This window comes from Panulirus ornatus, chromosome 55 (assembly GCF_036320965.1).
Source record: "Panulirus ornatus isolate Po-2019 chromosome 55, ASM3632096v1, whole genome shotgun sequence".
NCBI classification, from domain to species: Eukaryota; Metazoa; Arthropoda; class Malacostraca; order Decapoda; family Palinuridae; genus Panulirus; species Panulirus ornatus.
Window position 1 is genome coordinate 20557791 of NC_092278.1, and position 144179 is coordinate 20701969.

The following is a 144179-nucleotide window of genomic DNA, read 5'->3' on the forward strand; positions in this document are numbered from 1 at the left end:
CTCCCGTCTGTTTATACGGGAAGCCTCCCTCATCTTTACTCATACTGAAGACCCTGTGGTCACAGTGAAGCCTCCCTCATCTTTACTCATACTGAAGACCCTGTGGTCACAGTGAAGCCTCCCTCATCTTTACTCATACTGAAGACCCTGTGGTCACAGTGAAGCCTCCCTCATCTTTACACGGATGGTTTCCTGACACGTGACCTGGTGAAGTCTGCACCAGGTCAAGGTGGAGCCCCTCACACTAGGTCACAGTGAAGGCCTCACACCAGGTCAGAGTGAGGTCCTCACAACAGGTCACAGGGAAGCCTCCACACTGGGTCTCGTAGTAGTGCAGCGGCCTGGGGTCTGGTCGAGTCGGGATGGTGACACATAGTCTGGGGTCAAGTCAGGTCAGGTCAGGTCAGGTGTCGTAATGCAGCAGGCTGGGTATGGTCGGGTCTGGTCGGGTTGGGGGGTTGTTACACCAGACTGGGTATGGTCGGGTCTGGCCGAGTGGGCTAGTACAGTAGGCCAGGCTGGGGTGGTCTGGTCGGGTCGGGTTGGGTCTGGTCGGGTGGGGTGGGTTCCCTGGCCTGACACACCAATCCAGTATGGGAGGGTCGGCTTGAAGCGGGAGAGCCACCCGTAAATTAATGAATGTAGGCCGCTGGTCGACGGGACAGACGGACGGCCCAATGGATAGAGATGGACGGAACTACACCGGACGAGCGAATTAAGCAAGAATAAGAAGTTGAAAGATGGAGATATATGGGGGGCGTGGTGTTGCCGGGGAAGCAGCAGGTGTCTGGGAAGCTTGATGTATTTAGAAGGGGGGGAGGGCGATATCTGGGGTGATGGTTAAATGGGGGAGAGATGTTTAGGGAGATTAGGGAAGGAGTGGTCTAACGACCTTGCGATACTGGGAGAATGAATGGTCCCTGCATCTTGCTAATTGGGGGGAATGAGTGGTCTGGGGAACTTGCTATAGTGAGGGGATGAGTGATCTGGGGTGCTTGCTGTATCTTCAGGTGGGAGAGATGGTGTAAGGACCTCTCGAAATCAGAGAGAAGATAAATTGCAGTGATGTGAGGGAGCTTAAGAACAGTGCGAGACACAGCATTAACCCTTGGCGTATGCCCAGCCTTCTGAGGTTCATCTCTATGTACAGCCGCGAACAAAAGTCATGGCACACATTTGAACGAAACTGTACCGAACCCTCTGTCTCACAGGCAGAGTCATTGGGCTCGGTACAGCTTCGACCAGTCGTGAACCGGGAATTCGGAACTTTTGATTTGTTTCAAGACTTTTGTCCTCGACTGTACGTTTCCGTTTAGCCAGTTATATAAGATACTGTCCACTGCAGCGAACCCCCCATGAGAGAGTGAGAGGTGAAGATATGGAGGAATGGCCTCGTATTGGCTGCCATTATTTTGGTCATTTCTTTAAAGCCCATTTTATGATGCCCAACAGCGTGCGTGTATAACCCTCTCTATAGCACTTACTTATGTTAGAACCTGTTTATTGATTGTTGGTTGTAAGGTAGTTCAGTTTGATTTACGGATTGTGGTGTATTTATATGTGATGTATAGTTGTTAGAGTTTTGATATATGAGGGTTTGATCAACCCTTGAACACGACGGAACTACCTTTGAGCACGACCGCTACCATTCCTTCGGCAGGACAGTACGAGCTTTGGGTAAGATAGAAAGTCTGGCCTTTACGCCAGATCTTCAGAGAAGGTTAGGTTAGAAGGCCAGTCCATCGCACCTCAGGTTCTTACCTCCTTCCTCAAGGGTCGCACCATCGTGCTGCGGGGGCGAAGCCCCTCCTCTCCAACACATGTACCAGAATCTGGGCTTTATGAATCCATGGTATTTAACACAACCATCCCAGCCACTGGCCTAAGCTCCCTTCTTTCCCAACCACCACCAACACCACCACCGTCTTCTTCTTCTTCACCAGTGGAGTTATGTCCAGCAAACCCGTCGTATAGATGTACCATCTGCCGCAGGAATCTTTATCGCTGGGGAAGAAAAAAATAACATTTCTATGAACGATTGAGGACACCATCCTTGTCGCTCCTCACACAGTCTCAAACACTAGACGTTCGTCGGTGCCTGAGACTTGATAGTGTTTCTCTCTTCCTCAGTGTTAATGTTTTACAGGAATTTTTTTTTTACCAAAGCCTCAAAGGAGCTTTTGAGTGCAGATCGACGGCTCTGACCAGGGAATGGTTCGAACCTCGTCCGAGGTTCTTCTTTCGTATACCATGGCCTCTGGCTATTCCATCCGTGTTTACGATCCACGTCACCAAGCTGGTCTGAAAACTGATGGTTCTTTTCAGGTCCACACGCCCTCACTCACTCGTCTCTCTTCCATGGCGGGCAAAGTTTAAGCTTATCCTGTAGCCTTCCCCTGTAATCCACCACTTTTAATTCCGTTGGTTTTTTTTTTCTTTTTTTGGTTGCCTTCCTCTGGACCTTCTCTAGTAGCTCTTCCTGCTTCTTTAAGCGCGGTGGCGAAACTTGAGATGGTTGTCTACTTTGGACCATATGTAGGGTATGGACAGCTTGCTGAATATTTCCTTATCCATTACGTACTGGACAGGTATTGTGGTATTGGCCAGCCCACATTTTGTCTCCTACAGTTTACTACTAAGGACTCTGGCGTCAGGTAGGGACGCTGTCGACACCTAGGTTCCTCATACACACAGTTTCTTCAAGCTTACTTCCTCTGTGTGTGTGTGTGTGTGTGTGTGTGTGATTGCTATTTTTGTGTTACGGGAAGAGAATTGTATAATAGTCGTGTTGTCCCGTCTCTTCCAACTTCGTATGTATTATCATGTCTTTACTCCTGTGTATTCACACACACACACACACACACACACACACACACACACACATTTAACGGCCAGTCCTGAGGGGAGGATTAACACCTAGGTTGGGTGTGGGCTGATTTGCCCTACACCCGGGATTCGAACCGATGCTGCTCTTGTCATATCCCAGATAATTCATGGAATATAACGTCCATGGTAACTACAGTGAGGCGTAAGATAACATACGCAGCGTCTCTACGGCGTCATCTCTCGGCTCCAGAAGCCAACTGCGTCAGCCTAGCGTATGTGCTCTCAAAAATAACTCACTTGGCGGGCGTAGTAGTAACTTCAGGCCAGGGGTAGTAACTCACCCCATCACGGTGCGGCGTATAGATTGCGGTCAGGGCGAGCGACGCAGCACGGCGTAAGTGCGTATAGCGTAGCGAGCGAGGCAGGCAGCGCGGCGTTAAGTGCGTATAGCGGAGAGAGAGAGAGAGAGAGAGCGAGCGTGTGTGTGTGTGTGTCTGGGTTAGGTTAGGTTGGCCGGGGTGCGCCTCCCTCCCTCACACACACAGGTGGAGGGAGACACAGCCACTGATATCGACCTGTCTCGACCACGGCTCCCCTCTCTACCGCCCACACACCTGCCACCCACCCTGTCTCCTCCTGCCGCCGCCCACAGACTTGCCGCCCACCCTGTCTCCTCCTGCCGCCGCCCACAGACTTGCCGCCCACCCTGTCTCCTCCTTCCGCCGCCCACAGACTTGCCGTCCACCCTGTCTCCTCTTGCCGCCCACAGACTTGCCGTCCACCCTGTCTCCTCCTGCCATCCACCCTGTCTCCTCCTGCCGCCCACAGACCTGCCACCCACCCTGTCTCCTCCTGCCGCCCACAGATCTGTCACCCACCCTGTCTCCTACCGCCCACAGACTTACCGCCCACTCTGTCTCCTCCTGCCGCCCACAGACTTACCGCCCACTCTGTCTCCTTCCGCCGTCCACAGACCTGCCACCCACCCTGTCTCCTGCCGCCCACAGACTTACCGCCCACTCTGTCTCCTTCCGCCGTCCACAGACCTGCCACCCACCCTGTCTCCTGCCGCCCACAGACTTACCGCCCACTCTGTCTCCTACCACCGTCCACAGACGTGCCACCCATCCTGTTTCCTACTGCCACCCACATACCTCTCATCCTGCTTGCTGCCGCCCACATACCTCCTCAACGCGCTTGTTGCCGCCCGCAGACCCGTACACCGTCTGCTGCCACCCACAGACACCCCTTCCTAATAGACATGTATTTCCAAACGTTACCATAAACATAATAAGTCACCATAGAAATATACAAACCTAATTTACAATTAATGCCATTTTTTTCTCTATGAATGAGTCAAAACTTTTGTACAGAAAAAGTTTGCTGCCCAACTTACGACAACCCAGGTTACAATCCCCTATCGCTGCCCAACTTACGACAACCCAGGGTACAATCCCCTATCGCTGCCCAACTTACGACAACCCAGGATACAATCCCCTATCGCTGCCCAACTTACGACAACCCAGGATACAATCCCCTATCGCTGCCCAACTTACGACAACCCAGGTTACAATCCCCTATCGCTGCCCAACTTACGACAACCCAGGTTACAATCCCCTATCGCTGCCCAACTTACGACAACCCAGGTTACAATCCCCTATCGCTGCCCAACTTACGACAACCCAGGTTACAATCCCCTATCGCTGCCCAACTTACGACAACCCAGGTTACAATCCCCTATCGCTGCCCAACTTACGACAACCCAGGTTACAATCCCCTATCGCTGCCCAACTTAAGACAACCCAGGTTACAATCCCCTATCGCTGCCCAACTTACGACAACCCAGGTTACAATCCCCTATCGCTGCCCAACTTACGACAACCCAGGTTACAATCCCCTATCGCTTTACTTGCCTGACATACAATTTATAAGTAAATAACTGGGGTCAGTTTCCATGTCAATGAGTCGAATCAAAAACCAGTTTTATTTTATGAATATATTTATTCATTCAACAATAATACAAATGATTAATACTTTTAATATTTCACCCAGATCCAAGTTGCGAACAAAACTGTCCTCCAACCAAACTTAAGCAACGAAGGAAATTTCATGTAAAAAATATATTTCAACATTTAATGTACATTGTCACATCAAACTGTTAAGAGGCGAAGGTACATTCAAAATCACATAGCTTATGAAGCTTTCTAATCTATTAAGACTTAGCCAAGCGTCCCTGATTATTATGATGGTTTTAACTAAAACCCAGAGACCTTTCTACTGTTGTGGCCTGAACTCAGCTATGGCCTAATGTAGTGCTTATGAATTTAAGTACAACCCGTGTTGTTGATGCCTTGGTTCATTGAAGTGGTGTCAGTTTTAAGTACAACCCGTGTTGTTGCTGTTGTGGTCTGAAGAAATGCTAATGAGTTGTAGTGGTCTGAAAGAGTTTCCAAGCTAATGTAGTAAGTGTATTCTATAAATACAACGCAAGCTATTGTAGCAATCTGGATTTTTAACTCCTACTGTATTGTAGTGGTCTAAATACAGTTTTCAAGCTAATGTAGTGGTTGTCATACTAACAAGTCCTAAGCTATTGCATAGTGTTACAGATAATTACAATACTCAACCTAACCACTTTATGACACAGACGTTTATCATGTACAACCAAATTGAGCAAACAGGATACAGTCATGTTTGACAGATGTTTTAGACATTTTATACAATGGAAAGTTTTGATCTTTTACAAAATAAATTAAGAAAGTCATGTTAGAATAACACACAATATCTATATCTATCTATCTATCTATCTATCTATCTATCTATATATATATATATATATATATATATATATATATATATATATATATATATATATATATATACATACAAGCTGTTCGTTGTCATTTATGCATAGATATAAATTATCAGTTGTTGTATGTTGTAGATATAAGCAGTTACATCCCAATTAAGATGGTTGACACTCACATCATGTCATTTGTTTACGGTGTAGTAAGGATGTAAACAGGCATCCAGCTGGTGTTGTAGCCGTGTGTGGGGTAAACAAGTCAGCTGTTGCCAAAGTGTAAGTAACAACAAAGGAGCTGTTGTAAGGCTAGGTATCAACGAGTCATTTGGCTATCATGTAATTAACCTCTTGAACCCGACGGTATACGACCCTTGAACCCGACAGTATACGACTCGAACCCAACGGCACGACTTCCATGAGAGTCTGAAGGTACGACCCCATGGGTATGGTGGCCTGAGGGTTGTTTTTCTTCATAAACCTGGCCTTTGAAAGGGGTGACTCAGGTCAACGACCCGGCTGGTCGTACGTGTCGTGCTGAAGTGTCGTTACCGTCGCGTTCAAGGGCCTGGAGCAAGACGGCCCCCATGAGAAGGAGATGGGTGAAGGGTAGGATGGGGATCCTCCGTTATCTTCCCTACGTTACTTCATGATAATGGGGGGAAATGGAGGTGTGTGTGTGTGTGTGTGTGTGTGTGTGTGTGTGTGTGTGTGTGTGATGCCTCTGGCGTGATGTATTACGTCAAGATAAGCAGTTTGCATTCGTGTGCCATTGGTGTAATCTGCTTTGTGCCACAAGGGCCAAGAAAAAAAAGGGGGGAGGTTATCTAACATCTTACAAAGGAAATTTATATGTATATACACACACAGGTGAGTCTAATACTACCCCCCTTATCACGACTATATACATTCGCTGCCTGTAGAGAATGCGTTCTGAGGGTACTCTGCTGACGAAGATGTATATAATTTTCATGGATTCTCACATTCATTGAATCCGTCTTTCCTCCGACGGAGAGCCATCTGTATGGGGGGGTGGGGGCGCCGTGCGAGGTGGCCAGGCGTGTGGTGGATGTGGTAGAGTGGTTAGGTGATGGCTGAGAGTCACAGCCACTCCTTCCAGGATGGGTCTTGTGGTTCGAGGTGTTGTTCTTGGACGTGGCCAACCATCGTCCGTCCTTCTGTGTGAAAAAATATGCGTGTGTGTGTGTGTGTGTGTGTGTGTGTGTGTGTGTGGCTATGCGACCTGCCACCACCGTGGCATGACCTTTGGGTCACGGTGGTGGCGGCCTTGCTTTTTTGACCTGACCATTAAAGTGTATAAGGGTCGTATCTGTCACATACATTTGTTATCAGTATCGTATCTGCAAATTACATTTGTTATCAGTACCGTATCTGTCAATTACATTTGTTATCAGTATCGTATCTGCAAATTATATTTGTTATCAGTACCGTATCTGTCAATTACATTTGTTATCAGTATCGTATCTGCAAATTACATGTATCAGTATCTCGTCTGTAAATGACGTTATCAGCATCGTATCTGTAAATCATATATCTTTATATTTCTACACTGGATTTACAGCACAGTCCCAAGAACTGACCTTAGGGGTAGAGATGGAGAACGAGAGGAGGGAGGGAGGGAGAGAGAGAGAGGGAGTAGAGGAGTAAGTCTTCAGGAGAACGAGAGGAGGGAGGGAGGGAGGGAGAGGGAGAGAAAGGGAGTAGAGGTGTAAGTCTTGAGGAGAACGAGAGGAGGGAGGGAAGGAGGGAGAGAGAGAGGGAGAGAAAGGGAGTGGAGGTGTAAGTCTTGAGGAGAACGAGAGAAGGGAGGGAGAAGAGAGAGAGAGAGACGGAGAGGGAGCGGAGGTGTTAAGTCCTCACAGCTCCCCCGCCGAGCGACTGGAGTGAGGGAGCGGTCGCTTGGGCTGTCGGTCGGCAGCAGAGATGATGTGGTGGAAGAACCCGGCCGCCTCCGCCACAGCGCTGCTGGGGATCCGCTCATCGTCGCCGTGGATGATGGGGAGGCTCTTCTTCGTCATGATGACCGGGGTGAGGCGGTAGATGCAAGGGGTGAGGTGGAGGTATTGGCTTGTGTCTGTGTTGGCCACCATAACCCCTGGGGGAGAAAGTGGGAAGAAGGAGGGAGTATCCCGTTGTTTTGGCTGTGGTATTGGGGTGGAGGGACAACAAAGAGGAAGAGGAACCATAAGCTAACTGATGTTATAAATGGTTGTGAGTGAGTCCATGTGGGATTTTCAGGCACAGAAAAAAAAAATAACAACAATGTTACACACACACTTACATAAACACGTACAATAGATATATTCAAGTGTAGTTTTAGCAGCTGTGAAAAAATTGATGATGCATTATACTTACTGACACGATATGAGACCTGGGTGGAGGGTGGGGGGGGGGGTCGTTAAGAAGGGTTAATAGCAGCTGTAACTAGTCATTTTTCCTCGGCAAGAACAAACCAAACACTATTATGGACACATGTGATTCACATAGATCAGTAGTTTAGTGACGTAGTCTCTCCCTCCCCCCCTCGCCCTCAAAGGACACTGCTATTACCTTCCCTTCTCAAAAGCACGGAAGAAAATGATTATAATCCTTGAAATTATAAAATCCTTTAAGAAAAAACAAGACGTGGACGCATGTACGTCTGGCACGAAATGAGTTGAACACCTCACAAAGGGTTTACGATGCCTTGGCTTCTCTCTGGACTTGAGGTTTCGTGGTCAGTGGTTATGGTGCCCCATCGGGTCGAAGGCTCCGTGCAACCAAAGGGTTAAAGAGGTTAGGTACAAATCTGGGTCTCAGCTATACCAGGAGATCACCACCGACTCACAGAAGCTGTGGAGGACAAACCTGTGTCATAGGAGGACAGAATATGGATAAGGAACAACACGTAGACGAGGCGTCACATGGGGTGGAAGGGGTCAGGAGGAAGGGGAGTGGTTGTGGAACGGAGGGAAGAACCACCAACAAGACTCACAACCCATCAGGCCCCACAACCATAAACCATATCGCACAACCATCGAACCATCATACAACCACGAACCATCGTACTCAAGGGATTGAAGTAGAAATTTTTACAACGTGCCAAGATGAACACGGGACTGGCATGCCACTTTACCCCCATGTCTCTTGCCATAAAAAAAAGAGATTAGGACTAATTTTAGCAATGGGTTTTCTGTGGCGTTTTCGCTGAGCATATATATATATAGGCTGAGCAAAGCTTCTCCTTGTACTAAGACAGACACAAGAAAGAAGAAGAAAGAATATCACATTGACGTGACTATCCGACTCCCATAAGAGGATTGAATGACTTACGCGACAGCCAAGAGGATCAGAATGACAGCGAATTCGTACAACAAAATACTACTTTGATGTGGATGTGTACGACAACGATGTACACGGCGGACGCTTTCTACGGATAGAAAATGACGTCGGCGAAAGCAGTTCGACCGAAGGTACTCCGTTACCGAGATGCGTCGTTCTCGTGTGTTTTCATATCAGTTTTACCCTTTAGTTCCTCGATGGGAGGGCTTATCTCCGGGGTGGCACAACGTCCTATGAGGTGACACAACATGCCCGCCCACATGTGGCGGGGATGTAGGCGCGGGGGGACGTGGCTCATGGGTTGAAGATGGGCGGTGGGGCTGGTGGCCAGTAAAGTCGTTCTTCAAGCCTGGTGTTCGCTAGGCCATATCGTCGCTCTGTAAGACGTTTGGGTATGATAACCTGGACCACAATAGCAGGACCCTTAGTGCGATCCTTGTGATCACATGTATATAGCCCTGTTTACTGAAGCTGTTGTCACAGGTTTGGCCCTGACGCGGGTAAAAACGAAGCCCAGTCTTGACCACCTCAGGCAAAACGCTTTCGAGATAGGAAAGAAAAAAGTGCATAAAAGATGAATTTACGTTCCTCTGGTGTTTATAAGACACCCCGGCTAACACACGTGGCAAGGAAGAGGAAGAGGCAAAGAAAAGGAAAAATGGAAGAGAAATTCCACACCCTTGCCTTTCTGAAGAAAGACAGTGGTACCACAAAGACCAACGCTCGTGTTGCATGCCTCCCTACATAAACCAAGGGAAGCAGCAGGCAATCCCTCCTTTCTGCCTCTACACCTTCGTAGCTGGGATGCAAAGACACACACACACACACACACACACACACACAAGTGGCCGAAATGATACCTGTAAAATAGAAAGTGAAGCAACAAACATACCCAGCCCCCACTGTACGTCCCCCAACAGTGGATGACAAACCTGCTGAGGCTTAGAGGGAGGTGCGTGGTTCCCTCGAGACTCACCTGGGGTGACGGTGGTGCTCGGGAAGTGGTGGTGTATGGCGTTGGACACCAGGCGCCAGCCAGGGACCTCAGATCCGTAGGGCGACACGGGGTGGGCCTCCATCTGCGCCAACACCGTCACCTGCGGCATCATCACACATTTAGTCGTAAATACACGAGCGTCCTACCGTGGTGGCCCGAACCGTCGCGTTCAGGGATCGCTCTGCCGTGCTCAAGGGAAGGGAAGGGAAGGGAAAGGGGGTCGAGTTATCTCCCTTTTTCTTTGCCCGTATGACCAACCTGTTTGAGGCCTCGTGTTCTCCGACTGTGAGCCAGCCAGGTGGAGGCTGGGGAAAAACATGCGCCAGTGACCTGTGCATGACTTCACTCACTTCTGCGCAAACATTACCAGCTACTGGTCTAAACCGTCGTAAAAGAAAAAATCAGATACCATGAATCGTAAAGATATAACGAAGAGATAACTAACATCCCCAGATGTACAGTAAAGAAAACCGACATTACAAAATTTGGCAAAACCCTCAAAAGTTAAATCTATAACATCATTATCGACCCTTATATAATTCCGTGAAGCCATTTGGATCAGGTTTCAGGGAAGCTACCCTGAACAAGACGTTCACTTGTTTCCAAAAATGGGAGAAAAATCTCGTTGAGTATAAGTGAGTAAAGATCCTCTTGCATGTTTGGTTGGGTGGGCGTGAGTGAGAGGGTTTATGGGGCTCTTAAAGGAACATAACTTGACGGCCGTGCAACAGGTCCCTGGGACCATTCCCGCCATACACCAGCAGCTTGCAGAACCCAAAATGGTCCCCGTCCTAGAGTCGCCTGTAAGCTCCCGGCCAACTCGGTGGCGTTGAAACCTCCCTTGTCGACCACTGAACAAAAGAGCGTCGACTCACGACTCCTATAGAGGGTTTCATCTCTTTGAAAAAAATAAACAGAATAAGAAGTCCTTGTCTTCCTCTACTGTGCTTCATATTACTTTCTGATTTGCACGTTGGTGTATTTCCATTTATATAGGCTGAATCCTTATTTTAACGCCGTTGTATTTTGCGACAGCAACATTCATTTGTTTCAGTTCTTGATGTATTCTCTGTCTATCTCACATTCGTCATTATTACGTAATGCAGTTGTGTATACTTTGAGGGAGACATTAATGGCGTCAGGGATTGTTGTTCTTATATGGGATACATCTTGCATGATTGTTACTTTGGGTTTAACAATATTACGCTTAAACCACTGAGCAGGACGGTACGACCCTTGAGCAGGACGGTACGACCCTTGAGCAGGACGGTACGACCCTTGAGCAGGACGGTACGACCCTTGAGTAGGACGGTGCGACCCTTGAGCAGGACGGTACGACCCTTTAGACCTTAAGGGCCTGGTCGAAGGTCAAGCCCTCACACCCTAGGGTCATGCTTAACCACGACATAAAACTATTGTGTTCGGGTGCTAACCGAGGCCTGATCTCATATGTACTACTACTACTACTACTACTACTACAACTACTACTACTACTACTACAATTATAGGCAGTATCATTATTAGGTACGTCAAAGACTGAAGATCTTGAGTATCAGGACAAATATAGGCGGGAATATCAGGAACAGCTGGAGTATAAGGGGATAAATATACAGTGACACTATCTCCAAGATAATCATCATCAGGGCAACGAGAAAGACTTGGAAGAGAGTTGTGGAGGGAAGGGGAAAAAGGGGGAACTCCACCGGTGAACACGGTGGTTCTTGCGGGAACAGCCTTGTGGAGAACCTGCAGGTGTTGGTATTGGTGGAGGAGAGAGAGAGAGAGAGAGAGAGAGAGAGAGAGAGAGAGAGAGAGAGAGAGAGAGAGACGGTCTCACTGACCTTGACCAGCGGGTCGTCGATGACCTTCAAGTCGTGTTGGATGACCTGGTCGACGCTCTGCGCCGGGTGGATGCGGTGGTTGATGACGGCGTCAGCAGTGGTGGGCACTACGTTCGCCTGCAGGGCCAGACCATCCTTAGCGTCGAGGGAGTAACGTATGTGTCGCTGGGAAGGAGGGAGTACCGCTGTCCATACACACCTTACCCCACACAGGAGGACTGAACCCACTCTTCCTCTCCACTCACTCACCCACCTCCTCCTCCTCTCACTCACCCTCCTCCTCTCTCCTCTCCACTCACTCACCCTCCTCCTCCTCCTCTCTCCCCGCCCCACACACACACACACACTCCCCGACAGTAGGAGCCTGTGACCTCCCCACCTCCCCCAAGGCACTGACCTGAGATCCCGTGGCCACTACCCTTAGTAAGACACCCCTCCCCCCACTCACTCCCCCCAGACACTGACGTATGACCCCAGACACTGACGTATGACCCCAGACACCGACGTATGACCCCAGACACTGACGTATGACCCCAGACACCGACGTATGACCCCAGACACTGACGTATGACCCCAGACACCGACGTATGACCCCAGACACTGACGTATGACCCCAGACACTGACGTATGACCCCAGACACCGACGTATGACCCCAGACACTGACGTATGACCCCAGACACCGACGTATGACCCCAGACACCGACGTATGACCCCAGACACCGACGTATGACCCCAGACACTGACGTATGACCCCAGACACTGACGTATGACCCCAGACACCGACGTATGACCCCAGACACTGACGTATGACCCCCAGACACTGACGTATGACCCTAGACACTGACGTATGACCCCAGACACCGACGTATGACCCCAGACACTGACGTATGACCCCCAGACACTGACGTATGACCCCCAGACACTGACGTATGACCCCAGACACTGACGTATGACCCCAGACACCGACGTATGACCCCCAGACACTGACGTATGACCCCCAGACACTGACGTATGACCCCCAGACACTGACGTATGACCCCAGACACTGACGTATGACCCCCAGACACTGACGTATGACCCCAGACACCGACGTATGACCCCAGACACTGACGTATGACCCCAGACACCGACGTATGACCCCAGACACTGACGTATGACCCCAGACACCGACGTATGACCCCAGACACTGACGTATGACCCCAGACACCGACGTATGACCCCAGACACTGACGTATGACCCCAGACACCGACGTATGACCCCAGACACTGACGTATGACCCCAGACACCGACTGACCTTGAACCCAGAGCGGACGATCGTGGCCGCGGTGGTGGTTCGTATAATGGTGTTCGTATCCCGGCTCCTGGACATGATGAACGCGAGCAGCGGCCGGAAGAGCCACAGGTTGGCGTACACCAGCTTGTAAGGCCACGAAGCCTGGGGAAGAGAAGATGGGTCAAGGCCTCTCCACCGTTCCTCGGGGGCCAGCTTGATGTACGGGGCAAAAACCATATGATATTATAAGCTTAACGTTATAACCATATGATATTATAAGCTTAATTGAGGTTGGCAGTTACGACAGCTCCAGAGGGAAGACCCTGAATACGTCTTGCATAAAACTGGTGCGACGCCAATATATACAAAACCAGAAGGCTTTAGGAGTACACAGCACTGCCAACCTTACTCTGCTACGGAGGCCAGCGCTCCGGCGTCTTCAAAAGGGCTAAAAGTTTTGTGTACTTGAGGCTACCTCTGGCTGGCGTTACCTTCGGTGCCAGGTATGCGAAAGTGTCAGCCTCCGGCCCCTGGCCGAAGAGGATCGGTTGCTGGTACTGCCCGAGGTTGTGGAGGGCCGAGGCGAGGTGCTGGACGGCCGAGTCCAGCGGGGGCATGGAGGAATGACCACCCTCTCCTTCCACCTCCAGCTTGAGCGTCATGCGACCCTTCTCCGTCACGCCGACTCTGAGGGAAAGAATCGAGGTCAATCAAGGGAGAGAGAGAGAGAGAGAGAGAGAGAGAGAGAGAGAGAGAGAGAGAGAGAGAGAGAGAGAGCCAGGGACACCAGGTCACACACCCCCTACCCTTCCCTTACCCTCAGAGATAACAGCGATAAAGAATATCCTGGTAAGTACACACACACACACACACACACACACACACACACACACACACACACACACACTTATGTCCCCCTACTTAAATCCAAAAGTTTCCGTAGTAAGGGCGATCATCCATCCAGCAGCCCAGGCCCCTCTCCTTCCCCCTCCCTGCCTGCCAGTGAGTGGATCTGATCTCACATAAAGTCACGACTCGAACCTCCTGACTGACCAGACAACAAGGCACGTTATTAAAGACACTGTTCACTGGTTGACAGTGACGACTCAGCTGACACATAGAACGAGTGGGGTTTTTTTCAGTGCACTGGGACGGCCGAGGCACTGCAGAAGCACTGTAAAAAGACCAAATGCACTAAAGCCACTGGAACACAATATGAAAACACACAGGCACAGTGAATAAGCCTCGTGCAGTGAGAGGTGAAGCAGAAGCACACTGAGATGTATGCAGTGAACCAATGAAACAAACAGGAAGGAGAGTATGGAGACTCGTGTATATGCAGTGACGTGAAACACAGAGGAAGCACAGTGGCCATACTCATGCAGTGATGAGACAAAGAAAAATAATCGAGGCACAGACAAGAGTCTCGTAGGGAAGAGCATGAAACACAGAACACAGAGAGTGTAACATAGCGACTGAGGAGAGTGAGGGAGAGATGAGACACAGATAAAAATGAATATAGACCAGAGACTCACAAAGCAGGGATAGGTAAGTGAAACACTTGCAGAACACTACGAGGATAGATGAAACACGGCAGCGAAACTGAAACACTAAGGAACTCGGGTGAGGCCACTTGAAGCATTAGGAGAGGAAGATGTGGAGACGGAAGCCTGGCGAGGGCAAAATAAGGTCTCCCCTCCCTTGGACTCAACCCTCGTCCAGCGAGCTACCCTAACCCTACCTACCCTCGCGCCAGCCGACCCTCTCCCTACCGCTTCTCTTGTCTGCTCTGAGGGGAAGGACAACTTGGACCCACCGACACCAAGTGAGGGGAACGCCAGATTAATGATGGTAGAAGCAAGGACGTTGCTGAGGGTGTATGTAATGATGGTGAGGGCCAGGACGTGGTGATGAAGATGTGTAGTGACGAGACCTGGATATGTTCCATGAAGATATGCAAGTCTATAGCGTATTGAAGACGACGGATAATGCTTGGGGGGCAGAGCATACACAAACACACCTGGAATATTGTTCAGAAGGTCACTTGAGGATGGCACAGTTCCGGAGGCGTGTACGAGGGCAAGTATCGTGCCCATCTCTAAGAAAGGTGATCGGGAAATTGCGCCGATTTACAAACTAGTCTGCCTACCAGGTGTGGTCTGTAAAATATCGGAAATCACAATGAGAAAGCAAACATATGAGTACTAACAAAGTGAAAATTACGCAACAAGGGGGAAAATTGCGGATTCAGGGGGCAGTCAAGGAAATAAAAATCTCAGACTTCTTTGGCAGAATTTGGTTTTAGATCACTTGAGATGGAGGAGTAGGTTCGCTGCGTTTTCCTAGACTACGAGAAGGCTTTTGATACTCCAGGTTGATGTAGAAGTTAAATTTGTAGGCAGACACTGGGAGGATACAGAATTGGTAGAGGGGGCGAAAGAACGCAGGTTAGTGGAGCAATCTCAGTATGGGCTGGGGTCGCCAGTGACGTGCCACAAGGCTCTATCTTTGGCCCACTGATCTTCTTGGTGTATGTAACCGACATGTACCATCACATAGCCACACATACAACCAACACTTGACCACACACACAAAAAAAAAAACATCAAATGGCCATGCATAACCAATATTTGGCCATACAGAACAATCCTTTGGGCTACACGCAAAACCAGCACTTACCACACTTACAACCAACACTTTGGTCACTCTCACAACCAGCACTTGGCCACACCCACAACCAACACTTTGGCTACTCTCACAACCAGCGCTTGGTCACACTCAAACACCATTCAGCTACACTTGGCCTCACTCACAACCAACATTTGACCATATTCACATCCAACACTTAGCAACACACACACACACACACACACACACACCAAAGTTTAGTGACAGACTGGGCAGAGGCTGGTAGGGTCATACATATTTCATGAAATTTCGGGAGACAGATTAGTGTGGGGACTGTGACCACTGCTGAGTGGTCTGAATTTATATTTAAATGACGTACTATAAAAAAAAATATATATGCATGTGAAAGTTGATAAATCCTATTTTGTTTGTGATATTGATACTGAAATTTTCAGTGATTTAATATATTACAGTAGATGACCTACACCTACACTGATATTAGTAGACTGGCAGTAGATGAATTACACCTACACTGATATTAGTAGACTGGCAGCAACAAAAATGAAGCCAAAAGTGATCATGTTGAGTAAAATAAAGCTGGAAAGAATATGAAATGAAGAAAATAGAAAAACTTAAATGTAATATCACTGATGACTGAAGTTATCATATCAAAGGTGAGGTGGTGTGGACATCTAGAAAGAATTGATGAAAAAAAAGAATACCTACAATAACACTTCCCATTATGTCATTAGGAAGGAGACCAGCTGGCAGACTTACAAAAGACAGAAGGGAGTTTAATATCCAGGAAATCTTAATGAAGCACAGAACTGAAAGTTTGGAGAGACTGCAAGTGGATGGAGTTTTCCAAGAAAGTGTGTAAAGGTCTCATTGATGCTTCTCACTGACAGGCTTAAAAAAGACTTCCTGGGGGCTGCAAATTATGGCTATGCATTATCCCTAATTCCCATGAGTAAATTTTCTCGAGCAATACGAGGATGCTTCAGTTAAAACACAGGACACCTACCATTCACATCTGGATCCCAAATTATGGGTAACTAGTGATGTTATATCCATGAAATCAGTGGGACACTTACAAGACGATGTGCCCTTTCAAAAGAAGAGGGCAAACTGAATAATAATTGCACTGTAAATTGTTCATCATAAAATACAAGTAATTCAGAATTTAGAGAGGTCAGCTCATCTGCATATCAGAATTATTGCTATATCTTTTCCTTGTACTATCATATGACAGTATTGTTACTGTGTCCTCTTGCCTGTACTTCCACGTCACGTCCAATGCCAAAATCTACATCACTGGACATAGCAGGACTAGTAATTGGGTTTTAGTCCATAAGTGTTTGCAAAAGTTCTTTGAAATTTTTCCATCAATTTACTCAATTCCCCTAATGAATATAGTAACAGCTCAAGTTTCTGCTCATTCAAAGGAATAAATTACACATCTAGACTTCCTAATATACAATTTACACCCAGATTTGTGTCAAGAAATTACTAACGATAACCACAAACCCAGATGAGTGTCATGTCATGCCTTCAACACTTATAATAATACTCTTGTAAATACACTTCTGTTTCCCAGCTAAAAGCTTGATAGTAATTCTTCTTTATTTTTAGTCAAATACAATACAAGCATCAAAAATTCATACGTGAAAATTTCATAAACTGGGAATCTGGAAAACTTAATGAAGGTTACCTTTCTCTCTAAAGGGAATTTTTTTATATCATTATCTCATGCATAACTTTCTACCTTCTAAGTTTACAAGTACTTTACTCCAACACTATATATACCTAGTGTGATAAAGATACAGCAAGAGAACTAACATATTGGTATGACAGCACACGAAAGTTACTCAATGCACAGCAAGTTACATTTTTCTCATGTTTTTTCAATACTCTCAGAAATCCTTAAAACTGAAAAAAAAAAGGCCATTTTCAGGTCCCAAGCTTTGTGAATCTTTGATGTTGTATCTGCACTGATTTCTCCAGGAATACAACATACATTCTTATCTGTCTTCATTATACTGCAGCTACCACAATATATGAAAAGTGCCACAATACATACCTTGCTGTCTTAATTCATTCCTTTTAAAAACATTCTATATGTATTTCATTTTCTTCGCTGAATTTATATATGTGTATGTATATATATATAAAACTTTCTCAGCAGGCTGCAACTGTAATATAAGGTGTTTCCTCTATGATTCATATTTAAATTTACTACATGACTTAATTATCAGTATTCTTTTGTGGAAGGGGAAGGCTAGCTGTAAGAACAAGATTGCATGAGTTTAAGTTTGTGGTTGCACAGACATTTGCAGGGCATGTGGGTTTCTTCCCAACCTCCTCCTCTGTACTTACACCGCCATATACCTACATTGTGGTGTCACATTTATCCAGCATTTTCTTCTCTGCAGCTTACCTTAAACACACTGTTGTAATCATTGTGGGTATGAAGCCTATTTTCTAAGCAGCAAAAAATTCTTAATCACATTAGAAGCATTAAAGATAAAGCAATTATCTTCTGTGTAAGAATTCCCGCGAAAGCAAAGTAGTATTGGTTGAGTGATAAAGTCTAGGTTTGCATATTAAGTATAACCTTCAGAAACGAGCTGGAAGTTATGAATGATTGTCAGGTATGAAATATTTCAAGCTGAATGAATATAGACAAATTTTGCAGGGCTTAATTACTCCCCACAGAGATAGTGTAATGAATGGTTTAAATAGTCTACTTAGGCCCTCAAAAGGAAAACTTTACCTTTCAACACTTATCAACATGGCCAAAAATGAATATATGCAGATAGCAGAAGCAGCGCTATAATAACTTAAAGAGAATAAATGATCTTGAATGTTGTCCTATTCTCAACTGTAATCTGCTCAGATTACAAATCGGGTATCAATCTTCCGCTATTTTGTGATTAATCTGTTACCATACGAAATACAACCCTGACCAGATGTTTGTTTGCCTGTAGCTCTCTTATTCTAGGACATTTATATTCTTCTGATCAACATTAAATTAAAACTCTTTGGTATCCATAGTATGCTGTTAATTGATCAGCAGCAAACAAAAGCTTCAAACATAGCACTGCTTACCTTTTGAAAAAAGGATGTGATAAAATGGACAACATGGTGACAAAAACAAGGCTAAACTGTTTTTACCAGTAACGTATCACAGCAGAAAGTTGCTAGTACCCACATGGCAACAGGTGATGATATGCCCTTTATGACGTCCTCCACTATTGGCATGCCCTCATCCAATAGGAAGTCCAGCTCCACATTCCTCTCCTGGAGCAGTTTCCCAATATGGCCTGCTCCATCAATACCAGACACCTGCATTAAAACACTGGTTATATTGCTGTCTGAATGAACATATATGAAGGGAACTGAATCATATGTAGTTATGTTTGTGGATGAAGCTACAATCATGAGAAAAGTAAGAAGTGTGCACAAGTTCAGTTAAGTATAAAGTGACTCATATGAGTTCCAAATATGCTCACATAAAGGGTTGATGAAGGTAACTGTAACCACAGCAAAATGAGATGGGGCATAGCACATGGCTTTGCATCTATGATCATTATCTTGATGGAGACAAATAACAGGAGTTTGTACTTGCAAAGGAATTGAGATTGGTATCACATACCTCGGGAACAACACATTAGAAGGATTGTATGGAGGCCGATTATCTGTTGGTCATTATTATCAAGACTAACGTAAGTGTTTATAGGATGTTTACAGTATATGTTAAACCCAGACTATCGTATATATCACTAGTTTTGTTACCCCATTCGTTGAATCATGTCAATACGCTGAAGCTCATAACAGCGGGCAACAAAAAATTTACCTAAAATAATGAGTTCCAGCTAAAGAACAGATGCCATCAAATTACCTAATCTGGAAGAGAGAAGAATGAAAGGTTGACATGATTACGATCTTCAACATTCTAAATCGCTTTGAGAGTGGGAGTGTTGATCAGCTTTTTAGTGTAAAAGAAGGAAGCAAAATGGGAAAGATGTACATTACTGCTTCATCAGGAATAGAGTGGTGAATGAATGGAACAAGTGTAGAAACAGTAAATACTGTGTTAAAATGATTGTGAAGTTTAAATCAGTGAAGAAGGAAAACCAATATTTTGAATGAGATACAGTATATCTTTAAGGCATTTTATCATCACATATGAAAATGTGTTGCATGATTTATTTATCCTTTGAAACGTTTTCAAAAAGGATGCAAGCCACAAATGACCTTAACTATTGATGAGATATAATGTTTTTAAAAATTATGTACTTAGCCAGTAGTATATAATATTGCTCACCATCACTGGGAAATATTAATAGGTCCAAAGGATGTATATTTGCATGGTCAGATTCCATCAAAAATTAAACTGTTAAACCAAATGGGAGGAGAACTGGAAATAAATCATTAGTGTGTACAGGAAAGAAAACTGGAAAAGTTTAAAAATCAGAAACATGCTAGACCCTATCAAATTTTTCAAAATATCAAGGACTTTGGCAGTCCTAATGTCCACTGTACACTCTGTGTGTAGATTCTCAAATATTGTAAGAAATATCTCAATAAGTTTATTATAAGGATTAAACCTGAGCAATTTTCTAAATGAAATATATGTACAGCTCAACCTGAAAAAAACAGCATATGTGTGCTACACACCCTCATGCTGTTCCAATGGTAGACGTATGAGGTATACTAGGAGAACTCTTAGACATAGTAGTTTGATGTGTGGTATATTTGGAGGTGTTTTTGTCTAATCAAACAAATTTGATAACTTAGGGCTTTTGCATACAATAACTATTGCATGGAAAATATTTAGATTATATTTCACCTTGTGGCAGAAGAAGGCAATTCAAGAATGCTGTTCTTATACACACCAGATGCAGTGACAGAAATTTTAATGCCATGATGTATATCACACTTCATAGAAGATAAAGCTGGTAGTCAATGTACATTATGAGATTCTAGGTGCTTGAGAAAGTAATAGTTAATAAGAGACTAAAACGCTGTTGAAACTGTAAGTGAAGGCTGTAAGACAATGGTACAAAAGATATTTTTCTCCACTCCTCATAACGCTAAAACCACTGGAAGGAAAATTGCTAGTCTTGAAACTGATATGAAATAAATGAAAAAGTACAGATACAAGCTTGGGGTTGCACTCTTTTCAGAAATGAGAAAGGATATGCTCTAGCCCATATGCTTTCCTTGCCTTAGAGAGGAGTCTCTTAGACCTTACAGTATGAAAATACTATTATTAGAGTATCATGGAATGCTGTCAGGTAAACATGGAAGAGAAGAATTGCTGGAATCATCCAAGCTGAAATGAAAGGAAAAGATAAAGCCAAAGAGCAAAACTTTATCATAGGAAATACTGCTATAATGCCATCAAAATGGAAAAGATGAAAAACATAGATTTGCAAAGGCTTGCAGAGGTATTCTTGGCTAAGAACCAGAAAAATTCATCAGTATGAAAAACGAATTCATACAATTATCATGTAAAGAAGTATATAACATCATTTTTTTTTTTTTTTTTTTTTTTATACTTTGTCGCTGTCTCCCGCGTTTGCGAGGTAGCGCAAGGAAACAGATGAAAGAAATGGCCCAACTCCCCCCCCCATACACATGTATATACATACGTCCACACACGCAAATATACATACCTACACAGCTTTCCATGGTTTACCCCAGACGCTTCACATGCCTTGATTCAATCCACTGACAGCACGTCAACCCCGGTATACCACATCGCTCCAATTCACTCTATTCCTTGCCCTCCTTTCACCCTCCTGCATGTTCAGGCCCCGATCACACAAAATCTTTTTCACTCCATCTTTCCACCTCCAATTTGGTCTCCCTCTTCTCCTTGCTCCCTCTACCTCCGACACATATATCCTCTTGGTCAATCTTTCCTCACTCATCCTCTCCATGTGCCCAAACCACTTCAAAACACCCTCTTCTGCTCTCTCAACCACGCTCTTTTTATTTCCACACATCTCTCTTACCCTTACGTTACTCACTCGATCAAACCACCTCACACCACACATTGTCCTCAAACATCTCATTTCCAGCACATCCAACCTCCTGCGCACAACTCTATCCATAGCCCACACCTCGCAACCATACAACATTGTTGGAACCACTATTCCTTCAAACATACCCATTTTTGCTTTCCGAGATAATGTTCTCGACTTCCACACATTCTTCAAGGCCCCCAGAATTTTCGCCCCTTCCCCCACCCTATGATCCACTTCCGCTTCCATGGTTCCATCCGCTGCCAGATCCACTCCCAGATATCTAAAACACTTCACTTCCTCCAGTTTTTCTCCATTCAAACTTACCTCCCAATTGACTTGACCCTCAACCCTACTGTACCTAATAACCTTGCTCTTATTCACATTTACTCTTAACTTTCTTCTTCCACACACTTTACCAAACTCAGTCACCAGCTTCTGCAGTTTCTCACATGAATCAGCCACCAGTAGTATATATAGTATATATAGTATATATAGGGGAGGGAGCGGGTGGCTGGAAATCCTCCCCTCTCGTTTTTTTCAATTTTCCAAAAGAAGGAACAGAGAAGGGGGCCAGGTGAGGATATTCCCTCGAAGGCCCAGTCCTCTGTTCTTAACGCTACCTCGCTATCGCAGGAAATGGCGAATAGTACGAAAGAAAAAGAAAAGATATATATGTAATGATTACTTCTTTCTTTCTTTCTTTCAAACTATTCGCCATTTCCCGCATTAGCGAGGTAGCGTTAAGAACAGAGGACTGGGCCTTTGAGGGAATACCCTCACCTGGCCCAATTCTCTGTTCCTTCTTTTGGAAAATTAAAAAAAAAAAAAAACCGAGAGGGGAGGATTTCCAGCCCCCCGCTCCCTCCCCTTTTAGTCGCCTTCTACGACACGCAGGGAATACGTGGGAAGTACTCTTAATCCCCTATCCCCAGGGATGATTACTAGTGGCAATAAAAGCTGAATGTCAAGTAAAGAAGTATTTTCATACCCAGTATGCTTTGACCCCTTGTCCATATGGATTCAGCATGACACTTATTGGACCATGGATAATAAGGATAGATGGTCATATAAGATGACAAGTCTTTATAAGGAAAGCTGAAAATGAAATTATGTAAATTAGCCCTACGAGCCTCTCTAGTGCCATACAGAAAGAGTAAAGGGAGGCTGTGATGTCAAAAGACTTAACTGAATTATAATATAAAACATGATATAATTTATGTCAAAGATACTGAACTACAGATCCTTGATTATTGCATACTGGTATATTTTTTAATAGTGGGAAATGTGTCAGAAAAACACAGAATTTTTTGTAAAAGTGGCATCGTAACTCGTAGCCTGTAAAGACAGGCAAACCCAGATTATCTCAGAGTTCCGTCCCATCAAAGGAGTAAATTTGACTGCTCATGAAGTATAATCATGACAAATTTACAATTATGATACAGGATGACCTTTACAGATTTTTCTGTGCAAATTTCAAATTAGTTTTGTTAAATCCAGTGGGAATGGGGAACTGACATCATGAACTGATATTAAATCATACATTACAGAGCACTTGAAAGCACTTGATACTTTCAATTGATTCTTTAAAGACACTTTCCTCCATTCTGGGACTACTTAAACATTAGAAAGACAATCTGTCATGAAAAACTTTTTGTGATTACTTTTGTTGTAAGCAATTTGGGAACAGAAATGTCCTAGTTAGATTAATGTTGGATGACAAAACTTTTCTAGCATAGAAGTGAACAGAAATATTCTGTATGACAGGAAAAAACTACAGTTTACATGACATTCCCTTAATCCAGGGCCAGGGGAAATGACAATCTATCTTGTAGAATCTAAAATAAAGAAAACTGCAGCATTATGCTCAACACTGATTAAGCAGAAAACTATCTAAGGAACAACACATATCCAACTGAAGGACAAGTGGATAGGTAAAGCAAGAATTTCATTTTACATAGGAAAACGGTACAAATGATTCCACTCACTGTGCCACCATTTCCAGTTACTTGCTCTACAAATATCAAGGCCCACGGAAAACTCAGGAATTAAAATCAATCGGGATCAGTTTTAGAATATTTTCATTGGATTTTTGGCCCCGGAAATACTTTTTTTCTAATGAAGCTTTCTCCAGACAAATTCTCAATTTTGTAATCAGAGTTATTATCACAACCAAAACCAGTTTCTTCTAGCTGGTGTCTTTTCTATCTTTTCAAACAGTAGATTATAAAAGGTCATTTACAGGAGTTTGCATGGTATGCAGAGGGCATACAAACAGCTGGGGAACTTTTCTCAGGACTAGTTTCTTCAAATGCTGTACATATCTTCAAAATGAAAACCAAAGGAAGGATCTCACTCAAAATCAGCATGTGTGAGATGCATTGAAATCCTTTTTGCCTCTTAGGTTTTCTTTACTAACTTCTGTTTTCATTATTCAAGAAATTTAAAAATGTAAGGTTTAAAGTTTGAAAAATGTCTTCTCTTATGTGGCGTTCTGCAAGCATTATCTCATTATTTTTAACTGGTGTGGTAGTGCTGGCTTTCCTCACCCATCAATGACCACTGTCTCATGCTAGCAGCAGCACACTTGTTTTAGAATTACCGTCAAACCAGTCAGAGTTTACTATACAGACAACATCACTGACCAGTTCATTTCGGTGGACTGATCAAGATGGCAGCTCAGACTTTGCAGATCACATGCATCAGCCTAAAAGCAGTCACCCTTGGGAAAGAGAAAGATTTATCAAAAAGAGAGAGAGGAAGGCAGAACAGGGTTAGTAAACCAGAAAATCGTTCCTTGGAAGGAAAAGATTTATTACATTTCAAAACCAATTTCTCTCCTCTTCTGCTTTATCTCACTAGCAATAAGAGCATGCCACCATGAAAGTTGACTTCTCACTGAAAAAACAAATTCCTTCTAAACCTGCCCCAGAAGCAGATCAAAATCTTACTCTCCTGAAGAAGGACTTCCACATCACTGGGGTATACATACCAAGTCTAGACTGAATAGCCATGTGATTAAGCTATTAGATGATTGCCAAAGACCTTTTCTGTTAAGTTCCTCCATAGATTTCTAAGAAAGGCTAAGGTAGAGGACACCCTTCTCACATCATGGCATATAATGTAAAGACCAAACTGAGTCAGTTTGACAAGTTTCTAAAATCAGGTAGAGATGTTCATTACCAAAAGGGGTGTCACAGGCCTTCCAGTCTACACAAAATGCAAAAAGATTTTGTACTGTCAAGCAGTTCACATCCCTGGAGTGAGTGGGTCAGTGACATCTTCAGTTATGAAAGGCAGGCTCAAACCAAGTGAGGTGCTGCTAGTAAGGGATCATAGTTAGATGGGGAGTAATGAAAGTTCTAACCTCTCAAATATCCAAGATATATCTTATCATTCCTGGGAAAAATTGGCTGAAGCTAGGAATGCAGCCATTTTTCACTCTAGCAAGATCAATTCTTTCTTATTTTCCACATAGTGCAGGTGTCTCACAGTTATTTACTTTTATATCTGGTAAATTTCTGTTGCTCTCAATATGTCTCTTAAAAGTGTCTGGCCTTTGTGCCTGAAAGATAATCTCGTTAATGGTGCCTCCAGTAGGCACCATTAACCTAGTAACACCTGGCTGAGGATGGAAGCTCTGATTTCGGTACATTATACACGGGAGCTAGAGAGTGGATGTGAGCATAAGAGGCCATTCTTTGTCTGTTCTTGGTGCTACCTTGGCATAAATGAAATGGCAAACAAGTATGACAAAATATATACATGTAATATATACATTACATATGACACACACCTGACATTCACTCCCCACATCGGTAGCATCAGCATAAAAGCAATGCACAAACTAAATGCCATCAGAACACTAACTAGTATTAGAATTGGACAAAAAAAATCCCTCAGCATCCTATACAAACACTACTGCTCCACTTTAGACTATACCTCACCTACCTGGTCTTCCACCCTCTCAAAAGTATATTTAACAAAATTGCAAACCACAAAAGACAATCCTCTCAGAACAGTCACAGGCTGCCTTGCAAATACAAACACTCGAACACCTTCACAATGAAATAAAGATTCTCCCTGTACAGTCTCTCCTAAATGTGTATGGCATTCAATTCTATGCAACAGCTCTGGACCCCTCCCATCCAAACCACTCCATAACTAACCAACAATTCTCCAGTAGAAATAAAAAGCTTTTTTCTGTTTTAGCTAGGATAGCCTGGGCAACTGAAGCCCTAATCAAGGCTATCTCATTAAAGCTATATCTGTCTATGTATATTGACAATTTTCTGCATTACCTAGGTAGTGCCAGGAACAGATAAAGAAAGGCCAGATCTGCTCACATCCATTCTTCAGCTATCACATGTAATGCATTGAAATCACAGCTCTCAATCCACAACCATGCCCCACAGGCTTTTCCATGGTTGACCCTAGATGCTTTACATGCTCTGATTCAGTCCATTAAAGGTAGGTTGACCCTTCTATACCACAGCATTCCAATTCACTCTATCCTGTGCATATGTGTCACCCTCCTGTATGTTGTTCATGTCCCATTAACTCAAAATCTTTTGCACTCCATCATTCCATATCCAATTTGGTCTACCTGTTCTTCTTGTTCCCTCCACTTTTGACAAACATATTCTTTTTGTCAACCTTCTTCACTCATTCTCTATACATGTCTAATTCATTTTAGGCACACCCTCCTCAGCTCTCTTCTCAACCACACTTTTATTACAACACCTCTCTCTTACCCTTTCATTACTTAATCAAGCCACCTCAAACCACATAGAGTCTGCAGACATTTCATTTCCAACACATCCACCCTCCTCTGTACAGCCTTACCTATAGCCCATGCCTTGAATCTATGTAATATTGTTGGGATTACTATAATTTTAAACATAATCATTTTCGCCCTCCCAGAGTATGATTTCTCTTTCCACACATTCTTCAGCACCTTTGCTTTGCCTCTCATCCACCTTATGACTCACTTCTGCTTCCATCGTTCCATTTGCTGCTGTGTTCACTCCTAGATATGTAAATCATTTCACTTCTTCCAGTTTTTATCCATTCAAACTCACACCTCAGACAAATAAGTCACACTCTTCCAAGTACACTCTGGACATCACCCATAAGTATAATGCTACAGATACTGTTTCAACATATCCCAAGACCTGTCATGCAACAGCCATCAAGAAGACTTCATGCACTTACTATTCAATTGCCTTACACTCTTTGCACATAAATACATACACATCACAACACTTTATGATCTGTGGTGTTGACTGGTGGATGTGGCCATTTTCCTAAGTGCTGCAGGAGCCTCATAAGGATATAATGGACTCCTGAATCAGGAAGGTAAAGTATGGTGATTTGTAAGGTAACCTAATTTGTGCCATGTTTCACAATAATGTCCTCGTGAATTTTCAGCAAGCGATTTTAAAGAATACAGAAACACTGTTGTGATGTTTTGATGAGGGAGCATCTGTTGATATTAAACAGTTATATCCTTATGACTTAAAAACAAGACTGTATGGTAAGAATTTAATGCAGTAGAAAAGAGAGATAAAATGTCATAATATTCTATATGTCGGAACTTCCAGTCAGTATCAATTATTTTCATTATATGATAAAGAATGAAATTAAGGGAAAGGAGGTAAAAATAAAAGATGAGTATATCACGTATGAAGTGGAAGGACAGAAAATGCAAAGGAGAGAGGAAGGGGAGATCTAGTAAGTGTGAGTGAGGGAGGGACAAGTATGAAGGATAGAAGAGGTATAAGAGAGGAAACAGATGTGAGGAAGGGAGTAAGAAAACTAGTGTAGAGGTTGGAGATAGTGATGCAGTGGTGAAGAAGGCATGGAAAACAACTGTAGTGGTTGGAGGAAGTGATAGAAAGTGTAAGAAAAGAGGGAGGGTGGGAAGAAAGATGCTTCACATGAAGGAAGATCCAAGGAAATGGTACCATTGGAGAGAGAGAGTTCAACAGGAGTGAGGGAGAGAAGGGGAATATGTGAGAAAAAAAGAGAAGGCATGAGACGAGAAAGAGTACAAGGGGTGTGAGGAATAGAGTGAATGAGGGAACCACCAGTTAGGTATGGGTGAAGGTGCGAGAGAGGAGCAAGTGTGCAGGCGGTAGAGAGGTGGGGGGGGTCAGCTGTGGGGCAGGAAGGGAGGAGTTTCAGGTGTCAGGTAGATAGGGTAAGGACATTGAGAGTGTGGAAGGAAGACAGGGAGTGGGTAGCAGGTGTGGGGAATAGGAAGGACATTGAGAGTGTGGAAGGAAGACGGGGAGTGGGTAGCAGGTGTGGGGAATAGGAAGGGAGTAATATATGTAGGGTAGGGAGACAGAAAGGGAATCAAATGTGAGGTAGGAAGATGCGAGGGATGGTGGGAGGGGTAAGCATGTATGAGAGGATGAAAGGGCAAAAGTATGAGTGAGGGAGGGGACAAAACATGTCAGAGAAAGAGAAAGGGAACAATACTTGTGAGTGTGGAGTTGTTGGGGCAGCAAGTGTGAAGGCGGGTGTATGAGGGAGGGAGAAGGACATATATATATGGGAGGGAAAGAGGAGGCAGCAACTATGAGGTTTAATGGAAAGAGGTAGGAAACATGAGAAGGCAGGGAGTATGAAGTAGGAGTAAAATGTGCAGAAGGGGAATTGGTGTGAGGGAGGAAGAGAGAGGGGGGGCCAGCAGGAAGTGTGAGTAGGGAGGAAGGACATTAGTGTGAGGGAAGGAAAGTGACACGTGGATGAGGAAAGGAAGGGGAGAAGTTTACAGAGATGGAATGAGAAGGAGGCAGGAAGGAAGGGAGAGAGAGAGGACGGCATGTGTAAAATGGAGAGGGAGAGAGTGCAGGAAGGAAGATGGAGCAACTAGGGTGATGGAGGAAAAAGAAAAGAGATGGGGAGAGATGTAAGGGGAATAGGGTGTCAGGACTCACCTCTTCGTCATGGCCGAAGGCGACATAGAAGGATCTTGAGGGCTGGAAATCCGTCTGGGCAAGGTACTGGAGTGCCATCATGATGCCCTGCAACATAAAGGCACCTTTAGTGTCCACACCACACTTACCATTCCCCCAGGGGCGCTCTCCTCACACCACACCATCCCTCACTACACCACTATATACCATCCTCACCACCAGACAAGCGGTCTTAGAACACCATCATGTGCCACTCAAGTGACATCACCATTCCACCGGTCACCATAACACCATAACCTCATACCACATATAATACCAAAATAACCACACCATTCTACAGGACTTGTTCATCGCTCTGCCACCTCTTAAATGGCATCACTCAAACTACACATCAGCATATCACCACATCACACTGTAACAAGATCCCCATATGGACCAGTCAGTCTACCTCAAAACATCATGACAACATCACACCTTATCACCACCACAGCAATCGCCTCCTTCTTATGACAACACATCATAGACCTGTGCGTATACCTCGCCATCATATCACCAGGACACACACACGGCTCACCATCACCCCAAGTTTATTATCGATGGCTCCTCTGCCCCAGATGTAATCTTCGCCCGTATCAGCGTCGGGGATGATCAGTCCCCCCCAAGGGTCGTGGGTCCAGCGTTCCTTCACGACGGGCACCACGTCCATATGACCCGTCAACATATATGGCTGGAGATCCGTCTCGCTTCCCTGTCGAAGCCAAGCATGTAATTCGCATGTCTCATGACATTCATATTTGGGGGATGTTACAGGTGAATGTATATGTTGTATGGCCTCACAAATCCATCCTATTCATTCTGGAGGGTTATGATGAATGTAGAATATAGACAATATATAGATATAAACATTCAGATATGTGCAGGAAATCATAACAGACAAGTGACTTCATAATTGCAGAAACACCACTAGGAAAAGGGAGCACGGGAATTCCGAGCGCTTTCGCGTATTACCACGACTCTTCTAAAGATGTATTAATACACGAAAGTTACACAAGATTCTCGTGTCTCCATTTCCCTGTGGTTCCTAGATACACATGTATAAGCACCCATAATCCAATCTGTGTGTTTCGTAGAAAAAATATATGAACTGCCACATACGCTCAGAGAACCAATATTTATCATCATCTCTCTCTCTCTCTCTCTCTCTCTCTCTCTCTCTCTCTCTCTCTCTCTCTCTCTCTCTCTCTCTCTCTCTCTCTAAAGAGGAGGACAACTCACCGTAATTGTGAAGAGCAGACTGTACGTGTTCACAGTTTCCACCTTGATGTAGGACTTGTTGAACACATCAGGAAAACCTGAAATAGTAGCCAACGTAATTTATATGATCAAACCTCCGTTATCCATACTGACATAGGAAAATTAACCTCCGCTGTACATACTAACATAAAATAATTAACCTCCGTTAGAGATGTAGCGTACAAAAATAACTTCCGTTATACATGCACAAAATTATCCGTCGCTATACTTAAATAAGAAAATTAACACCAATTATACACAACTGCACCTCCCATCCTCTTTATATAAGTTTAAAAATCCTTCTTTACTCCCTGCAAAAAAATCGCTATAGACCAAGAGATCATTTCCCATTTATTACATCCAGCTATATATAGTAAGCTTCCCATCTATATCCAGCTATATATCGTTAGTTTCCCATCTATATCCAGCTATATATCGTTAGTTTTCCATCTATATCCAGCTATATATCGTAAGTTTCCCATCTATATCCAGCTATAAATCGTGTTTCCCATCTATATCCAGCTATATATCGTAAGTTTCCCCTCTATATCCAGCTATATATCGTAAGTTTTCCATCTATATCCAACTATATATCGTAAGTTTCCCATCTATATGCAGCTATATATCGTAAGTTTCCCATCTATATCCAGCTATATATAGTAAGCTTCCCATCTATATCCAGCTATATATCGTAAGTTTTCCATCTATATCCAACTATATATCGTAAGTTTCCCATCTATATCCAGCTATATATCGTAAGTTTCCCATCTATATCCAGCTATATATCGTGTTAGGGCCTGGCGTCGTTCGTAGCCTAGCCCTAGTGAAAACCCCTCCCTACCCTCCTCGCGTCGGTCGCAGCCTAGCCCCGTTGCGCCCCCCCCACGAATCTCAAGACCTCGAAAGGTCATGCTGAATAATTTTGTATTTTGAGGCATGAACTTTAATTAATGTCTGTACCTGCTAGTGGAGGGTAGTAGTAGTAGTATACTTAAAGGAATGCACCACACTGGCAGGAAGTGTATATATGGATGTATGCCTGGGCATCATGATTACCACACGGACGGACGATTTCGAGTTCATAATGTGGATGGAAATTTTCCGTGAAATCATTTTGCGATTCGCTGACGTCTAGGATGATGTGTTATCTGTACATTTTCCTAAGATGTCACACAAATACGCGATCTGTGTGCCTACTGAAGCACTTGAAAAGAAAACGGGGAATCCACGATTTAGATAATGTGATTGGTTGGCCTGGTGCCTTTTAACGTGAGAGTAATTGGTTTATGGACTCTTATTACCTCCACCTCCCCAAGACGACTCTCTCTCACTGAACCCCAATGAAAACAGCGGTACGACCCTTGAACACGACGGTACGACCCTTGAGCACGACGGTACGACCCTTGAACACAACGGTGCGACCCTTGAACACGACGGTGCGACTCTTGAACACGACGGTACGACCCTTGAACACGACGGTACGACCCTTGAACACGACGGTACGACTCTTGGGTATGACGGTCCCCTTTGGATCATCGCGCCATGGCACTCAAGTGGTTAACATAAGGACCAAGTTAGAATGCTCTGAGGTACACACACACACACACACACACACACACACACACACACACACACACACACACACATGCGTACATGACGCCCCACACGACACACACACGCGTATACGACGGCCCACACGACACACACACGCGTATACGAGGCCCCACACGACACACACATGCGTATACGACGCCCCACACGACACACACACACACGTATACGACGCCCCACACGACACACACACACACACACATGCGTATATGACGCCCCACACGACACACACACACATGCGTGTACGACGCCCCACACGACACACACGCGTATACGACTCCCCACACGACGACAATAGCAATAGATACAGAAGGGACAACAGGCAAAGGCCTTATGAAGACTTATATCGGCACAGGAGTTTGTAGCCTTGAAATTAATCAGTAATAGAAAACATAAACCCACTTTACTATCTTATTTTTTTTTTTTTACTAACAGAACGACAAAAGTGGCAGTAGGCAGATAAGGCGACGTCTCTGTTGCTCTGTTACCTTCAGAACAGGGACGCGTCATCGTATGAAATATGTGATACATCTTTGTCAACCATTATCTTTATAAAATCATATATTTATTTTGATATTTCATTATACTTAGTCGCTCTTTCCCGCGTTAGCGAGGTAGCACAAGGAAACGGACGAAAGAATGGCCCAACCCACCCACATAAACATGTATATACATAAACGCCTATACACGCACATATACATACCTATACATTTCAACGTATAAATATATATACATACACACACATAAACTTATATAGACATGTATATATTCATGCTGCCTTTATTCATTCTCGTCGCCACCCCGCCACACATGAAATGGCACCCCCCCCCCCCCCCCCCCCCCCCCCCCCGCGCAAGGTAGCGCTAGGAAAAAACAAAGGCCACATTTGTTCAGAGTCAGTCTCTAGCTGTCATGTGTAATGCACCGAAACCACAGCTCCCTTTCCACATCCAGGCCCCACAAAACTTTCCATGGTTTACCCCAGACGCTTCGCATGCCCTGGTTCAATCCATTGACAGCACATCGACCCCGGTATACCACATCGTTCCAGTTCACTCTATTCCTTGCACGCCTTTCACCCTCCAGGATGTTCAGGCCCCGATCGCTCAAAATGTTTTTCACTCCATCCCTCCCCCTCCAATTTGGTCTCCCACCTCCTCGTTCCCTCCACCCCTGACACATATATCCTCTCTGTCAATCTTTTCTCACTCATTCTCTCCATGTAAACCATTTCAATACACCCTCTTCTGCTCTCTCAACCACACTCTTTTTATTACCACACATCTCTCATTACTCACTCGATCAAACCACCTCACACCACATATTGTCCTCAAACACCTCATTTCCAGCACATCCACCCTCCTCCGCACAACCCTATCATAGTATACCCCATGCCTGGCAGCCATACACCATTGTTAGAACCACTTTCCCTTCATACGTACCCATTTTTGCTCTCCGAGATAATGTTCTCGCAAAAATGGGTATGTTTGAAGGAATAGTGGTTCCAACAATGTTATATGGTTGCGAGGCATGGGCTATATATATATATATATATATATATATATATATATATATGAGATACCTGACGTCTGTCAACTTACTTTCTCTGAGGAAGTGGTGGAAGCGCAGGAGCTGTTCCCTATCGTAGTCACCCGGGGCGCTGGACACCGTCGGGATGGCCAGGGCCTTGGCCATCAGCTCCGGCAACCCCTTCAGGTACCACGATGGCAGTTCCTCCCGATCGCCCCTGTTCATCCCGAACTCCGGGTAGTCAGCCTCCTGTGTGGCGGGGGTACAACAAGTGGTGACTTGGTGGTCTATATGGATGCCTCCCGTACCTGCCTCGATCTCTGTCTATCGTATGTATCTCTCTGTCTATTTGTGTACCTACTGCCTGTCTGTCTGTTTGTGTATCAGTCGTATGTATCTCTCTGTCTATTTGTGTACCTACTGCCTGTCTGTCTGTTTGTGTATCAGTCGTATGTATCTCTCTGTCTATTTGTATACCTACTGCCTGTCTCTGTGTATCAGTCGTATGTATCTCTGTCTATCTGTGTACCTACTGCCTGTCTCTGTTTGTGTATCAGTCGTATGTATCTCTGTCTATTTGTGTACCTACTGCCTGTCTCTGTTTGTGTATCAGTCGTATGTATCTCTATGTCTATTTGTGTACCTACTGTCTGTCTGTCTGTTTGTGTATCAGTCGTATGTATCTCTCTGTCTATTTGTGTGCCTACTGTCTGTCTGTTTGTGTATCAGTCGTATCTCTCTGTCTATTTGTGTGCCTACTGTCTGTCTGTCTGTTTGTGTATCAGCCGTATGTATCTGTCTATTTGTGTACCTACCGTCTGTCTATTTGTGTATCAGTCGTACTTATCTCTCTGTCTATTTGTGTACCTACTGTCTGTCTGTCTGTTTGTGTATCAGCCGTATGTATCTGTCTATTTGTGTCCCTACTGTCTGTCTGTTTGTGTATCAGTCGTATGTATCTCTCTGTCTATTTGTGCACCTACTGTCTGTCTGTTTGTGTATCAGTCGTATGTATCTCTCTGTCTATTTGTGTATCAGTCGTATGTATCTCTCTGTCTATTTGTGTGCCTACTGTCTGTCTGTTTGTGTATCAGTCGTATGTATCTCTCTGTCTATTTGTGTACCTACTGTCTGTCTATTTGTGTATCAGTCGTATGTATCTATCTGTCTATTTGTCTACCAACTGTCTGTCTCTCTGTGTACCAATGGTATCTTATCTGTTATCTATCTGACTAGTTTTGTATATCAATCTATCTATCATCATTTAAGTCCGGCGCCGTTTCCCTGGGCTGCCTGGGGTCGCAAGAGGTGATGCACATGCTGAGGAAATTCATTTTGCATGGCTAGGTGTTCACACACACACACACACACACACACACACACACACACACACACACACACACACACACACACACACATACATACATACATACATACATACAAACGCGCGCGCGCGCGCTCTTGCTTTTTTTGCCTTATAGGAAAACTTGTGCCTCACAAGTTTCCACCAGAAACAAAAGCCTTTGTTTCTAGAATGGAGGGAGAGTGGCGAGAGGATGGAGGGAGTGTCTGAGAGAGAGAGAGAGAGAGAGAGAGAGAGAGAGAGAGAGAGAGAGAGAGAGAGGTGGTGGTGGTGGATAATGAAGAAAGGGGACCACAGACAGTCGAGGACAGCCCCAGGTACGGGCGGAGGAGAAGACGAAGAGAAGCCAGGAGAGAGAGAGAGAGAGAGAGATAAAGCTGAGGAAGGGAGAGGGCGAGGGAGATGATAAGGAAGAGAGAGAGAGAGAGAGAGAGAGAGAGAGAGAGAGAGAGAGAGAGAGAGTATATGGCAAGGAAGGGAGAGGCGGAGGAGGACGGTGTAGGGAGAGGGTCAGCGGAAGGGGACGTCCCCGCAGCGAGAGAAAGAACAACAAGGAAAGAGAGTGAGGGTCGGCAAGGCTCCTCCTGACGTCCTCCCCTGCCACACCAGGCTGTAGTCCTGACGTCCTCCCCTGCCACTATAGTCCTGACGTCCTCCCCTGCCACACCAGGCTGTAGTCCTGACGTCCTCCCCTGCCACACCAGGCTCTAGTCCTGACGTCCTCCCCTGCCACACCAGGCTGTAGTCCTGACGTCCTCCCCTGCCACTACAGTCCTGACGTCCTCCCCTGCCACTATAGTCCTGACGTCCTCCCCAAACTAGACCAGACCATTCCCTGACGTCTGCTTCATCGGGAGATCACCTGACTTCCCCTCCCACACCACACCACCCACAGTCTGCTGGACATCCCCTACCACACCACACTGCAGTCTGCCTGACGTCCCCACACACACACACACACACACACACAGGAACTCACCATCGCCGGGGAAGTGTCTAAGGAGCCAAGAACGAGATGTGTGTGTGTGTGTGTGTGTGTGTGTGTGGACGCGTGTGTGTGTGTGTGGACGCGTGTGTGTGTGTGTGGACGCGTGTGTGTGTGTGTGTGTGTGTGGACACGAGGTGGGAGATGAGGCCTGTTGGCCTGACAGACATATTTCCACTACTTTCATGAAACAACATTCGAACCATCGTTTCCATGTATACGAACCAACCAGACCTTCCTCCATGTAAGATTTGGCTCAGTGGGTCAAGTTTGTACGAAGCACATAGGTTCGCATCCCTCGTGAAGCGGTGTCGAATCCTGTTTCGTCTCGTGAAAATTTCTAAATCAAATCCTGGATCCCACCGTCGTCGACAGAGACGACCAGAAGAGCACATTACCGGGGGGTTGACGTGCCCTACGAACACGCTTCTTCTGAAGAAGTTTCGCCTCCTACTCCTCTCTCCCTGCCCCGACCCCATGCCCCGCCACCAACTCCCCACCTTTAGCTATCTACGTGGACCCAGTGGACCCTATAGTAGGTATGGGAAGCTTTGCTTACCTCCAGTGTCGCTGCTCTGATGACGGCCACTACGAGCAGCAGAACCAAAACCGACGCGAGGACGAGAACGACCATCCCCACGGCCGCACATACTCGACGGTGGAGAGACATCGCGTCGACTGGACTTCGTCGTCTCCTCCTGCTGCTGCTGCTGGCTCTCTCTCGCTCTTTCTCTCACTTTCGCCCCTCACCCTCAGGTTGGGATGGCTCCCCGACACCAACTGGTGCAACCTTTACCGCGGCAGTGGCGCCCCAATGGTCGGCTGTTGACGCAACGTTGTGGCTTGACCTTGAGAGATAGGGAGGTGGACAGGATGACCACAGTGGCTGAACTGAACGGGACGACAGCTTGCTGAAGGCACCTCCTGTGGTTCCTCCCTCTGCAGGAAAGGAGATAGAAAATGAGAGATAAATGTTGGAGTCCATATTTACCACCTGTGTGTAAGTGAAGGATTTCTTCCCCACTGTGTTTCACCAACACATCGTACTACTCACTATACCTCATGTATTACCCAACTTATCGTACAGTGACACTCACTACACTGCGCACATTGGTAAGATATGCACTACAGTCTTCATCATTCATACCTTAATGGAATCTAAATCTTGTGAAGGTACTTGAACCGCTTTGTTATATCTACAGGATGGTCTTTTGTTATTGGGGGGAACCTCGTATGCAATGGGGGTTTCACAATGACGTTTGTTGCAGGGTTGGCGGGATGTCGTGTAGGAAACAGACTTGGAAGAGGGTTGGAGAAAGAACCGTTCCCATGGGAGACTCCAATGTAGTAATATAACCCAGGGCTCCACTAGTCACGATCTATTATCTCAGACACCTTCATATTTCACCTCTGCCTAAACTTTCCTATAAGCGACCCCGGTGTTCTCTTGAATGTACCTCGCAAATGATGTTTTTAGTGGGAGAAATGACGACCACGAATCACAAAATTGCCTCTCAAAACATTACCACACCAGGCTATATCGTCTTGACGTCTACCATCCCTCACCACCACTACCACACATCCTTCTCCCACTGCACCAGGCTGCAGTCTTGACGTCCTCCTCCCACCAAGGTCGTATTGTCCCGCTCTTGATGCATAACATAGTTGAAACCCAACAGACAAAGAAAAATCAAAACAAAGACATCTCCTGGGGACGGAGTGTCTTCCTACATCGAATAGGGAAGATACCTTGGCACAGAACAGATAGTCAACACTGGATAAGATAATCACACATGCCCCCATTATACCGAGATCTTATTTCTCCACGTGGTACCCTGGGCACTGAGATTACTGGAGACGAAATATCAATTGGAGATAAGAGGCGGAACAACCGTAGGCCAGCGTACTGATAAGGACGGGGGAGGAAAGAATGAGTACAAGAAAACTATGGAAGGACGAACACACACATAAGGTGTGGCAGTGATAAGTAAACGAGAAGGAGGAACATACAGATGGAGAGCCAGAGCCAACGTCTTGTTAAGGAACACAGAGGGATGACTGGTGTTGGTGGAGACACCATGAAAGGAACCATACTAGGAGTCTTGGAGGACCTCGTAAAGCAGCCCATTCTGGGATCTAGGAGACTGAGAGGGACTCATTCATAAAGCAAACCCAAACTGGGATCTAGGAGACATCATAAAGGGAACCACCATATTGGGAGTATGGAAATCTTCATGCAGCACGAAGGAAAATGAGCCAGTGGGTCCTTTTTACACCAGGGGTACCCGTGTTCTAGAGGACGGTTCTGTTTTAACAAGGTACCATCAGGTGTTTCTCTGAAACAAGGTACACCAGTAGGAGACGGTCCCTTTAAACGAGTTACTAGAAGACCACGTATTTAAACGGGGAAAGGATAACGTAGGCAAGCGTTAACCAAGACATCTGTATAACCTTGGTTATATTATGTCGGCCACAAAAAAAATGTGTAGTGCACTGGAGTAAAGCATTTTAAACATAATGAGCATTATCAGTAACCAGTAGAGCGGACAATATATCCTTCAACTTACTGTGTAAAGACGATATCTATTGAAACACTCGCTTCACCCCACCCTTGCCCTAGCAACAAGCGCCCAATCCCAATGGTTGAACAATGGATTGGAAGAAGAGGTCGCCTTGCAAGAATAAGTCGTCTTGCAAGAAGGGGGTCTAGTGCCTCCACTCCTCCCGAAGCAATAACCCCTATGCTATATCCGTCTAGGTTGACAGCAGAAGTTTCGGCGCATACGAGACGCTAATTTACCCGAAGAGAAATCAGCAAATATATTCCGTTAAGTTATTCTCAAGGTGGATCGTCGCTGTACGGGAAGAACCAAATGGAGCTTATAGAGAAGGTCTAGAGGGTATGGCGCTCAAGATGTTTTAAGGATTAGGAGAGATAAGTGACGGGAACAGGGCTATAAGGGCCTTAAATAGTTGCACGCACCGTGGAAGAGGTAGGTGGTGATCTGACCACAATGTTTTAGTTTTCCCAAACTAGACTGATGACATGTGGGTTAAACCGGAGAACGTAACGCAATATGAGAATTGTGAGTACAGACAACATACAGATGTTTTAGAAAATATATATATATATATATATATATATATATATATATATATATATATATATATATATATATATATGTGGTCGTATAGGGAAATGAAGGGGAGCTCTGAGCTGGATATTGTGGCTATTGTGTCGTCTACATATGAGAGGACCTTGATCTGGTTTCATGGAGGTAATGAGAAGTCACGTCAGAATGTATACTGGCTTTATTGGTTTGCATATCAACTGACGGGCGTGTAAAAGAGAGACTTTTGGCTGTAAGTGTCTTGAGATGGGCAACTGGTAGGATGTCTAATCACTATCTTGTTAGAAGTGAGAGTGAAGATTTGTCGTTTTTGGAAAAGAGAAAATGATATCGGTGAAAAGAGTGGTGAGAGTAAGTGAGTTTGGAAAGGAGACTTGTTTGAAGAAATACCAAGAGAGATTGAGTGTAGGATGCAAAAGGTGAGAGTAAATAAATCGAGGGGAGTGGGTGAGGAATGGGAGGTATTTAGGGAAGCAGTGCTGGCATGTTGAGGTAGGCAAATCAGAAAAGACAGCGAGTGGTAGGATGAAGGAATAAAGTTGCTAGCGAAAGAGAAAAGAGAACCGTTTGGGCGGTACTTTAAAGGCAAGAGTGCAAATGAAAGGGGGATGTATACGAGAAAGCGGCAGGAGGTTAAGAGGAAGGTGCAGGGGTTGAAAAGGAGGGCTAATATGAGTTGGGGTGAGCGAGTATCATTAAACTTTAGGGAGGATAGGATTTTGTGGAAGGAGTTTAATAATGTGCGACAAACAAGAGGTAAAATAGGAACATCGTTGAAGAGGGCAAGAGGGGACGTGGTAACAGGTAATGATGAGGTAAGGAGGAGATGAAGTCAGTATTTTGAAGGACTGTCGAATGTGTTCATTGGGAGAGTGACAGCTGTAGGGTATTTAGGTCTGGGCTGGTATGCGAAGAGAGAGTCCTTGAGAGTGGTTTGGTTAAAAGAGAATTTATGATGAAACTCTTACGTACGATGAAATGTGGCAAGACGGCTGGAGTGGATGGTATTGCAGTGGAATACATTAAAAAAAAAAAAAAAGGGGGTGACTATATTATTGATTGAAGAGAGGGGCGAGTATGTAGTCTGTAGGGGATGAGAGGGCCTGGGAAGTGAGTCAGTTGCTATTTGCAGATGACAGCACTGGTAGGGGATGAGAGGGCCTGGGAAGTGAGTCAGTTGCTATTTGCAGATGGGGATGAGAGGGCCTGGGAAGTGAGTCTGTTGCTATTTGCAGATGACAGCACTGGTAGGGGATGAGAGGGCCTGGGAAGTGAGTCAGTTGCTATTTGCAGATGGGGATGAGAGGGCCTGGGAAGTGAGTCAGTTGCTATTTGCAGATGACAGCACTGGCGGCAAAGTCGATTGAGAAACTGTAGAAGTTAGTGACTGAATTTGGAGGAGTTTGCGAAATGAGGAAATTGAGAGTAAATGTGAATAAAAGTTATTAAGTTTAGTAAAGTTGAGGGACGGGTTGGTTTGGGTCTGAGTTTGAATGGAGAAAAAAAAATTGAGGAATTTGAATGTCTTAGATTCCTGGAAATGGACATGGCAACGAATGGAACCTTGGAAGATTCTGTGAGCGTTGAAGAACGTGTGGAAAGACATCGTTATCTGGAAGGGTAAAAAAAATGGGTATGATTGAAGGTACAGTAGTCCCAAAAATATGATATGGGTGCTTGGCATGGGCTGCACGGAGGGTGGATATGTTGGAAATGAAATGTTTGAGGACAATAAGTGCAAAGAGTAGTTAAAATTCGAAAATATTCAAAGGAAATACACTCAATAAAGACACAAGGAAAGAGGATGTCAAACAAACATGGATTTATGTTTTACTGCTACCATGAATGATTCCTGTTAAGTAAATGTCTTGGTTAATATGGATGAGTCCGTAAGAGTATAATAGCCAGTTTTTGGTAATTATGGTTGAGTTCTGACGGATATATCTAATTTTTGGTTATCATGAGTCAGCCTATGAGTATGTCGGATAATTATGATTATCTGTGGGTAAGTCCAGCACTTTGGTTAGGTAATGGGTAAGGTTATGGGTAAGCCAAGCTCCTTGTGCCCGATAAAAAAAAATAGCAGAAAAGAAATATAAGCTACTTTACCTTTTCATGTATTCTTCCACTGGTCAAACAGACTTTGTAGAATATCTATCGCAGACAAACTGTCAGACTTCATAGTATATCTGTCACAAAAACTCTATTACATAAGATATCCATCTAATTAGTTCTCTATGAACAAGCGTTAGTTTTCGTTTTCTATGATTAGCAACTGATGACAGTCCAGAATAACTTAAACAATGTTTTGAAGATAGCCAACTTATATATTCCATGAATATTACAGAGAGACGACGGTGTACACCTATTCCGTAACGAGAAGAAATCATTATAGAACAATTTACACTTAGTCCTGTCCTCACTATTCTTTACGGAGTTTCTGGTGGGCGTCGACGGTAAATACTAACAAACTTTGGACACACCCACACAATATACCATTTCTTATGCATATCAAACACGTGTGTGTGTGTGTGTGTGTGTGTGTGAGTGTGGTATATCTTCATTAATCATGAAGTCTAATGTCAGAACTGCAAAATCTTGAATGAGTTAAGGATAACTTCCAGTTACGGGTAAATAACGAATTGAACATCAAATCTTACCTTGTCACAGCTTTACTTCTTTGAAGCTAACTGCCAACTGACTTGTCCTTGAATTATATTGCTAACATTACTTGACGCGTCAACCTCAAAACTTAAGAAAAATATGTCTACAGATTTATCTTGAGAATCGTTTCTTAAAGACAAATATTTACGTTTCATTACTAGAGTTCTAAGTACTCAAGCGACTGGAAGAAATATATCTTATAAGATTAGAAATTATGCAAGATGAAAACAATCAGTCTCAGATGGAAGGTAAAAGAGGACAAGAAAACTGGCTTCATATGATTTCTGATTATAAAGATAATCCCTAATTTTCTCTGGAAATGTTATCAGTATCTCATGATAATTATGGACGATACAGAAAGAGTATTTCAAACAATTTAATGCGGTACATCCCAGCCAAAGCCCAGCTCGGGACATTTTAATCACTCCTTAAATACTCGATGCACGGAAACAGCATCTAAAAAAACACTCGATAAATTACTCGATGTACGGAAATAGTATCTAAAACAAAAGTATTTAAGTGACCATGCGTATTTTCAAGGTGAAATAGGTGATATTAAAAGTGCCTTAGTGTAAAGGGAAGTCGTCTGCTGGGTGAGCGTGCGCTTGTCGTGCGTCGGGTGTCCGTCAGCCCTGGCGCTGTGTACTGCTAGCAGAAAACATTTCGAAGATGCGTCAAGTCAAGTATGGCTGCGCCCATTCTTAAGTGGAAGCGGGTCACTAATACGACGGGCCCTCAGCCCAGACCACGGCATGGGCATCGTGCTGTCGCGATCAAGGACCTGATGGTTGTATTCGGCGGCGGGAATGAAGGAATAGTGGATGAATTACATGTATACAATACTGGTAAGTAATCATTACTCTCGGTTGCTCTGCGACCTTAGTTCTCTTTATAAGGTCCTAGGACTAACCTGTTAGTGTCGTGCAGTTAGTGGAAGGTCACGGGCGAAGTCCCTTCCCACGGGGAGAAACGCTAGAAGCTCCTCTGTGGCTGGATAAGGCAATCACTGTGAATCCAAGATTGTTTGTTTTGAAAGTTTCCAAGATGGCCGCCCCCTATGGACTGACGTTGATGTACACTTTGAGATGGTGTTATTTAAATCTTTATATACGTGATTGTGTGACGACCCTACTAAGTTATAAGGAAATTCATTCCCCCTCGTCATTAATCACTGTCATGGTGGTGCGATCATTTTTTATGGAACAATTTGACATTTAGATAGGTTGATCCCGGGCAACTAACATGGCGTCCAGTCTTTGACGTTCTTCTGTTTATGTTGTACATCCGGGGATTGCAAAGGAGATATTCATTAATATTCGTTGTTATTTTATGCCTCTCAGTATACGTTAGAATTTAGATACGAGATTGCAAGAACTTCAAATCTGTGGCTGTGTTAGCGACTGTTACCTCTTTATTTAACGAAACAAGCTGTGATATGAGGCTGGTTACGGGGAGGGTACCGCCTCGGGAGAACAGCCGCTGTGGTGCTATTCAGCGGGGTGGAAGGGCGGAAGGTGGAACAGCCGCATCTATTTTTCTCCTGGGCGGGAGGTTAACGGAACAGCCCTTTGTCAGCTCCGAGGCCACACAGGCGTACCAACCACTCCGATGTGTTCGACCTTAATGGTTGATAGTGAAAGGACTCTCATCTTCCACATTAAATGCTCTCACTACGTTTTGGACGGATTATTTCTGCCCTTATTGTATGCCAGAGTTATTGACTATCACGTATTCTCAATGTTCGTTCCATTACGAAACGTAATGGCTGGTGAATTATGAATTATTCTGGACGTGAGTTTTGGTGTGCGGAAGGTATATATACTAGTGAACTTGGATTCTGGAGCTATTTTTATTTATCACCGGCGATAGAGCAGTCTGGTTGGGAGTGGGGCGGTAGGCCCTTTACATTTATTAAACATACGTTATGGTATTTTTTTTATAGAACATAATGAACATACGTGTTTTATCGCGATCATGAACTGTTCATATTTCATATTTTTTTTTTTTTTTTTTTGCACTTTCGTAACAAGTGGTTGGTGTAGAGTAGAATTGTATGTATCTGGGATGAATGAATGTTTAATGTATCCACTTTTAGTTCGCACCTGAGCTAGCTAGAGCGCCTAGTCTTTGCCATTTTCATGAAAAATTGGAGTCAGCATTTTGTCAGGCAACTGTAGCCAATTAGCATGTGCCAAAGGTCACGAAGGACCACTAAAGTTGTGTCGTTTTTCCGAGGTACATATTGACGTTGTTGCTCTGTCGTCTTCCCACCATTTTTTTTTTTTTTTAGAGTAAAGCTATCCTTCAATATGGATATATATATACGTATTTACAGTTGGGTTAACTTTGTTTGGCACTTCTTTAAGTCGTGTTTACCTCATGTTCTTGTGTTTCTGCATCGCTTGATCAGTAGACGCCAATCGTGTGCTGTAATAGTTATGGGGGCTCAAGGTTAGCGAGATGGGAGGAGTTCTGGCCAAGAATATAATCCCCCTCTCTTTATCAACTCGAGATTATGGTTCCCAGGGTTCGTCTCCAAACTCAGGCTGGAAGCCAGCAGACTCGGCCACTGTTGCTGTGACAATGATGGTTGACCGATTGTATATAAGAGGCAGCTCGAAGTAGACTGCATCACCTAAGTTGTAGTTTACACATGTTGCTTTACCGACAGACTATACTGGTTAGAAGGGGAAAATAAACAAACTAAAACATTCATTTTATGCAATGCTGGTAGCTTGCTCAGGACATGGGGAACATAAATGCTGCAGGGGTGAGTAAGAAAGAGAGTTGGTTGGCAACAAGAGACGGAAGAGGTGGTGGTGATGTACATGGTGTACATAAGACAGTCGCTACTGGCTGGCTGGATCAAGTTATCTTACCTGTTTTCTTCCGCATTAGTAACTCCTCTGAAGGCTACGAAGTCCCCCCTTCTCTTTTTCATACAAGTACTGTTGTGCTCTTATTATTGATCGACTACACTTATATGTTATATATATATATATATATATATATATATATATATATATATATATATATATATATGTATATATATATATATATATATATATATATATATATATATGTATATATATATATATATATATATATATATATATATATATATATATATATATATATATATAAAGAATATTAGTGAGAAAGGGGAGAAAGAATACTTCCCACGTATTCCCTGCGTGTCGTAGAAGGCGACTAAAAGGGAAGGGAGCGGGGGGCTGGAAATCCTCCTCTCTCAGTTTTTTTTTAATTTTCCAAAAGAAGGAACAGAGAAGGGGGCCAGGTGAGGATGTTCCCTCAAAGGTCCAGTCCTCTGTTCTTAACGCTACCTTGCTAACGCGGGAAATGGCGAATAGTATGAAAAAAAAAAAAAAAAAAAAAATATATATATATATATATATATATATATATATATATATATATATTCTTCCAAAGACACTGTTGGGTAGATGGGATATGGGTGTCAACAAAATGTCTTTTTCACTACCGTTTAACAGTTGTTTGTCTACAGTTGTCTGTCGTGGACTCTTTTTTTTTTCTATTTTATATCATGACTAAAAGGTGTAAACAATGCTCGTAGTTCCACGGTGTAATTTTTATTTAGTTGAAAGACGCCTTTGGTCATAAACGTCACTAATATTCTTTGATTTTTTTTTTTCGAACCTTGAACGTAGTCCTTCGGATGACTAATGCAGTCGCGCAGCAGTGTATGTGATATAGTATTTGCTGTGGACCACAAGGAAAAATGAAACAATAAGGACCAATTGCACTTTCTTGTGTTTACATGGTCGGAGGAGATACAAGACTCAGTCAATATATATATATATATATATATATATATATATATATATATATATATATATATATATATATATATATGTTCCTAGGAATATCTTGATCACGCGCAAAATTGTGATCCTTTCCAATATATATATATATATATATATATATATATATATATATATATATATATATATATATATATATATATATATATATCAGTAGAGGCGGAGCTGAGACGCCGTTTGTACACAAGTGTTTGTGGTGTGCCTATCATAAAATTTTATCATGTGGACAAGACAGGAAACCGTTTACTGACTTCGCCCACAAGAAAGCTGATATTCATGTCACATTTCTTTGTATATTTGATGAAGATTCAGTATTATTTCTCTTGGAGTTAAAGGTTATACCTGAATTAGCACTATTCCAGTCAGTACATGGGTCATAATTTCTGATGTTATTAAACAAAGCATTTGAATCTTTCCTGTTCGTATACAATATTAATGTTGCTTGAATCTGTTAGAGATACACTTACCAGTCTGCCCTATACAAGACATGTTTCAGCTTTTACATGGGATTCTATAAACACGAGTTTCGCCTCTCGTACATGTATCCTGGCTCTTCTCAGTCTTCTGTCTCATTCTTGTAATCATAAGAAAATGCACTAGGGACTTGTGTTTAATTTTTCCTCGTGCTCCCTAGACTGGTTCAACTCTGGCATCATGTCGCCTCCCGTATACCACATTATTGGGATCATTCCATCCCATGACTGCTTATCTCCCTCCAGAATGTTTTGGCCACAAGACCTCAAAGCCTCCTTCCATCTCCTTTCCTATTTACGCCCTTGCTTCCTCCATTATTATCATTTTTTTTTTTTCACGTACATTCTCATAGTCTTTCTTCTGTCTCTAAAAGGCCGAGTCGTTTCAGCACGCCTTGGGTTAGCTTTCTCATCTAAACTGCCTCATTTCAGACGTCAGCAACCCTCCCCACATCCACATATTGTCATTGGACATTTCAATCCAGGTCATCCAACTTGCATTTTGGGTCTCAGACTCGTACCCAAATAACACCTTCGGAACAAAGTCATTTAACGTGCCATTATCCTTGCTATGTCAGACATTGACCTGTCCTGCCACAGTTGATATCAACGTATGAGGGAGAAATTTATCTTATGTAATGAACTCATTTCACTCAAGTAAAGTGATTAAGAAAAGGCGCTGATGAGATATGATAACATCAAGTAATCTTTCCACTATATATGAATGTTAGGGCAAGGGCAATGTGCCGGTGAGATATGATAACAAAACATTAAGTAACCTTTTTTGGTGATAGAAGGGATTGTCTGGTGGGAAAATACTTGGAAGAATAGAATTCCCTACCTAAAACCCACATAACAATCCCCTACAGCTGAGATTTACCCTATTTTCGATGTTTACGAAATCCAAATGTGGTGTTCACTGATTCGTGGTTGATTTTATATTTTGTTCGCTTGGCGTACATGTTGGTTTTCTGTGGCGTGTGTGTGTACTTGTGTACCCCCTTTTGTCCTAAACGGAGCTCCATGGAGAAGACATTCATGTGACAGGAAGCGACAGATTTCATTGGCATTGGGATCTGTCAACCACAACATTGGAGACTGGAGTAAATCCCGACTGCTGGGGGGAAAATTAAGCGAGATTTTGCTCCATTGATTAACGCAGGGGCTTCACAAACTCTTGCGTAAACTAAGCCTTGCATATTTCCCGTTTCGTAGCCCTTCCCAGTATATTTTTTTTTATCAGCGCCCATCTCAGTCACTTCCAATAGATGTAGTGTGTGTGTGTGTGTGTGTATATATATATATATATATATATATATATATATATATATATATATATATATAGGAGCAGCTCATCTTCCATATTCCCGACAATGGATCGCCAGACGTCTACGTGGTCTCGTGATCAAAACTGCTGTTTCGCTGAAGCTGCCGGAGGTCGCGTAAGGCCTACGGAACCACCACTTCCTGGCGGCTTGACATACTGTCGATATATATATATATATATATATATATATATATATATATATATATATATATGTATGTATGTATGTAGCATTTATGGATCTGGAGAAGGCATATGATAGAGTTGATAGAGATGCTCTGTGGAAGGTATTAAGAATATATGGTGTGGGAGGCAAGTTGTTAGAAGCAGTGAAAAGTTTTTATCGAGGATGTAAGGCATGTGTACGTGTAGGAAGAGAGGAAAGTGATTGGTTCTCAGTGAATGTAGGTTTGCGGCAGGGGTGTGTGATGTCTCCATGGTTGTTTAATTTGTTTATGGATGGGGTTGTAAAGGAGGTAAATGCAAGAGTCCTGGAAAGAGGGGCAAGTATGAAGTCTGTTGGGGATGAGAGAGCTTGGGAAGTGAGTCAATTGTTGTTCGCTGATGATACAGCGCTGGTGGCTGATTCATGTGAGAAACTGCAGAAGCTGGTGACTGAGTTTGGTAAAGTGTGTGGAAGAAGAAAGTTGAGAGTAAATGTGAATAAGAGCAAGGTTATTAGGTACAGTAGGGGTGAGGGTCAAGTCAATTGGGAGGTGAGTTTGAATGGAGAAAAACTGGAGGAAGTGAAGTGTTTTAGATATCTGGGAGTGGATCTGTCAGCGGATGGAACCATGGAAGCGGAAGTGGATCATAGGGTGGGGGAGGGGGCGAAAATTTTGGGAGCCTTGAAAAATGTGTGGAAGTCGAGAACATTATCTCGGAAAGCAAAAATGGGTATGTTTGAGGGAATAGTGGTTCCAACAATGCTGTATGGTTGCGAGGCGTGGGCTATGGATAGAGATGTGCGCAGGAGGATGGATGTGCTGGAAATGAGATGTTTGAGGACAATGTGTGGTGTGAGGTGGTTTGATCGAGTAAGTAACGTAAGGGTAAGAGAGATGTGTGGAAATAAAAAGAGCGTGGTTGAGAGAGCAGAAGAGGGTGTTTTGAAATGGTTTGGGCACATGGAGAGAATGAGTGAGGAGAGATTGACCAAGAGGATATATGTGTCGGAGGTGGAGGGAACGAGGAGAAGAGGGAGACCAAATTGGAGGTGGAAAGATGGAGTGAAAAAGATTTTGTGTGATCGGGGCCTGAACATGCAGGAGGGTGAAAGGAGGGCAAGAAATAGAGTGAATTGGAGTCATGTGGTATACAGGGGTTGACGTGCTGTCAGTGGATTGAAGCAAGGCATGTGAAGCGTCTGGGGTAAACCATGGAAAGCTGTGTAGGTATGTATATTTGCGTGTGTGGACGTGTGTATGTACATGTGTATGGGGGGGGGGGTTGGGCCATTTCTTTCGTCTGTTTCCTTGCGCTACCTCGCAAACGCGGGAGACAGCGACAAAGTATAAAAAAAAAAAAAAAAAAAAAAAAAAAAAAAAAAAAAATATATATATATATATATATATATATATATATGTATATATATATATATATATTATATATATACATATATATATATATATATATATATATATATATATATATATATATATATATATATATATATATATATAATCGTGCACGTAATGTTCGGGTTTGTGTGATAATCTCATGCGCTATTTGTCTTCGGGTGTGTGATATCTTGTGGTGTGTTTGGCTTACTCTCCCAAGCATCGGCTGATGGAAGTAGAAGTTAATCTTGGAAGGCATGAACCTTTTTTTTTTTTTTCAAGTCGCTTATAATGTGTTGTAAATTCATACTCTGTTGGTAACCCTTGCGAGGTCGTCGAGTAGTCGGATGGCGCGAAGGGGCGTCCCAGTTTCCCGCGCTTTCCTCGCAGGGAGGAGAAATACCAAGGGAACAGCCGCAGGAGGGAAGGGGGGTTGGATAGAACAGCGGCTGTAGACTTGCTCCAGCGGTGCCATATCTCACGCATCGCACTGCTAGTAGACTCTGGTCATATTAATGGAGTTGTGGTCCACAACAGTAATTGTTGTTTGTTTATGACGATGAATTAGTTTATCTTCTCCTCCCTCCGTAGTATATGTGTAACTCAATGACACTTGGTTTTTTTTTATACTTTGCGTTGTAATTACCTGCGAACATGAAAGTAAATTTAAGGCTCGCTTTAAAATTTTAAGGCAGGGAGTTGGGTTGTATTTGTCGTGATTTTGTTTGTCGTTCATGTCGGGGGCGATGGGCGAGCTGTGTTTCCCAGAGGACCAGCATTCATAGGCGAGGTGGGTTCGCGTGCAGGTGCAGGCGAAGGGTGGAGAGGGACTTCCGCCCACCATTACACCCCCTCCCTCAACCACCACCAAGCTAGTAGAGGTGTCACGCCTAAACTGTGACTAGCGGTGGCATTGGTCTACATACACAAAGTGGTGTAGACTTGAAAAGGGTGTCATGCAATAGGCACGACCTGACCTGGCTAGCTCTGCTTGTAGTTGAGATGCACATATGATACGTTAAACTAGAATATATCCACTCGGGCACACCAGTTTGGATGGTGTGATATTTTTTTTTCTCTCCTAACCTCTTTTTATTTTATCCTTTTTACATGAATGTTTTAATGGCTCATGAGGAAATGGACGTTTGGAAGTTTTATATAAGGGCTGGGTAGAAGAATATCCAGCCTGCGCTTTTAAAGCCATATAGATTTTGACTATCTCATTTTAGATGAAGCTATTTTAGATGAGGTTATTAGACCTGCAGACGAGGAAACCCTCAATGGATTGATATTAAATTTCCCCCGAAATAAAGGAACCAGGCTGGAGTTGGGGGTCACCAAGGGGTATCCCATCACCTATAGGCTTAACCGTGCTGGAAGGAGGAAGGGAGACGTGAAGTTTATGGTCATTTATGACCCTTAATGGCTTTTAACTGGGTTGGACTAGTACTTAGAATTAAGGTAGATGATTAGGCACGTATGAGGAATGTAATAATAGGTAAGTGGAACAACTACGTGTGTAAGTCGCCAAGAATGGAGAGAACCAAGAAATTCATCTGGTAGTAGAAGGTATATAGTCTGGCAAATGTAAACCATCCTTCTCTGTAACCACATAATTAATTCCTCTCTCTCTCTCTCTCTCTCTCTCTCTCTCTCTCTCTCTCTCTCTCTCTCTCTCTCTCTCTCTCTCTCTCTCAGGTTAATTATATAATCCCCACCACTAACCCTTGTGATGTATATACTTTGCTGTTCTACGATGTGACTTTTGATGATTTCATGAAGGGGAATTGCGTCTTTTTTAAAAGTTGAGACTTGATACAAGATGGATATTAACTCAAGAAGTTGATCTCATTCCTTCATGTAATGCAACCTAGACAGCAAACGCATTTCCATGCTGATAGTTTTCCATTAACAGGTTGTTAGTATTAGGAATTTGATAAACCATTGGGATGTTATCCCAACAATCGCGGAGGTTTTATGAATTATGGAAAGGTATTGTGAAATCGATTTTATTGTTTGCTTGTCGATTTTAATTGTTTCTAGGGAGCCCTGAAATGCATGCTGTTGCGTGTGTAAAAAACAGTTGGGAGATTTTGACATATATATATATATATATATATATATATATATATATATATATATATATATATATATATATATTATTTATCCATGGTCATCCTCACGTACCCTTTATTACGTCTGACTTTATGTTCCTAATATACCATTGCACTGTATATGGAATGTATTTTAGGAGTGACAGTTCGTTAGGTCATGTATGAAGCTTACACTGACCACAAACTCTCTTGTCTTATTCAGCCAGGGTGAACACGGTCCTCAAGTGGTCGTTGCATCATGAGTTTAGTTTGATGCGGGTGGTTGTGTTAAGATATTGCTTTAAGCTGGCTGACCTTGACTTCCATGATGCTGGCTAGTGAATGTATGAAGTGTACCGAGCGTCCCTAGATGGGAGACACTGTACGGGGTTTTAGCAAGAACATTACCCATGAGTTTTTGGGTCAACGTTTCCCACTATTGATGTAGGTAATAACCCTGACTTTTTTTTTTTTTTTTTAAATTGCTGAGAAATTTATCGAAGTTGGGGCTGAGGCTAAAGTCTTGTCAGATGGTATCTCCCCGGCCACTTCAGTTTTGCGACCTGGTAAGAGTACTGTGAATTTAATTCCTTGTTAGATATGAGGTACATGAAGTTTGCTTGACTTTGGGAATTTTGTCACCTAAATTGATTAGATATGGCAACGTTGTTTGGTCGCCAAAGTCGGGAAGTGGCAGTGGGGAGGCGGGGTGGAGCTGGGAACAGCCGCTGTCTGCCCGTCTGCACTGTAGCCGCAATTAATGGGAATTTTGTTAGCTATTCGTAGAGCCCCTCGCATACACACCACTCTCTGTTGAATCCATTAATTGCAGACTATAACTGCAATAAGACACAAACATATAAACGCTTCAGTGAAGCTTATGTTTAGCAGAACGTAGATTATGTTAGGGGAAAACAACTGGGGTGTTCCTGAATTGTTTTGGCATTGATGGTGACAGCAGACTTAAAATTTACATTTTTCATTACACAGCGAAACAGAAATTGCCATTGTTTCAGCGATATAGCAATACCGCGCTGTATATTTACAAGAAGAAGTTCAGCTTTAGGAAAGTTTGTTTCATTTGATATATCGTAGACTATGATGAACATGAGCGGTGAGCGTAGATATATATCCATATTTCACTAATGCTTAATGTAATTCATAGCATCAGCATATTAATGTAGCCACCGTACCGATTTTTGGTGCAAGCAATCTATGATATACAGCGGAGTGGAAGCTGAAAGAAATACATTTCATTCATGGATAAGTATTACTGTCTAAATTCAAAACCACCGAATTATGGTATATAACCATTTCCGGTATGATAAACGGCACCAAATTACTTTTAAAATTATTCAAGCATTTTAAAACGGTCGTTCCAAGTATATTTAGTATTTATAACACTAAGTATGGTTTCACGTATATAAATTTTGTACTTAGATGCATAGATCATATCTTTCAACATTATATCCACACACGCGGCACCAAAATTATTGTCAGGAAGCTGATAATTTTTTTATATATTAAACACGAACCCCTAAGTACAAGATTTCAGTTCTGTTTTACGAGAAAAGCAGTATTTGAAATATAAATGAATGTGTATTCATTTTCTTTAGGCTTTGATGACACGCCCTTGTTAAACTGACCCTTACAGATGCATGATTAAAAATATTTAAGGGTCAGATGTTGATAGTATGATATTTTGTTGCAGGTAATTAAAGTACTGAACACGTGCTGCTGATGAGAAAAGTACTTTTAAGTAATGTTACTTTTCCAGGTAATGAGAACTTATGGAATCCCAAGATATAACTAGATTCACTTTTAACTTATTTCCCATTAGAAAAGGCATAACGAATTGACAGCTAATTCGAATAAGCAGTGACTTTATTTGCTTAATAAGGTAATTAGATATGTAAGCTATTCATTGGATGCTAGAGAGTGCTTGTTGGAGTTGAGTCTTCACTTGCCACTGCATCTCATCCAAAACCGAATAGATATGCAGAGTTGATTGTAACTCCATTAACTTAAAAAATAAAGCACCTTGCTATGAGTCAAAACTAAATGTTATGCAAAAGAAAAAAGTGAAGTATTAACGATTAAAAGCTCAGTGAAAATATTCTGATAGTTCAAAAACATGGAGGCAGAGCCATATTAAATTTATGAAAAGTTGTACAGCATCGTTATTTCTAGAGGAGATGGAAAGGTATTTTTTTGTCTGGCATGACTAAAAGGAAGCTGTTATTCTTCATTGGATGCTGCAGCTTCAAAGTATGCAGTGTAAAAGGATGAGGGTGGTCTGGCAAGTCAGTCAAGTTGTTTATTTAATGACACAGCACTGGTGAACTTTTCTCCAGAAAGATAGCTTACATCTTTCATGCATGCACTCTGATGTAATGAGGGACATTGAATTAGCCATGGAATGTTTCTGTGTTTGAGGTTCTTCCTCATAGTCTTCTTTACAAGTATTCACTTTCATAAGGCTTGTACACTGTTTAATAATTACAACCTTGGCCTGCTGAACAGGAATTCGAACATTTTTATTCAAGTTATGTTTCTTGATCACATACATTGATTGGCTCCTACATTGAGTCTCAAAGGGATGCTGTTCTGTAGTAGAGGCGACAGGTGAGAGGGTATGGCCTAAATACTTTTGATTACTTGACAGGTCTCTAGTGATTCTCTGCCAAGGGTGTCATAGTGGCCCCCTTCCTCAGTTGGGAATTAGCATGTACTCTCCTTCATCTTTGCAGTTAGATTACACTTTTGACCGGAAGGGTACCAGCAGTTCTGTATTAAGTCAGCATATGACCACCAGTTTTGTAAGATAGGCCTTTCCGTAATTGCATCGAGGTTGGGCAGCAAACAGGATGAGACTTGGTATAGTGTCATGTTTCACACTGTTCCCTTTGGTTATGCATTTTGCTTCAGGGCATGACTTGGAATTTTCTTTTCAAAGAATGTAAGACACTGTTGGTACAAGCACTTCCCTGGAGAGAGAGCTTAACTTAGGTGTAACCTTCATGTATGAATATGACCTTCATATTCCCAGGATATGAGGAGAAATTAAACCAATTATTTGGATTAATGAGTTGTGAAATGTAAATAATATTCTTTATAAAATGAACAGTGTTAACAAGAGGCGGCACTGTCTTGTATATGGAAGGGCAAGTCTTTCTCCACTTCTTCATTCTATCTGTCTATATAGTCTTTCTCCACTGCTTCATTTCTACTCTGAAAATGATTATGGTGTTATTATATCACAGTAGATACATATAATAGGAATGATTGATGAATTAGGAAAATGTTTTATCAATATCATACAAACAGAACAGAACAGAACAGTTACAAATGTCTACATAGAAGATTCTGTTCTCATAAGCTACTGTGCCTGCACATTTGATGTGTATCTTTCTTATCATAGACAGGTTCCCTATCGTCACACCTGTTAATCTGATTTGACAATAAAACATATTTTGATGGAATGTGTTCTTTTTAATCAAGTGCGGAGAGCAAATTTATTACATGGCAGGTCCATGAATTAATTTCTCGACGATGACTGTCATATTGACAGATTAATGGAATTTTTAAAGTAAATCATTTTTATAAATAGTAACTATTTCTATGAATTTTATTTTTCTATACCATTATATCATTATTACACTTGATCGCCACTTCCTGCATCGAGGTAGCGCCAGAAAACACACGAAGAAAGACACGTCCACTCATGTACACATACATATATACGCTTGTGTACTTATACATTTTTATACATATCAGCATGTATATATATATATATATATATATATATATATATATATATATATATTATTTTTTTTTTTTTTTTTTTTTTTTTATACTTTGTCGCTGTCTCCCGCGTTTGCGAGGTAGCGCAAGGAAACAGACGAAAGAAATGGCCCAACCCCCCCCCCCCCCATACACATGTACATACACACATCCACACACGCAAATATACATACCTACACAGCTTTCCATGGTTTACCCCAGACGCTTCACATGCCTTGATTCAATCCACTGACAGCACGTCAACCCCTGTATACCACATCGCTCCAATTCACTCTATTCCTTGCCCTCCTTTCACCCTCCTGCATGTTCAGGCCCCGATCACACAAAATCTTTTTCACTCCATCTTTCCACCTCCAATTTGGTCTCCCTCTTCTCCTCGTTCCCTCCACCTCCGACACATATATCCTCTTGGTCAATCTTTCCTCACTCATTCTCTCCATGTGCCCAAACCATTTCAAAACACCCTCTTCTGCTCTCTCAACCACGCTCTTTTTATTTCCACACATCTCTCTTACCCTTACGTTACTTACTCGATCAAACCACCTCACACCACACATTGTCCTCAAACATCTCATTTCCAGCACATCCATCCTCCTGCGCACAACTCTATCCATAGCCCACGCCTCGCAACCATACAGCATTGTTGGAACCACTATTCCTTCAAACATACCCATTTTTGCTTTCCGAGATAATGTTCTCGACTTCCACACATTTTTCAAGGCTCCCAAAATTTTCGCCCCCTCCCCCACCCTATGATCCACTTCCGCTTCCATGGTTCCATCCGCTGACAGATCCACTCCCAGATATCTAAAACACTTCACTTCCTCCAGTTTTTCTCCATTCAAACTCACCTCCCAATTGACTTGACCCTCAACCCTACTGTACCTAATAACCTTGCTCTTATTCACATTTACTCTTAACTTTCTTCTTCCACACACTTTACCAAACTCAGTCACCAGCTTCTGCAGTTTCTCACATGAATCAGCCACCAGCGCTGTATCATCAGCGAACAACAACTGACTCACTTCCCAAGCTCTCTCATCCCCAACACACTTCATACTTGCCCCTCTTTCCAGGACTCTTGCATTTACCTCCCTAACAACCCCATCCATAAACAAATTAAACAACCATGGAGACATCACACACCCCTGCCGCAAACCTACATTCACTGAGAACCAATCACTTTCCTCTCTTCCTACACGTACACATGCCTTACATCCTCGATAAAAACTTTTCACTGCTTCTAACAACTTGCCTCCCACACCATATATTCTTAATACCTTCCACAGAGCATCTCTATCAACTCTATCATATGCCTTCTCCAGATCCATAAATGCTACATACAAATCCATTTGCTTTTCTAAGTATTTCTCACATACATTCTTCAAAGCAAACACCTGATCCACACATCCTCTACCACTTCTATATATATATATATATATATATATATATATATATATATATATATATCTTTTCAAACAATTCGCCATTTCCCGCGTTAGCGAGGTAGCGTTAAGAACAGAGGACTGGGCCTTTGAGGGAATATCCTCACCTGGCCCCCTTCTCTGTTCCTTCTTTTGGAAAATTAAAAAAATAATGGGAGGGGAGGATTTCCAGCCCCCCTGCTCCATATATATATATGTACATATTCATGCTTTCATCCATTCCTGGCACCACCGTGCTCCACAGCAAGGTAGCACCAAGATACAGAATATCCTTGAATGCTCGTGCTTGGCTTATAAATATAGATTTTATAATCCAATCCAGTCTTATCATATACACTTTATAGAGGATTACACTTGCATAAAGTATGTTGAAGAATTCAAGACTATGATGAAAGGGCTTTGATATGTTTTTTCTCATAAGTGTCAGAAAGTTGCTTGTGGGTAGGTGCAGATAAAGGCATGAGTTTAGGAATTCCTGTAATTTTCTTTGGGCAAAGAACCAGGTACTCTAATTGAATTCATTAGTCATAGATTTACCAAAGTGTGTGAATGCACTATTAGTATGTGTAGTTGACATGTAACTAATTTGAACTGTGTGTCTGCTTCTCTTCTCATTCCAGTTGTATTGGTTATAGTCAGCTGATTGATCTGCCAAAATTATTTTGTTTAGGATCATTTTCAGTCAGAAAGAAGCACTCCTGTCAAGTGAAGGAATTCCATTCACCAGTTGGTGTGACTTCATCTCATGTGTTTTCAAACTGACTAGGGTATTTACTTCCTATAGTCAATTTGCTTCCAACTTGTAGTTGCCACTGTGCTTCTTTGCTTCAGTCTCACTCTTATGTCTGTTAGGCCTACATCTTTTCAGATGCATGGAGGCCTTGAGATGTTGATTTAATCATACTTGAAGCGTATGAACTTGAAGGGATGCCATGCTGAAGACTAGGTGAGTTTTTTCTTTTAGTATGCCTGATGATAAAGGTTTGTCACTGGGCTTTAGGACAGACTACTTGAGATGTTGACGCAGTAAGTGTAAGTGAGGCCTATCCTAATGTACAGTAGTCTCTTGGTACTGGATCCACATTTGACTTTGTGGTTTACGAATACTCACATACATACATGTGTGACTGAAGCCAGGTAAGAGCTAATTTTATTCAGGCTGTTTCGAGCTGACTTATATACAGATTACTGGGATACATCAGATGTAGATTGGTTTCTTGGCCGAATTTTCTGTTTGACTATCCTCAGACTGGTTGTTTTGCACTTCATAGAGAATTATTAGGAACACACATGACTCTGACATTGGTTTCCTTGGCCATTAAGACATCTACACCATTGAGTGACATTGCCAAGGTCATTCCTGAGCTTCCTGTGGCCATCATAGATTTGGACTATGATTAAGAGTCACTTTTTTGTGGTTTGTGAGGTAGATTTGTATCATGCAATCAACAGCACTTGAGCCATCCACAGATTTTCATTGTCATCTCATAATATGTGTGGTTAGAAATTGGGTTAAAAGTTTTAATTATTTCTATGTTTGTAGGACTTGAAGAGCTAGATTTAGATTTAGGAATGATAGTCCAGTCTAGATATTACACTTATGCAGATCACCCTTGGGCAGTATTACTGTGGTTGTAGGTTTTTTTTGTGTGTAATATACACACAAAGCATGTTCGGTGGCTATTTGATATGTGCTGTGCATTTTAAGTCCTAGTTTGTTCAAAGTTGTTGACAAAGAGAATTGTGCCAAATTATATAGTGAATATTTTCTTATGACACAACAGGAGCTTCTGCTTCCTGTCTCAAGATGAGCTGGTTTTGTTTCTCATGAAAAGATATCAGTTAGTATGCATACTTGATCGCCTTTTCATGTATTAGTGAGGTAGTGCTAGAAACGGATAGAGAAATGCCATATCCTCTTAACATCCAGTAACACCCGAATATCTAACAGTTTATCTATCCATGGCCCAACCGACCCACGTACACATGTATACATGTATATACATGCACGCCCACACATGCACATAAACATACCTATACATTTCAACGTATACATACATATACACAGACATACATATATACACATGTACATATTCATACTTGCTGCCTTCTTCCATTCCCGTCGCCACCCTGCCACACATGAAAAAGCACCCCCCCTCTGTCTGTGTGCGTGTGAGGTAGCGCTAGGAAAAGACAACAAAAGGCCACATTTGTTCACACTGTCTCTAGCTGTCACGTGTGATGCGCCGAAACCACGGCTCCCTTTTGCACACCTCAAGGTTATGCCTTGAGGGAAAAGTCACTTTTTGCAAGGCTGGATCAGTTAGAGTATAGTCTCATCAAAGAACTTCTCACTCCAAGAGCATCCCTGTTTCCGTGTTATTGGAAATAGCACAACCTTAGGCTTGGGGAACCTGTAGAAAGGTCTTGGGTAATACTAGGACTCCTTCATAGAAATTGATCCGTAGGTAATTAGAAAAAAACATGCTTTTCTATTAAAGTATGAAACACTGATGTACAAAATTGTAAGGTTACAATATAAAGGCAGCACATCACCTGTGGTGGCATGCCTCCATATTCCCACAAAGCAGTAAACCAGGTACACCATAAAATGCTACCTTGAACTCCCAAACAACACCACCAAGTTATGACACTCCTGCCTTTTCCTAGAAATGGCTTTTTGTTGGGTTGGGTGACAGATAGCCCATGGCTATGTGACACTTGCCCAATGTAGGGAAAAAAAATTGGTAGTGCTATGGAAAACCAAGAATAGTCACAACTTGATGCCATGGCTGGTAAAATAGTATACATTATTCTAAATGTTTATGCTTAACATAGCGGTTGGAAAAACTGATGGGCAAGGGATGGGACCTTTGTACATAATTCTGATTTTGAAGTGAATGCATGTTGAAGAATTGTTTACTTGCACTGCTTGGATAGACTCAAGTAGCAGTATCATGGTAAAGATTATGAAATTTTAATGCCAGTGTCTTTCCATGACTGGGATTTATTTAATTTGTGCTCATTAGAGAGGAATTAGGAGAATCATGTTATTGATGTATTCTTAAGTTTATTTTCTCATTTCATTTGTTTGAAAGGGTTTTCATTGATCACAGAATTTGAATAATATCTCCATGGCAGATACTTACTTCAGCCTGGTCAGGTTCAGGATGTATGATTCCTTCAAAGTAAAACAGTTGCAAATGTTGTGTTACTAAAAACAATGGTATTAATTTTGAAAATGATTTTGAGTATAACATTATTATCAAGTATCTTTCATGAATGCAGAATATCTTCATATTTACAAGTACATGCCACAATGCCCAATGATTGTTGTGTAAGATATTTTATTGGGTTTTAAGTGGCTTGCTCAGGAAACATTTAGGTGAGGTGTTTCACATAATCACTTCTTACTCCCTGTTCATCTCCCCATAATTCTTGAGAACCCAGGTTATATTATTGTATATATAAATTTTTTTTTTTTTCATCTTCAGCCACCAATCAGTGGTTTGTGCCTCCTGTGAAGGGAGATGTTCCACCTGGATGTGCTGCTTATGGTTTTGTTGTTGATGGGACACGCATCCTGGTCTTCGGTGGAATGGTTGAATATGGCAAATACAGGTAATTATGAATTTAAGGATTGTATTGGTAATTGAAGCAGACACATTAGTATTCATGTCATTATCCACCAGACAGCCTCATAAAATGTGAGTCATATTCTTCAGTCAAGAAATAGATTGATTTTTGACGACTTTTTTTGATGCTTATGTTGTATTTCACTCATTGTGAACAGTATATAACATTGTGTTTAAAGATCTTAAGCATGTTTTTATCTCCAGATTTATCCACTTTTTTTCCTGTATGGAAGTTGTAGTCAAATGTCTTTGCTCCTTTTCCTATCTTCATGTTATTTTTTGGAGCTGATTTCAAGTCTTTTTTTCTTGCTATTACTGTATTTCATTTAGGCCTTTCAGCAGTTTTTTACATCGCATGATAATCCCCATTTTGATTATGAAGCAGTGAAATATTTGAATTACTAGAATATCCCAAAAGCTCAGAAACTGCATGTTACATTATTTTCATGAGAGACTCATCATGAAGTAATATTGGTGGGCAGAAAATGGTTAATGTCTGACATTCAAAAGTTTAGCATTTGAGTTGCCTATATGGTAAGTTTGGTTATTTTTAAGCTTAGATACAAGAGCAGTTACAGATAAAAACAGGCTTGTTAGTGGCTTAAAGGAGGAAGTGAAAATATAAAAGTATAGCCATCAGATGTAGTCAGATAATGTAAATCTGTGGTAATGACATAGTGATCATTATAAAGCACAACTAAGTGCAGGCTGTTGAGATGGATGTTCAAAATAGATTTTGGTTTGATAGATTGAATATAGTGAGGGATGGAGAACTTAGGGAGATGTAGTATAGATAGTATGATTATTAATTCATTGATAATAGAACAGAGATAAGTGTAGGTTTGGAGGAGAATTGTTGTAAGTGTGAAGTTTAAATGAGTAGGTTTTACTATAAAGAAAAACTTCAAAGTAGGACAGAAGAACAGAGAAGGTAATACATGTGTGAGAGTGTTTCCATGGTGGAAGAATCTCAAGAAATGTGTAGAATTTATATTGTGGAGAGGATTCTGCTGACTACCCTGTTGTTTATTTGGAGAAGTCATGTAAGATATAGACCATATTCCTGAAAAGATAATTTGCCAGAATTATGCATTGGATGTTCACAGGTGTTAGTCTATGAATGAACTGAAACAAATCAAGTTTTATTTCAGCAATGAACTGTATGAGCTGCAGGCCTCCAGATGGGAATGGAAACGTGTGAAGCCACGACCACCCCGTAATGGTCCACCCCCATGCCCTAGATTGGGTCATTCATTCACTCTTATTGGCAATAAAGTTTATCTTTTTGGTGGACTAGCTAATGATAGTGAAGATCCAAAAAATAACATACCCAAGTGAGTGGAAACTTTAAAGACAGTTTCTGTTCACAGTTTATTGTATAACTTTTCCCTTAAGTTTGGGTAGCAGTTACTGAAAGTGCTTTACTGAATTGCAGGTATAAGATTGTATGAAGTGTTTAATGTCACACAATATTGTGTTGGAAAGATTAGTGCATATAGTTAAACTCAAAATATTAGTCATTTCTCTGTCTTCAGATTTTATTTGTTTTCTCCCCTTTTACAGATACCTTAATGATCTCTATACATTGGAACTAAGAGCCAATTCTAATGTTATGTCTTGGGACATACCAGACACGTACGGTGTACCTCCACCTCCCAGAGAATCCCATACAGGAGTTGCATACATGAGCAAGGATAAACCCAAACTGGTTATATATGGAGGGATGAGTGGCACTAGACTGGGAGATCTTTGGATTCTTGATGTCAGTAAGTCAGAGTTATACACTTTCTCTCTCCCTCTTTCTTTCTGTATCATTTTTATTCCTGATTCTTCTGTCATCTCATTCCCCAAAATATCCTTTCCTACTTTTCTCATTTCTTCTACCCTGAATGTATTTTGGCCATAGTACCATAGTATAGTGTTGTGTGCTCAGCTTTTTTTTTTTTTCAGGATGGGTGATGAGCATGCTTCCATTTGTTTTAGCTTTGCAGGTTAATGGCACCTTAAAATCCTGCACTTGATTGGTTCTGCTCATGTCCCATTACAGTGTTGTGAAAATTGCTTCCCTTGTAGTTCCACAAGCATAATTCTTCAGAGAGCGAGGCATTGTGTAAAGGTTGTTGATTATTGTTATCTTGCCTCAGTAGTGCTCTGACTGAAAATTTCTTGTGTCATATATCGCTGAGTGCTTGATCAAACTGCATCACACTTTTGTTGTAGCAGAAGTTTCCCATTTCCAAGACGAAGAGTGAAAGGTTAAACAAAGGGTTCTGTTTTGCTGGATATAACTCTTTCTGGTTGTGTTTATGGAGTCACTGCCTGTTTTTGAAATTTCAGATTTTACATTTTTGCTGTTATATCTTATTTCAATATCTCAGGCAGTTATCAGTACCAGCATATTCATATGTTATATGACTACATATAAAGTGCATAATACAGTTAATTATTTTACAGTGTTAAATTTTTGTTTGAAGCATCTTAGAGTTTATGTGATGTATGATTAAACGTGCCTCTGCAAACACTGTGCTAGCCTTGCATTCTGCCAGTGGCCTGCTAGGGGTGGGGCACTAAAGACTTAAGAAGTAGCACTAGAGTTCTTTGGTTATGGAGACTGTTGCCATGGCCACCACTTTCAGGGAGTTCCAGTTAGAACAGGCATCAGAGATATAGATGAATAGGATTTTTCTTTCAGTATTCAGGGTAGCTAAAGCTTTTGATAAACCCAAGAGTTATGAGTGTAATGGTATCACAAAATATGTAACAGTTTAATAGATTGGATTTAGATTGTACCTTGAGCATAGAAGTTTGCAGGTTTCTGGTAGCAGCAGTCACATCACTGGTGTTTTCCCTCTGCCTTGGTTAATCTCTTGGACCATAGTGGGTCTCTTGTTTAGGTAAAGGTGACAGAACCACAAAGCATATATTAGATAGTTGACAACAAAATGGATAGATTTGAGGTATATCCATTTGAGATAATGGCACAAGTGGAATTTTCCATAGAAATTTCCCTTACTGCATTAATTGAATACAGTAGATCATTCTGATATTGGATCCAGACACCATTAGTCTCCTATTATGAGTGAAAACCTTTGATATATTTGTGGTAAGTACTGCAGGGCTTGATAGAGACATCTCAGGACCCCTTTATTATTTTTGATTGTAGGCACCCTAATGATTTCCTCCCATTTAACAGAGATTCTTTATGATATTAGAATTAGAATTCTTGTAACATTACTGAAAGACTGCTATTTAGTCTATAATTCTTCAGTTAATACTTAGTATGTAGATGTGTTTGCTTGTCATTGACACAAGAAAAGTATAATGGTAAGGCTGTCTGCCAAACCAAGTCTGTAACATCAGCAGAAAATGCTGCATGTGCATTTTGTTTGTAATAATGATGACTGCTTGATAATTATGCTGTTGATTATCATTGTCACCCTAGATTATTAAAGCATGATTTGATTTATCTTCCTTTTCAATCTCCCAAGTTGGTGTGTTGCTACACGAGTAGTGAGTGTCTAGGGTGTTTTTTCTTTATTGAACCACAAAATGACATTTACATCAATAACTTGATTTTTTTAATGATAATCTCTGATGCCTGTTCCCTTGGGAACTCCCTCAAGGAGGTGGCCATGGCAATAGGGTCTCCATAACTGATGAGCTCCAGTGCCGCTTCTTAGCCTGTAGTGCCTCACTGTTAACAGGCCACTGGCAACTGTAGCACAATGTTTCCAGAGGCTTCTATTCTATTTACACCTAATGTTCCCACCTACTACTTCTACCTAATGTTCCTACTTATTACACGTGCCTAATGTTCCTACCTATTACCTCTATTGCTCCTGCCTGAATGTTCCTACCTACCACTATCAATAATACTTAGTATGGAAGCATAGCATTATCTCTTGGTAATGAAGAAAGTATAAGATTGAGGATAGCTACTAAAGCTAATATACTGACCCAGATTGAAAAATGTCTTGTATATGTATATAATGTAGAACTTATAGGAATACTGTATGTAGCAAAATTAGGAAGTTAAAAGTTTCGTTTATATTTCTTTGTTTTTTTTCTGTCTATCTATCTGTATCTCTGATGCTCTTTCCCTTTGGGAACTCCCACAAGGGGATGGCCACAACAAAAGTCTTCATAACTGCATGTGAAGTATGTAGAAAACAATTACCTGAGGCCAGGCTCCGCTGATTTGGCTCTGTATATAGATCCCACTTCATAGACCTTGAAGGTCTGTGCAATAGGCTGTATTTCATGTGTGGAGTCATTTTCTTAGTTTTCAATTTGGTGCTTTTTTTACAGCAAAATATGCTCATAAATGTATTTGATAATTTATGCTACCAAAGATAAATTTTTTCCTCTTTATTTTATGGTCTTTCAATACCTATTTGCCCTTGTCTTGTCAAGGTTGCATCAGGAACAAACATTTATTGTCTTTAGAATTCCCGAAAACCACATCTTACCATCCGTAGCCAATCCCCATCGACTACTCCATGGTTTATCTTGACGGTTTCGTATGTCCTAGTTCAGCCCATGGGCAACATAGCCTCATCATTCCAATTTATTTCATCCAGTATATGCACCTCAAATTACTGAATGTTCTGGCTCCAAGCCCAAAGCCTCTTTGTTTCATCCTTCCATGTCTCTCATTTCCTCCCTCTCCTTACTCCCTCCACCTGCATATGGATTCTCTTAATTAGTCTTTCTTTGTTCATCCTCATGTTTTATTGTAAAAATCAGAATGCTCATTTTAACTGAAAAGTCATTCAAACAGATGTGATCCCCTCCTTGTTGATCCAGATAACCGGGACTCGTGTATGTCTTTAGGTATTTACTTATCACCTTTTCCACCTTTCTTTTTATTTCACTTTTATAGAGGTATTTTCTTAAATTGTTTGTCAAGTTTGTCATAGGTACTGTTCAGTTTTCATCTCTTTCATTGTTTCAGACACAATGAACTGGGAACGGCCAACTGTTGGTGGAGTACATCCCCTGCCACGATCACTTCACTCTGCCACCTTATTGGGCAACAAGATGTTTGTCTTTGGAGGCTGGGTACCTCTAGTGCTGGAGGAACTAAAAGGACCCAACAATGAGAAGTCAGAGTGGAAGTGCACCAATACTCTTGCATGTCTCAACCTTGGTAAGTTTCTTACAAAACTTTGATGAGGGAACTATTAGGTTTTAACTTTCATAACATTAGAATTATATTAAACATCTGTCTCTGCTGGGCTAAGCCTTTCTTGCTACAAGGCCACAATAGAAACACTTCTCAAAAAACACTGGAAACATAACCGCATTCCATATAACAGGGTATACAAAGGGTGATGCATATATACTATCACCAGAAAGAGCAGAGACCTGATAGTACATGTAGATCTGACATGATGAATCTGTGAAGGTCCCAAGCCAATTTTTTCAACCAAAGTTTTTATCACATTGTCCGATAATTTTATGCTTCCTTTGACTTGTCACTGCTATTATGTTAATAGAAAATGTGTATTCCCATGGTTCCATGTATGCAGAAGGTATAGAACTATGAACCTAGTAATCATCTTTGCATAAACACTTCAGCCCTCCCCATATGACCACTTTAGAAATATCTGTTGACAGCGTTTTGTTTTCATTCTGACCACCTCGCCATAGCACAGCCTATGGCCAGGAAGATTTGTCACCTCTGTGTGAGGAACCATATTTTCCATTGAACACCAATTGACAACTAGTTTATGCTGTCCAAAAGTTTAGCATTTTGGAAAAATCACCTATTTTACAAAACTTGTGTAAGACACTCAACTAGTGCTTTTTCAATTTTTTTTTTACTGATGGCATTTTAAAGTCATATATCTTATTATCTTGCACTTGTATTTAACTTTCCTTTTGTACAGTGGCCTCAAAAACACATACTGAAGGCTCCAAGAGTTGAATTAATGGATAGAATTAAATATGTAAGGACCAAGCCTGAGGAAATTGAATATTTCCACAATATATAAGAAATGTTGCAAATTAATCAACAATCTTTAAAATTTCCTAATTATTTTTTTTTATATGCTAGCAATACTAGTATATACCATTTATGAAATATTACCACTCATGAAGAAGTCAGCACATTAAAAGACAAGAATTAGTCATGTAATGGATGGCATGCAACTGGAAACAAAGACACTGCTGTAAAGCAGATAATACTGTATTCTTCAGGCTGTATGTTTAGAACTTTAGGTATTAGTTAGTATCAAATTCTTTATATACCAATATACAAGATTGTTAATTGCAAAAAAGTATATTGCTGTAATAGCTAATTATACATAATTTATGATGCTATGATGGTCAGGGCAGGGTAAAAGAGTTGACACATTTGTGGCACCCTGGTTTAGAAAATGCTGTTGTTGACAGTGAAATTGGGTTCATATGAACTAGTTGGAACGGTTTACCATCTTGAAAAACAATAAAAAATCTCTAATTTGGCATAGCATAATTGGGGATATAAAATGTTTTGCTTTGACTTGCAAGAATTTTTTTAGATTAGTAATGATGCCAGAGTATAACAGATATGAAGAATATACACTTGTTTTGCCATAATATATGTGATGCTGCTGGGGATCACCTAATATGTTGTATTTCTATGCCAAAGCCTTAGTTTATTTATTTTAACTGTATGTAGGTAATATCAGGAACATATGAACTGAGCCTTTGAGGAAATACCCTTGCTTGGCTCCTTCTTCTATTCCTACTTCTTAAAAAACAAATACAGAAGAGAAGGATTTTTGGCCCCAACTCCCACCCTTCATAGCTAAAAGACAATGGTATTCACCACTCTATCTTTTCCGCAGTTAGATTTTTTGGACATATTACAATTTGTAGTGCTTTACATTTCAAATGACATCGAATATGTAAAGAACTAGGCTGTAAAATCTTTCAAATATAAGAGCTCAATTAATGTAATCAAACCATCCACCCAGACCACTTTCTAAGCAGTTAAACAGTGCTCCATCAAGAATTCTTACCATAGATCCTTGCAGCATAGATAGTAATGTGAATTACATAACTCCATATTTTGCCCTAAGGCTTTAATCTTCTTGCACATTTTATTCTGATCCAAGTTGTATCACTCAAGCTATATCTGCTTGCTAACATTTTTGTATCTGAGCATGATAGTGAATAAATAACAATTTCACCTATGTTAATAGGATAAATACCTCTAGCGTTCACATGCTTACTACGTACTTGTGCTGTTGTGTGATTACTATACATACTATTGAAGAATCGATTCATCTCTTCAAAACCACTGCCTACCAATGAGGAAATTTCCCCTGAATATTGCCTTTCTGTAGTCATTGTATGTTTTGTAGGCATTTGAAAGATGTTATGCCCATAATTTAGAATTTAGAATAATTCAACAAAGCTAGAGTCCCTCTGGTGCTGAATTGCTGATGTTCTTTTGATGTTTTAGAGAAAGAATATGGATTCCACCATGTTTTTGCCTTAGCAAATCTCATTCAGTCTTGTTCACAGTTTTGACAAGAGTATTTAATGATTTTGTAATCTTCACATCTCTCAGATATCTCAAGCCTTAACAGAGTTTGGGTTCTAGCTCTGTGTTAAGCTCCTTGTACATGGTCTTTTTCTTTAATAATCTCTTGGGTATATTCTTTTCTGTAAAAGCATTAAGAATTGATAAATGTTTTATAATGAGGAGTGATTATGCCATTGTTACTTGGTGTCTCTAAACTGAGATTTCAGGTTAGCTTTTATCTTTTAGTTTAAGGATACAGAATTGCTGTGGGAATTATTTGTTTTAGATTTTAACATGTTACATGCCTGGAAGGTTTTGCTCTCATTAAATGAGTAAAGTTTGTGGTAGATCACACTTAATTCAGATAATATTATTGATTTGCTTATCATTTTGATTTCCCAGTTTTTGTTGAAACAGTTTTATCAGTGCTTCGAAATTGGTAGTCTTGTGCTAAGAGTTAGTTGATTACCTTTAATTTCTGACATTTTAAATTCTTTTTGTAGATTTTTCTTGTCTTTTTGAATTAATCAAGAGAGTTTAGTTATTGAATTGCACTTTCAAAATGTATATCCTTTATTAAGAGCATAATAGTTTGTGAATAGATTTAGGAATATAGATGTTGAGATTCCTCTCTTTGTTGTCAAGATTCCAGTGGGCTAGGCCTTTCAAGTTAATTGGGTCTGTTATTGGTGCCCTCAGTGATGTATATCACAATATCCTGTGCATATCTGGAAGACTGAATTTGCTATAATGTGGCCAATATTCTTTTGCAGTTAGGTGTAGAAAAAGTCACTTTGTTCTTGAAGAAAATTTGCATGTCCTTTTCACTTTACCAATATTGAATTTGTGAGTTTTCAGTATCATATATTTGATTTGGTAAACAGAGAAGAGGTAGTAAAAGCTTTGCGGAAGATGAAAGCCGGCAAGGCAGCAGGTTTGGATGGTATTGCAGTGGAATTTATAAAAAAAGGGGGTGACTGTATTGTTGACTGGTTGGTAAGGTTATTTAATGTATGTATGACTCATGGTGAGGTGCCTGAGGATTGGCGGAATGCGTGCATAGTGCCATTGTACAAAGGCAAAGGGGATAAGAGTGAGTGCTCAAATTACAGAGGTATAAGTTTGTTGAGTATTCCTGGTAAATTATATGGGAGGGTATTGATTGAGAGGGTGAAGGCATGTACAGAGCATCAGATTGGGGAAGAGCAGTGTGGTTTCAGAAGTGGTAGAGGATGTGTGGATCAGGTGTTTGCTTTGAAGAATGTATGTGAGAAATACTTAGAAAAGCAAATGGATTTGTATGTAGCATTTATGGATCTGGAGAAGGCATATGATAGAGTTGATAGAGATGCTCTGTGGAAGGTATTAAGAATATATGGTGTGGGAGGCAAGTTGTTAGAAGCAGTGAAAAGTTTTTATCGAGGATGTAAGGCATGTGTACGTGTAGGAAGAGAGGAAAGTGATTGGTTCTCAGTGAATGTAGGTTTGCGGCAGGGGTGTGTGATGTCTCCATGGTTGTTTAATTTGTTTATGGATGGGGTTGTTAGGGAGGTAAATGCAAGAGTCTTGGAAAGAGGGGCAAGTATGAAGTCTGTTGGGGATGAGAGAGCTTGGGAAGTGAGTCAGTTGTTGTTCGCTGATGATACAGCGCTGGTGGCGGATTCATGTGAGAAACTGCAGAAGCTGGTGACGGAGTTTGGTAAAGTGTGTGGAAGAAGAAAGTTAAGAGTAAATGTGAATAAGAGCAAGGTTATTAGGTACAGTAGGGCTGAGGGTCAAGTCAATTGGGAGGTGAGTTTGAATGGAGAAAAACTGGAGGAAGTGAAGTGTTTTAGATATCTGGGAGTGGATCTGTCAGCGGATGGAACCATGGAAGCGGAAGTGGATCATAGGGTGGGGGAGGGGGCGAAAATTTTGGGAGCCTTGAAAAATGTGTGGAAGTCGAGAACATTATCCCGGAAAGCAAAAATGGGTATGTTTGAAGGAATAGTGGTTCCAACAATGTTGTATGGTTGCGAGGCGTGGGCTATGGATAGAGTTGTGCGCAGGAGGATGGATGTGCTGGAAATGAGATGTTTGAGGACAATGTGTGGTGTGAGGTGGTTTGATCGAGTAAGTAACGTAAGGGTAAGAGAGATGTGTGGAAATAAAAAGAGCGTGGTTGAGAGAGCAGAAGAGGGTGTTTTGAAGTGGTTTGGGCACATGGAGAGAATGAGTAAGGAAAGATTGACCAAGAGGATATATGTGTCGGAGGTGGAGGGAACAAGGAGAAGAGGGAGACCAAATTGGAGGTGGAAAGATGGAGTGAAAAGGATTTTGTGTGATCGGGGCCTGAACATGCAGGAGGGTGAAAGGAGGGCAAGGAATAGAGTGAATTGGAGCGATGTGGTATACAGGGGTTGACGTGCTGTCAGTGGATTGAATCAAGGCATGTGAAGCGTCCGGGGTAAACCATGGAAAGCTGTGTAGGTATGTATATTTGCGTGTGTGGACGTATGTATGTACATGTGTATGGGGGGGGTTGGGCCATTTCTTTCGTCTGTTTCCTTGCGCTACCTCGCAAACGCGGGAGACAGCGACGAGGTGTAAAAAAAAAAAAAAAAAAAAAAAATATTTGAATTGGTAATTATTCAGTTTAAGTGAGAGCAGCATTTTTTACAATTTGTTTGTCCATTTGTTATCTTTAAATTTCTATCATAATTAATATATAATGTATTTGATTAATTAGAAAGGAATCTGTAATGTTGATAATGTTACTGATGTTTATTTCTAAGGTACACAGTGTGATGTGTTACACAATATAAAGACAAACTACATGTATCAATGTTACTTTCATCAGAGAACAAGACATTGCTTTAGAAACTTAAAACAAATACTATATTCACTTATCAAAATATACAGACAGAATGAGTAGCTACCATTCTGTTTTATGCAGTAATATTATGTATGGGATGTTTGACCTCTTGTAGCACTGTGCCTTGCATTGGTGAGGTAGCAGCTGCTGTGTGGCAAATAATATGGTCATGGTTGGGATGTGTATTGGTAGATTTTTTATGGTGGTGGCCAGAGTTTGCTTAGACTGCCTTTGCCAGTTTTATTCAGGTTATGCTGTGCCTTTGTATCTTTTTGTTTTTAACTAATCTTTCCAGTGTATTAAGTTTTCTGCCACAGTTGAATATTCTCTAAGTATCTTTGTGTGATTTAAGCATAAATCCTAAATAGCATCACTGTAAACTTGCTTTAATTGGGAATCTGAGAGTCCAAGTTTCTGGGTAGTTAGCTCCCTGTGTTGGTTGCTGAAATTGAAATATTTTGTTGGGAAATTATGATTTACATTAGAGCCCTATCTGTCTATCTTATCTATATCCCTGAGAGCCTTGTTTCTTCATATTGTCTTTTCTACAACAAGGAGCAGTTTTGAAGGTTCAGACCCACATTAACATGTCTTTTGTTACCCTTATTCACAGTGTGTCACAAAATTTCGAGCCACAAAAGTGTCCTTTGGCGTGGGGTCCTTCTAGTGGCAGTGTATGTAACCCTGTATGTTGTTTGAAGCATGATGCTTGCTAAACCTGCTTGGTTCTAGGCATGTATCTTGGTGTAAAAGCTAGAAGTGCAGGCCTATTATCACTGCACCTTAATACCTTGTTAGGTTTTGTGGTAATATTTGGAACAGTATTTAATTTGATTTTTTCCTTAGTTCATTCGTTCACTTAATGCTTTAAACAAACAAATTTACTGGTTCTTCAGATGAATAGGTGTTTTTGAATTAAAGGGAAAACTTCCTCTCATATTAAGAGAAAGAAAGTCATATAAGATTAAGAGAACAACAAAGCAACAAGTACTATAGGCCTCACCTTATCCATTGAGAGATAAGAAACTTTGGCAGGAGCACATGATATATGGTAGCATTGACTGCTACATATTCTTTTATTTATAACGTGTTTCATGCAAGTGGTGATACCCCCCATTCGTTTATATTGTTTTGACGCACTTTTCTTTTCATTACCTGTTTTGTTACTTGGTTATCATAGAACACTGATTTTCTAATATTTACTGTATTTGCAATAATTTTGCAGCATTTATAAACCTTGCAAGGAGAGAAATTTTACATCTATAAAGTTTTTGAATTTCGATTCTCTACTCTAGGTGCACTTAATACATATTGTTTCTCCATGAAGAAAACTTCTTTTCTGTTATATAAACTCACTTTGCAGCATTAGAAGATGTGGGCAAAGCTTCCTGTGTCTCGACTTCTCTTGAAGAAGTGCATTTATTTGCTCTGTGCTATCAAAATCACTTGGTCTGATTTTCTTGATGTAATTGATATTTTGACACTACCACCCATTTCTTTAACATAAGAATCTTTTAAATCCATATATGTTACCATCAAATTGATTTTCACGTGGATCTCTGCAGTCTTCATGTGTATGAGGCAAATGCTGCTTGATTTCATCTGCAATTAGTAGTTTGCACTAATATCCTTTTAATGCCATTGCTGAAGGGTAGCTGAAGAATTCATGCATAATTGCTGTGTCAGGAGGCCTTAGATATCTCATGTCACCACCATAGATCGGCTGAAAGTTGATTCCTGGCATAAAATCACCAATTGTTCATTATGTGAAGTCCACTTTATTCAGCACTGTATATCTGTGGAAGATATGGTCAAATGTTTAACTTGTCTGTTTTCCTGGCACTACCTCTCTGGCACGGGGGTACCACAGCTAGAGAATGTACATGAGCTGTTGTAGTTTTTCTTTGTTCTTGGCACTACCTCGTTAATGTGGGAAATGACAGTCAAGTATGAAACAAAAATCACATCTTCTATAATCACTATTATAGGTTTATTTCTGTCAGCCATGAGGTAAATGATGGAGGGAACACTTATCTTCATATATATTGGCTTGTGAGCAATTTGAAGAAGAATAGTAAGTGGAATGTGAAGAAATATATAACCAACCTCGTGCTTATCCTTTGTCTACTCGCATGGAGTTGCAGATTACATTGCAAGAATGCCTAATTTTCTTGGATGTAATCCTGAGGGTGATTGAGAAAGTTAGTAATAGTTAATAGTAGAGCCAGAGTATTTCCAAGCATATTTTAACTATACATATCATATGTAAAGTGCATAGTGTATCGTTTAGTATTCATAATGTAATATTTATGGGAATGTTTGTATTATTTGCTACTAAATTTGGATTTGTTTAAGAAATAAGAGTAGAGTGTAAACAGACAAGATGAACCTACATGTCCTTCTTTCTTATCTCAAGATGAGAGAGGATCATCCAGGCATACTAGCCACACTTCCTCCTCCCACTCATTTTTAGTGTGATATTTATAGATAAGTTTATGGTATTTACCAACAGTGCTGAGCTTGTGTTAGAAATGAGAGTAGAATGTGATACCAAGTTCAGGAGAGATGGACAGAAACAAAACCTCCACGTCTTTCTGTCTTATCCTGAGCTGTCACACGTATCAGCCAGAAAAAAACTTGAATTGTATTTTGATTGATCACTTGGTGATGAAATTTCCAGCTGGTCCTGCCATTTAAGGGTGAGAGCAAAGCCTCTTTCAGCCTGGTTTATAGGTATACTTTTTCAGTCTTTATTCCCCTCCCTTTTGAGAATGCCTTGAAGGGAAAATATTTTTATTGCAAAAATTTCCTTCTGATTTGTCCTTCCTGTTTGTGGGAGGAGTGTTTGACAATATGTTCATAATCATGAAATGCTTCAATAACAAATGATCCGCAATATTTGATTAATGGATAGTGACTATTATGTGAGAATACTTCTCCCACAAATTCTGTATATCTAAAGACTTTCAGCTCGTTGAAAATATGACGTATCACTTCGTCTATTGGGCCCTCTGAATATACAATCAGAAACTTCTTGGGTTAATGAAATTGTCTTTATCATTCATAGGCAGAGTATTTTAATCCCTTGAGATATAGATCATAGTGTTGTTCTTACTGACCTGCAATTTTGTTGGATTTATTCCTCCATATTTTCGTAGTTATATGTGTTTTGTCAGATGTAATCTTTTTTTGCTTGATTTTCTCATACCATCATTCTGATTTTTGCTATTCCATTATCTGATAATTACTGCAAGTATGCTTTGCAGATGCCAGAGATGTGCACAGCCAATTTTAGTGAAGTGATAGATTTAGAGTAATTTATTGCCAGGATGATTGTATAAATTGGTAGGGATGATTCATCATTGTGCACAAGAGTGCTTAAAATTATGTATCTAACGAAACCTTCTTTGCCACATATCCCCTGCATATTGTAGAAGGCGACTAAAAGGGGTGGGAGTAGGGGGCTGGAAATCCTCCCTTCGAGCTTCTACTTTTCCAAAAGAAGGAACAGAGAAGGGGGTCAAGTAAGGAGTTTTCCCACTAAGGCTCAGTCATCTGTTCTCTAACGCTACCTCGCTAACGTGGGAAATGGCGAATATGTATGAAAAAATATATATACATATGTAGTAAAAGCTCTTATATTAAGTATGGAAATATATGTTTTACTGAACTAGGCATGGTGTGAGGCTTTGTTAGAGTTTGAATGATCATGGGAGCTGTGTACCTGACCTTCTCAATGAAAAATGGGAGTGACGTTAATAGATATAGTAAGAGAGGTGGGAGTAGGGGGCTTGTAATCTTCCCTTTCCATATTCTTATTTTCAAAAAGAAGGAACAGAGGAAGACGTCTCTATGCAGGAAATAGCTAACAAGTGTGAAAAATGTTTTTGTTTTTATAAAGTTACATCAAGTGAGAAGAATGGTTATTCCAGAAGAAAAATGTTCAGATAGAACTCAACACTTAATAACTTATGGACAGAAGTATTGCTTGTTTAGTGCTTGTATTGTTGCAATGAGTTCTGCATGTATTGCAACATTTTGCCATGGTTACCAGGTGTTTTGCATTACCACTAGTAAGACCTGATTCTTGAAAGTTTATTCACATTTGACTCACGGTTGATAAGAAGGTAATGCTGAGGAGTTATGCAGTGAATATGGTACATCTTTATGAAATCTGAAGGTTGTATACAGTATGATTCACATGTTTGCTTAATTACTATTTGCTTTCCTGATCTTAGTTGCAGATTATCAAGGTTCTGCTTTGACATTTGATTTTGTAGAATCTAATTTGAAAATGGCCCTGTTTATTCTCAAAGTTGTGTATATTTACTGGTATTTTTATGACCTGCTTACATTTTGCTTTTCTACCCTAGAAACCATGACCTGGGAAAATGCAATGATGGAAAAATTTGAAGATCAAATGCCTCGTGCAAGAGCTGGACACTGTTCTGTCGGCATTCACACGCGTCTCTTTGTATGGTCTGGCAGGGATGGTTACAGAAAAGCATGGAATAACCAGGTAATTTTAAGTTTACTAGTATAGGTGTGAAATTTGTTTGTTTCATAGAGGAAGCATTTAGCTGCATTTTTAGGTCATTTATTGGTACGAAATCCTGATGATCTTAACATTCTGTAGTATCCCAAGTGTAAAGAAGTATTAACAAGTTTGAAGTGAATGATAGTTATTACATTTTTGTAATACTTGCATGCCTTTTCCACCTTTATTAGGCTCATTGTTAGCAAATGAACTGAGCCTTATAGGAAAATATTCGTATGCTCCTTCCTCAGTTAGCATTAGGAACAGACAGTATGATCCCTCTAGGAAAATTTGTTAGGCTTCTTCCATTGTTCCCCAAAAGTTGATGCAAAAATGACTTTGTTAGGCTCCTTCATATGTACCTGATTCTAGAAAGTGATTATAAAGGAGGGAAGGATTCTGAGTGCTTCAGTCCCGTCCCTTAAAGTCACCTTTTGTTATGTGCAGTAGATGTATGGGCTGCATTTTTTCTTTTCTGTGTACATGCAGGGATATATGATGATAAGCTAAAGCAGTTATACCTCATTAATTGCATGGGCAGGATAGATGATTATGTTAGCAGTAATTGGCAAACTTGCAAACTTGATGAGACCTGAGAGCTCAAAGAATTTCACCCTACAGAGATTACATCGTTTGTCAATGCACATTCAGCTATGACATACAGAAATGATAAAACTTAAGACAGATTTAAACTGTGAACCAGCAGTAACACTCATAAACTCATTTTGAACTTCAACACTCCACCACACTGCAAAACAAAGTTAGTTTTTACTCTTGTTTACTTTTAAGAGTTTTCTTTTTTTGCTAAGCATAGGATTTATAAACTTCACTCCACCACAGTAAATTATAATTAGTTTAAGAATTTCTATTTTCTTAATTCATACTTGTATATCTGAAAGCTGAATGAGAGGTGAAGGAAGGAGAGGATTCCCTAACTGCATGCAAGGTCCTTTGCCCACTTGGCCTCAGACTAGGAGCGATTTAACTGTAAATTGGATGAAAGATGCTGCCATCTCAGGCTATGCAAAATGACCATTCTTCTTATCTTTTTCTATCCCTAATCCTAGATTTTGCATGTATATAGCTTGCTTATTAAAGTTTGTTTGTAGTTTAAATTGTGTTATACCTGAAAAATTCAAACTGAGAGGATTAAGATTCTCAGATAACTTGATAAAAAAGATTACTGTAGCTGAGTCATTAGATACCATGTAGTGATCATATGATCAATTATGTTTTTTAGGTTTGCTGCAAGGATTTGTGGTACCTGGAGACAAGTGTACCTGGAGCACCTGGGAGAGTGCAGCTGGTGAGAGCATCCACCACCACCTTGGAAGTGTGCTGGGGTGCAACACCGACTGCTGATGCATATTTACTTCAGGTTGGTGCATTAAGTGTTAATTTTAAAGTATGTTTCAGTAAAATAGAACCATGATGATATTGTCATGTACCCCTTGTAATGCTCTGTGCCTCTTTTGAGGAATCGCATAGGACTACAGTATATTTCATGTCAAGTTTGATGTGGACATTTCAGGACTTAATAATGTATATGTCATAGCCACTGTGAACAGACAATCAAGAGATCTTTGTTAATGTTTGGTATTGTCTTGTTATTACATAGGAGTCAAAATTGAATGTAGATTTTTTGCCAATGACTGTACAGCATCTAGACTCTTGAATATTACCAGAGCAACATCTAGACTATGTCAGTGCCACCTTGTTATGTAAAAGGCTGGTTTTCTTGAGTCTGGATAAATGAAGTTTCTGTTTGGTCATTAGTATTATCATTATTTTGAATTATTTTGACCCCTTGATAGTTGCTAACTTTAGATCTTCATTTTAGACTTCAAATGAAATAGGTCTCAAAACTATTTTGAATTATTTTGACCCTTGATAGCTGCTAACTTTAGATCTTCATTTTAGACTTCAAATGAAATAATTCTCAAAACTGCCTCTTAGAATTCCACTGCACAGTACATTGATACTTCAAGTAAGGCTAGATTATTCTCATTTGAAATACCTGTTGTGCTAATGTTTGCAAATGACACAAAAATCAAAGATATGGTACCTTTTTCTTATGGTATGTATGTTTTATTTAACAGACATGGGGTATTGGATATGTCTTACTATTCATGTCATATGTCCAGTGGAACAATCATTTTCCATGTTCTTAATTTTTCTGTGGACCTCCTAGTTCCAGTTTGTGCTCTGTGAGTGTTAAACTCCCTCCCCATACAGTTCAAATAGGTAATTACTGTTATCCCACACTGTTCTAGTTAGTTCCATGAGACTTAGGCAAAAAATGAAGTATCACTTTTTTAATTTGAATAAGTACCATTGTACAAATTTAGGTTCAACTTTGATCCCATTAAGATGTGTAGCCTTGTTTGCATAGTTTATGACTAAGTTGGTCTGCTCACAATCTGTTTATTACTCTAGTTTGTTGATTAGGGTTAAGAACATTTTTCTTGTCACCAGATCCAGAAGTATGATATCCCAACCCCACCATCAACAGTGTCAACTCCAACTACTCCCACAAGTACTCCTGCCACCCCCAGCTTGCCCGGTACTCCTGCCACCAAACCTATCACCCTTACTCAGACTGTTCTGAGACCAGCTACACCTGGGTCCATAACAGCAATGGCTCCTACCTCTCCACAGACTGTAAGAGGTCAGTTTTTATGTCATATTGCAAAAAGCTTTATTTATACCACTGCATGTATAATATAGTGCAAAGTTCATTTTTGCATGATAGACAAAAAAAGAGAATATTAATTTTTTGTATGCATGCGTATGGGTTTGCCTATGTTTGCAAATATTTTTTGCAAATATATGTCCACGCAAAACCAGAAAAATGAAGAGGTAACCAATGGTGTTCCTTTAGGGTTTGCTGTCATTCCTTATTACCTTAGTAATTAAGTGACTTGTTGAGAGGACTTGAATTATAAGTGAATATGTTTTCAGATGAGATGTAATTAGAGAGACTTAATCAGGCTTCAGTTTTTGTCGTATACATTGTTGATTGAGATTTGCCTCATGAAATGCAAAATGATGAGGACATTTGTTCATAGACAGGTATAAGAGTGAGGTAAATTTGGGGATCTTAGAGCATGGGGCAGGTCTGCAGTATGCTTGGGGTGTGGGGGCATGCGAGATGAGTCAGTTGCAGTTACAGATGACATTGCTATGGTGGCAGATTCTGTAGAAAAACTGTAGAAGCTGGTGACCAGTTTTAGGAGGATGCATATATAGTGAAAATTAAACTTCATATGAAAGAAAGTAAAGGAATAAAGAGGATCATGGAGTTGAGTTGGGATGGTTTAAGTGTGAATTTTATTTGTGACAACAAAGGAAGCACTCAGCAGGGGGATCAAAGTGATTTGGAGATGATAAAGCATTCCAAAGTTTCAAGATGTAGGGAAAGAAACAGTTATTAGAATGGCCCACGCTTTAGTTGCCAGTGGCCACACAGTAAACACATGATGCAGAAGCATGCCAAGTATTGCATGTTCTAGCTTTTAGTGAAAGCAAAAACCAAAGACATATTGTAGAAAAGGGAAAGTGGACCAACCTTGAAGCATAGAAGAATAGGTTAAGTAGGTTAAGCTTTGAAGTTATCATGGGAAAGTTCATAGATTGCACTGCTTTTGACTCGGTTCTGTTGAGTGAAGATGCAGAACTAGAACCACTCCAGGTGGGAGATCATTACTCCATATAAGGATGGATTAATCTGTTATAAAATGAAGCAACTGTTTATAAGAAAAGAAACTTTGACACTTAAACAGGATCTAGCTATTTATGTAATGTGGGGATTTCAAGATATTGTGGAAGTTACAGTAATTCCAAATGTGTTCATTGAGTCAGGGGGTGGATTATCAGATCAGTCAAAGGAGAGAGGAAAGTTATGAAGAATTTTCAATCGAGAGATGGGCAGATACTGGGTCTTGGCGGCATTAAACGTAAACATATTTCATCTACCCCCTGAAATATTTTGTCCGAGTTTATTAAGGAAGTTATATAAAGACGAGATGCAGATCAAGTGAGAAAAGAATGGCAGAGTTGAAGAATGTGGAGGAATGCAGTATTGAATTGGCAGCATACGAGTGCATTTGGTTGTTTTTAGAAGAAAAGAAATCATTGATTGACAATAATGACAAGCAGGAGGACTCATAGCTAAAACATTACAACCCAATCACCAACATAACTGAACACACAACAACAGTTGTGAAATCATATCCTTAGAAATAAAACTTCACAACACATGCTTCACTGTAACCAACCAACCAACCACCTCCCCTCAAAAAAATTCCAGCTAAAGAACCTTACCAACACACAACATCTACCTATGTGTTGATTTCAGTGCCCACTATCCTGCATAACTCAACACCCATCTACATCCAAGCCCTTAAAGTGAACTACTCATAAACCTGACAAGTCATTAATTTAAGTTTTAAGTAATTCTACTATTCCAAGCCATTATTTTGAGTTGTGTTGGAATCTTGATTTTCTCATGAAATTAGCATTTAGACATTTGGAGATAAAATATTTTGTTTTACAGCTGGCGGTAATATAGTTCGAGTACGTACACCAGGGGCAGGACAAATAAAAGTCATTGGTGCTGGAGGGCAAACAACACAGATTCTGCGAGGTGGTCTTCCTGCCACAACTACGGCTACTTCTCAGAGTAGCATGTCAGGTATTGCAGCTTTAGCTGCTGCAGCTGCTGCAACTCAGAAGATAACCACCAGCACTGGAACTACATCACCTACCACAGTGAAGGTAGTGCAACCTAATACACTAGTCACTCCACAAGGAATGAAGGTGGCATCTTCAATAGGAGGGCAGACTGTGAGACTAGTTTCACCATCTGGACAGGTAAGCGTAAAGATGAGATAGAGGAGTCTTCAAGTAAATAAAGTTTGATTCTGTGTAGTGTGTGCTGGGTGGCATGTGATTTTTTTTTTTTACTGTAACATATTGTAAAATTTTGTGTGATTGCCCTGAAAAAAGATGGTGAGGTCACACCATCTTCTTCAGCAAGATGGTGTGACCTCACAGCAGAGGAGCCAAATGGAGAGCTACTTCACTTGTGAAGGCTAGTATGGTTGTATACAACGAAAATGTATACAAACAAAGCTGCAGGTACACTAAAACATAAATGGAACAAAAATGCAAGGAAAGAGAATTGATACTTTCCTCTTTGGCTAAATGCAAGGACATGTTATGAGGTGAACCGCAGGCTAAGGCCTACTAAAGCAGAAAAATGGAACAAAAGCTTTAAATTAGGAAGATAATCAAAGTTTGTTTATTAGACAGAAAATTCACAGTGCCAAACTCTCACACATAGAGAAATTACATACAATGAACCAATGAACATGCAGAGAAAAGTGGGATGTGTGCAGCAGCATTGTGGTCAGCACTGGTGGATTCTCCCGTTGCCTTCACATTACATATCTCCCGTGAATGGACTTATTTAGCCATCTTGTACTTGCTTGAAATGGCTCTGGTTCTTCGACATTTTCTTCTCGACATAAACACTTATAAATCTTCAGAGCTTTTGACCTGAGCTGAAGGCTGCTTTTCTTCTTGTCATGCTGTATGTATATAAGGGGAGCATTTTCTACAAATTTTCCATAAGGGGATTGCTAACCCTTGTGGTTGCCCTGACAGACAGGGGAGTAGAGTGCACCACTGCCCTTTAAATTTTTCTACACTCTATGTTGCATATTGTAGTTGGTAGTTGACCTTGGCAGTAAGCATGCCCAGGTGCTGACTCACCCTCACAGCATCAGCATATCCTAAGATTTTTTAGCTTTGTATCTAAGGTCAGAGAGGTATCTTCTGTTTCATTGCTGGTTCTCTTGCTTGTATTTGGTTGTCTGTGGATGATGGCCCACATATGGAATGGTTATTTATAAAGGAATGCTGTGTTTTGATTTATTATACCATTTTGTTTGGTTGCTCTGGGTGAACAAAACAGTGTTTTATGGAATCTCTAAAATCTCTTTCAGAATGGTGCCATGAATCTTTAGCTAAAACATAGCATATTAGGTAATAATTTTATGTAGATTTATCATCATCTCATTGAGTACCTTTTTCATATCCTTAGGTACTCAACACTCAAGGAGCAACCGTAACAGGACAGGGTGGTAAACAGTTCATCCTTCAAAAGAGTGGTGTACCTGGATCACAGCCACAGATAGTCACACTTGTCAAGACAAGTAAAGGCCTTACACCTGTAAGTTTATTTTCAAAATGTAGTATGGTATTAATTACTTCATCTTTTCTAAGATGATACAGGTAATGCTCAGAAGTTATTTTATATATTACTACAACCTAGTTATTCATATGACATTTTATGTAGATCCTTTGAAAGGATTATATAAATTCATACAGATATTAGAAACTCTAGAGAAAGAACTAATTGTTATAAGGTTTATTGATGGTCAGATAGCAATATGTTGTTGCCAGGTGCCAAATGTATATTTTTAATTGAATTTTTATGAATGAGATTATAAGTGAAGAGAAATTGAGAGTTGTTTCTGGGTACTAGAAGAGAGGAAAGGTAATAGTTATTATTTTTTTATGATGAGTTTTTTAAGAGGGGGATATGGTGCATTATACCCAAATGTTTATGGGGTTTTTGGCGATGCTCAGAAGATTAAATTCTACTTGAAAAACAACAGTACTGTTATTAGTGACATGAAATGTACTTCAAATATAAGGAAATAAGGAAACCTTCTGTGGCATTTAGAAAAAAATGTGCAGGGATGAAAGCTAAGACAATGGCAGTGGCAGGTGGGGGCTGAAGCCCCCATTTCAAAAGGCAGGGGGCTCAGCTCCCCATTTTGTTTAGACTTGTACAGAACTGCAGTATATTGCATCATCACCTTCAGATCACTGGCTTTTGCTCTGGTGAGACCCCCTAACTTTTTAGAAGCTGCCGCGATCTCTGCAGGAGTCTTTATTTTGGAGACTTTTTATCATGATTATATATAATGGTGCTAGCATTAAGAATGAACTTGACTGTAGGTAACAGCTCTATTGTAAAAGAAAAAATGATGAACTGTTGGCTGGACAGTTCATATTAGATATGACATTATGTTTTCACCCACATTTTGAGTTTGATAAATCAGTCAATAAAGTTCTTCATACTCATCCATTATGTCCCTCATAGCGAAGTAGCACCAAAAAAGACAAAGGGCTTTATTTGTCCATCTCTTCTCCTTAGCTACCATTTATGATGCACCAAAATGAGAGCTCCTATCCACAGCCAATCCCCACAGATCTTTCTGTGGTTTTCCCTGACCACTTCATATGCCCTGGTTCAACACAGCACAATTGCCCCTTGTATACCTCATCGCCTCATTTGCTCTATCCCATGCATGCCTCATGCACTCCTGCTTGTTCAATTCTGGGTCACTCATCAGTCAAGGCATCTTACACTACATCCTTCCATCTCCAGTTCAGTCTCCCTTTCTCCTTTTCCCTTCTACTTCTGACACATATTTAGTCAGCCTTTTCTCAAGTACCCTACCCTTATACTCTCCTCACTCATCCTCTCCATATATCTCATCTATTTCAGAACACCTTCTGTAGCTCTCTCGACCATAGTCTTTTTATTACCTTATTATTTCTTACTCAATCAACCCTCTTCATACTACATATTGTAATATATGTCAGATTGCCAGTAATTGTTTTACTTATTAGTGCTTGTCATTATTTGGTCGTGTATCACCATGGGGTCCTGTATCCTTTGTCACTGTGGAGCTTGTGTTGTGTTTGCTGTATAATTTGATATGTATGTGTGATATTTTGATGCATAATAGAACCCTCACTGCCTTTCACTGTGTAATACATGACCACAAACTTTTGCTTGCCTCTTTTTGAGGCTGTATCTTCATCATTCATCAAAACAGAGTACAGTCTCATCAGAGAGTTTACCTCGAACATGTTCATTCTGTCACAGCTACTGAGCATAGTACAGCCTTAGAGCTGCAAGAGATTTTTGGAAGCAGGTAAAACCAGGACCCCCTAGATACTAAATTCATGTTAAAGGTTTTCCCTCACACTAAAAGGCCTATATTATCCTTTGTCAGGTCATAAAAAAGAAGGGAATTCTTCCTATTTTACTCTTACATCTTATTAGGTTATGTTTTACAAGATCTGCTGAGGTAAAAGGTATTGTTTTAACAGCATACATACAGACTTGAGAGCTGTCATCTATGTCTGGCAAACAGAATCTCAGAGATACATCCGCTAAAAGTGATGGAAAAAACTATCTGTAGGTTCTTTTGGCACCAAACTTAGAGCAGAAACTGAGGTGCCATTTTTTTGGACCAAGCAATACTCAGTTTGTGGACTTTTATTGGCAGACAAGGATCCATCAGAAGGTGCTTTCTGCTGTATTATGCTGTCTCCATATTGCTATGTCATTTAGGAATTTAAGATGATTTAGGTAGTAGTTGGTAGGCAGTCAACAATCAGGGAGGTATATTACCAGTTTTACCCGCCTGGGTATCAGGAAGGTTAGTATTAGCTGCTTAGTGAGCAGGACTTCAGTGGTTGTCAAAGTGCACTCCTCTGGCCTAGGTAGCTGTCTTTTCTTTCTGCCTCACTCACACATGAACTACTGGTATTCTATCCACAAATATACAATTTCTCCTTGTCATACTTAACACTAGACAACACGTAACTCACACATCCCATTCTTCTTGCAGTGAGCACTATGGGCTAGCCCTGCCTTTTGGCAAAATGGTAGGACCAGTAGATAGAAGTAGTAGATAAGAACATATAAGCAGGACCATTAGGCAGAAACATTAGGTAGAAGTAGTAGGTAGGAGCATTGGATAGTAGTCAGTAGGGGCATTGGGTAGAAGCCTCTTCAAACACTGCACTAGGGCTGCCCTCTGCCAGTGGCCTTTTAAGGCTGAGGTACAAAAGGCTAAGAAGCAGCACTGGAGTTCACTAGTTATGGAGACTCTATTGCTGTGGCCTCCCCCATGGTGGGGTTCCAATTGGAACTGGCATCAGATATATAGATAGATGAAATAATCAGTAATTTTTATTTTCAGATGTCAAAGATGAATTTAGTGCAGAGTAAGGCAGGTGTGGGTGGCCAAGGAGCAACCATTGTCAAGTTGGTCACTACTCAAGCGGGTGGTGCAGGCAAACCTATTATGACCACATCCACAACACAGCAAGGACAAATTCTCAGCCTTCCAGCGGGCCCACCTACTGCAAATAAAACAGGTGGACAGGGACAGAATATTGTCATAGCAAAACAGCAGGTACATGTAGTTTCCCACTTCTGAAACCTGTAAATTTTTTGTGTCATTGCATAATGTTTGACGCTTCACATGGTATGGAACTGATGTGTTATTACCATTGCTTGCACCACATAATGTAATGGATTGCACCATTTTGAAAGGACTTACAAATATAATCCAAATATTGAAGCATATCTCAAAGCTTTTGTAATGATCTTGTTTATATTTTCATTTTTTAGTTTATGTATTCAGTGTCTTTAGTCGTAAATCACACCATTTTTTCTTATATACCTATTTGCTCTTTCCCATGGTAGTGAGGTAGTGTCAGGAACAGGTGAAAGAATGGCATCAATCACTCTCACCAACTTTATAGCTGTTTTGTATAATGCATCAAAGCAGAACCCCCTATCCACAACCAAGCCCCACACACCTTTCCATAGTTTCTCCTGACTGCATAATGTGCTGTGGTTCATTCCACTCACGTGTTCTCCTTTGTTTTAGAAATTTTTTGTTTGGATATTAAAGAAATTATCATTGAAATTGATTATTTTTCCAGCCTCATCTTCACATAGCAGTATACTCAATCTCTCTCTCTCTCTCTCTCTCTCTCTCTCTCTCTCTCTCTCTCTCTCTCTCTCCCCCCCCTCCATCCCAGTTCTTTGTATGCCTCATTAAGTTTGTTGATTTACTTAAGAACTTGTTACCTCTTTCTTTTCTTCAGCTTGGTACAACAACAGTAGGAGGGAAACAGACAATAGTGATAACTAAACCTGGGGCAGGTGGAGCAAGTGGTGTACGCCCACAGACCTCACAGATCATAGTAGTCACCACAGCCTCTGCTATCCGAACGTTACAGACTGGTACCACCACCACTACTGTGACACAAGCTGGGGTACAGCCAGCTCAGGTAATACTTTTACATCAGCTATCTGATGAAGTAATGTGTACTGTATTTTGTCGAACCAAATGTTATATGAATTTGTGAGGCTATAAAGCCAGTCTTAAGTTCTAGTTCTTATTGCTATTTAACACATACATGTGATGTAGGTGTCAGCAAGTGGTGGCGTAAAGATGATTGTGGTATCATCTGGAGGTGTTGGTGGCACCACAACCACACAGGCTGTCACAAAGCCTATGACCATTACTGTAGCAGGGCAAGCAGGCCAGGCTGGTGCCAACACCAAGACAGTCACTATAGCTGCCAAATCTGGCACACCCAGTACCACAACTCTCCTCAACACAGGGTCAGGGCAGATCATTGCTGTCCCAGCCCAGGGTCTGTTGCAGTCAGGGCAGCAGGTAAGCACACTTTCTTTAATTAGATTCCTGTTTCTGCTAGATTGATTTACTCCCTTTTAATTTTAAGATGCACTTTGACAACAATCAAGACTTCAAGTGCATTGAATAATTGGGAAGATGCTTAAGACTCGAGTATTCATGCTAGCATTAGTAATTGGGAAATTTTAAAAGTAGATATAAGGTTGTATGAAAGTGCTTTGAATGGTATATTAAAAGAGTATAGAATTAGCTTAATGTACCAAGGAGATGAATAGGTAGAGGGAATGCACATTTGACTTTTCAGTATGATTGTAAAACTGATAAGCTATTAGTGTTAAGCTGTTGGAGTGGAGTTGATAAGCTATTAGTGTTAAGCTGTTGGAGTGGAGCAGCAGACTCACTAATTTCCAAATGCCGAAATTTACTAATTAAGTAACTTTTAGTATGAGTTTACTCAGTGCAATTATTCAGTAGGAAACCAAAATTGATATTGGGAAGCAATATATATATTACCGCCGTAAGTTTAGATGAAAAAGGTGTTGATTGCTGTTTGAAGTTTCTAAACTAATATACCTGAAATGTCTTAACACACTTCACATATAGCATAATTTGTCTATCAGCATATCTATCTATGTGTCTTAAAAAAATGGGGGAAGAATGCACTAAATGGTGTATGTAAGGAAGGCATGTAAGTACAGAGAAAAGTGAACTTTTATTTTTTTTTTTTTACAATGGCCACCTCCTTGATGGGAATTCCCATAGGGAATAGGCATCAGAGATATAGATAGATAGACAGCATTCGCATTTAGCATTATTTGCTTACATCAATTTCAGCAACTTTCATTCTGCTTCTCCATGGGAAAGTATCTCACCACAGTCAACCTGCGATGCTTTCATCTCATGCAATGCTCCATTTATGAAAAAATTCAATGAACAATTGATGTCACAAAACCCTGATGCACTTCCCCATTTATGTCATACATCGTATTCATACCACCACATGCTCTTTAGCAGCATTCGAAAATCTCCCATATACATCATATGATATCTAATCTTCCCAAAGTGCTTGCTTAATCACTTTATTTTGTGCCTTTTATTAATCAACAAATGTTACATACTCTCTTTTTTTTCAAAAACTCTCCACAGTTAGCTATGACCTGTTGTGTGCTTCCTTTTCCTTATGAAATTGATGTTGTTCCTCACCAAATGTTTCACTAATATTTATAACACAATTAGTCATTGTCCTGCCATACGCATCATCAGCTATGTGGATCAGACTTTTCTTTTCTGTCTTTTAAACTATTCGCCATTTCCCGCGTTAGCGAGGTAGCATTAAGAACAGAGGACTGGGCCTTTGTGGAATATCCTCACCTGGCCCCCCTCTGTTCCTTCTTTTGGAAAATTATTCTTCATATTTCTTACACATGCTTTACTCATCTTTCCTTTATGCGATTGAACAATTACTAACTTCATCCAGTCTTCAGGTATCTGACCACTTTTCCCTGCTTCTGTACACACCTTCTAGATCCACTTTACAGAGGTTTTACCTCTCTTCACAATCTTTCCTATTACTTCATTTACACTTCTAGCTTTTCCATTTTGTATGAGCTTTATTGCTCCTCATCTTCCTTTGAATTGTCTTTCTCTGTCATATACTACTTACCACCACTCCATACTACTTACTACCACTTCAAATCTCTATTCCTATTGCACCAGTACTCATTTATCTTTCATCACCATCTGTAGTCTCTTCTTTAGAATATTCTCTCTCTCTCTCTTACAGACTTCATTTTTTTCTTCTAGTTGAGACAGCATGGGCAGCTGAGGCCCTAATCAAGGCCATCCCATTAACACTATATATATATATATATATATATATATATATATATATATATATATATATATATATATATACCCTAGCTTGAGCCAGGTACCCATTTTATCAACCAACCTCTAGGGGTAGATGAAGAACTGGGTTGACTGTGGACTGACTGCTTTATCCAGGATTCATATTTATACACTTGACCCTCGGGGGCCAGTGAATGCTTCATGGTCAGGATTGCCAGCTGCTACACCCAAACTTGCCTTTTATACATATTAAGTTTCAGATGATGAAAAGAGTAAAATGAATTATTACAACACTGAAGTGATACGAGCAATTGCAAAGAATTACTGAAAGCATGCATGTGCAAATACGGAATGAGAATAGATATGGGATTCCAAAGATAATATAGAAAAGATTAAAGGAATATATTTAGAAGCTTTGTTATTCTAGAGGGGTATTCCATGATTGATGGTGATAATTGTATGATGGGGGAGTATGTGCATGAAAATTTTTTAAAAGAAAGCTTTTCTGATGCAAAAAAAAAAAATTCTTCTATATCATTGCAGGACCAGGTACAATAGTGTTTGGATAAATTTTTTTTAGGGTCACCTTGCTATACAGTATTGCTTGAAAGGGCATTATATTGAGAACCCTTTTGAAAAAAGAAGCATATCAGCTTTGAATATTTCCATATGTTGTTTTATTAGGACAGTTATCGATAAGCCAAGTAAATTATAGTTATCACCATCAGTCATTATCTTCTACACTAATGTATTTGTTATTACATTTATCCAGGCACTAACTATTGGAGGAAAACCTGTAACAGTACAAGTCACTACAGCTGGAGGCCAAAAAACTGTTACGTTAGTAACATCTCAAGCTGGTGGTAGTGTAAATACATCCACAACCAATACTACCAGCTCATTAAGTACAGTAACAACTAGCCAGCCATCAACATCAATAGCAGGTGCAGGAGATGGTCCAGTAACCTCTGATGCTGCTCTTGCTGCTTTGGCAGCAGAGGCAGGCCTTATCATGCCATCTCCAGAAGAGGTGTCAGGTAATGAACAAATGGCTGCATCTCATGGCACCCAGCAAGAACAGTCTGAAAGCAGCACATTACAAAATGCTGAAGGGCAGGTATTGGGTACTGCAGGAGCAGAAAGCATAAAACAGTCAGTGGGAGAGGGTAACAGTGTTGATGCGATGGGAGTGGACATGGACCTAAAAAGACAAGAGGGGAATAGTGTCACGGGTGAAAGTGGTGAAAGTGTAATAAAGCAGGAACCCATGGACACGGAAGGAATGAGTGAGGCTAGTAATTCCAGCCAGACAACAGGAACTGCAGTAGGAGAAACAGGGGAGACTGCAGACCCCTTAGCTACCTTGGCCTCTGCTGCAATTAATTCATCTCTCAGTACTATTGCATCATCTATCAAGACAGAGGATTCTACCACCACACTTGCTAATGGCATTAACCAGGAATCGGTAATTATACCTTGTTACTGCTTTTTTAGATTTGGTTTCATAGAAGAAAGATGCTGGTTAGTGTGTGCTTGAGTCATCAGTTTTTTGTTCATGTTTTTTATTTAAGTAATTTAAGTAAAAAAGGTTGTACAGGGGAGGGGAAATGAAATGTTTGACGACAATATGTGATGTGAGGTGGTTTGATCAAGTAAGTAATGAAAGAGTAAGAGACAGTAGGTATGGTAATAAAAAGAAAGTAGATGAGAGAGCTGAAGGTGTGCTGAAATGGTTTGGACATATGGAGAGAAAGAGTAAGGAAAGGTTGACAAAGAGGATACATGTGTCAGAAGTGGAGGGAACAAGAAAAACAAGGAGACCAAATTGGAGATAGAAGGATGGGAGTAAAAAAGATTTTGAGCAATTGGGGCCTGAACATGCAGGATGGTGAAGGCATGCATGGCATAGGGTGTAGTGGAACGATGTGGTGTACTGGGGTTGCCATACTCTCAGTGGACTGTATCAGGGCATGTTAAGTATCTGGAGTAAACCATGGAAAGGTCTGTAGGGTCTGGTTTTGAATAGGGAACTGTGGTTTCAGTTCATTACATGTGACAACTAGAGAATGGATGTGAATGGTTGTGGCCATTTTTCTTCTATTCTTGGTGTTACCTCACTAACGTGTGAAACAGCTGTCAAATACAGAAAAAAAGTTTGTGTTACTTGTAATTGTCAGTTTTCATTGGTAACTTGCTCATGCAATACTTGAACTAGGCTTCCTAAAAGCAGATCGTGCTTATGAGGTCCCCAGTGGTATCTTAACCTTCCAATGCTTTTAAAGCCAGTATTGTTAATGATGATAACTTAACTATAGGGGGCTTTGTATGTAATTACTTATTTGTACTGTGTGTGGAGGGAGTTTAACACTTGTGGGGTCCCATCTCTTGAACATTCTGTCCTATCACACAGTTTCTTAACTTGTTTATGCTGTTATCATTAACCATGCCCTCAGTAATCTTATTGCATTTTTCCACCTCTCATATACTATAGAAGTACTTCTTTACATCTTTTTTTAACAAGACTCCAGTTTAAGTCCATGTTATGTTTTCTGGTTGCTCTAACCCAGCATCTTTTGAAGAACTGTTCACTGTGTCATCAGTCTGTTTTAAAAACTTTAAAGGTTATGATGAAGTCACCCCTCATTCTTCTATCCTAGATGGTCATATTCAATGTCTGTAGCTTTTCATTTAATGCAGCTCTTTTAATTATGTAAACATCTTTGTTCCCTTACTTTAAACTTTTTTCTGTTAGCTGTTTGTGTTTCTTTAGAAGCATATTTTAGTTCTGACCTTGTTTAGGAAGAATATGAACAGCTTGCTAGTATTTTCTTGAACAAATACTTGAAAGCTATTCAAGTGTTTGTCAACAGATATGATATGGTGTGAGATGAAGACCACCCATGACTTGGGAAAATAGAGCAGAAGAGTACAATATGGAGAGATATGGAGGAAGAATGTCATGGAATGGTGTATATGAGTGAGGGATGCAAAGACGGATAAGTGGAAACCTTTGCCATTGCCACCTCCTTGATGGGAGTTCCTGTAGGGTACAGGCAGCAAAGATATAGATAGACAGATAGCCAGTAGATAGTTTGTCTCTTAGACCATTCTTTTTAAATGGATCTCATGGGACAGGTTAGGGATGATGTTACCTCCCAAGTCCTTCTTTTAAACAGAATCCAAAAGCTTGTTTCCTGCTAGAATATGATCATATTGAGGTCTTCTTTTACTGTGTGCCGTTATTATTTTACATTTGTTTGGATTGAATTTCATCATCAGTGTGTCATACTGACTTTAGGGTCTTTGTAGGTTTCCTTTTAAGTTGATGCAACCCTCTTCACTTTTCTCTTCCCTCATAACCTTTGTATCATCTGCAAACATAGTTAGTTATGATGTTTGCCCTTTTCCATTCTCTTGGCACTCTGCCTTTCTCGTATGACATCTTCAACAGTATTTCAAGAGGTTTTGCTGGGATATCTGGTGTGTGTGTGTGTGTGTGTGTGTGTGCATGCATACATACTGATATTGTTAAACAAAAGATTAGGTATTTTACGTTTACATTTTAAAAACTAAGGTCCAGTAAACTTCTTAAACTTTCCAGAATGAATTAAAGAAGCCAGAGTCAGAATGGTATGATGTGGGCATTATTCGTGGAACGGTATGTACAGTACAAGCATATTACTTACCTACTGAAGCTGAAGCTTTGAAAAATGAAACTTACACTGATGCAGAAGGAGAAGTAACAGAACGGAAAGCGAGTGGTATTGAAGTAAAATTACAACCTGGAACAGCATACAAATTCAGGGTAGCGGGTATAAATGTTTGTGGACGGGGACCTTGGAGTGAAGTGTCTGCATTCAAAACCTGCTTACCAGGGTATCCAGGAGCACCATCTGCCATCAAAATCTCAAAGTCTGGTGAAGGAGCCCATTTGTCTTGGGAACCACCTCAAAATGCTGCTGGTGATATTGTTGAGTACTCTGTGTACTTAGCCATCAAGAATGCAGCCACACAGCAGCAGGTGAGCAAAGTAAGAAATAAACAAAGTCATTGTTGTATTTTTTAAATCATATACATTTAATGATCTCTTGCTCTGAGAAACATAAAAGGGGAAGAAAAATGAATTATTTACCATCTCATAATTGTTTTTCCATTGGCCTATTCCAATAACAAATAGATTTGATTATATAACTCATGGTATCTTCTGCATTTCAGTGTAGCTTTTTCTTCTCTCATTCTATAAGAAGTTAACAATTGAATCCTTATTTTCTATTTGAGGACACCGGAAGTGGAGGGTCTCATCTTGCATTCATGCGTGTTTACTGTGGTGCAAGCAACCAGTGTACAGTGGTCAATACTCAGTTAGCAGCAGCACACATAGACACAACCAACAAACCAGCTATCATCTTCAGGATAGCAGCCAGAAATGACAAGGGATATGGACCAGCTACTCAAGTCAGGTGGCTTCAAGGTAAGCAGTTTCTTAAAAATCTGTTTTCTAACGTAAGCTGTAATGTGATTTTTTTTACCTTCATTTCAAATATTTAGTGCCCATGTGTCCAACCATACATATGAACTCTAATTTGTATTCAGTACAAAGGAATCTTCCTTGATAATGAAAAATATCCTTCATGGGAAACAAGTTCAGCTGCTCTATTATGGAGGAAGGGAAGAAGCAAATTACACAGACTATGTAAATGAAATGAACACCATCATATCTCAAAAAAACATCATGAAAGACCTCATTGATAATGTTTGAGGGTCCTTTGTTAAGTAACCTGACAGATCCCATTAGCCTTATTGAAAAGTGAGTGATATATATATTCATTATCATTATACTTGATTGCTGTTTCTTGCATTAGCGAGATAGTGCCAGGAAACAGACGAATAATGGCCCATCCACTCATATACACATATATATACATAACGCCCATACGTGCATATATGCATACATATACATACACAGACATATACATATGTACACATGTACGTACATATTCATATTTGCTTGCCCTCATCCGTTCCTGGCACTACCCCGCCCCACAGGAAACAGCATTGTTACCCCCTTGAGGATAGGAGAGAAAGAATACTTCTCATGTATTTCCTGCATATCGTAGAAGACTACTAAGAGGGGAGGGAGCAGGTGGCTGGAAATCCTCCCTTCCTGTATTACTTTACAAAAGAAGGAACTGAGCAAGGAGCCAAGTAAGGAATTTTCCCTCTAAGGCTCTGTCATCTGTTTTTGATGCTAGCTGTCTTACACAGGAAATGGCAAGCAGCTGCTTGCTGTCCTCCATTCATTAAAAAATATTTTATGCTCATTATGTTTGATATTTCAGACTCTGTAATGGGGGGAGCTGGAGGTGGTCCAAAAGTAGTCATGAGAAGGCCTGCCACAGACAACAGATCACCAGTCGCTGTGAAGAAGTTCAAAGCAGATGGGGAACCAATGCTATAGTATTAACCAAGCTGCTACCACTATCGTCAGTCAGCAGCCACATTGACCTGATGTAGGAAAATGGAAGTGTCTTTGGTCAGAAGATTTTCTTCAGAATGTTCAGTGCCAAAGATCAAGTTGAGAACATCTGTTTTCAGTTGTTCTTAGAAGGGATGAGGGGCCCTAAACTATGTGTCCAGCTTATGCAAGAAAATACTTTCAAGTATTGTTGGGTCTTGGCCGTCACATACAGAGAAGGCATAGCTTTTTATTATGTTAAGTAATGAGATTACCCTAAGTTTTCTCTCATGCACGAAGTAGTGTATGGTGACAAGCTCTGGCCCAGACTTTGTTCTCCCTTTTCACCGGTAAGTGTTGCCACTTTATGATCTGAACCAAATATATGTTGCTAAGTGATAACTGGGTCAGAGTACCCCATGACTTCATTTAATTTATGAATATGACTTTAATGTACATTTAAGGTCCATCCAAACTGTTAATTTCTTGTAAATGTTTGTGTCACAGCTTTGTATCCCTAGTGAATAGGTATTTGAAAGGCATTCAGTGAATGCCCTAAACATTGTTTTCCAAAGTTAAGAACTTTGTATTCTAGTAAACTCTCCCCTCTCCATGTGTCATGGAGAAGACCTTTATCTGAAGATTGATGCCCTGTTTTCAGGAGCAGATTATTGTATATAATGTGAAGTTTGATGAGGGGTTAAACCCCTGGCATGTTGAGCAGTAGGGATGTATGAGGTTGCATTCTGTAACGATGGACTCGTGCTCCCATCTCAGGGTGTGTTTACTGACAGTAGAGCATTAAAACTCCACTTGGCCTTAGCAAACTACAGCCATGAGGCAGGCAATGCCGTAATCCCTTAATCCTTGTCATCAGCCCCCATCACAAATTCATGTCATGATTCATATATCATTTTTTCATCACAAAGCCTCTAAAGTCTTCATGTTGATAATGTAGTTATCATTTAGGTAAAGCCCATTTACTTTCTCATAAAGGAACATTGTGGATTGTGACTGATAAGTATAAGAATGCTGATCAGTTCCCTCCTGCATATCATATTGTTCTTTTGGGATACATCAGTTTCATTCTCTTCATGCATATGTCATTGTAGATACCAGCCCCATATGAGTTACCTGAGACCTAGAAAACAATAACTTAATGATCAGTAATTTTTACTGTAGTAAATCATGTTCCATTGCGGGCAGCCATTTTTTCTTTTACATGAAAGGGGAAGGGAAATTAGTACAAACAAAAAAGTAAGAGAGAGAGAGAGGGTATGAAGCCATTATAGGTTTAGACTGGTTTTCAAAATGTGGGTTCATGTACCGTTTTCCACTTTCTTCCAGGCTTCTCCATGCCTCATGCCAGTGGACATGAGAGATCAACTTTGTAATAGGTTTCAAGACTATTCTGCCATTTTCCTGGTGGAAAATTTATAGGTCTTTGTTTTATAATGTCCTATCCAGTATTTTTATTTCACAAAAGAGGCACAGAAACATATATGTATATATATATATATATATATATATATATATATATATATATATATATATATATATATATATATATATATATATATATATATATATATATATAAAACTCCACTACATGTGGAGCTAATCTCTTGTACATAAAGAATACCCAGTGTTTGTTTTCAGTTCTGTGAGAGGAACACGAGGTTCAGTATGCAATGACAGCCTGGATGGAAAATGGCCACAGTACCTGACCAGATATTAACACAAAGAAGTTGGTGTAGGATGGGTTTCAGCCAGCACTCAACAGTTGTACAAACCCCTCTTCCACCAATAAACACTTTGGTAACAATTTCTCTAGGCTGTAAGAAAAGATTAGCAGTGAATATTATTAAAGAAACAATAATCTATGGAAAGTGCTTTTAAATCTTTAATATTTTATTTTTCAAAGTAAGAATAAAATGAACTATTGAAATAGTGAAAGTACTGCATGTTTGAATTGCCCTTTACACATATTTGACTGGTTTATGATGTTGTAAACAGATTAATATGATAAAGTTAGGAATGCTTCCAGATCAGCAGTAATGATTATCTACATTTTTAGGAAAAATGTCACCCACTTAGTAATCAACAGAATACATTGAAAAATTACTGAAGGCAGGGTAGAAGTTTGACTTGAAAAGCAATAGCATGTATCATAAAGATCTGTATCCTAGTATACCAACATGTTATACAACTTTCTTTACATTTTCTCTGCTGAATATTGTTGAATTTCTAACATTTTACTTCCTTTGGAGACCTAATTGTATTTACCTAGATTCTTTTTGTGCTTCCATATCAAATTAAGCGCCTGTTCATCATCAACATGACTTTTGTATGCCTCATAGATCTCATATCTCCAAACTTTGACATCATCATGATTCAAGATTTATCCCTTTTTCCAGTTTATTTAATCCCTAAAATCTGGCAGAAAGGAAGAAGGTTTCTTATGGTTTGAACAAAAAAGGTCTTCAGATTTTATATTTCCATATTATAATGAAAGAAACACATGCAGAGATAAGGATATGTACAAAGTAGTGAGTTAATGGAACTTATATGGCCACAGTCTAGTGCTAAAGTTAACATATAGAGTCCTTGGCGAGGGTTGGTGGAAGAGAGTGGGGCGAATGAGCCTCTGACTCCAGTTTAGTATGATTCATCATTATTTATTAATTAGGCATATAAAAATAAAAGATACATAGAAACAACAGAGCTAAAAAAAAAACTAATAGCTGTGAGATAGCCTTAATGATAATGCATCATACACAGCTCAGTTTTTAAAATGCTACTGCAAATTCCCAAAGGAATGATGACAAAATGGTCTATATTTTTTTGCAACTTCTATTGTAGGTTGGGTAAAGAAAATAGTGAAAAGAGGGAAATAATAGGAAATATGAGCAGTAGGCCAAAAAGTGTGTAAACATAAGGTAAGGCACATTGTGGTACTTTACTAGCCAGTTTGAGGAGAGGGAAACAGAAGATATGTCTGACAGTCTATACTGAATGTCAGTTGAGTTATAGGTAACCTTAGAGAACACAATTTGCAGGTAGTTAGGAATGAAAAGAGACCTAAGGTAGAGCACTAAAACTTGGAGATTGACTTGACAGATGTTCCGATGCTGGAAGATGAAAGGGGGGTTGAGGCTTGCCAGATTTGTGCTGGGCTCTTTAGTCAAGCATCTGGGCAAGGCTTTATGTAATAGGAACAATAAAAGGAGGAAGTTACATTATCTAGGAGCTCGGCTGAAGTACAGGATAGAGGATATCGTTGGTACTGTATTGAGGAAAGTAATAGTTGCACAGTTAGTTATAAACATATGTATGTTTGGAGTTTTAGTCCCAGTGATATTATTTGGATGTAAGTCATGGGTTATAGATAAGGCTGTGTGGAGGAATGTGGATTATTGGAAATGTTTGAGGACAGTATGTGGTGTAAGGTGGTTTGAATGAGTAAGTGATGAAAGGGTAACAGAGATGTGTGATAATGAAAAAGGTGTGATTGAAACAGCAGAAAAGGATGAGTTGAAATGGTTTGGGCATATGCAGAGAATGAGTGAGGGAAGGTTGACAGGATATATGCATCAGAAGTGAAGGGAAGAAGGAGAATGGGGAGACCAAGTTGGGGGTGGAAGGATGGAATAAAAGTGAATCTGAGCAAACGAGGCCTGAACATGTATGAGGGTGAAAGGCATGCACCTGATAGAGTGAATTAGAACGATGTTGTATGATGGGGTTGATGTGCTGCTTATGGACTGAACCAAAGCATGTGAAGTGTCTAGGGTAAACCATGGAAAGGTCTGTATGGCCCAATTGTGAATATGAAGCTGTGGTTTCGTTGCATTATACATAACAGCAAGAGAATGCACAAGCGTATGTGGCCTTTCTTTGTCTGTTCCTGGCTCCACCTCACTAATGCAGGAAATGGCGATGAAGTATGAAAAGTTATAAACAATCTAGTTCAAGGTAGATTGGAGAAAACATTGGGCAAGTATAGCATGTGGCTTTCTGTAAGCAACATAAAAGTAACCATTAGAGGGTTGTGGTACCGTTACTTTACCTATGTACCATGTAGAATTTTTAGTTGTAAGTGGAATTTTAGGTACTTGTGAAAGAGAAGATTCTGCACTCTGCCAACTTTAGGATACATCACAAGTTAAACTTCAACTCTGGTGAACTTATATCATTTGGAATGTAATCTTGTCAAAGAACTTTTCACTCCTAAGAAGTCTACATTTGCCTGCTTTTAGAAGTGGCACAGCCTTGGGCTGTAGAAAGGTCCAGGGTAACACCAGGACTCTTTCATAGAAGTTTTGGTAACAATATGTAGATATGTAGCAGACTATTTGTTGGAAATAAGTAGCTCATATTTCTGTACAGTCAAACCATTTATCTTTGGTCACTGCTGTATTTATGAATTGATAATGATATAACATCATTTTCTCAAAAATAGGAGAATTACATATAATGCAGGTGAATTTATTTGCCTGTGAAGATATTTTATTTTTCATTTTTCATTTTCTATATTAAGTCTAAAGACTCCTGTAAAAAAAGTTTTATTGAAATAAAATGCGAGTATAGCGATACAGTGTACTGTACAGTAAGAAAAAAGTTAACTGCAGAAGCTATCAGAAACCGTAAAAAATGGAAAATTGTGCATTTTGGTGGCACACATTCAACACGCACTTACATATTTTGCAAATCATTCATTATCGAAGAGAAAGATCATCGAGTGATAATTGTCAATAATGACCTTGAATATACGAAGCATTGTATAGCTGTATAGGATTGTCAATAACAAATACACAAAGATAAAAATTGGTAAGTTTACCTTATATGCCAGTTCTCATTTTCTCAGATTCCTCATCCATAGAAAACGAATTCAACTAACAAATGGCTAAATTAATTTTTGTTGTTCCATTATTGTTGTATTAGATGACCAAGATAGATAGACATATCGTTGATGCTCTACATAAGCATAGCATAATTCCTCATCAAAGGAACGTTGTTCCCCCTTGAGGCTTCATCCGTTTTCTACACGTTCATATCCAACAGATAGCGGTAGTGGCAACTGTAGACAACTCATCCTAACCTCTGGTCATCTTGAGGATTTACCTGTCTTAAGTATACATCTCCCTCTGTCCCTGACTCCATATTTGATTCAGTTGAACGAGAACACTGGCCATTCAATGACCTAGTTGTCGAGTCTGTGCTTGTACAACTGTGTGTGTGTTTTAAAGGCCACATTTAAGCAGTGTTATGGAGAGCTGTTTAGATCCGCCAGTGAATATAATAATAATCTTAAAAGCATCTTCTCAGTGAAAAGATCAAGTTGTTGAAGCCATGATCAGAAACGTTCGTCACAAGAGGCATTGGGATGAAGACCTGAGGCATCCTGACGGTGGCTCTGACAGGGTAAGGCAAAATTTTCGTGGAAATTATAGTCCATGTTTGAGAGCTGGAGACCCAGACGCTACGGGCTGTTCTTTCCGCCTAATGAATCTTTGTCTTTAATTATGCCTTAATTAGGATAAAGATTTAGCGAATATTGAATAGTATTGTTATTTATAAACTAGAAGCTTATTTGGGTGAGAAAGGAAAATGGTATATCTATCTCCAGAAAGTATTTGATGGAAAATGATAAGTCTGGCGTTGGCCTGAGGGACAGTGGAGACCAGTCATGGTGGTGGCTGTGGCACAGAGCCAGTCGTTCTGTGGCCACACTATTATAATAATAATAATAATTATAATAATTATTATTATTATTATTATTATTATTATTTTTATCCCTGGGGATAGGGGAGAAAGAATACTTCCCACGTATTCCCTGCGTGTCGTAGAAGGCGGCTAAAAGGGGAGGGAGCGGGTGGCTGGAAATCCTCCCCTCTCGTTTTTTTTTTTAATTTTCCGAAAGAAAGAACAGAGAAGGGGGCCAGGTGAGGATATTCCCTCAAGGGCCCAGTCCTCTGTTCTTAACGCTACCTCGCTAATGCGGGAAATGGCGAATAGTATGAAAGAAATAATAATTATAATAATAATAATATTGATAATGATAATAATTATTATTATTGTTATTATTATCTATTATCATAATGATAAATATTTTATTATTATTATTATTATTATTATTATTATTATTATTATTATTATTTTTTTTTTTTTTTTTTTATACTTTGTCGCTGTCTCCCGCGTTTGCGAGGTAGCGCAAGGAAACAGACGAAAGAAATGGCCCAACCCCCCCCCCCATACACATGTACATACACACGTCCACACACGCAAATATACATACCTACACAGCTTTCCATGGTTTACCCCAGACGCTTCACATGCCTTGATTCAATCCACTGACAGCACGTCAAACCCTGTATACCACATCGCTCCAATTCACTCTATTCCTTGCCCTCCTTTCACCCTCCTGCATGTTCAGGCCCCGATCACACAAAATCTTTTTCACTCCATCTTTCCACCTCCAATAATAATTATTATTATTATTATTATTATTATTATTATTGTTTTTGTTGTGGGTGTTATTGTTTTGCAATTGATATGTTTACGTATTTTTTATGGGTTATTTAGATCAAAACATTAATGATAATGTAGGACTTCCGCCACACGAAGGGCCTGAGGGTCTCCGTCGTGTACGACCTCCAGGTGTTGGCAGGTCACGAGCTGGTCAGGGAAACCCCCACCCGTACACTTTGCGTTGGAGCCTAGTCATTCTCCTGACGGCGCTGACTGAGCCCATTCCTCATCCACAAGTTCTCTTTTTTCTTTAATTCTTTTTACCGACGGGATTGATGGACATCTAGATAAATCTCTCTCTCTCTCTCTCTCTCTCTCTCTCTCTCTCTCTCTCTCTCTCTCTCTCTCTCTCTCTCTCTCTGTCATCTGACGACTCTCGTCGCAGCACCTGACGGGGGAGATGTTTGACTTCACCATCGTCGCCGGTCGTTTGGATTTGATTGAATTCGTGTGAGCCTCGCCATACTGCATTATAACATCTCATCCTCAACACGCTGTTGTATTCACCGCGCCGCTACTCGATGAATGCGTCTTCACTCGGACAGACGCACCTTCAGCAACGAGCGACTCATCTTCACTACGCCCTCGACCAAAGCACCTTCAGTAGACCCACCCAGTCCCGATCCTGACTCACGAGTATAGACGACATAACCAAGCCGACCTGATGATCAACTTACCAATTTGTATAGATGACATTACCAAGCCGACCTGATGGTAACTTACCACTTTGTATAGACGACATAACCAAGCCGACCTGATGGTAACTTACCACTTTGTATAGACGACATAACCAAGCCGACCTGATGGTAACTTACCACTTTGTATAGACGACATAACCGAGCCGACCTGATGGTAACTTACCACTTTGTATAGACGATGTAACCAAGCCGACCTGATGATAACTTACCAATTTGTATAGACGACATAACCAAGCTGACCTGATGATAACTTACCAATTTGTATAGACGACATAACCAAGCCGACCTGATGATAAGTTACCAATTTGTAGAGACGACATAACCAAGCCGACCTGATGATAACTTACCAATATGTATAGACGACATAACCAAGCCGACCTGATGGTAACTTACCAATATGTATAGACGACATAACCAAGCCGACCTGATGATCAACTTACCAATCTGTACCTATATTAGTGGGATACGAACACCGAACTCGAAGCCAAAAGATTGTAAAGAGAGTTTAAGGTGGCGGAAGGGGAACTAGATAAAGAAAACGGTGCCAAAGTGACAAGTATAACATAGCTCTCAACTTTTAAGTCGTAATATGTGACCAACATTTTGTTAATCAGTGAAAAAAATATCTTCATTGATAAATTGCGCCAGCGCCACTCATCCTATAATGAACTATGTAAGTTATCGAAAATCATCATCTATTTACGTCATGTAAACATGAATCTCAATATGGTTTATAATAACTGTAAGAAAAATGATTTTTTCAACTGTAATCTTAAGATCTTTTGCCTAAATCATGTGGAAGAATAAGTCTACGGTTCTGAGAAGTAATTAGTGTCATATATATATATATATATATATATATATATATATATATATATATATATATATATATATATATATATATATATTGGCGAAAAAAGTTAAAACAAATTTGCAGTTTCTTTGGTAAATATCAGATGTTTGTTTGTTTGTTTGTATCTTTAGCATGTTTGATTGGATCATCGTATTGTTTGTGTTAAGCTTATCAGCTTAAGTGATGATGAGACGATAAGCTCGTTGTTTGGACATGAAGCTCAGCAGATGAAATGAGGTAGCACTGAACTGAATGCGTGTCTGTAAACAGATGACGAGCGTGCTGAGCGTGCTGCTGCTGTAAGCTTAGCGGATGATGACGTGGTAGTAGTGTCCATTTAAACAATATTGCTGAAACATGCAGGGAATAATTGATGACCATTTTTTTTTTCATATTCGCCATTTCCCGGGTTAGCGAGGTAGCGTTAAGAACAGAGGACTGAGCCTTAGAGGGAATATCCTCACTTGGCCCCCTTCTCTGTTTCTTCTTTTGGATAATTAAAAGAAACTAGAGTGGAGGATTTCCAGCCCCCCCCCCCCACTCCCTCCCCTTCTAGTCGCCTTCTACGACACGCAGGGAATACGCGGGATTTGCGTTAAAGTAAAAGGCAGTAAATATGACGTTCTGCGACGTAAATTAAAAAAAAACAAAATGCCGGATGAAATTGAAGTGTTCTAGATTGCCTTTTGTTGACGTTGTTGTATGTATGCATGTTCAGGATTGCTCTCTCTCTCTCTCTCTCTCTCTCTCTCTCTCTCTCTCTCTCTCTCTCTCTCTGCACTTATCGTATTCTTTACGTCAGTCGTAAGTCTATCACTCATCGTAAATCATAAGCCCCTCTAATTTTCCTACTAAATCAGTAGGGCATCTCACTCGAATTACCATATATCTGAAGCCGTGTCGGGCATATTAATAAACCATCATTCTACATCTGTCACCCCCCCATCGTCATTATCGTGCATCATCATCATTGCGTGCCCCCTCCATTTGTCATTCTTACCTTGGGCGCCATCTTATCGTTACCCGTAAACCCATCGCCATACTGGTTCTCAGAACAATCCGGTGTTTCATTTCGTCGCTAATACGTGGATCTCTCTTATATACGACGCCATCCTCAGAACGTCATCGTACATCCTATGTATGTCTCTAGTACGTGCGGTATCTCTCTCTCTCTCTCTCTCTCTCTCTCTCTCTCTCTCTCTCTCTCTCTCTCTATATATATATATATATATATATATATATATATATATATATATCTATCTATCTATCTATCTATCTGTCTATCTATCTATCTATCTTTCTATCTGTTTCTCTCCGTACATCGGGGCAACCTCTTAAATGTTATCGTACCTCCGATAAGCTCTTGTCGTCATCATACATCTGTTTCCCTGTTATCGTATGTTGGTGTCTCTTGTCATCGTACACCTGGCAGCCCCCTGTGTTTCACCATGTTGTCTGAATCGCAACAAATTTTGGTATCAGTCCGCCGTCCTACATGATCCAGTTAAGTCGCAGCTGTGAGTTCCTAACTTGGTAAGGCTTTCTTTGTTTGCATCTCTCTCTCTCTCTCTCTCTCTCTCTCTCTCTCTCTCTCTCTCTCTCTCTCTCTCTCTCTCTCTCTCTCTCTCCCCAGTCCCGCCATGACCGGCGTCATGTTCATACGAGTTTTCGTACTTCAGCCATCTCATCGTCGAAATCGTCTTTGATTCTTTTTTTTATTCTATTTTGCTCTAGCTTTTCGAACCCAGGGACACAAGAAGGTTCCTGGTGTAGAATTCAAGTGAAAACCCCATAATGATTACAATTTTCTTTTTATCTGTTATGCATTTATTTTTTTCTATTTTTTCCATCAATAGTTCCAATAGATTTTCCAGGTGAAAGGAGAAATTCTTCAGGCAATACAATTATGAATGAGAAAATAATTCTCTGATCATGTTTTCTAATCTGTGAAAATAAAAAAAGAATAATAAAAAGTTATTTTGGGTCTAAAACGCGAGGTAGAAATCTCTCTATGTATTCATAATGAAGCGATGGTTTAATCTTGATATCATCTTTATTTTCTTTTAATGGCTAACATCCGTTACCAATATATGGCTGGCGAATTTCGCAAAGCTTTTGTTTTTATTTTCAGTTCACAAAATTTTGGCCCGGCAGACACAGATACGATTTAATTCTCTGAATGAACACAGGCAAAAAAAAAAAATTAAATTATTATTTATCCCAAAACGATCTATTTACATATTCGATTGCTCATATTTTTTTTTCTTTTCAATAGACCAAAAAAAAAAAATACCTTCATGTTTCTTGTTCACAGAATTGGTGTATAAAATCATAAGTTCCTCTGGCTTCAATTTTTTTTTTACCAAGCTTAAGCTTGGGGTCAGCTTAAACCAAGCCTTTAATTAAAGCTTTTTCGAATGCTATGCTAAGGGTATTGGGCGATGAGTTTCCAGTTAGCAAGTAAATGGCGATTATTGTGTGGCATACGTCTCCAATCAGGAGGTAAATATATACAACACGCGACCTACTCCTTAGAGCAACTAGTTGTATTTTATGTCTGTCGCGTTCTATTCTGTATCAATCTTGAAATACTTTGTGTATTTACCGAGCAATATTATTTTTCCCCTCCCAGCGATTCCACAAAATGGGACAATACCTTTGTGTATCGTCTCGTGCATATTTGATTACATTATTAGCTTCATTTAAGGAAATCAAAATTGATGTTGAACCGAATTCTGGATACATCTAGCAGTAATTTCCACAGGTAAGCACACGCGTCTTTTCAACAGTTTTGTACACACTGGCTCTTCAAAGAAGTGATTTATTTATGGTATGTGAGTGATATCAATAGAAATATTTATGTATATATATTTTTTGAGTGATTTGGAGAGGAATTCCTCCTTTCCTTCCATTTGATTGGTTCGTGGATAGAAATGGGCGGGGCTTATCGTCACTCCCGAGGCAGTGGGCGGAGTTTGAATCTTAACGAGAGAGAGTGCAGGTCAGCTGACGGAATGTCAACAAGTCGTTGAGGAACATAAAAGCAATAATATAAAACTTTGGCCAGTCTGGTCCGTCACGAGAAGTGGCTTGCGTTCAAGGAAGTGTGTGTGTATGTGTGTGTGTGTGTGTGGAGATCCGCATAGAGACGTGAAAAGAGAGGCGCGGTATATATAAAGCGGGTGCAAGGAAGCGGAGCCAAGCGCGAGGAAGCGGTGGTTTGTTTCGAGTCTTCTGCTGAAGTGGGGTGACCCGGTCGGGGGTTTTTGGTCGATCCCTGCCATCTTTAGTGAAGTGGGAGGGACTCTGGTAAAGGAACCAACTGCCATAGAGCATTGGAGGGATTTTCCAAAGTGTACTTTCCCTCGTATTTACGTCCATGGTGCGTGTTCTGGCTTTTCAGTTACGTCCGTCCCTGCTCTGTGGACCCCAGCAGGTCACCCTAGCTGACGCGCAGCAGGAACCTCATGCCTAGGACCCAGGCTCCTAGGTGGCGTCCAGTGGGTCATAGGCCAGGGAGAGTGATGGTAGCGGCAGTGACGACGCTGCTGGTGATGGGGTTGGTCCTCCTGTTGCTGACGGCGAAGACCTCTGCGTCAGGTGAGCTAACAGGCCCCTCAGACGTCTCTTGGAGTGCTGAAGGAAGAACCTCTCGTGAGCTGAGGGGCACCTCCTTCCCTCCCTCTTCCTCCTCCTTCAGGCCATCTCGTACATGCAGGACTCAAATACTGTGGTATTCCTAGTGCTCTCTCTCTCTCTCTCTCTCTCTCTCTCTCTCTCTCTCTCTCTCTCTCTCTCTCTCTCTCTCTCTCTCTAGTGCACGTGTACTGGCACTGTTAGTGCACATGTACTGACGTTAGTGCACGTGTACTGACCTTAGTGCATGTGTACTGACGTTAGTGCACGTGTACTGACGTTAGTGCACGTGTACTGACGTTAGTGCACGTGTACTGACGTTAATGCACGTGTACTAGCGTTAGTGCATGGGTCGTGTAAGGTTTAGGTCTAAGCTTGGGGCAGAGTGTAAGGTTTTAGGTCTAAGCTTGGGGCAGAGTGTAAGGTTTTAGGTCTAAGCTTGGGGCAGAGTGTAAGGTTTTAGGTCTAAGCTTGGGGCAGAGTGTAAGGTTTTAGGTCTAAGCTTGGGGCAGAGTGTAAGGTTTTAGGTCTAAGCTTGGGGCAGAGTGTAAGGTTTTAGGTCTAAGCTTGGGGCAGAGTGTAAGGTTTTAGGTCTAAGCTTGGGGCAGAGTGTAAGGTTTTAGGTCTAAGCTTGGGGCAGAGTGTAAGGTTTTAGGTCTAAGCTTGGGGCAGAGTGTAAGGTTTTAGGTCTAAGCTTGGGGCAGAGTGTAAGGTTTTAGGTCTAAGCTTGGGGCAGAGTGTAAGGTTTTAGGTCTAAGCTTGGGGCAGAGTGTAAGGTTTTAGGTCTAAGCTTGGGGCAGAGTGTAAGGTTTTAGGTCTAAGCTTGGGGCAGAGTGTAAGGTTTTAGGTCTAAGCTTGGGGCAGAGTGTAAGGTTTTAGGTCTAAGCTTGGGGCAGAGTGTAAGGTTTTAGGTCTAAGCTTGGGGCAGAGTGTAAGGTTTTAGGTCTAAGCTTGGGGCAGAGTGTAAGGTTTTAGGTCTAAGCTTGGGGCAGAGTGTAAGGTTTTAGGTCTAAGCTTGGGGCAGAGTGTAAGGTTTTAGGTCTAAGCTTGGGGCAGAGTGTAAGGTTTTAGGTCTAAGCTTGGGGCAGAGTGTAAGGTTTTAGGTCTAAGCTTGGGGCAGAGTGTAAGGTTTTAGGTCTAAGCTTGGGGCAGAGTGTAAGGTTTTAGGTCTAAGCTTGGGGCAGAGTGTAAGGTTTTAGGTCTAAGCTTGGGGCAGAGTGTAAGGTTTTAGGTCTAAGCTTGGGGCAGAGTGTAAGGTTTTAGGTCTAAGCTTGGGGCAGAGTGTAAGGTTTTAGGTCTAAGCTTGGGGCAGAGTGTAAGGTTTTAGGTCTAAGCTTGGGGCAGAGTGTAAGGTTTTAGGTCTAAGCTTGGGGCAGAGTGTAAGGTTTTAGGTCTAAGCTTGGGGCAGAGTGTAAGGTTTTAGGTCTAAGCTTGGGGCAGAGTGTAAGGTTTTAGGTCTAAGCTTGGGGCAGAGTGTAAGGTTTTAGGTCTAAGCTTGGGGCAGGGTGTAAGGTTTTAGGTCTAAGCTTGGGGCAGAGTGTAAGGTTTTAGGTCTAAGCTTGGGGCAGAGTGTAAGGTTTTAGGTCTAAGCTTGGGGCAGAGTGTAAGGTTTTAGGTCTAAGCTTGGGGCAGAGTGTAAGGTTTTAGGTCTAAGCTTGGGGCAGGGTGTAAGGTTTTAGGTCTAAGCTTGGGGCAGGGTGTAAGGTTTTAGGTCTAAGCTTGGGGCAGAGTGTAAGGTTTTAGGTCTAAGCTTGGGGCAGGGTGTAAGGTTTTAGGTCTAAGCTTGGGGCAGGGTGTAAGGTTTTAGGTCTAAGCTTGGGGCAGGGTGTAAGGTTTTAGGTCTAAGCTTGGGGCAGGGTGTAAGGTTTTAGGTCTAAGCTTGGGGCAGAGTGTAAGGTTTTAGGTCTAAGCTTGGGGCAGAGTGTAAGGTTTTAGGTCTAAGCTTGGGGCAGGGTGTAAGGTTTTAGGTCTAAGCTTGGGGCAGAGTGTAAGGTTTTAGGTCTAAGCTTGGGGCAGAGTGTAAGGTTTTAGGTCTAAGCTTGGGGCAGAGTGTAAGGTTTTAGGTCTAAGCTTGGGGCAGAGTGTAAGGTTTTAGGTCTAAGCTTGGGGCAGAGTGTAAGGTTTTAGGTCTAAGCTTGGGGCAGAGTGTAAGGTTTTAGGTCTAAGCTTGGGGCAGGGTGTAAGGTTTTAGGTCTAAGCTTGGGGCAGAGTGTAAGGTTTTAGGTCTAAGCTTGGGGCAGAGTGTAAGGTTTTAGGTCTAAGCTTGGGGCAGAGTGTAAGGTTTTAGGTCTAAGCTTGGGGCAGAGTGTAAGGTTTTAGGTCTAAGCTTGGGGCAGGGTGTAAGGTTTTAGGTCTAAGCTTGGGGCAGGGTGTAAGGTTTTAGGTCTAAGCTTGGGGCAGAGTGTAAGGTTTTAGGTCTAAGCTTGGGGCAGAGTGTAAGGTTTTAGGTCTAAGCTTGGGGCAGAGTGTAAGGTTTTAGGTCTAAGCTTGGGGCAGAGTGTAAGGTTTTAGGTCTAAGCTTGGGGCAGAGTGTAAGGTTTTAGGTCTAAGCTTGGGGCAGAGTGTAAGGTTTTAGGTCTAAGCTTGGGGCAGAGTGTAAGGTTTTAGGTCTAAGCTTGGGGCAGGGTGTAAGGTTTTAGGTCTAAGCTTGGGGCAGAGTGTAAGGTTTTAGGTCTAAGCTTGGGGCAGAGTGTAAGGTTTTAGGTCTAAGCTTGGGGCAGAGTGTAAGGTTTTAGGTCTAAGCTTGGGGCAGAGTGTAAGGTTTTAGGTCTAAGCTTGGGGCAGGGTGTAAGGTTTTAGGTCTAAGCTTGGGGCAGGGTGTAAGGTTTTAGGTCTAAGCTTGGGGCAGAGTGTAAGGTTTTAGGTCTAAGCTTGGGGCAGAGTGTAAGGTTTTAGGTCTAAGCTTGGGGCAGGGTGTAAGGTTTTAGGTCTAAGCTTGGGGCAGAGTGTAAGGTTTTAGGTCTAAGCTTGGGGCAGGGTGTAAGGTTTTAGGTCTAAGCTTGGGGCAGAGTGTAAGGTTTTAGGTCTAAGCTTGGGGCAGAGTGTAAGGTTTTAGGTCTAAGCTTGGGGCAGAGTGTAAGGTTTTAGGTCTAAGCTTGGGGCAGAGTGTAAGGTTTTAGGTCTAAGCTTGGGGCAGAGTGTAAGGTTTTAGGTCTAAGCTTGGGGCAGAGTGTAAGGTTTTAGGTCTAAGCTTGGGGCAGGGTGTAAGGTTTTAGGTCTAAGCTTGGGGCAGAGTGTAAGGTTTTAGGTCTAAGCTTGGGGCAGAGTGTAAGGTTTTAGGTCTAAGCTTGGGGCAGAGTGTAAGGTTTTAGGTCTAAGCTTGGGGCAGAGTGTAAGGTTTTAGGTCTAAGCTTGGGGCAGAGTGTAAGGTTTTAGGTCTAAGCTTGGGGCAGAGTGTAAGGTTTTAGGTCTAAGCTTGGGGCAGAGTGTAAGGTTTTAGGTCTAAGCTTGGGGCAGAGTGTAAGGTTTTAGGTCTAAGCTTGGGGCAGAGTGTAAGGTTTTAGGTCTAAGCTTGGGGCAGAGTGTAAGGTTTTAGGTCTAAGCTTGGGGCAGAGTGTAAGGTTTTAGGTCTAAGCTTGGGGCAGAGTGTAAGGTTTTAGGTCTAAGCTTGGGGCAGAGTGTAAGGTTTTAGGTCTAAGCTTGGGGCAGAGTGTAAGGTTTTAGGTCTAAGCTTGGGGCAGAGTGTAAGGTTTTAGGTCTAAGCTTGGGGCAGAGTGTAAGGTTTTAGGTCTAAGCTTGGGGCAGGGTGTAAGGTTTTAGGTCTAAGCTTGGGGCAGAGTGTAAGGTTTTAGGTCTAAGCTTGGGGCAGAGTGTAAGGTTTTAGGTCTAAGCTTGGGGCAGAGTGTAAGGTTTTAGGTCTAAGCTTGGGGCAGAGTGTAAGGTTTTAGGTCTAAGCTTGGGGCAGAGTGTAAGGTTTTAGGTCTAAGCTTGGGGCAGAGTGTAAGGTTTTAGGTCTAAGCTTGGGGCAGAGTGTAAGGTTTTAGGTCTAAGCTTGGGGCAGAGTGTAAGGTTTTAGGTCTAAGCTTGGGGCAGAGTGTAAGGTTTTAGGTCTAAGCTTGGGGCAGAGTGTAAGGTTTTAGGTCTAAGCTTGGGGCAGAGTGTAAGGTTTTAGGTCTAAGCTTGGGGCAGAGTGTAAGGTTTTAGGTCTAAGCTTGGGGCAGAGTGTAAGGTTTTAGGTCTAAGCTTGGGGCAGAGTGTAAGGTTTTAGGTCTAAGCTTGGGGCAGAGTGTAAGGTTTTAGGTCTAAGCTTGGGGCAGAGTGTAAGGTTTTAGGTCTAAGCTTGGGGCAGAGTGTAAGGTTTTAGGTCTAAGCTTGGGGCAGAGTGTAAGGTTTTAGGTCTAAGCTTGGGGCAGAGTGTAAGGTTTTAGGTCTAAGCTTGGGGCAGAGTGTAAGGTTTTAGGTCTAAGCTTGGGGCAGAGTGTAAGGTTTTAGGTCTAAGCTTGGGGCAGAGTGTAAGGTTTTAGGTCTAAGCTTGGGGCAGAGTGTAAGGTTTTAGGTCTAAGCTTGGGGCAGAGTGTAAGGTTTTAGGTCTAAGCTTGGGGCAGAGTGTAAGGTTTTAGGTCTAAGCTTGGGGCAGAGTGTAAGGTTTTAGGTCTAAGCTTGGGGCAGAGTGTAAGGTTTTAGGTCTAAGCTTGGGGCAGAGTGTAAGGTTTTAGGTCTAAGCTTGGGGCAGAGTGTAAGGTTTTAGGTCTAAGCTTGGGGCAGAGTGTAAGGTTTTAGGTCTAAGCTTGGGGCAGAGTGTAAGGTTTTAGGTCTAAGCTTGGGGCAGAGTGTAAGGTTTTAGGTCTAAGCTTGGGGCAGAGTGTAAGGTTTTAGGTCTAAGCTTGGGGCAGAGTGTAAGGTTTTAGGTCTAAGCTTGGGGCAGAGTGTAAGGTTTTAGGTCTAAGCTTGGGGCAGAGTGTAAGGTTTTAGGTCTAAGCTTGGGGCAGAGTGTAAGGTTTTAGGTCTAAGCTTGGGGCAGAGTGTAAGGTTTTAGGTCTAAGCTTGGGGCAGAGTGTAAGGTTTTAGGTCTAAGCTTGGGGCAGAGTGTAAGGTTTTAGGTCTAAGCTTGGGGCAGAGTGTAAGGTTTTAGGTCTAAGCTTGGGGCAGAGTGTAAGGTTTTAGGTCTAAGCTTGGGGCAGGGTGTAAGGTTTTAGGTCTAAGCTTGGGGCAGAGTGTAAGGTTTTAGGTCTAAGCTTGGGGCAGAGTGTAAGGTTTTAGGTCTAAGCTTGGGGCAGAGTGTAAGGTTTTAGGTCTAAGCTTGGGGCAGAGTGTAAGGTTTTAGGTCTAAGCTTGGGGCAGAGTGTAAGGTTTTAGGTCTAAGCTTGGGGCAGAGTGTAAGGTTTTAGGTCTAAGCTTGGGGCAGAGTGTAAGGTTTTAGGTCTAAGCTTGGGGCAGAGTGTAAGGTTTTAGGTCTAAGCTTGGGGCAGAGTGTAAGGTTTTAGGTCTAAGCTTGGGGCAGAGTGTAAGGTTTTAGGTCTAAGCTTGGGGCAGAGTGTAAGGTTTTAGGTCTAAGCTTGGGGCAGAGTGTAAGGTTTTAGGTCTAAGCTTGGGGCAGAGTGTAAGGTTTTAGGTCTAAGCTTGGGGCAGAGTGTAAGGTTTTAGGTCTAAGCTTGGGGCAGAGTGTAAGGTTTTAGGTCTAAGCTTGGGGCAGAGTGTAAGGTTTTAGGTCTAAGCTTGGGGCAGAGTGTAAGGTTTTAGGTCTAAGCTTGGGGCAGAGTGTAAGGTTTTAGGTCTAAGCTTGGGGCAGAGTGTAAGGTTTTAGGTCTAAGCTTGGGGCAGAGTGTAAGGTTTTAGGTCTAAGCTTGGGGCAGAGTGTAAGGTTTTAGGTCTAAGCTTGGGGCAGAGTGTAAGGTTTTAGGTCTAAGCTTGGGGCAGAGTGTAAGGTTTTAGGTCTAAGCTTGGGGCAGAGTGTAAGGTTTTAGGTCTAAGCTTGGGGCAGAGTGTAAGGTTTTAGGTCTAAGCTTGGGGCAGAGTGTAAGGTTTTAGGTCTAAGCTTGGGGCAGAGTGTAAGGTTTTAGGTCTAAGCTTGGGGCAGAGTGTAAGGTTTTAGGTCTAAGCTTGGGGCAGAGTGTAAGGTTTTAGGTCTAAGCTTGGGGCAGAGTGTAAGGTTTTAGGTCTAAGCTTGGGGCAGAGTGTAAGGTTTTAGGTCTAAGCTTGGGGCAGAGTGTAAGGTTTTAGGTCTAAGCTTGGGGCAGAGTGTAAGGTTTTAGGTCTAAGCTTGGGGCAGAGTGTAAGGTTTTAGGTCTAAGCTTGGGGCAGAGTGTAAGGTTTTAGGTCTAAGCTTGGGGCAGAGTGTAAGGTTTTAGGTCTAAGCTTGGGGCAGAGTGTAAGGTTTTAGGTCTAAGCTTGGGGCAGAGTGTAAGGTTTTAGGTCTAAGCTTGGGGCAGAGTGTAAGGTTTTAGGTCTAAGCTTGGGGCAGAGTGTAAGGTTTTAGGTCTAAGCTTGGGGCAGAGTGTAAGGTTTTAGGTCTAAGCTTGGGGCAGAGTGTAAGGTTTTAGGTCTAAGCTTGGGGCAGAGTGTAAGGTTTTAGGTCTAAGCTTGGGGCAGAGTGTAAGGTTTTAGGTCTAAGCTTGGGGCAGAGTGTAAGGTTTTAGGTCTAAGCTTGGGGCAGAGTGTAAGGTTTTAGGTCTAAGCTTGGGGCAGAGTGTAAGGTTTTAGGTCTAAGCTTGGGGCAGAGTGTAAGGTTTTAGGTCTAAGCTTGGGGCAGAGTGTAAGGTTTTAGGTCTAAGCTTGGGGCAGAGTGTAAGGTTTTAGGTCTAAGCTTGGGGCAGAGTGTAAGGTTTTAGGTCTAAGCTTGGGGCAGAGTGTAAGGTTTTAGGTCTAAGCTTGGGGCAGAGTGTAAGGTTTTAGGTCTAAGCTTGGGGCAGAGTGTAAGGTTTTAGGTCTAAGCTTGGGGCAGAGTGTAAGGTTTTAGGTCTAAGCTTGGGGCAGAGTGTAAGGTTTTAGGTCTAAGCTTGGGGCAGAGTGTAAGGTTTTAGGTCTAAGCTTGGGGCAGAGTGTAAGGTTTTAGGTCTAAGCTTGGGGCAGAGTGTAAGGTTTTAGGTCTAAGCTTGGGGCAGAGTGTAAGGTTTTAGGTCTAAGCTTGGGGCAGAGTGTAAGGTTTTAGGTCTAAGCTTGGGGCAGAGTGTAAGGTTTTAGGTCTAAGCTTGGGGCAGAGTGTAAGGTTTTAGGTCTAAGCTTGGGGCAGAGTGTAAGGTTTTAGGTCTAAGCTTGGGGCAGAGTGTAAGGTTTTAGGTCTAAGCTTGGGGCAGAGTGTAAGGTTTTAGGTCTAAGCTTGGGGCAGGGTGTAAGGTTTTAGGTCTAAGCTTGGGGCAGAGTGTAAGGTTTTAGGTCTAAGCTTGGGGCAGAGTGTAAGGTTTTAGGTCTAAGCTTGGGGCAGAGTGTAAGGTTTTAGGTCTAAGCTTGGGGCAGAGTGTAAGGTTTTAGGTCTAAGCTTGGGGCAGAGTGTAAGGTTTTAGGTCTAAGCTTGGGGCAGAGTGTAAGGTTTTAGGTCTAAGCTTGGGGCAGAGTGTAAGGTTTTAGGTCTAAGCTTGGGGCAGAGTGTAAGGTTTTAGGTCTAAGCTTGGGGCAGAGTGTAAGGTTTTAGGTCTAAGCTTGGGGCAGAGTGTAAGGTTTTAGGTCTAAGCTTGGGGCAGAGTGTAAGGTTTTAGGTCTAAGCTTGGGGCAGAGTGTAAGGTTTTAGGTCTAAGCTTGGGGCAGAGTGTAAGGTTTTAGGTCTAAGCTTGGGGCAGAGTGTAAGGTTTTAGGTCTAAGCTTGGGGCAGAGTGTAAGGTTTTAGGTCTAAGCTTGGGGCAGAGTGTAAGGTTTTAGGTCTAAGCTTGGGGCAGAGTGTAAGGTTTTAGGTCTAAGCTTGGGGCAGAGTGTAAGGTTTTAGGTCTAAGCTTGGGGCAGGGTGTAAGGTTTTAGGTCTAAGCTTGGGGCAGAGTGTAAGGTTTTAGGTCTAAGCTTGGGGCAGAGTGTAAGGTTTTAGGTCTAAGCTTGGGGCAGAGTGTAAGGTTTTAGGTCTAAGCTTGGGGCAGAGTGTAAGGTTTTAGGTCTAAGCTTGGGGCAGAGTGTAAGGTTTTAGGTCTAAGCTTGGGGCAGAGTGTAAGGTTTTAGGTCTAAGCTTGGGGCAGAGTGTAAGGTTTTAGGTCTAAGCTTGGGGCAGAGTGTAAGGTTTTAGGTCTAAGCTTGGGGCAGAGTGTAAGGTTTTAGGTCTAAGCTTGGGGCAGAGTGTAAGGTTTTAGGTCTAAGCTTGGGGCAGAGTGTAAGGTTTTAGGTCTAAGCTTGGGGCAGAGTGTAAGGTTTTAGGTCTAAGCTTGGGGCAGAGTGTAAGGTTTTAGGTCTAAGCTTGGGGCAGAGTGTAAGGTTTTAGGTCTAAGCTTGGGGCAGAGTGTAAGGTTTTAGGTCTAAGCTTGGGGCAGAGTGTAAGGTTTTAGGTCTAAGCTTGGGGCAGAGTGTAAGGTTTTAGGTCTAAGCTTGGGGCAGAGTGTAAGGTTTTAGGTCTAAGCTTGGGGCAGAGTGTAAGGTTTTAGGTCTAAGCTTGGGGCAGAGTGTAAGGTTTTAGGTCTAAGCTTGGGGCAGAGTGTAAGGTTTTAGGTCTAAGCTTGGGGCAGAGTGTAAGGTTTTAGGTCTAAGCTTGGGGCAGAGTGTAAGGTTTTAGGTCTAAGCTTGGGGCAGAGTGTAAGGTTTTAGGTCTAAGCTTGGGGCAGAGTGTAAGGTTTTAGGTCTAAGCTTGGGGCAGAGTGTAAGGTTTTAGGTCTAAGCTTGGGGCAGAGTGTAAGGTTTTAGGTCTAAGCTTGGGGCAGAGTGTAAGGTTTTAGGTCTAAGCTTGGGGCAGAGTGTAAGGTTTTAGGTCTAAGCTTGGGGCAGAGTGTAAGGTTTTAGGTCTAAGCTTGGGGCAGAGTGTAAGGTTTTAGGTCTAAGCTTGGGGCAGAGTGTAAGGTTTTAGGTCTAAGCTTGGGGCAGAGTGTAAGGTTTTAGGTCTAAGCTTGGGGCAGAGTGTAAGGTTTTAGGTCTAAGCTTGGGGCAGAGTGTAAGGTTTTAGGTCTAAGCTTGGGGCAGAGTGTAAGGTTTTAGGTCTAAGCTTGGGGCAGAGTGTAAGGTTTTAGGTCTAAGCTTGGGGCAGAGTGTAAGGTTTTAGGTCTAAGCTTGGGGCAGAGTGTAAGGTTTTAGGTCTAAGCTTGGGGCAGAGTGTAAGGTTTTAGGTCTAAGCTTGGGGCAGAGTGTAAGGTTTTAGGTCTAAGCTTGGGGCAGAGTGTAAGGTTTTAGGTCTAAGCTTGGGGCAGAGTGTAAGGTTTTAGGTCTAAGCTTGGGGCAGAGTGTAAGGTTTTAGGTCTAAGCTTGGGGCAGAGTGTAAGGTTTTAGGTCTAAGCTTGGGGCAGAGTGTAAGGTTTTAGGTCTAAGCTTGGGGCAGAGTGTAAGGTTTTAGGTCTAAGCTTGGGGCAGAGTGTAAGGTTTTAGGTCTAAGCTTGGGGCAGAGTGTAAGGTTTTAGGTCTAAGCTTGGGGCAGAGTGTAAGGTTTTAGGTCTAAGCTTGGGGCAGAGTGTAAGGTTTTAGGTCTAAGCTTGGGGCAGAGTGTAAGGTTTTAGGTCTAAGCTTGGGGCAGAGTGTAAGGTTTTAGGTCTAAGCTTGGGGCAGAGTGTAAGGTTTTAGGTCTAAGCTTGGGGCAGAGTGTAAGGTTTTAGGTCTAAGCTTGGGGCAGAGTGTAAGGTTTTAGGTCTAAGCTTGGGGCAGAGTGTAAGGTTTTAGGTCTAAGCTTGGGGCAGAGTGTAAGGTTTTAGGTCTAAGCTTGGGGCAGAGTGTAAGGTTTTAGGTCTAAGCTTGGGGCAGAGTGTAAGGTTTTAGGTCTAAGCTTGGGGCAGAGTGTAAGGTTTTAGGTCTAAGCTTGGGGCAGAGTGTAAGGTTTTAGGTCTAAGCTTGGGGCAGAGTGTAAGGTTTTAGGTCTAAGCTTGGGGCAGAGTGTAAGGTTTTAGGTCTAAGCTTGGGGCAGAGTGTAAGGTTTTAGGTCTAAGCTTGGGGCAGGGTGTAAGGTTTTAGGTCTAAGCTTGGGGCAGAGTGTAAGGTTTTAGGTCTAAGCTTGGGGCAGAGTGTAAGGTTTTAGGTCTAAGCTTGGGGCAGAGTGTAAGGTTTTAGGTCTAAGCTTGGGGCAGAGTGTAAGGTTTTAGGTCTAAGCTTGGGGCAGAGTGTAAGGTTTTAGGTCTAAGCTTGGGGCAGAGTGTAAGGTTTTAGGTCTAAGCTTGGGGCAGAGTGTAAGGTTTTAGGTCTAAGCTTGGGGCAGAGTGTAAGGTTTTAGGTCTAAGCTTGGGGCAGAGTGTAAGGTTTTAGGTCTAAGCTTGGGGCAGAGTGTAAGGTTTTAGGTCTAAGCTTGGGGCAGAGTGTAAGGTTTTAGGTCTAAGCTTGGGGCAGAGTGTAAGGTTTTAGGTCTAAGCTTGGGGCAGAGTGTAAGGTTTTAGGTCTAAGCTTGGGGCAGAGTGTAAGGTTTTAGGTCTAAGCTTGGGGCAGAGTGTAAGGTTTTAGGTCTAAGCTTGGGGCAGAGTGTAAGGTTTTAGGTCTAAGCTTGGGGCAGAGTGTAAGGTTTTAGGTCTAAGCTTGGGGCAGAGTGTAAGGTTTTAGGTCTAAGCTTGGGGCAGAGTGTAAGGTTTTAGGTCTAAGCTTGGGGCAGAGTGTAAGGTTTTAGGTCTAAGCTTGGGGCAGAGTGTAAGGTTTTAGGTCTAAGCTTGGGGCAGAGTGTAAGGTTTTAGGTCTAAGCTTGGGGCAGAGTGTAAGGTTTTAGGTCTAAGCTTGGGGCAGAGTGTAAGGTTTTAGGTCTAAGCTTGGGGCAGAGTGTAAGGTTTTAGGTCTAAGCTTGGGGCAGAGTGTAAGGTTTTAGGTCTAAGCTTGGGGCAGAGTGTAAGGTTTTAGGTCTAAGCTTGGGGCAGAGTGTAAGGTTTTAGGTCTAAGCTTGGGGCAGAGTGTAAGGTTTTAGGTCTAAGCTTGGGGCAGAGTGTAAGGTTTTAGGTCTAAGCTTGGGGCAGAGTGTAAGGTTTTAGGTCTAAGCTTGGGGCAGAGTGTAAGGTTTTAGGTCTAAGCTTGGGGCAGAGTGTAAGGTTTTAGGTCTAAGCTTGGGGCAGAGTGTAAGGTTTTAGGTCTAAGCTTGGGGCAGAGTGTAAGGTTTTAGGTCTAAGCTTGGGGCAGAGTGTAAGGTTTTAGGTCTAAGCTTGGGGCAGAGTGTAAGGTTTTAGGTCTAAGCTTGGGGCAGAGTGTAAGGTTTTAGGTCTAAGCTTGGGGCAGAGTGTAAGGTTTTAGGTCTAAGCTTGGGGCAGAGTGTAAGGTTTTAGGTCTAAGCTTGGGGCAGAGTGTAAGGTTTTAGGTCTAAGCTTGGGGCAGGGTGTAAGGTTTTAGGTCTAAGCTTGGGGCAGAGTGTAAGGTTTTAGGTCTAAGCTTGGGGCAGAGTGTAAGGTTTTAGGTCTAAGCTTGGGGCAGAGTGTAAGGTTTTAGGTCTAAGCTTGGGGCAGAGTGTAAGGTTTTAGGTCTAAGCTTGGGGCAGAGTGTAAGGTTTTAGGTCTAAGCTTGGGGCAGAGTGTAAGGTTTTAGGTCTAAGCTTGGGGCAGAGTGTAAGGTTTTAGGTCTAAGCTTGGGGCAGAGTGTAAGGTTTTAGGTCTAAGCTTGGGGCAGAGTGTAAGGTTTTAGGTCTAAGCTTGGGGCAGAGTGTAAGGTTTTAGGTCTAAGCTTGGGGCAGAGTGTAAGGTTTTAGGTCTAAGCTTGGGGCAGAGTGTAAGGTTTTAGGTCTAAGCTTGGGGCAGAGTGTAAGGTTTTAGGTCTAAGCTTGGGGCAGAGTGTAAGGTTTTAGGTCTAAGCTTGGGGCAGAGTGTAAGGTTTTAGGTCTAAGCTTGGGGCAGAGTGTAAGGTTTTAGGTCTAAGCTTGGGGCAGAGTGTAAGGTTTTAGGTCTAAGCTTGGGGCAGAGTGTAAGGTTTTAGGTCTAAGCTTGGGGCAGAGTGTAAGGTTTTAGGTCTAAGCTTGGGGCAGAGTGTAAGGTTTTAGGTCTAAGCTTGGGGCAGAGTGTAAGGTTTTAGGTCTAAGCTTGGGGCAGAGTGTAAGGTTTTAGGTCTAAGCTTGGGGCAGAGTGTAAGGTTTTAGGTCTAAGCTTGGGGCAGAGTGTAAGGTTTTAGGTCTAAGCTTGGGGCAGAGTGTAAGGTTTTAGGTCTAAGCTTGGGGCAGAGTGTAAGGTTTTAGGTCTAAGCTTGGGGCAGAGTGTAAGGTTTTAGGTCTAAGCTTGGGGCAGAGTGTAAGGTTTTAGGTCTAAGCTTGGGGCAGAGTGTAAGGTTTTAGGTCTAAGCTTGGGGCAGAGTGTAAGGTTTTAGGTCTAAGCTTGGGGCAGAGTGTAAGGTTTTAGGTCTAAGCTTGGGGCAGAGTGTAAGGTTTTAGGTCTAAGCTTGGGGCAGAGTGTAAGGTTTTAGGTCTAAGCTTGGGGCAGAGTGTAAGGTTTTAGGTCTAAGCTTGGGGCAGAGTGTAAGGTTTTAGGTCTAAGCTTGGGGCAGAGTGTAAGGTTTTAGGTCTAAGCTTGGGGCAGAGTGTAAGGTTTTAGGTCTAAGCTTGGGGCAGAGTGTAAGGTTTTAGGTCTAAGCTTGGGGCAGAGTGTAAGGTTTTAGGTCTAAGCTTGGGGCAGAGTGTAAGGTTTTAGGTCTAAGCTTGGGGCAGAGTGTAAGGTTTTAGGTCTAAGCTTGGGGCAGAGTGTAAGGTTTTAGGTCTAAGCTTGGGGCAGAGTGTAAGGTTTTAGGTCTAAGCTTGGGGCAGAGTGTAAGGTTTTAGGTCTAAGCTTGGGGCAGAGTGTAAGGTTTTAGGTCTAAGCTTGGGGCAGAGTGTAAGGTTTTAGGTCTAAGCTTGGGGCAGAGTGTAAGGTTTTAGGTCTAAGCTTGGGGCAGAGTGTAAGGTTTTAGGTCTAAGCTTGGGGCAGAGTGTAAGGTTTTAGGTCTAAGCTTGGGGCAGAGTGTAAGGTTTTAGGTCTAAGCTTGGGGCAGAGTGTAAGGTTTTAGGTCTAAGCTTGGGGCAGAGTGTAAGGTTTTAGGTCTAAGCTTGGGGCAGAGTGTAAGGTTTTAGGTCTAAGCTTGGGGCAGAGTGTAAGGTTTTAGGTCTAAGCTTGGGGCAGAGTGTAAGGTTTTAGGTCTAAGCTTGGGGCAGAGTGTAAGGTTTTAGGTCTAAGCTTGGGGCAGAGTGTAAGGTTTTAGGTCTAAGCTTGGGGCAGAGTGTAAGGTTTTAGGTCTAAGCTTGGGGCAGAGTGTAAGGTTTTAGGTCTAAGCTTGGGGCAGAGTGTAAGGTTTTAGGTCTAAGCTTGGGGCAGAGTGTAAGGTTTTAGGTCTAAGCTTGGGGCAGAGTGTAAGGTTTTAGGTCTAAGCTTGGGGCAGAGTGTAAGGTTTTAGGTCTAAGCTTGGGGCAGAGTGTAAGGTTTTAGGTCTAAGCTTGGGGCAGAGTGTAAGGTTTTAGGTCTAAGCTTGGGGCAGAGTGTAAGGTTTTAGGTCTAAGCTTGGGGCAGAGTGTAAGGTTTTAGGTCTAAGCTTGGGGCAGAGTGTAAGGTTTTAGGTCTAAGCTTGGGGCAGAGTGTAAGGTTTTAGGTCTAAGCTTGGGGCAGAGTGTAAGGTTTTAGGTCTAAGCTTGGGGCAGAGTGTAAGGTTTTAGGTCTAAGCTTGGGGCAGAGTGTAAGGTTTTAGGTCTAAGCTTGGGGCAGAGTGTAAGGTTTTAGGTCTAAGCTTGGGGCAGAGTGTAAGGTTTTAGGTCTAAGCTTGGGGCAGAGTGTAAGGTTTTAGGTCTAAGCTTGGGGCAGAGTGTAAGGTTTTAGGTCTAAGCTTGGGGCAGAGTGTAAGGTTTTAGGTCTAAGCTTGGGGCAGAGTGTAAGGTTTTAGGTCTAAGCTTGGGGCAGAGTGTAAGGTTTTAGGTCTAAGCTTGGGGCAGAGTGTAAGGTTTTAGGTCTAAGCTTGGGGCAGAGTGTAAGGTTTTAGGTCTAAGCTTGGGGCAGAGTGTAAGGTTTTAGGTCTAAGCTTGGGGCAGAGTGTAAGGTTTTAGGTCTAAGCTTGGGGCAGAGTGTAAGGTTTTAGGTCTAAGCTTGGGGCAGAGTGTAAGGTTTTAGGTCTAAGCTTGGGGCAGAGTGTAAGGTTTTAGGTCTAAGCTTGGGGCAGAGTGTAAGGTTTTAGGTCTAAGCTTGGGGCAGAGTGTAAGGTTTTAGGTCTAAGCTTGGGGCAGAGTGTAAGGTTTTAGGTCTAAGCTTGGGGCAGAGTGTAAGGTTTTAGGTCTAAGCTTGGGGCAGAGTGTAAGGTTTTAGGTCTAAGCTTGGGGCAGGGTGTAAGGTTTTAGGTCTAAGCTTGGGGCAGAGTGTAAGGTTTTAGGTCTAAGCTTGGGGCAGAGTGTAAGGTTTTAGGTCTAAGCTTGGGGCAGAGTGTAAGGTTTTAGGTCTAAGCTTGGGGCAGAGTGTAAGGTTTTAGGTCTAAGCTTGGGGCAGAGTGTAAGGTTTTAGGTCTAAGCTTGGGGCAGAGTGTAAGGTTTTAGGTCTAAGCTTGGGGCAGAGTGTAAGGTTTTAGGTCTAAGCTTGGGGCAGAGTGTAAGGTTTTAGGTCTAAGCTTGGGGCAGAGTGTAAGGTTTTAGGTCTAAGCTTGGGGCAGAGTGTAAGGTTTTAGGTCTAAGCTTGGGGCAGAGTGTAAGGTTTTAGGTCTAAGCTTGGGGCAGAGTGTAAGGTTTTAGGTCTAAGCTTGGGGCAGAGTGTAAGGTTTTAGGTCTAAGCTTGGGGCAGAGTGTAAGGTTTTAGGTCTAAGCTTGGGGCAGAGTGTAAGGTTTTAGGTCTAAGCTTGGGGCAGAGTGTAAGGTTTTAGGTCTAAGCTTGGGGCAGAGTGTAAGGTTTTAGGTCTAAGCTTGGGGCAGAGTGTAAGGTTTTAGGTCTAAGCTTGGGGCAGAGTGTAAGGTTTTAGGTCTAAGCTTGGGGCAGAGTGTAAGGTTTTAGGTCTAAGCTTGGGGCAGAGTGTAAGGTTTTAGGTCTAAGCTTGGGGCAGAGTGTAAGGTTTTAGGTCTAAGCTTGGGGCAGAGTGTAAGGTTTTAGGTCTAAGCTTGGGGCAGAGTGTAAGGTTTTAGGTCTAAGCTTGGGGCAGAGTGTAAGGTTTTAGGTCTAAGCTTGGGGCAGGGTGTAAGGTTTTAGGTCTAAGCTTGGGGCAGAGTGTAAGGTTTTAGGTCTAAGCTTGGGGCAGAGTGTAAGGTTTTAGGTCTAAGCTTGGGGCAGAGTGTAAGGTTTTAGGTCTAAGCTTGGGGCAGAGTGTAAGGTTTTAGGTCTAAGCTTGGGGCAGAGTGTAAGGTTTTAGGTCTAAGCTTGGGGCAGAGTGTAAGGTTTTAGGTCTAAGCTTGGGGCAGAGTGTAAGGTTTTAGGTCTAAGCTTGGGGCAGAGTGTAAGGTTTTAGGTCTAAGCTTGGGGCAGAGTGTAAGGTTTTAGGTCTAAGCTTGGGGCAGAGTGTAAGGTTTTAGGTCTAAGCTTGGGGCAGAGTGTAAGGTTTTAGGTCTAAGCTTGGGGCAGAGTGTAAGGTTTTAGGTCTAAGCTTGGGGCAGAGTGTAAGGTTTTAGGTCTAAGCTTGGGGCAGAGTGTAAGGTTTTAGGTCTAAGCTTGGGGCAGAGTGTAAGGTTTTAGGTCTAAGCTTGGGGCAGAGTGTAAGGTTTTAGGTCTAAGCTTGGGGCAGAGTGTAAGGTTTTAGGTCTAAGCTTGGGGCAGAGTGTAAGGTTTTAGGTCTAAGCTTGGGGCAGAGTGTAAGGTTTTAGGTCTAAGCTTGGGGCAGAGTGTAAGGTTTTAGGTCTAAGCTTGGGGCAGAGTGTAAGGTTTTAGGTCTAAGCTTGGGGCAGAGTGTAAGGTTTTAGGTCTAAGCTTGGGGCAGAGTGTAAGGTTTTAGGTCTAAGCTTGGGGCAGAGTGTAAGGTTTTAGGTCTAAGCTTGGGGCAGAGTGTAAGGTTTTAGGTCTAAGCTTGGGGCAGAGTGTAAGGTTTTAGGTCTAAGCTTGGGGCAGAGTGTAAGGTTTTAGGTCTAAGCTTGGGGCAGAGTGTAAGGTTTTAGGTCTAAGCTTGGGGCAGAGTGTAAGGTTTTAGGTCTAAGCTTGGGGCAGAGTGTAAGGTTTTAGGTCTAAGCTTGGGGCAGAGTGTAAGGTTTTAGGTCTAAGCTTGGGGCAGGGTGTAAGGTTTTAGGTCTAAGCTTGGGGCAGAGTGTAAGGTTTTAGGTCTAAGCTTGGGGCAGAGTGTAAGGTTTTAGGTCTAAGCTTGGGGCAGAGTGTAAGGTTTTAGGTCTAAGCTTGGGGCAGAGTGTAAGGTTTTAGGTCTAAGCTTGGGGCAGAGTGTAAGGTTTTAGGTCTAAGCTTGGGGCAGAGTGTAAGGTTTTAGGTCTAAGCTTGGGGCAGAGTGTAAGGTTTTAGGTCTAAGCTTGGGGCAGAGTGTAAGGTTTTAGGTCTAAGCTTGGGGCAGAGTGTAAGGTTTTAGGTCTAAGCTTGGGGCAGAGTGTAAGGTTTTAGGTCTAAGCTTGGGGCAGAGTGTAAGGTTTTAGGTCTAAGCTTGGGGCAGAGTGTAAGGTTTTAGGTCTAAGCTTGGGGCAGAGTGTAAGGTTTTAGGTCTAAGCTTGGGGCAGAGTGTAAGGTTTTAGGTCTAAGCTTGGGGCAGAGTGTAAGGTTTTAGGTCTAAGCTTGGGGCAGAGTGTAAGGTTTTAGGTCTAAGCTTGGGGCAGAGTGTAAGGTTTTAGGTCTAAGCTTGGGGCAGAGTGTAAGGTTTTAGGTCTAAGCTTGGGGCAGAGTGTAAGGTTTTAGGTCTAAGCTTGGGGCAGAGTGTAAGGTTTTAGGTCTAAGCTTGGGGCAGAGTGTAAGGTTTTAGGTCTAAGCTTGGGGCAGAGTGTAAGGTTTTAGGTCTAAGCTTGGGGCAGAGTGTAAGGTTTTAGGTCTAAGCTTGGGGCAGAGTGTAAGGTTTTAGGTCTAAGCTTGGGGCAGAGTGTAAGGTTTTAGGTCTAAGCTTGGGGCAGAGTGTAAGGTTTTAGGTCTAAGCTTGGGGCAGAGTGTAAGGTTTTAGGTCTAAGCTTGGGGCAGAGTGTAAGGTTTTAGGTCTAAGCTTGGGGCAGAGTGTAAGGTTTTAGGTCTAAGCTTGGGGCAGAGTGTAAGGTTTTAGGTCTAAGCTTGGGGCAGAGTGTAAGGTTTTAGGTCTAAGCTTGGGGCAGAGTGTAAGGTTTTAGGTCTAAGCTTGGGGCAGAGTGTAAGGTTTTAGGTCTAAGCTTGGGGCAGAGTGTAAGGTTTTAGGTCTAAGCTTGGGGCAGAGTGTAAGGTTTTAGGTCTAAGCTTGGGGCAGAGTGTAAGGTTTTAGGTCTAAGCTTGGGGCAGAGTGTAAGGTTTTAGGTCTAAGCTTGGGGCAGAGTGTAAGGTTTTAGGTCTAAGCTTGGGGCAGAGTGTAAGGTTTTAGGTCTAAGCTTGGGGCAGAGTGTAAGGTTTTAGGTCTAAGCTTGGGGCAGAGTGTAAGGTTTTAGGTCTAAGCTTGGGGCAGAGTGTAAGGTTTTAGGTCTAAGCTTGGGGCAGAGTGTAAGGTTTTAGGTCTAAGCTTGGGGCAGAGTGTAAGGTTTTAGGTCTAAGCTTGGGGCAGAGTGTAAGGTTTTAGGTCTAAGCTTGGGGCAGAGTGTAAGGTTTTAGGTCTAAGCTTGGGGCAGAGTGTAAGGTTTTAGGTCTAAGCTTGGGGCAGAGTGTAAGGTTTTAGGTCTAAGCTTGGGGCAGAGTGTAAGGTTTTAGGTCTAAGCTTGGGGCAGAGTGTAAGGTTTTAGGTCTAAGCTTGGGGCAGAGTGTAAGGTTTTAGGTCTAAGCTTGGGGCAGAGTGTAAGGTTTTAGGTCTAAGCTTGGGGCAGAGTGTAAGGTTTTAGGTCTAAGCTTGGGGCAGAGTGTAAGGTTTTAGGTCTAAGCTTGGGGCAGAGTGTAAGGTTTTAGGTCTAAGCTTGGGGCAGAGTGTAAGGTTTTAGGTCTAAGCTTGGGGCAGAGTGTAAGGTTTTAGGTCTAAGCTTGGGGCAGAGTGTAAGGTTTTAGGTCTAAGCTTGGGGCAGAGTGTAAGGTTTTAGGTCTAAGCTTGGGGCAGAGTGTAAGGTTTTAGGTCTAAGCTTGGGGCAGAGTGTAAGGTTTTAGGTCTAAGCTTGGGGCAGAGTGTAAGGTTTTAGGTCTAAGCTTGGGGCAGAGTGTAAGGTTTTAGGTCTAAGCTTGGGGCAGAGTGTAAGGTTTTAGGTCTAAGCTTGGGGCAGGGTGTAAGGTTTTAGGTCTAAGCTTGGGGCAGAGTGTAAGGTTTTAGGTCTAAGCTTGGGGCAGGGTGTAAGGTTTTAGGTCTAAGCTTGGGGCAGGGTGTAAGGTTTTAGGTCTAAGCTTGGGGCAGAGTGTAAGGTTTTAGGTCTAAGCTTGGGGCAGAGTGTAAGGTTTTAGGTCTAAGCTTGGGGCAGAGTGTAAGGTTTTAGGTCTAAGCTTGGGGCAGGGTGTAAGGTTTTAGGTCTAAGCTTGGGGCAGAGTGTAAGGTTTTAGGTCTAAGCTTGGGGCAGAGTGTAAGGTTTTAGGTCTAAGCTTGGGGCAGAGTGTAAGGTTTTAGGTCTAAGCTTGGGGCAGAGTGTAAGGTTTTAGGTCTAAGCTTGGGGCAGAGTGTAAGGTTTTAGGTCTAAGCTTGGGGCAGAGTGTAAGGTTTTAGGTCTAAGCTTGGGGCAGAGTGTAAGGTTTTAGGTCTAAGCTTGGGGCAGAGTGTAAGGTTTTAGGTCTAAGCTTGGGGCAGGGTGTAAGGTTTTAGGTCTAAGCTTGGGGCAGAGTGTAAGGTTTTAGGTCTAAGCTTGGGGCAGAGTGTAAGGTTTTAGGTCTAAGCTTGGGGCAGAGTGTAAGGTTTTAGGTCTAAGCTTGGGGCAGAGTGTAAGGTTTTAGGTCTAAGCTTGGGGCAGGGTGTAAGGTTTTAGGTCTAAGCTTGGGGCAGAGTGTAAGGTTTTAGGTCTAAGCTTGGGGCAGAGTGTAAGGTTTTAGGTCTAAGCTTGGGGCAGAGTGTAAGGTTTTAGGTCTAAGCTTGGGGCAGAGTGTAAGGTTTTAGGTCTAAGCTTGGGGCAGAGTGTAAGGTTTTAGGTCTAAGCTTGGGGCAGAGTGTAAGGTTTTAGGTCTAAGCTTGGGGCAGAGTGTAAGGTTTTAGGTCTAAGCTTGGGGCAGAGTGTAAGGTTTTAGGTCTAAGCTTGGGGCAGAGTGTAAGGTTTTAGGTCTAAGCTTGGGGCAGAGTGTAAGGTTTTAGGTCTAAGCTTGGGGCAGAGTGTAAGGTTTTAGGTCTAAGCTTGGGGCAGAGTGTAAGGTTTTAGGTCTAAGCTTGGGGCAGAGTGTAAGGTTTTAGGTCTAAGCTTGGGGCAGAGTGTAAGGTTTTAGGTCTAAGCTTGGGGCAGGGTGTAAGGTTTTAGGTCTAAGCTTGGGGCAGGGTGTAAGGTTTTAGGTCTAAGCTTGGGGCAGAGTGTAAGGTTTTAGGTCTAAGCTTGGGGCAGGGTGTAAGGTTTTAGGTCTAAGCTTGGGGCAGGGTGTAAGGTTTTAGGTCTAAGCTTGGGGCAGAGTGTAAGGTTTTAGGTCTAAGCTTGGGGCAGAGTGTAAGGTTTTAGGTCTAAGCTTGGGGCAGGGTGTAAGGTTTTAGGTCTAAGCTTGGGGCAGAGTGTAAGGTTTTAGGTCTAAGCTTGGGGCAGAGTGTAAGGTTTTAGGTCTAAGCTTGGGGCAGAGTGTAAGGTTTTAGGTCTAAGCTTGGGGCAGAGTGTAAGGTTTTAGGTCTAAGCTTGGGGCAGAGTGTAAGGTTTTAGGTCTAAGCTTGGGGCAGAGTGTAAGGTTTTAGGTCTAAGCTTGGGGCAGGGTGTAAGGTTTTAGGTCTAAGCTTGGGGCAGAGTGTAAGGTTTTAGGTCTAAGCTTGGGGCAGAGTGTAAGGTTTTAGGTCTAAGCTTGGGGCAGAGTGTAAGGTTTTAGGTCTAAGCTTGGGGCAGGGTGTAAGGTTTTAGGTCTAAGCTTGGGGCAGAGTGTAAGGTTTTAGGTCTAAGCTTGGGGCAGAGTGTAAGGTTTTAGGTCTAAGCTTGGGGCAGAGTGTAAGGTTTTAGGTCTAAGCTTGGGGCAGGGTGTAAGGTTTTAGGTCTAAGCTTGGGGCAGGGTGTAAGGTTTAAGGCTAAGCTTGGGGCAGAATGTAAGGTTTTAGGGCTAAGCTTGGGGCAGAGTGTAAGGTTTTAGGTCTAAGCTTGGGGCAGAGTGTAAGGTTTTAGGTCTAAGCTTGGGGCAGAGTGTAAGGTTTTAGGTCTAAGCTTGGGGCAGGGTGTAAGGTTTTAGGTCTAAGCTTGGGGCAGGGTGTAAGGTTTTAGGTCTAAGCTTGGGGCAGGGTGTAAGGTTTTAGGGGCTAAGCCTGGTAAGCATGTAGAGTGAAGGGTCAGGGCTAAGCTTGGGAAACAGATAGGATAAGAAGGGTCAGGACTAAGCTTGGGTGACGCTTAGAACTTCAGCTTGAAGCTTGAAGCCTCAAGCTTGGCCAGGACTTCGAGCCTACGCGACAGACGAACTCACTCTTAACACGTGTCCTCACCTCCTGCAGAAGACGCACTGGTTCTGGGTCAGCACAGGCTATCTGGTGGAGACCTCCTCACGACCTCCCTCCTCCGTCGACAACACCAGCACCACCTCCTCCCCCGACGCTAGGGCCTCGACACCGCCCGGATCCTCCGCCGACAAGCGCGTCGTCACCACCACCACCAGAAGACCATCATTAGACTCCACCACCTCCGGACCACACGCTGCTGAGGACGCCGTCCCCTCTGCTTCAGGAGACACCGAAGACCCTCAGGAAGGGAGAGCTACCGATGGACACCCCGCCAGCTCAGGGAGGAGGCCAGGTCTCTCTACCACGCCACCAGCGCCGTCCCAGTCAGCCTTCACCCTCGCCATGGACGACCTGTCGCGCGTCCTGCAGGAGGGGATGAGAGGCCTTCTGCTCACCCAGGTCCGCCGGGGGTCGCTGTCCCCCGCCGTCCCACACGAAGGAGTGCGTTCGAGGGCTTCGCCAGCCGGGAGCGCCGAGGACCAGCCATTCATGCTGGGGTCGTGAGTGACGATACTGCTTTCGTCATTGGCTGGAAAAAGTTGTGCTCAAGATCCAGACATGGTTTCACACTTCCGCCACACCTACCACAACTACTACCACAACTACAACCATAACTACTACAACTACAACCATAACTACCACAACTACAACCATAACTACCACGACTACGACCATAACTACTTCAACTACAACCATAACCCCACAACTACAACCATAACAACCACAACCATAACCCCCACAACTACAACCATAACTACCACAACTACAACCATAACCCCTACAACCATAACCCCCACAACTACGTCCATAACTACCCCAACTACGACCATAACTACCACAACTACAAGCACAACCCCCACAACTACAACCATAACCCCCACAACTACAAGCACAACCCCCACAACTACAAGCACAACCCCCACAACTACAACCATAACCCCCACAACTACAACCATAACCCCCACAACTACAACCATAACCCCCACAACTACAAGCACAACCCCCACAACTACAAGCACAACCCCCACAACTACAACCACAACCCCCACAACTACAACCATAACCCCCACAACTACAACCATAACCCCCACAACTACAACCATAACCCCCACAACTACAAGCACAACCCCCACAACTACAACCACAACCCCCACAACTACAACCATAACCCCCACAACTACAACCATAACCCCCACAACTACAAGCACAACCCCCACAACTACAACCATAACCCCCACAACTACAACCATAACCCCCACAACTACAACCATAACCCCCACAACTACAACCATAACCCCCACAACTACAAGCACAACCCCCACAACTACAACCATAACTTCTGACGTGCCTGAGATCTGGTTCCCCTCCTGCAGGATGGTGATGGTGGGTGGCATGCACATCCTCGTTGACGGGCGGTGGCGCCTCCGGAGGGCGGCGTCGTGGGTGGATGGGCGGCTCCAGGTCTACGCCTCCCTCTGGCCGACGCCACCCTGGAACCTACATCGCAGGCTCGTCAGGTTTACGTGCCACAATGTGAGTTGACGTAGGTAGACTTGAGGTATATACCAAGGATGTTGAACTTCAGGTATATACCAAGGATGTTGAACTTCAGGTATATACCAAGGATGTTGAACTTCAGGTATATACCAATGATGTTGAACTTCAGGTATATACCAAGGATGTTGAACTTCAGGTATATACCAAGGATGTTGAACTTCAGGTATATACCAAGGATGTTGAACTTCAGGTATATACCAAGGATGTTGAACTTCAGGTATATACCAAGGATGTTGAACTTCAGGTATATACCAAGGATGTTGAACTTCAGGTATATACCAAGGATGTTGAACTTCAGGTATATACCAAGGATGTTGAACTTCAGGTATATACCAAGGATGTTCAACGTAAGAGGTGTTTAAAGTGAGCTACTTAAAGATATATATATATATATATATATATATATATATATATATATATATATATATAGGAGGAAATTAGGGCTGTGTGATGCCAGACGTGTGTTAAGGGATAATAGCTCTTTCATCAGGGGGACACAGAGTTGATTAATTAACATGGTGACTCCCCTGATGTACGCCATTGTGTCTTATCATCAAAGTCATGATGTGCAGACCCCACCCCCCTTCCCCTGCCCCATCTGGAGCCCCCCCTCTTCCCTTGCCCCATCTGGAACCCCCCTTCCCTTGCCCCATCTGGCGCCCCCCCTTCCCTTGCCCCATCTGGCGCCCCCCCCCCTTCTCCTGCCCCCTTTCTCTCCACTTTAATGCTGTGGGCGCTACGCGTTCATGTCCGTCCCCCCCCCTCTCTTAACCTCTCGTCTTTAAGGTACTCGTTAATCTCTCTCTCTCTCTCTCTCTCTCTCTCTCTCTCTCTCTCTCTCTCTCTCTCTCTCTCTCTCTCTCTCTCTCTCTCTCTCTCTCATCTATCTATCTATCTATCTATCTAACACGTGATCTCAGAAGCCCACAGTGTTCACGATGCGTCCGGGCGCGGGCCTGGGTTCTGCCCAGGGTTACCTGGCCGAGCTGATGGAGGAGATGGGGCGACGGCTCAACTTCACCTCCTCCCTCATCCCGACCGAGGGCTTCGGCTCCCTCACCCGCAGTGGCTCCTGGAACGGCATGGTGGGCGTCATAGCCAGCGGGGTAAGTCCTACGTGAGGTTCGGGGTGGCGTGGGTGAAGTTCAGGGTGGCGTGGGTGAAGTTCGGGGTGGCGTGGGTGAAGTTGGGTTAGGGGTTGAAGGAGGGAGGGAGGTGGGGGTGGTGTCGGGTGAGGGGTTTGACGGGGGGTTCGGGGGAGGTGGGGAAGGGGGGGGGTGAGACCTGAGAGAGGTTGGAGACCACAGGTCATGTCAGGTCGCTAGGTTACACAGGTCACCACTGCAGGTCAGAAGACAGGTCATTTCGGGTCGTTAGATTAAACAGGTCACTACTGCAGGTCAGACCACAGGTCATGTCAGGTCGTTAGATTAAACAGGTCACTACTGCAGGTCAGACCACAGGTCATGTCGGGTCATTAGATTACACAGGTCACCACTGCAGGTCAGACCACAGGTCATGTCAGGTCGTTAGATTAAACAGGTCACTACTGCAGGTCAGACCACAGGTCATGTCGGGTCATTAGATAACACAGGTCACTACTGCAGGTCAGAAGTCAGGTCATGTCAGGTCATTGGATTACGCAGGCCACTACTGTAGGCTAACTAGGCTAGGAGAAGCTTGCTGAGCTCAGCTAGGCCAGGTCATCCTAGGCTTAGATAAAGTAACTCTCAACTACGCCACGCTTAAGTTATGCTCAGCAAGGCTAGGTTAAGGCTAGGCATGGCTAGGCTAAGGCTAGGCATGGCTAGGTTAAGGCTAGGCATGGCTAGGATAAGGCTAGGCATGGCTAGGTTAAGGCTAGGCATGGCTAGGTGAAGGCTAGGCACGGCTAGGTTAAGGCTAGGCATGGCTAGGTTAAGGCTGGGCACGGCTAGGTTAAGGCTAGGCATGGCTAGGTTAAGCCTAGGCATGGCTAGGTTAAGGCTAGGCATGGCTAGGTTAATGCTAGGCATGGCTAGGTTAATGCTAGGCACGGCTAGGTTAATGCTAGGCATGGCTAGATTGATGCTAGGCATGGCTAGGTTAAGGCTAGGCATGGCTAGGTTAAAAGGCTAGGATAAGGCTAGGCCTGAAGTATTACCCCCCCAGGGAGGTCCTGTACTCCTGCAGGAGGCGGACGTGGCGCCCCTGGACTTCACGCCCAGCGTGGAGAGGCTGGAGGTGGTGGATTTCTCTCGTCCGCTGGGGCAGGACGTGGTGGTCATCCTGGCTCAGGCCCCAGCAGTGCTCGTCAGGCCGTTTCTCCTCCTTCAGATATACTCCCCACAGGTACGGCCATGGGTTACGTACCGGCGTGCTCGCTAGTGGTGGGTTACGTACCGGCGTGCTCGCTAGTGGTGGGTTACGTCCCGTCGTGCTTGCTAGTGGTGGGTGGGTTACGTACCGTCGTGCTCACTAGTGGTGGGTTACGTACCGTCGTGCTCGCTAGTGGTGGGTTACGTACCGTCGTGTTCGCTAGTGGTGGGTTACGTCCCGTCGTGCTCGCTAGTGGTGGGTGGGTTACGTACCGTCGTGCTCACTAGTGGTGGGTTACGTACCGTCGTGCTCGCTAGTGGTGGGTTATACAGTACATACAGGTACTGTATTTTTTTTACAGTACATACAAGTACTGTATTTCTCTATGTAACACTGATAAGAATGCAAAGTACATTAAGGGTCATATCATTACAGTAAGAGATAACCTTTTGGTTATTGTGGAATTCTGGGAATAGCATTATATGATATACGGTCTCTCTCTCTCTCTCTCTCTCTCTCTCTCTCTCTCTCTCTCTCTCTCTCTCTCTCTCTCTCTCTCTCTCTCTCTCTCTCTCTCTATCTATCTATCTATCTATCTATCTATCTATCTGTCTATCTCTCACCAGATGTGGGGTTGTGTGCTGGGTGGGGCAATGTTGGTTGGCCTAGTAATGGCCCGACTGGCTGTACTGGAAGCAGAGATGGACGGTCGGCCCTACCGAAGAAACATCTCCCAACACCTTATCAGCAGCCTCAGCATACTCGTCTACCAGAGTGAGTGTTAGCATTGTCATCTACCAGGGTAAGGCGCAGTATATGTAATGGTCTACCAAGATTAAGGCTCAGCATATAATTGTCTACCATATTTAAGGCTCAGCATATAATTGTCTACCATATTTAAGGCTCAGCATATAATTGTCTACCATATCTAAGGCTCAGCATATAATTGTCTACCATATCTAAGGCTCAGCATACTCGTCTACCATATCTAAGGCTCAGTATACTCGTCTACCAAGGCTCAGTATACTCGTCTACCAAGGCTCAGCATACTCATCTGCCATATCTAAGGCTCAGTATACTCGCCTACCAAGGCTCAGTATACTCGTCTACCAAGGCTCAGCATACTCATCTACCATATCTAAGGCTCAGCATACTCGTCTACCAAGGCTCAGCATAGTCGTTCTCCCCAAGATAAAGTCGGCCATTACCCTACACACACACACACACACACACACACACACACACACACACACACACACACACACACACGTCTCCCCCATAGTATGTATCACACACTCATCTCCCCAACGGCACATTCCATTGTCTCCCCTCCCGTTCCGTCTCCCCCATAGTGTGTATCACACGCTCATCTCCCCAATGGCACGTAGCATTGTCACCCCCTCGACCCTGCTCCCCCAGTATGCCAGGATCTGCACCCCTAACCTGCCACTCCTCTCTCTCCTCCTCCTGGAGGTTGCTCCCCCAGTATGCCAGGATCTGCACCCCTAACCTGCTCCTCCTCCTCCTCCTCCTCCTCCTCCTCCTCCTGCAGGTTGCTCCCCCAGTATGCCAGGATCTGCACCCCTAACCTGCTCCTCCTCCTCCCCCTCCTCCTCCTCCTGCAGGTTGCTCCTCCACTATGCCAGGATCTGCACCCCTAACCTGCTCCTCCTCCTCCTCCTCCTCCTCCTCCTGCAGGTTGCTCCCCCAGTATGCCAGGATCTGCACCCCTAACCTGCTCCTCTCCTCCCCTCCTCCTCCTCCTGCAGGTTGCTCCTCCACTATGCCAGGATCTGCACCCCTAACCTGCCCCTCCTCCTCCTCCTCCTCCTGCAGGTTGCTCCCCCAGTATGCCAGGATCTGCACCCCTAACCTGCCCTTCCCTTCCTCCGCCTCCTGCAGGTAGCACCAAATGGCCGACGGGTATGGCTGGCAGGCTCCTGGCTTGCCTCATGATGGTGGTGTCGCTGGTGGTCGGTTCTCTCTACTGCGGCTCCATCACCGCCTTCCTCGCTATACCCTTCAGGTGGGTCGTGGTCTGGGGGCGTGGGGGAGTAGATTAGGTAATTAAGAGAGCCGGTAATTAAGGAGCTTAATTAGCAGCGTAATGTAAAGAAGCAGACAGGAGCATAGATGATATAAAACGAAATTTGGATGAAAAATAGAAGGTTATGAATATAATAACATTGATATAAGAGAGCAAGCGACCCTTGAACACGACGGTACGACCCTTGAACACGACGGTACGACCCTTGAACACAACGGCACGACCCTTGAACACGACGGTAAGACCCTTGAACACGACGGTACGACCCTTGAACACGACGGTACGACCCTTGAACACGACGCTACGACTCTTGAACACGACGCTACGATCCTTGAACACGATGCTATGACTCTTGAACACGACGCTACGACTCTTGAGCACGACCCTTGAACACGACAGTACGACCCTTTGAACACACCGCTACGACCCTTTGGGAATGGTGATTTTGGGTCTTTAACCAGACCTTTGCGACGGATCGGGTCGTCTATACTCTAAAGAGTGGCACCGTCGTCTTCAAGGGTTCGAACCCCTCGTGTTCAGGGATACGAACCTCTCTTGCTCAAGGATTCGAACCGTCGTCTCGAACGTGGGTTCGACGACAGGTGCTGACACACATGGTCTCACACGAGGGTTCTGATCCGCGCAGGTCCGAACCCGTGAACTCGCTGCAGGACCTCGTGGACAGGGACGTGGTGCCCGTCGTCAGGAGTAAGGCCACCGTCTACAACTTCCTGAAGGTGAGGTCATCCCAGGTCACAATGGTGAGGTGGTGACACCCATCTCTCCCTGCCATCAGCGTTCGAACCTCGGGAGGAGAAAATAGGAAGCGGGTTTCTTACGCAACGAATTAAGTGATTCTCTAAGAGCTGACGAAGAGAGAATGGGTGTTGGATCGTCTGCCTGTAGAAGGGGAAGACGAAGGGATGACCTGGTTTTGAGCTGTTGAATGTGGGTTGATGAGACAAGAATAAGCCGTGTATATACGACACACAGAGAGAGAGAGAGAGAGAGAGAGAGAGAGAGAGAGAGAGAGAGAGAGAGAGAACATCTTTGCAGGGGTCCCACACCCCAGCTAGCTGGCCCTCCCGCCCCCTGACCCATGTCTCTCCCTCCTCCCCCAGAAACAGAAGGAAGGACTGCTGGGGGAGGTGACGTCCCGGATGAAGGCGCTGAGCGGCGAGGACATCGGCTCCTGGGCCTTCTTCAGGAAGGTGGCGGCCGGCACTCACGCCCTGGTCGGTGAGTCGCAGACGGACGGAGAGACAGATAGACGGGTACTTGGACGGACGGAGAGTTAGATAGACAGGTACTTAGGCGGACGTAGAGCTAGATAGACGGGTACTTGGACAGACGTAGAGCTAGATAGACGGGTACTTGGACGGACGTAGAGCTAGATAGACGGGTACTTGGACGGACGGAGAGCTAGATAGACGGGTACTTGGACGGACGGAGAGACAGACAGACGGGTACTTGGACGGACGTAGAGCTAGATAGATGGGTACTTGGACGGACGGAGAGACAGATAGACGGGTACTTGGACGGACGGAGAGACAGGTAGACGGATACTTGGACGGACGTACAGCTAGATAGATGGGTACTTGGACGGACGGAGAGACAGATAGACAGGTACTTGGACGGACGGAAAGCTAGATAGACAGGTGCTTGGGCGGACGGCGAGAAAGAGGGATTAGATAGACAGGTACTTGAGACGGATGGAGAGAGAGAGATGGCTTGACAGGCACGCAAATGGACGGAGATATAGACAGATAACCATAGGACAGACAGCCGTGAACCCAATCTACTGTCAATAAATTATCATTATTATCATTATTATTATTATCATTATTATTATTATTATTATTATTATCATTATTATTATTATTGTTTATGAATAACATGCTCATTTATTTATTGATGTATCTGTTTTATCTCTTAACATTCTCTCTCTCTCTCTCTCTCTCTCTCTCTCTCTCTCTCTCTCTCTCTCTCTCTCTCTCTCTCTCTCTCTCTCTCTCTCTCCACATATCCCAGACGTGGCCACTCGGGGGGTCGTCCCCCCACTGTACCCTAGAGGTACCTCTCCCTCCCCTTCGCTCGTGTACCGTGCTGTACCGTTGGTTCTCCCCCGGTACAAGTGGTACGTCATCCCAAGCACCATCCCGCACCCTGGGCCTCCCAGATATGTGGTTAGACCTATCCCTAACGTCCCCACTTTATATCCCAAACCAATCCCTGTCATCCCATCGTATCTTAAACCTACCCATAACATCCCACTGTATCCAGACCTATCCCTGGCACCCTCCTATATCCCCAAACTTATCCCTAACATCCCACGGTATCCCAAACCTATCCCCTGACAACCTTTCTCTATCTCAAACCTCTCTCTAACATCCCACGGTATCCCGAACCTCTCCCTGACATCCCACGGTATCCCAAACCTCTCCCTGACATCCCACGGTATCCCGAACCTCTCCCTGACATCCCACGGTATCCCAGAGCAATCTCTCAACACCCCGTGTTGCCCCCACAGACACGCACAGCGGGGCAGTGGGACGTGCCAAGAGGTTTGAGCGGCGTGGGACCCGCTGTCGCTTCCACCTCGCGCGCAAACCAGTCAAGGTGGACCTTGACACTATAGTGTACGGCCGCAACAGCTTTATCAACACCCAGTTCAATGAGATGTACGTGTGTGTGTGTGTCCTCCCCTCCTCCTCTTTCAGGGGGGTTGTGGGTCGGAGTCAAGGTGGGGATGGAAGGGGGAACTTGATTATTCTACTCGTAGAAGGCAAGGACACAGGTTCGAGTTTTTGTTTACAAATATATATATATATATATATATATATATATATATATATATATATATATATATATAAAGGATTCTCACCCTACTGGCTCGAGGATGCGCGATCATTTGACATTATCATCATCATCACCCTTATCTTCCCTCCCTCACACACACATCATTCTCTCTCTCTCTCTCTCTCTCTCTCTCTCTCTCTCTCTCTCTCTCTCTCTCTCTCTCTCTCTCTCTCTCTCTCTCTCTCTCTCTCTCTCTCTCCTCGCCCATTGCTACACCCTACCACCTTCCCTCCAACATTACCTTGGTCATAACCACTCAACGCCCTCACCGTAGACAACTCCCTCGCCAGAGATCTCCATCACTGGACACTCCATCCTCCAACACTTTATATATACTCACCCTCACCTTTTCGCCTCCACACCTCACAACGTCTTCACTAACTAACCACCCCGTTCACCGTTATAACAGCGCTCCCCTATTCTGTTATTAACTCCCCTCCTCCTGTTATCAAGACCTCTGAAACTAACCTCCCCTGCCTTTCCCAAGGGCTTCTCCTCCCTCACCAACACCACCCCCTCTCTATCTCTCTCTCTCTCCCCCAGCATCAAGTGGTTCACCTACTACGGCATCGTAGAGAAGATGAAGAAGCCGTATTACTCGATCCCCTGCGAGGCCAACCTTCGGTCAGACCACCCTCAGGCCATGACCCTACAGCAGGTAGGTCCTGCGTGGGTCGCCCTCAGGCCATGACCCTACAGCAGGCAGGTCCTCCATGGGTCGCCCTCAGGCTATGACCCTACAGCAGGTAGGTCCTCCGTGGGTCGCCCTCAGGCCATGACCCTACAGCAGGTAAGGTCCTCCGTGGGTCGCCCTCAGGCCATGACCCTACAGCAGGTAGGTCCTGCGTGGGTTGCGCCACCACCACCTCCCACGGTCGGGTCTTCCTGCTTCATCAGATGGTCCTGTTAAGACACATGGGTATCCACTCGATGGTTCTGTCCGTCCTTCCTCGGCAGGTGGTTCCTGTCTATGGTCTGTTTTAGGTGTTGATGGTCTGTGGACGCCCCAGTCTGGGGTGTTGTGTTAAGTGATCGAGTGTTAGAGTCTTGGTTAGAGGCATTGTTAGATAGTTTGGTTTGATGTCCATCGTTACATTCTCGCGTTTTTTAACGCTCATGGTCCGTTATTAACGACCCCACCCTGTGACCCCGTGGCTAACGACCCATTATGGTGCCATTAGGTGGTCGACATGTCAAGTGGGTTGTCGTAGTGGTCCACTGAGGTGATCTTGATAGACGGATGGTTAGATGGGTTGAGGACACTTTAAGTGGTGAGTCTTATTCAACTGCCTATTAGTGGCTGTTAGTATTCAACTGCCTAGAAGTGGCTGTTAGACGGCTAGTTTGAGTTGTTAATATTTAAGAGTGAATTGAATGTTTGACATTACCTTATCTAGTGATTTTATTATCATATAGTATTTGTTAATTTTTTTTTTTTTTTTTTTTTTTTTAATTTTCCAAAAGAAGGAACAGAGGGGGCCAGTTGAGGATATTCCAAAAAAGGCCCAGTCCTCTGTTCTTAGCGCTACCTCGCTAATGCGGGAAATGGCGAATAGTTTAAAAGAAAAAAAGTATTTGTTAAGTCCAGTTTAACCTCACCATTCAGGGTATAATGGTCATTAACTGCTGTTGGAGGCTATGTGTATGTATAGTAATTGTAGGTCATAAGAGTGGTTCATTACCACGACGTCATGTGTTAATTGCTTGTTTGTCAACAGACCCAAGGGGCCTTCTACGTCTTGGCAGTTGGATTGTTAACAGCCTCGTTCATCCTGGTGGTTGAGACGATCGGATCCTTGTGTCGGAAGGCTGTTGCTGACACCGGCAGACGCAGTCTGACACCCACTGTTGTCAGGCACCATCTGACACCCGTCGTCAGGCACCTGGCGAAGCGTCCTTCACCGAAACGTGCCTTTTGACACCGGTGTCAGAAGTACACCGTCTGACACTCCTCTCGGCATCCACGGTCTGACACTTCTGCTGGAACGCACCGTCTGACACTCCTGCTGGAACGCACTGTCTGACACTCCTGCTGGAACGCACTATCTGACACTCCCGCTGGAACGCACTGTCTGACACTCCTGCTAGAACGCACCGTCTGACACTCCTGTTGAAATGGATCTTGTAACACTCCCGCTGGAACGCACCGTCTGCGCCTCCCGCTGGAACGCACCGTTTTTTTTTTTTGTTTTTTTTTTTCCAAAAGAAGGAACAGAGAATTGGGCCAGGTGAGGGTATTCCCTCAAAGGCCCAGTCCTCTGTTCTTAATGCTACCTCGCTAACGCGGGAAATGGCGAATAGTTTAAAAGAAAAGAAAAAAAATATATATATATATATATATATATATAATCTTAGGACCTCCATCTAAAGGCTCGTTAAACTCCACTGGTGCGCTACACTCAGTAGCAGGGACAAGGGTTTGGACTTCTTTCAAGGAAGTTCATTGACGAGGCTGGACTTCACACATACACGCACCACTGAGTGTCCACTGATGAGCCGAGCCCAAGACCGCTATTTGCATAGGTAATGGATAATGACCACTTGTGTTTTTACTTGACCGAGATGTAGAAATCCCTTCTTGTATGGTACGATGAAGTAATTATGAATACATGATTAATGCCACACACTAGGCAGTTGAATTATCTGTTCTCTTGGACAGTGACATTATTTTGGTAATGTGTATGATGTGTGAGGAGCGACCTCACTCCACTATGTATATATATATCACTCCGTATGTCACACTCGATATATATATATCACTCATGTCTATGGTAAAAAAAAAAAAAGGCTTACGTAGTAATACAAGGCGCCTGCAAGTGACACCCATATACCCGTGTGTTCAAGGGTCGTACCGTCGTGTTCAATGGTCGTACCGTCGTGTTCAATGGTCGTACCTTCGTGTTCAAAGGTCGTACCGTCATGTTCAATGGTCTTACCATGTTCAAAGGTCGTACCGTCATGGTCAAAGGCTTACCGTCGTGTTCAAAGGTCGTAACGTCGTGTTCAAAGGTCGTACCGTCTTGTTCAATGGTCGTACCGTCATTTTCAATGGTCATACCGTCGTGTTCAAAGGTCGTACCGTTCGTGTTCAAAGGTCGTACCGTCATGTTCAATGGTCGTACCGTCATGTTCAATGGTCGTCGATTCAGCTGCAATCGTCGCGAGCAGTCAGCAAATGGTGGCGAATTCGGCCAAGACCCGACACATTTACAGCCACAAATAACCCGGTAGTAAGCTCAACCTCCAGTGTACATCAGTAATAATAAACTCCCTAAATACCTAGCCAAAGGCCAATCCCAAACCTTAGCTCTTTAGCCACAGAACACAAAAATGTGCAACATGACAGCCTAGCACACACTCCTCCCGGAATACAGAATTTACTGGCGCAAGATGACAGCGTAGCACATACAGAGGTGCAACCGCCTCTTGTAGCTTCCTAATGAGAATGTATGACAGAGAATATGACATCAAAGGGATGTCATATATAATTTGTAGGGTGATATACTGTCATGAGCTGTTGATGTCAGAAAATGGAGCCTACCTGGGCTATTTTGCCGGAGCATATGTTATGGTAAGGTGGGTAGTGTACAGTGAGACAGACATGGTTGGTTATGATATAAATATGTTGTTACTCTGTGTAGTAATAAAGTCTTTAGTGTCACAATGTTGTCTGTGTGTTGGTTAGGTTAGGTTGTGGAGTTGTAAGTTGGGTTGTAGGTTCAGATGATAGGTTAGGTTAGGTTGGTTATGATATAGATATGTTGTTACTATGTAATAATAAAGTTTAGTGTCACAAGGTTGTCTGTGTGTTGCTTAGGTTAGGTTGTGAAGTTGTAAGTTGGGTTGTAGGTTCAGATGATAGGTTAGGTTGGTTGTATATAAGTTAGGTTAGGCTATGGCAAGGTTGAAATTAGGGTAACTCGCCAAATTGTCTATTTTTTTAATGGCGTCGTCTGTTACACATGTTTAAGTCATACATTTCAACTGATTATGACACTGGGTTGTGTTCACATGAATACATCACATTAAACAGAGGAGATATGGTGTTGAATGATGATAACTATGACATATGAAGAGTTAGAGTGATAACACTATAACTGGTGTGGGCCCAGAGAGTTATAGTGATGTTGGTTGTGTCATGACACACGCATGCGCCGCACGGGGGTGGGTTTGGGCACGAGTTCGTGTGCGTGTGTCAAAAACGGGGGAACAGATCAACACTATACATCCACCACTTCACACGCGACCAGGTAAGGAAGGCCCTCATTCAACTCACTTCCCAGAGCACGACAGGTCGAGCCTTCTGGTATGATGTCTTCAAGCTGAGCCTTTGACCTGGTCAAGGGTCAGGTCAAAGGGGTCCTAGGGTCGTGCTCAAGGGTTGAACACGATATATTGCTCTTCGGAAAGGCACCAAACACTTCGCCATTTCCCTCATCGCCTCAGGAGTCTATTTACAAATATCTGTTTACTGTAGACGTCAGTTAACAGATAATCAAGAATACGTAGATAACAGAAATGTATCTTCACACTGTTCTACACCGCAAACACACCAAGACTGAGATGTAAAGTTCTTATGTTCTTCGGCCGTGAACAGCCCGAAGAACTGGGTGGGGTATTTTCCGAAATAACAACCAGAAAAATGTGCAGAGACTGGGGAGTTAATACTTGGAAATATACAATAAGTCTGGTTGGTCAAGAAAAGATAAAAGTATTTGCTTTTGGGAATGATTTGTAAGTTTTGCGAATGTTAGGGCTGGCTGTAATGATAATTATGATACTAAATAAGTGTAGTAATCATTTGCTTTACGTTATTCAATGTCTATTCCCGCTGACAAAATGTTGTTACACCCATCGAGTTACTGGACATACTTGTGAAGCAAATAAAGATGAGAAAGATATTGAAGTTTCAATGAAAAGAAAATGGTGACGAATTAGCCAACAAGTCTTTTTTTTGTTTTGTTTTTCTATTAGATTTTATTGTTCTGCTGAAGCAAATGAAACTGAAATGAAATGCACACGGGAATTTTAGTAGTTTTGCGCATACCGGATTTCATTTGTTGTTTCTGCCATTTGCAAAAGAGGGTTTCCAGTCAAGCTGCGTCATAGATACGGGACACAGAAATGCCTGTGTATTTCACCACCAGGCGTCCTACGTGTCCGAGAAATTTGTGAGAGGCAAAAATGGTATCAGTTTCGCTGTGATAAATGGCGGGAACGGAGTATAAAGTCTGTAGTTAGTGCTTTAAACAGTCGTGTGAGAGCGGTAGCCATTCAGGAGACGTCAACTTCGCCATGTTCCACAACGACTCATCGAGTTCTTGCATGTTCTTGGAGTCATCCATTCACCTAAATAAGGTACGGAACATTATGTGAATGTAGTCCAAACCAAACATGACCTGAAGTAGCTAGGTTAGGATGGTAGCTCCTAGGCTAGGTTAGGTTAAGGTAACGTAGCTAGGCTAAGGTAACATAGCTGCCCTAGGTTAGGGTAAGGTAACATAGCTAGGCTAGTTTAGGCAAACGTCCTAAGCTAGGCAAAGTAGTTTGGTTTGGGTTAGGTTAGGTTAAGGTAACATAGCTAGGCTAGGTTAGGTTAAGGTAACATAGCTAGGCTAGGTTAGGGTAAGGTAACTTAGCTAGGCTAGGTTAAGGTAACATAGGCTAGTTTAGACAAACGTCCTAAGCTAAGCAAGGTAGTTTGGTTTGGGTTAGATATGATTTGGTTCGCGTGTCAGTAAGATTTTGGTCATATCTGACCTCTATGATTTCTCAGATCCTCACAGCCTTTCCCACTTCATGGGGGTTGAAGATAAGAGGATGGGGGCACACGGGCCCTCCCCACTTCATGGGGGGTTAATAGAAGATAAGAGGATGGGGGCACGGGCCTTCCCCCACTTCATGGGGATTGAATAGAAGATAAGAGGATGGGGGCACACGGGCCCTCCCCACTTCATGGGGGGTTAATAGAAGATAAGAGGATGGGGGCACGGGCCCTCCCCACTTCATGGGGTTGAGGGGGGGATAGAAGCATGGGGGACGGGGCTGTACATTTCACTGGACATGTTTTTCAAACTCGCCTCACAAATTTCTCGTTTCTAATGTCAGTCAATGACTATATGAAGCTATTTTTTCAAAGTTGATTATGAAGGTGGAGCAAGGAAATATGATAATACCGATAATAATTACTTTGGTGGCGTAATACTGATTAATAATTACTTTGGTGGCGTGATATTGATTGATAATTACTTTGGTGGCGTAATACTGATAATAATTACTTTGGTGGCGTAATATTGATTAATGATTACTTTGGTGGCGTAATATTGATTAATAATTACTTTGGTGGCGTAATATTGATTAATAATTACTTTGGTGGCGTAATACTGATAAGAATTACTTTGATGTGGTTAGTGTTACTTAAGTTTAAGTCACGCACGGGCCCGCGTGGGTTCGAATCCTGGGCGTGAAGTCGGCCCACAGCCAACCCATCTGTTCATCAATTACCCGAGAAAGTCCGATAAATGAGTACTTGTCTTAGACTGGGATTGTCCGTACCATTTTTTTTTTTTTTTGTCTACATAATGACTTCCGGCTTGACCCTAATAAGCAGGTGCACCTATTACTCTCTCTCTCTCTCTCTCTCTCTCTCTCTCTCTCTCTCTCTCTCTCTCTCTCTCCACACTTCCCCAACCCCCATCCTAGTCCAATCTCGCACACCGGGAACCAACACTTAGCACTTTATTTCTTTTTTTTTTTTTTTTTTTTACCTAGAAAACAACTAAGAGGGAAGGAAAACTAGTTTTCGTCGACGCTGCCATAGTCTCTTGAGTTATGGCAGTACGTAGATAGGTTGATGACACCCTGCGTGATGTAGACGCTACGCTGATTGGATTGTGTGCTGTTGAGGGTGGATATATATATATATATATATATATATATATATATATATATATATATATATATATATATATATATATATATATATATATATGTATATATATATATATATATATATATATATATATATATATATATATATATATATATATATATGTATATATATATATATATATATATATATATATATATATATATATATATATATATATATGTGTGTGTGTGTGTGTGTGTGTGTGTGTGTGTGGACCTTTGAGGAATGCGTATATGCGTCGAGTGGCATTACCAACGCACCATCTGTGTTGTGAGTCTGTTGTGGTGGTGCGTTAGCCAATACTAAAGTGCGTTGAACACTGGTGAGAATTGATCCAATGGTATAATAAGGGTGTGTGTTGGCCCTGGCGGGCGTTGACGATAAAAAAGAAATATAGTTTTTTTGAGGTTTTGGAATGTGTTGCTGCCTCGTGTATGTAGAGAATCCTCGCTTTGATATACATATACTCGGTCGGAACCCCAGTGGCCAGATGAACCAGGTCTCCGTCCATATGATTGTCCCTCGACCAGGTCACGACATGGGCAGGCCGTGAAGCGCAAGGAGGGGACGTGCCTCAGAAGAGGAACGTGACCTGGGGGGGAGTGAGAACATGACTCAGGAGAGTGAAAACATGAGCTGAGAGCGTGAGAACGTGACCTAGGAGAGTGAGAACATGACTCGGGAGAGTGAAAACATGAGCTGGGAGCTTGAGAACGTGACCTGGGAGTGAAAACATGAGCTGAGAGAGTTAGAACGTGACCTGGGAGAGTGAGAACATGAATTAGGAGAGTGAGAACGTGACCTGGGAGAGTGAAAACATGAGCTGAGAGAGTGAGAACATGACTTAGGAGAGTAAGAACATTACTTGGGAGACTGAAAACATGAGCTGAGAGATTGATAACGTGACCTGGGAGTGAAAACATGAGCTGGGAGCGTGAGAACGTGACCTGTGAGAGTGTGAACGTGACCTGGGAGAGTGAAAACGAGCTAAGAGTAAGAACGTGACCTGGGAGAGTGAGAACATGACTTGGGAGAGAGTGAGAACGTGACCTGGGAGAGTGAGAATATGACCTTTTTCGAAGATAAAAAGCCAGGCTGTTTTACCCCATGGGTCGTATACCTTCTTACCTCTAGGGTCGTACCGGCGTGATCAAGGGTAGTATCTTCTCCCTAATGGGACAATTAACATTCATGTAATTAAGCATTAATTGTATTTTTTGGCGAATGCCGGACACACACACACACACACCCACACGGGTAATTAGCTACTCATTAGCAAGACACTTACGGTAATGATAAAACATGAGCTGGCAATTCATCTAGAGTCATGAAGTATAAAAGGCCAGAATAATTACCTGAAGTCTCTGGGATAATTATCTGGTTTGAAGGCCAGGGTCATTCCGTTGCATAATAGGTGGTAAATGGTATGACACAGACCCCAAATTAGGTCCTTTGATTACTTGCTGCTGATGAATTTGGTTTCGAAATTCTTTATATATATATATATATATATATATATATATATATATATATATATATATATATATATATATATATATATATATATTTATATATATATATATATATATATATATATATATATATATATATATATATATATATATATATATATATATATATATATTATCTCTGGGAATCGAGAAAGAATGCCTCCCACGTATTCCCTGCGTGTCGTAGAAGGCGACTGAGAGAGAAGGGAGCCAAGTGAGGATTTCCTTCAAACGCTCAGTCCTCTGTTTTTAACGCTACCTCACTAACGCTGGAAATGGCGAATGGTATATAAAAAAAAGATATATATATATATATATATATATATATATATATATATATTTTTTTTTTTTTTTCATACTATTCGCCATTTCCCGCATTAGCGAGGTAGCGTTAAGAACAGAGGACTGGGCCTTTGAGGGAATATCCTCATATGGCCCCCTTCTCTGTTCCTTCTTTTGGAAAATTTATCTGTCTTGCGAAAGTGATAAATCCACAAATTCACTCATTTTCGTGTATCTAACCATCGTTTCGTGTCCTCCGCTGGAACAACAAAAAATGAAGTAGGGTAGACTGCTGTGTCCTGAGAGCGACCTCTACGGGGGATGTGGACGACTAGGGACGTGACGCTACTGCTGTGGGCAGGAGTGACGGCCTGGTTGGCGTCACTTGTTCTGCCCGTCACACCCACCGTCACCTCTGACCTCTTCTTTAAGGTGCGTCACACACACACACACACACACACACACACACACACACACACACACACACACACACACACATCTCTTTCGCCATCTTGGATGTAAATGATGATATTTTGAATTCCTTTTTATTTCCATCATTACATCACAAAAGTTTATCAGAAAAAGCTTTGAATCTTGCATATAGATCATTCAATAATTAGATAATTCAGGTATATAATTATTCCTCTTTTTTATTTATCTGTCTGTCTATCTATCTACTTACGTATTTCTAAATATCTGTCAATCTATTTATCTTATCTCTTCCTTTCTCCTCTCCTTCAACACGACCTTTTGCAGGTATCGAACCCTGTGTTCCCGGACCTGACGCTTTGCAAGCTTGAGACGTGGCCCCTGTCAGCCAAGCTGCCGTGCGCTACCCAGTGTCAGCGGACGTCCCAGTGCTCCATGTTCTGCCTCTCTGGTGAGTTCAGTCAGCAACGTCAGCATGATGTGGTGGGCTCCATGTTCTGCCTCTCTGGTGAGTTCAGTCAGCAACGTCAGCATGATGTGGTGGGCTCCATGTTCTGCCTCTCTGGTGAGTTCAGTCAGCAACGTCAGCATGATGTGGTGGGCTCCATGTTCTGCCTCTCTGGTCAGTTAAGTCAGCAACGTCAGCATGATGTGGTGGGCTCCATGTTCTGCCTCTCTGGTGAGTTCAGTCAGCAACGTCAGCATGATGTGGTGGGCTCCATGTTCTGCCTCTCTGGTGAGTTCAGTCAGCAACGTCAGCATGATGTGGTGGGCTCCATGTTCTGCCTCTCTGGTGAGTTCAGTCAGCATCGTCAGCATGATGTGGTGGGCTCCATGTTCTGCCTCTGGTGAGTTAAGTCAGCAACGTCAGCATGATGTGGTGGGCTCCATGTTCTGCCTCTCTGGTGAGTGAAGTCAGCAACGTCAGCATGATGTGGTGGGGGGTGGGTGTAGGTAGATCAGTCAGGAGCATGTGGAGCCAGTGTCAGCCAAGGTCATCGTGAGTGTCAGCCGTAGACATGGTCGGCTAGGTGTCAGATTGTAAATATATCTTCCTCTAGTGCATAGTGGACTCTTCTACTGAGAAGAGTCTTGTTGGTTAGGTCCCTCCTCATGTTATCAGGGTCTCAGATATCCTACGATATCGTGTCTTCTATCCTGAGAGATGCTAGGATATCATATCTTCTGAGAGATGCTAGGATATCATGTCTTCTATCCTGAAAGATGCTAGGATGTCATATCTTCTATCCTGAGAGATGCTAGGATGTCATGTCTTCTGAGAGATGCTAGGATGTCATGTCTTCTGAGAGATGCTAGGATGTCATGTCTTCTGTCTTGAGGGATGCTAGGATGTCATATCTTCTCTCCTGAGAGATGCTAGGATGTCATATCTTCTATCCTAAAAGATGCTAGGATGTCATGTCTTCTCTCCTGAGAGATGCTAGGATGTCATATCTTCTATCCTGAAAGATGCTAGGATGTCATATCTTCTATCTTAAGAGATGCTAGGATGTCATATCTTCTATCTTAAGAGATGCTAGGATGTCATATCTTCTATCTTGAGAGATGCAAGGATGTCATATCTTCTATCTTTGGGGATGCTAGGATATCATATCTTCTATCCTGAGAGATGCTAGGATATCAAATCTATCCTGAGAGATGCTAGGATATCATGTCTTCTCTCCTGAGAGATGCTAGGATATCATATCTTCTATCCTGAGAGATGCTAGGATATCATATCTTCTATCCTGAGAGATGCTAGGATATCCAACGGTGAGGAATCCTATTTTTCGATTCTCTCTCTCTTTTCGAACT

At 42.6% G+C, this 144179-nt stretch overlaps 4 protein-coding genes across 6 annotated transcripts in view; 3 read left to right on the forward strand and 1 right to left on the reverse strand.

Annotated features, from left to right (window-relative positions):
* Positions 1-6279: 6279 nt before the first annotated feature.
* LOC139765512 (N-fatty-acyl-amino acid synthase/hydrolase PM20D1-like) lies at positions 6280-41277 on the reverse strand. The gene is made up of 13 exons (XM_071693001.1): positions 41244-41277; positions 36012-36391; positions 33176-33353; positions 29946-30022; positions 29245-29418; positions 28692-28778; positions 18924-19057; positions 13576-13771; positions 13106-13246; positions 11810-11926; positions 9948-10068; positions 7231-7745; positions 6280-6807 (listed from the first exon to the last, which is right to left on the reverse strand). Exons 2-12 carry the CDS (start codon positions 36120-36122, stop codon positions 7507-7509), a joined length of 1575 nt encoding a protein of 524 aa, XP_071549102.1. The 5' UTR covers positions 36123-36391; positions 41244-41277; the 3' UTR covers positions 6280-6807; positions 7231-7506.
* A 612-nt stretch (positions 41278-41889) lies between these two features.
* On the forward strand, positions 41890-93766 carry Hcf (Host cell factor). 3 transcript variants are annotated; one of them, XM_071692999.1, is made up of 17 exons: positions 41890-42092; positions 59303-59429; positions 60595-60777; positions 61007-61209; positions 64398-64592; positions 74187-74332; positions 75591-75728; positions 76826-77018; positions 78906-79222; positions 80457-80585; positions 83422-83637; positions 84338-84523; positions 84664-84915; positions 87515-88207; positions 90344-90763; positions 91021-91213; positions 92082-93766. In XM_071692999.1, the coding sequence occupies exons 1-17, from the start codon at positions 41933-41935 to the stop codon at positions 92198-92200; spliced, it is 3870 nt and encodes a 1289-aa protein (XP_071549100.1). In that variant the 5' UTR covers positions 41890-41932; the 3' UTR covers positions 92201-93766. The 3 variants fall into 3 exon arrangements, with proteins under 3 accessions (XP_071549100.1, XP_071549099.1, XP_071549101.1); XM_071692998.1 differs by having other exon boundaries at positions 90344-90772; positions 92082-92713; XM_071693000.1 differs by lacking the exon at positions 41890-42092 and adding an exon at positions 56734-56754 and having other exon boundaries at positions 90344-90772; positions 92082-92338.
* A 30615-nt stretch (positions 93767-124381) lies between these two features.
* On the forward strand, positions 124382-135178 carry LOC139765513 (glutamate receptor 3-like). Its single transcript, XM_071693002.1, has 11 exons — positions 124382-124950; positions 125824-125983; positions 126928-127113; positions 128180-128338; positions 128932-129079; positions 130208-130331; positions 130999-131089; positions 131474-131591; positions 132883-133033; positions 133755-133869; positions 134930-135178. Exons 1-11 carry the CDS (start codon positions 124793-124795, stop codon positions 135128-135130), a joined length of 1611 nt encoding a protein of 536 aa, XP_071549103.1. The 5' UTR covers positions 124382-124792; the 3' UTR covers positions 135131-135178.
* Positions 135179-142053: 6875 nt separating this feature from the next.
* LOC139765405 (uncharacterized) overlaps positions 142054-144179 on the forward strand; it is a 3667-nt gene continuing 1541 nt past the window's right edge. The window contains exons 1-2 of the mRNA XM_071692763.1: positions 142054-142367; positions 142692-142815. Of these exons, the coding sequence (XP_071548864.1) occupies positions 142257-142367; positions 142692-142815 (235 nt within the window). The 5' untranslated portion in view covers positions 142054-142256. The remainder of the gene's footprint in view (positions 142368-142691; positions 142816-144179) is intronic.

What these genes read in the sequence shown, in the direction of transcription:
- Hcf (XM_071692998.1), top strand. Translation starts at nt 41,933, where the DNA reads ATGGCTGCGCCCATTCTTAAGTGGAAGCGGGTCACTAATACGACGGGC. An exon ending in TCTTTGGATTCTTGATGTCA is followed by an intron (nt 61,210 to 64,397) that starts GTAAGTCAGAGT and finishes TCATTGTTTCAG; the next exon opens with ACACAATGAACTGGGAACGG. An exon ending in TCTTGCATGTCTCAACCTTG is followed by an intron (nt 64,593 to 74,186) that starts GTAAGTTTCTTA and finishes TTTCTACCCTAG; the next exon opens with AAACCATGACCTGGGAAAAT.
- LOC139765513 (XM_071693002.1), top strand. Translation starts at nt 124,793, where the DNA reads ATGGACGACCTGTCGCGCGTCCTGCAGGAGGGGATGAGAGGCCTTCTG. An exon ending in CCGTCTACAACTTCCTGAAG is followed by an intron (nt 131,090 to 131,473) that starts GTGAGGTCATCC and finishes CTCCTCCCCCAG; the next exon opens with AAACAGAAGGAAGGACTGCT. An exon ending in CGGCACTCACGCCCTGGTCG is followed by an intron (nt 131,592 to 132,882) that starts GTGAGTCGCAGA and finishes TTGCCCCCACAG; the next exon opens with ACACGCACAGCGGGGCAGTG.
- LOC139765512 (XM_071693001.1), bottom strand. Translation starts at nt 36,122, where the DNA reads ATGTCTCTCCACCGTCGAGTATGTGCGGCCGTGGGGATGGTCGTTCTC. An exon ending in ATATCATCACCTGTTGCCAT is followed by an intron (nt 13,772 to 18,923) that starts GTGGGTACTAGC and finishes TCTTTCCCTCAG; the next exon opens with AGTCGGCGTGACGGAGAAGG. An exon ending in TCGCATACCTGGCACCGAAG is followed by an intron (nt 13,247 to 13,575) that starts GTAACGCCAGCC and finishes TCTCTTCCCCAG; the next exon opens with GCTTCGTGGCCTTACAAGCT.